General features: G+C 38.7%; 1 protein-coding gene and 1 long non-coding RNA gene across 2 annotated transcripts; one reads left to right on the top strand and one right to left on the bottom strand.

Annotated features, from left to right (window-relative positions):
* Positions 1-34,980: 34,980 nt before the first annotated feature.
* Positions 34,981-45,702, bottom strand: LOC125103047 (uncharacterized). Its single transcript, XR_007128267.1, has 3 exons — positions 45,591-45,702; positions 44,726-44,838; positions 34,981-35,109 (listed from the first exon to the last, which is right to left on the bottom strand). It is a non-coding gene; the product is annotated as an uncharacterized LOC125103047 (long non-coding RNA).
* Positions 45,703-45,705: 3 nt separating this feature from the next.
* Positions 45,706-100,538, top strand: GPR63 (G protein-coupled receptor 63). Its single transcript, XM_047734819.1, has 2 exons — positions 45,706-45,896; positions 94,942-100,538. Exon 2 carries the CDS (start codon positions 95,088-95,090, stop codon positions 96,345-96,347), a length of 1,260 nt encoding a protein of 419 aa, XP_047590775.1. The 5' UTR covers positions 45,706-45,896; positions 94,942-95,087; the 3' UTR covers positions 96,348-100,538.
* The last annotated feature ends 43,641 nt before the right edge of the window (positions 100,539-144,179 follow it).

The raw sequence follows: 144,179 nt of genomic DNA, 5'->3' as shown, positions 1-144,179 counted from the left end.
TTAGAAGTCTGAGATCAAAGTGTCAGCAGGGCTGTTTCTTCCGGGGCCTCGCTCCTTAGCTTAAAGATAGTCGTCTTCTCCCTGTGTCTTCACACGGTCTTTCCTCTGTACCTGTTTGTGTCCCAATCTCCTCTTTTTTTTTTTTTTTAAGGATTTTTTTTTAAGATTTAAAGATTTAAAGATTTTATTTATTTATTTGACAGATCACAAGTAGACAGAGAGGCCGGCAGAGAGAGAGGAGGAAGCAGGCTCCCTGCTGAGCAGAGAGCCTGATGCAGGGCTCGATCCCAGGACTCTGAGATCATGACCTGAGCCAAAGGCAGAGGCTTTAACCCACTGAGCCACCGTGTGCCCCCCAATCTCCTCTTTTTATAAGAATCCCAGCACATTGGATTGGGGCTCACTCTAATGATCTCCTTAACCTTAATCACCTCTTTGAAGGCCCTTTCTCCAAATATGGTCACATTCTGAGGTGCTATGGGGTAGGACTTCAACACATGAATTTTGAGGGAACACAATTCAACCCATAACACCTACCTATGTCAGATTTTAGCTGCATACAATTAATTTTAAGGGACATAATTTGATCTGCAATTTACATTGCAGAAAGTTGAATTTAGTTCAAGCTGCAGTTTAGCCTGAACATTTCTGTTAATGATGACTGGATACAGTGTCCATTGAAATAACCTCTAGCACTCTGTGGTATCTTAGGATAAGGTCCAACTCTTTTGTTTTGCAGGTTCAGTTATGCTGTGTAAGGTCAAATACTTAAAAGCAGAGGGTAGAACTCAGGGTTTTGATACCCTGATTCACCATGAAATGTTGCACCCATCTTGTAACATCACTTAATTTCCTAAAAATGACCTGGAAACTCTGCAAGATTTTAGTCTTTTGTCCTTAGAAATAAAATTAGTAGTAGGTCTAGTTTGAGGCTTATGGCTTCTAATTCAAAGCACTAAGACTAAGACTTGTTAGTGCTTTGAAAATATTCACAGCCCATAAGTAATACATGTGATACTTTCATAATTTTTCATAAGTGAGTTAGAGGTTATGGAGCATATGAGCAAGGCAAACTTGTGTTCAAATGTCAGCTTCTCCCACCAATAAAAGGTTAGTTAATATTCTCAACTTCATCTCCCCACCAATGAAGTTCCCCCACTACTTAGCTGTGAGAATTTATCAAAATAACAAGAAATAAATGTCTGCTCTTCACAATCTTCAGAATAGAACAAAAGTCATATCATCATAGCAATGTACCATTTTAATACATTTCTGTACAACTGAGATAATGATTAAAAATATTGGTTTGTAGGCCTATGACAAATTTTTTTCTTGCTATTATTTTCTTTACAGCTTTGTAAATTTGAACCCTTATTACTTCGCAAGTGTCCCCAGATTTAAGAACTTTTATTACAATTTTGAGCTTTTTTCTGAATTCATAGTACAGTTTGAGTTTAAAATGAGTATAAAATAAACTCATTGAGAATTTAATCAATTAAAAGGAAAGAATTCTATAAAAGAATGTCAAATGATTTGAGATAACATCATGAGAGGTAGAAGATCTAAGACATTGGAGAGAAGATTAATTTTTTTTTTAGATTGATTTATTTTAGGAAGGGAAAGCACAAGCTGGGGGGAGGAAGAAAGGCAGAGGGAGAGAATCTCAAGCAGACACCATGCTGAGCGCAGAGCCCAACATGGGACTGGATCCCAGGACCCTGAGATCATGACCCGAGCCGAAACCAAGAGTCGGATGCTTTTCCAACTGAGCCACCCAAGCACCCCGAAAAGATTAATTCTTAAACATTTAACTTTATACACAGTGTAATATAGTCAGACTCCGTTACGTGAGATTTTAGAATTTGGCCAAATAGATAGAAGCAGACCATTTAAATAAAAGAGATCTCTAAGAAGAAAGCAAACAATAGTTATTTAAGCAAACTGTCAGTTTGAGGCAAGTATTGATAACACATTTAACCTGTTCTGGAGAATAATTTGCTTTTAAGATCTGAAATTGCTTTAAAGACTTAGTGTATTGCTATGTATTTGAGGAGATTATGCTTATTACAGATGCATGATTATCTCTTCTGTCTCCAACTGGACTTCTATTTAAAACAGAAAGATGTGTATGTTCACACTTTTGCTTGTCCTTTGAACTTACAAAGGATAAAATGGCGCTGCTTTAAAATTATCGTGGGCGCGGCTTCCACCTTTGTTACTTTCATGTGAACAATTCCAATCTGACTCCAATCATGGCAGATTTTTATGAAATGAATAATCTGTGGGAAGCCCGAAAGTAAAACCTTTTTATTCCTTTGTAGGGTACCATAAATATATAAAGCACTGAATTTATAATGATAATGGTGATAATAATAATGATATTGTTATCATAGTTTGCATAGTTGCAGTGAATATTATTTACTAGGCATAGTAGCAAGTACTTTACATTCTTTATTTCATTTTATCTTCACAATTACTCTGTATGACAGCTTCTTTTATCCTCCTCAACTTTCACGTGAGAAAACCTTAGGATGTGAAATACTTGCTGGACCTAAGGTCATGTTGCTAGTTGTAGTGGAGGGGCTATCCCAGGAGCACTTTCTCCCCAAAGCCCAGGTCTTGACCACGGTGGTGGTGGGCAACTTCGCCATCACCTCACCCGTATTCTACTTGCAATGTCCAGTACCTAACAAGCAAGATTCTTTTTAACTTTAAGGTCAGACACAAGTATAACCATTGCCTAAGATTCCCAGAAAGATAAATTTCAAAGGGAAGTGAAATATCACAATGAATTTAATAGGCTTGGGACGCCTGGGTGGCTCAGTTGGTTAAGCCGCTGCCTTCGGCTCAGGTCATGATCCCAGCGTCCTGGGATCGAGTCCCGCATCAGGCTCCTTGTTCTGTGGGGAGCCTGCTTCTCCCTCTGCCTCTGCCTGCCACTCTGTCTGCCTGTGCTCACTCGTGCGCTCTCTCTCTCTCTCTGACAAATAAATAAATAAAATCTTAAAAAAAAAAAAGAATTTAATAAGCTTAGTAGTTATTGGGCTGGATATAAAAGGAGAGGTAGGAATTCACCATGGGGCAAAGTTTAGTGTGGAGAGAGGGAAACACGTTTGTCAAGGTTTAGAGGTGAGATAGAGAATATGGACCTGGTCAGTCATTTTACTCAGATGTGGGTCAATAGGTTGCATTGCAGTCTTTTATCCCACATCTCTCTGGACCCTACCAAGGATTATGCCTTAGTTTCTTCATTTTCACAGGTGCAGAGGACCTAGATTATCTTGTATTCCTAGAGCCTGTCTTACATCACATTCTATCTTGAGACTATGCAGGCTTGCTGTTCGCCTGATCTTTGATGAATGTATGCTGGCCTTTGAGGTGCACACACATGGTTCTGCCTAGTATCCTTGGTGATGGGATGCTGATAGAGGCTTTCAAATGCTGATTAATTAGGCCTTCATACCTCAGGCATCTCAAGGGCTCAGGGAAGAAAAATCAGCTCCATAATGAGACTCCCAAAGACAGGTACCAAAATTTCTCTCCTCTCTTAACAACATCTTAATATGTTTCTTATGGCACATGGGTTGTTCTGGTCATTGTAAGGAAGAGGAGGCAGAGCCAGGAGAAGGGGTAGTGAAAGGTTTTGCTTTGAGGGAAAGGAAGTAGTCTCTAACATCTTTTATCAAAGCTCATTCTCGTTACATAGCTCATCATATCTGTGATTTTCCTTATATGTTTTCCATATATACTATTCCACATATTTTATCTGTATAGAATAAATATACCTAAGAATCCTCAAAGAGTAAGAAAAGATCTGTGATACTTGTGCTTCTGATCTTCCATCTGACTGGCCTCTGCCATTACTTCAAACTCTGGACTTACATGGATAGTCATGTCCTGAGTGCAATAGCGGTACATTTTCCTATTCTATTCACCATTAACTACATTTAGAGTTTTCAAAGATATCTCTCCAGTTCTATTAATAATGTAGTTGATTTTAACAATTATAATTAAAACACAGTCAAGTAAATATTTGGCTGTTACCATTCTCTAGGGCTCCACTACTGACTTCTACTTCAGGCAAAATTAATCTGTCCTTTGGGTAGGTCTCACACAGGGACCTAAGATTCTGGCAAACGTTCTTATCTCTAACAGTTTTGACCGAGAGCTTTGAGTGGTCAGTCATCATCACAGACCTTTCCTGGGTTTCTCTCCTTCCCAACTGATTGTGACAGCAGGTGTTTTTAAATGGACACCCTATCAGTCTGACCTTGGGGGTTGTGCAGTGCCCTACAAACGATTATGGGAATGAAAGATGGAGAATGGCCTTCCTCCACATTGTCTGCTGTGTTAACTCAGGATTGGACAGGGGTGGGGTGGGGTGGGGTGGGGGTTGTCCTAGATTTTGTTCCAGCCTCTCTGAAACACCAAAGAATGAGATAAAGCAACCAGACACCTTGGTATTAGAAAACTCTTTGTTCAAAAGGTTAAGGTAGACCAGCAAGCTAATTTATCGTTTATCTCTTGAAAATGTTCCTTCCCCATTGTCAGCTAGGACAGAGGAGGTCAAGTCTCTTTTTGAAAAGGAAAATAGGAAAAGTTGGCAAGAATTTGAAGATGGTTTGAAACGCATTTTTCCCCTGGGTTTTCAAGAATGGCATTTGCATGGGCGCCTGGGTGGCTTAGTGGGTTAAACTGCTGCCTTCGGCTCAGGTCATGATCTCAGGGTCCTGGGATCGAGTCCCGCATTGGGCTCTCTGCTCAGCAGGGAGCCTGCTTCCCTTCCCCTCTCTCTGCCTGCCTCTCTGTCTACTTGTGATCTCTCTCTCTGTCAAATAAATAAATAAAATCTTTAAAAAAAAAAAAAAGAATGGCATTTGCATATATAAATACTTTTACTTATTCTGTATGTGAAAGAGGAAAAATCATTTCTGAGGAGGGGCGAGCTAGAGATGAAAATACAATATGAAGGTTCTAAAATAATGCCAGTATCTACAGCAGTTTGACTTACTTTCACTATTATGGCTGAGGGCATAGAGAAAAGAGGTTCAGCTATTTTCCTCTTCTAGGATTCAAACTCCTTTCCCAGAAGTCTTTTTTTTTTCCCTCGAAAAATGTTTATTTTTTCAACATAGTGTACAATTTAACAAATCATTTATCTTCCTTCATCATTTTGTATGTATACTTAGGACTTCATAAACATCTTGTTCTCAGAAGGATTCCAGAAGAAACTGAAGTCATCCAGGCTTATTCTTTGCTTTAAAACCTCAGAAAAACACAATAATATTTTCTAGTTATTTCTATTTTTACCCTATAATGAGAACACTGGATCTAAAATTGCACACAGCCCTGAGCTGTTACATTTCTGGTTCACTTTAACCTGCATAAGGCCTTCAGGTTTTCCTGAAATCAGATGCATGTGTTGCCTCTTCTCAAGGTAGTACCTGGTTTGTTACCATCAGAATTCAATGTTTATTTCTCATTGTAATGAAAAAGGCTCTCTGGCTGTCCAACCAGCTGTAATTTTTCACCAGTTCTGAATAAACATTTCAACCCATAACGAGTCATTTTTGGATTTGGTAAAGAAAATGGAATTAGAGATGGAGTAATTTACATCCATGCTGGACACCCATTAGAGTTTCTCAACAAATTCGGGCAAGGCAAAAAGATGGCTGTAGTTTTCAAAATGTGGGGAAACAGTTGATGAAGACTGATGTCACTGCTCTGTGGAATGTGCCATTCTGTGGGGTAAAAAAAAGAAAAAAAAAATGAAACAGGTAAAGCTGCTGTCCTTGCTCATATGACTGACTAGTGTGCAGACCTCCTGCTCCATGACAAGAAAACCTTCCATGGAGATGAGATTGGATTCCCAAGACCAAAGCCTAGCTTTCTATCCTAGGACTGACCCCACAGGATCTATCCCTGCCATACATTCCATCCCGCATGCTCCCATCCTCAGAACGGGTGTTCTGATACAGAAGGAAGGCATCTGAGGAAGATGGTTCCTGTGTCAAAGAGGTCTGGGTCAGCTTCCCGTCTAATCTGGGTGGCACTCCTGGAGTTCGTGCCCTCCTGGGTGAGTCAGACCACTTGGGGCAGAGACTCTTTTGCTGAACACCAATAAATTCAGAACTCTCGCAAGTGTGCTAAGGAATTCTCTGTCATCCAACCTCCACTGCCTGAGAAGTTGCTCAAGGATAGGCTTCCTGAGTATCTCACTGTTCCCTTTTACCCCTATAAACCACTGGATGCATTTTTTTCAGAGAATCAAGTGAACATTCAACATTTTAGCCAAAGTGAGGCAAGTTGTATGTTAGCTTTTTAAGCTTTCCACACTTTCAAAGCTCTGGACTTGATGCAAAAAAATGTCCTTCTTAGTATGAAATTCTATATTTGACTTTGTGGAATGTTGGGAAAGGTCAAGGAGCCTCAAAATGATCAGTGATGACATAGGGCTCCCACAAGGGAGGGGAAGGGAAAGCTTCCACATGCAGTCAGTCAGCAGAGGCTGCAAAATGCAAACCTTTTCAGCATTCAGCATTACTCCTTCGAGCAAGTCACCACACCACATGTCTTCTGAGTCGCCATTTTTCCCTGTAGCCCCTGTGCCCTCTCAGAGAAGAGACACTTATGCCTAATTCTATATTCACTGGTTGAATTTCTTTAAACCACTTTAAATATCACAGCAGCATTCTTAACCATAAACAGAAATGTTGTTCTGAACTGATTATTTAAATGAGTTTGTCACTTTCACAGACTGGAAATTGTTTTGGAGATTTTGTTTCCAAAAGAACTTTAGAAACTACTTAGCAAAGATCTTTTCATTAAAGTGAGACAAGTGATAAAGAACTGAGTCTTTCTAAAATTACAGATTATGAATCACCGGAAAAACTGATGGCGTATGCATATCAAATCTGTGCTTGAAAACATCATATTGCCAGAAGGCTATGACTGGAATGGAGAGTAGAAAAAAGATGCAAAACGTCAATGACGAATGTGTAACAATGATCAGCTAGATCATTTTTGGCAGAAAAGCAGACCTGGTAACTATATCTTTGCTTCTCTACTAGACATTACCAACTTTAGATGCTGAAAAAAGATACTTGTGTGATGGTTCCTAGCAGGAGAAAAATCAGAATATCTTAAAAGATACTGACATGTATGTAAGCTGTTTGCGTACAATGGCAACACCTTGTTTTTAAATAATGATTTAATGGGTTTGTGACAGTTATCTGATTCTGATATCTGAGGGCATGATGACTGTATATAATCTGAGGAAATGAGGGCCTGGGTGGCTCAGTTGGTTAAGCTCCTGCCTTCAGCTCAGGTCATGATGAGGTCCTGGTATAGAGCCCTGCATCACATCAGGCTCCCTGCTCAGCGGGGAGTCTGCTTCTCCCTCTCCCTTTGCCCCTCCCCTCTGGTTGTGTGCACTCTCTGTCTCTCTCAAATATATATATATAATCTAAGAAAATGGGAAAAAATGTTTGTCCTCAGAGGTCCTACGGATGAGAGCAACAGATTGACCCTGTTGAGTTTTTTGCTCCTTCTCTTCCTTCCCTCCTCCTCCTCTCCCTCCCTCCTCCTACTCTTCTTCTTCCTCTCCTTCTCCTCCTTATTCTTCTCCTTCTCCTTCCTTTTCCTCTTCCTCTTCCTTCTCCTTTCCTCCTCCTCCTCCTCCTCCTCCTTCATTTTATAAAACAAGGGAATTCTCTTTTAGGACCCTCTCCAATATCCCATGGATTGCATCCTCTTTGAGAAGTCATGACTGCACCAGGGAGCTCTATTGTAGGTATTAGTTGTATTTGTCCCGGTAGGGTAGAAGGAGTATATGAAGTTTAAAAAAAAAGGAAAGGAAGAAATAAAGAATGAACGAACTATGTGTTTCAGTTTGAAATGTGGACTTTTTCTCATTGAAAGTAGAGTGGTCTTTTATTTTTCTGCATTGAGCAGAGAAAATGAGTAAATGATTTTGAATGAATGAACAATCACATTCAGACTGGAGCAGATTTACATACAGACAGAATCTAGTATGTATCATACTTAGAACTGACATCATGTGTCAAAAAAATCAATGAAAAGTCTCCATTAAAAAAATTTTTTTTAATGGGGAGAGAATTGTTTTTTAACGGAGAGAGAATTGTTTTTCTCTCATGTGTCTGTACAATACCACTACTTCTTAGTAGAAATTACCCTTTCTGAAATAATATTGAAGGAAGCAGCTTGTGGAAGGCTTCACAAGCCATGCCAAAGAGCACATTACACTTGATGTGTTGGCTCTGGAGAGTAACTGAAGGATTTAGAACATCCAAGAAACTTAATGAGAATGGTTGCATACATGACAGTTGGGGCTGGGAAGTGAGGGACAAGAGGTAGCATTCTGATGACTTCTCCAGGTGTTGCAGGAGAGAACTGGTCTTAGATAGGGTCAGTAGAAATGGAAAAGAGATGAATATGAGAGGCATTTTGAAAAATTATAAACTCCTTGAGAGCTGGAATTTTGTCTCGTCTCTGTGCTCCTCCTGCAGTATAAGGGGTTCTCAGTACCCAGTAGACATATGTCAGTGTAAATTGAATTGCATGACAGAACATAGCAAATGAAGACTACATACAAAGCAATAAAGCTTACAATGCCTGTGGTGAAAATTTGAAGTTTGAAAATTCAGTTAAAGTTTGAAAAATGATTCTAAATAGGAAAATGGTGCTATCCTTGAGAGAGACTTCTCTGGGGTGATGGTCACAATCAAACATCAATTCCATACTTACTATGATGCCTTTGAGCTGTCCTCAGACCCAATTTCTTGATCCTCCTCTGAGTTCCAGGGACACTCGATTCACTAAACTGTATCGTTGCTCTTTTCACATTGTATTACTATTAGTTCCCTTCTATTATAACTTCTTGAAAGTAGGGACCTAATCATGTTGTTTTCTAAAAAAATTGTTGAAAAGAAGTGCATTCCGTAAAATGCACACATTAGTGTATAGCTCAGTTACTTTCTACTTGTGTATACACCCATATAGCCCGTACCTAGATCAAGATGTAGAATAACTAAATCACCCCAGAAATTTCTCTTCTGCTCCATCTCAGTCAAAAGTCAGAAGTGTCTCAGCCCCCGCCCCAGGTAACCACTATTCTGACCTTTCCTGTATAGACGAGTTTTGTCATACAAATGGAATGTATAATAAATAATGACATTCTGAATGTCATACAAATGGAAGCATTTAGTGTGTTTGTTTGAAACAAACAAGTCACACAAGTGACACATTGCTAATTCATTTGTGTCACTATATTTATTGTCGCTCTTTTTAATTGTTTCTTACTTTTCTGAGATGTGACTATTTCACTTTCCTGTTGATGAAATTTGAGTTGTTTCCAGTTTTGGGCTATTATGAATAAAGCTGATATTACATCCTGTGCATGTCTTTTTAGTGATACATGCACTCATTTCTCTTGGGATATGGACCTCGAGTCAAATTTGCAGGATTATAGGGCAAGCATATGTTTCACTTTATTAAAAAAATGTCTAAAAGTTTTCCAAAATGGTTGCAGCGTTTTACTCTCCCACTGTTAATGAGCCTTGCAGTTGGCCCATTTCCTTACCATACGTGATATGGCCTGTCATCTATTTTTGATCATTTGGGTGGGTATATAATACAGGTTGAGTTTGTATCTCTCTGGTGAATAATGATATTGAACACCTATCCATTAGCTTATGTGGCCATTTGGATATCTTTTCTGAAGTGTCTCTTCAAGTGTTTTGCACATTTTTAAAAATTGGATTGTTTGTCTTGTTAACTAATCACATTACTTTTTTGGATTCCCAGTACTCAGTGTGGTGATAATTAACAAATATTTTTATAGATTTGTTGAATAAGACAATGAGAGTATATAAAATTGGCTTTATTTGAAAATTTTTCTCTGTCCCTGGCCATAGGAAATGGGTTGTGGAAGTAATTAGCTACTATGATGCATTTAAATTTGTTGGTTTTTGAAAATATCAAGACATAAATTCTAAACACAGCTGGTGGTATTTGTGATAGAGCACTTGTAATTTTACATTAAATTTTGGTTCATTCATGCATGCATTTAAAGTACTCATCATCATAATGTCTGGAAGCCCAGAAAGATTTTAGACCAGAATACAAATTGTAACATTACTTTCTGTTCTTTCATCATGTTAACAAGGTAGATTAGATATGATGTCCAAAATGCAGGATATATTCCATTAGTTACATTTTTTATTTGATTTCTAGGCTAGAAATGTGCCTTCAAATTCCTTAAAGATAAATAAGCTTTAAAAATAGGAAGAACAATTTTAAGTCCAGATTTGAATTTATGTTTTAATAACTAGTTTTTATTATAAAAGTAGAGGCCTCTCAATTTTGAATATATTTAGAAAATGTGGTAATACAAAAAGAAAACAATCTCATTTGACCAAATCCAGATTCCCACTCTGAATATCTGACCTTATTTCTGTGTTTTATACACATGCCTGTGTGTGTGTGTGTGTGTGTGTGTGTGTACATAGACAGATAGATAGATAGATCTACATACATGTGTATATCTGTGTGATCTATGTAGCTATATGTTTATTTTTATAGTTCCACTCAACTTTCTTTTATGGTAGATTACGGTAGTTCATTAGCATATTCATAGAAGGAAGAAAGTTGGCTGTTTTAGGTCTTTGGTATCTTTTGCATAGCTTTTGCTTCGTGTAGCAAGATTGAAAATAGGTACTTAGGAATCCTTTTCTACCATCTGGGCCTCTTCAAGATGGGCACTGTGTCCGTCTTTCCTTCTGGCTAGCACCTAACCTGACGCCTTGTGTATGTGGCAGGCGCTCATCAGGTGTTCGTTAATGGGCCTCAAGAGAGCTGCTGGCTCTAGCGGACACATCCCACAGCGTGGGAGTAGACAAGGCCAGACTCTGTCCATTACTAAGTAAGAGCAGACTCTCCTATGTGGTCCCACTTAGGTGTAGAAACCTCTGGTTTGCTTCTATGCCCGAGACTTTATAGATCCAGGAACTTGGCAGGATCTTAAAAGATCTCATTTAATTCTGTGCATCCAGGCAGATGAATTGCTCAACTCTAGGACAGCCATGAAGTCTCTTGAAGCTTTTTAAAGATGGAGACTATTGAAATATTTTACCAAATGCGGTCTCTTCCAAACTTTATTTTACGGGTAAACTTAGTCAGTTATTTAGTTATGTTTGAGATAGTGGAAGTTCAACTTTGACTTTCCTAATATTAAAACAGATAATTATAAGGGTACCTGGGTGGCTCAGTCAGGGGGGCTTCTGGATTTTAGCGTCCTGGGGTGGGGCCCCGAAGTCCTTGGGCTCTGCACTCAGTGGGGAATCTGCTTGAGGATTCTCTCTCCCTCTCCCTCTGTCCCTCCCTTCCCTCACTGACGTGTGTGCTCTCTTTCAAATAAATAAGTACATCTTAAAAAAACACAGATAATTATATTCCACATTTAGATGGTAAGAAGGAAGTGAGAGCAGAAAGCAGTATGTTGAACTTACAAAGTAAAGAGGTTTATTCTCTAAATCGTGAATATACAAAGTTGTAGCCTTGTGAATTAATGTGACATATAGATTTAAAATATGAGAATTAGGGGCACCTGGGTGGCTCAGTGGATTAAGCCGCTGCCTTTGCCTCGGGTCATGATCTCTCAGGGTTCTGGGATCGAGTCCCACATCGGGCTCTCTGCTCAGCAGGGTGCCTGCTTCCCTCTCTCTCTCTCTCTCTGCCTGCCTCTCCGTCTACTTGTGATCTCTCTCTGTCAAATAAATAAATAAAATCTTAAAAAAAAAATATGAGAATTAAGTGTGATTTTATAAAATCTCACTTATCAAGAAGTAAACCCAAAGGAAAACATAAGTATAATACAAATAGTTATCCATAATTAGGGCATATTTTCCCTTAGACTAATAAATGCTTTGTATTATAATGTACCTCCAAATATTATTTTCTTTCAGGATAAAATAAGTTTATGTGGGTCACTCAGGGAAACTTTACATGAATCTACAATGGATTTTTTTTTTTAAACTTCAAAAGGTTTAATTAATGCAAAATAAAAATGGACCCAAACCCCAAACTTTCCTCTCAGGGAAAGCATGATGTCAGGTGTGCGGAAGGATGCCTCTTCCTATATCCTTGTCTTCTCAGTTTTCAGTTGGTGGGGGACAGCTATACAAATCCTTTGATAGGTGAAGATGGCTCTGGAAGTTGAGTGTATAAGCTCTCTTAGTCTAGGAATTTTCTAGGTGCTATCATGTTCAGGCTGCGGGATATTTCTAGCAGCGGTGATACTGAGCGGCTGACCCCAGACATGGTGTAGCATAAGAAATGCAAATCCTGTGCATCACTGCTGGCCCTGGACAGGGTAAAAGGAGTCTTCTTTCCCTTTTTCTTGCACGCCTCCTTTCCATTAAGGCCTCTCTCCTTAGTAGGAGGAAAGAAGCTTCTGAGTGTAATCAGAGTGCATCAGTTCTATTTTTGCTTCTATTTTGATTATGGTTAGTAAGTAGGCAAATTTCTTTAGTCAGTACACCCAACATGACACCAAAATCCTGCGATAAGTCTAGTTTTTCTTACACCTGAAATATCAACTTGACTGAGACTAAGAAAACCCCAAACCTGGATGAGGTTAATGCATTTACGTTCCTTGAGCAGTCAGTTTCATATCAGAATACTTAGTGGGGTTAAAATAATTCCATATATATATATATATATATAGCAACTTATTTCAGGCTAAGAAGTATAGAGCATTGAAATGTAGTTTGTGGGGCGCCTGGGTGGCTCAGTGGGTTAAGCCGCTGCCTTCGGCTCAGGTCATGATCTCAGGGTCCTGGGATCGAGCCCCGCATCGGGGGTCTCTGCTCAGCAGGGAGCCTGCTCCCCCCCCCCCCTGCCTGCCTCTCTGTCTACTTGTGATCTCTCTCTGTCAAATAAATAAATAAAAATCTAAAAAAAAAAAAAGAAATGTAGTTTGTGCTTTATGTGACTAAGAAGATGGAATCATTATATGGTTTACTCTTTTAAATGCAGCCCGTTAAAAAATGATAAAATAGATACATTCTACTATTAATCCCCAATGTTCCCTTCCTTATTAGACATCAGGTCTGTTGATCAGTGCTCAGGAGACCTTGTTGGCCCCACGTGTCTTTAAAATTGCTCATTAGCAGCCCTGCCCAGACGTAGCTTGTTATCGGCCACCAAGGAGGGATGTTATTTAAAAACAGGCAACTCGTTTCTCCTGTGATTGGGCTAAAAACATGCAAGAGGGGTGTAAGAAACAAAGGGTGGCTTTGAAGTTGTTTAAATCCTTCTACAACTGAAAACCACGGCTGCACACTTTCTGTAGGCTTCAGTGCCTCTCTTCTGAGTGTAAGCACCCTGGAGACTGGCAATGTTGTTTTGCTTCACTCAGTGTAAACTGCTCTGAGACTCTCTGACATCATTAAGTCAAATTTTAGTCCAGACATTTTGTTCAGACCTAATCTCTGAATGACACTTGTTCGGTTAATTAAGAGGGAAGTACAATATCTGGGAACTGCTCATAATGTGATACAAATGCCAAAGAGTTCACCTTGAACCTGAGATATTTTTATATCTCTCAGCTCTCATTGTTTTATATTCTGGTGTGAAGATTTTATTTTTTTCTCCCTCAGACACACTTTGGCCTGGTTAATAATGCCTTGGGTCTGGGGCACGTTTGCTTGAGAAGTATGGTATTCTCTCCCTCTCTTTTTTTTTTTTTCTTAATATTTTATTTATTTATTTGACAGACAAATCACAAGGAGGCAGAGAGGCAGGCAGGGAAGCAAGCTCCCCGCTGAGCAGAGAGCCTGATTCTGGGCTCGATCCCAGGACCCTGGCATCATGACCTGAGCTGAAGGCAGAGGTTTTAACCCACTGAGCCACCCAGGCACCCCTAGTATGGTATTCTTTTTCTCCTGCTATTTCCTCCCACTTCAACTTCCCACCTTCCACCTTCTGTCCCCAAAGAAGTATTTGCCCTTTCATTTGTAATCTTTCGTAGCTTATTATTTTAATACCATGAGTCTGAGTATGAACCTATACAAAAAGTTATCATCTAAAGAAAATAATACTGAACCAAATTTATAAAAGATACAGAAATCTAGACAAATTCATTTAAAACAATATTATATCCTTCATGGTGTGGGGTTAAACCCTAACCACTGACCTTAAGTATAATAGTAGAACTAACAGTATCAAAAAATAGCAGTGTTAATATTTATTGCAATCTTACCTTACAGCAGACACTGTGTAAGGTATTTTGCATTCATGATCTTCTAAGATAAATTCAACAGTCCCCCTATCCCAAATGAAGAAAGGCCCAGAGAGGTTAAGTAATTTGTCTAAGATCACTTAGGTAGGACAAAGATTTGGATTGAATCTGTCTGACTCAAAGGTGATGTACCCACACAATGCATTAAAATACCTGTGCGAGGCATTGGGTGATGGGCTGTTCAGGTGTGTAGAGGAATGTGAGAAGAGAGAAACTAATTCAAGACTTGAGGGGTCAGAAAAAGTTCTGCAGAAAAGGTGACCACTTTTAGAAGTGGTATGTTGGAAATGTGAAGAAAGGAGCCTGGGAGAGCTCCTGAGGGAGGACCCACACCCTCTGCAAATCTGTGCAGGCCGTGCCATGTCGAGTCTAGAAGTTCTCAGGGTCTCCATGTTTGCCAATAGCATCAGGTAGCCTACGGACAGAGCGAGAACGGTGTTCCATTCCCTATACCTCCCATAGGCCTTCTGGGTACAAAACCCAGTGGATTTGGTCTGCATTATACCATTGACAGAACTTTTGGGGAAATGTCAGCATTAGTTTCAATTAGGGGATCTTATACTTTGTCAGAAACTTTATGTTTTACTTATTCTCAAAAAAACTGTCTTAATTTAGTCTTATCAAAGTAGGATGGGCATTGTTATCCTCATTTATTAGTGAGAAAACTAAGGCTCAGAAAGGCTTTATAAGAGTAGGAGCATACCATATTCTTTATTGCATCTTTCTTTTTTCCTTGACAGTATCATCAGCATATTCTTATGTGATTAGATATTCTTTTACACCATGATTTCAAATAGATATGCACATTTCCTCATGGATATGACCTAGTTGCTTTAAGCAGTGCTCTGAAGATAGCCATTTAGATGGATATTCCTGTTTTGCGAGTGGTGTAGGGAAAGGTCTCTCCTATATTGTATATATTGTGGAAGGGACTTTGAATTTGATGATATCTATGAGAATTAAAAACATATGTGTTCCGTGAGCAAATGAGTTTACATTTAGGAAATTGTCTACTAGAAAGAATCACACATATGTAATAGCAACATTGTTTATATTTACAGAAACACTGGCAACAATTTATACATTTGTAAATTACGATTTCATAGATCATACATTGATATATAGAAATACCCCAGAGCTGTAAAAAGGATCAAAATGTGCTCTCATGGAATGCTTTCCAAAATATATTTTGAGTAAAAATGTCAGATTATAAAATAGTCTGAACCCATTTATTCAATGTGAGTATAGATTTATTTAATCTAACATGAATAAGCATATTTGGGGTACTATAAAACAGATCATGAAAAGTGATCTTTGGCAAGTTTGTTGGGCGGGTGCATGGGTGTTTTGGGCAAGGACCTGGAGATGCTTTGTATTTTATACATTTCTGGTTTTCCTTAACTTTAATAATATTTAGACGCTTGACCCTTGAACAATCTGGGGTTTAGGAACACTGAGCTCCCACAGAGTTGAAAATCTGTGAATAACCAAAAACTTCACTCATAGTCTATTGTTGACCAGAGCCTTACTGATAACATAAGCAGTCGATTAACAAATTCTGTATGTGATATGTATTGTCCATTGTGTTCTTACAGGAAAGTAAGCTAGACAGAAGAAAATATTATTTGGAAAATTATAAGGAAGAGAAAATACATTTATAGTTCCGTACCGCATCAAAAACATCTACATGTAAGTGGACTCGTGCAGTTCAAAGCCATGTTGTTCAAGGACCAACCTGCATTTATTTTTTTTTTTTTAGTTAAAAAAAAGTTTTCTGTAGGAAGAAATACACAAGTGTCATAGTTCGATATGGACCCACTCTGCTTGGATCCTGACCCGCCAACATGGCCGCCTAAATTCTGGTTGTAGGTCAGATGCTTTGTTTCCCATCCCACTGCCAGCTCTTCTCAGTGGAGCTGTTCTTACTCTGGGATCTTTCTTACCTCCTTTAACCACTCTCCCACCTAACACCGCGAGCAAGCCAAACTGAAGTGCTGACCCCAACCCTTCCATCTGTCTCACAGCCTATGTTTGCCCTTCCAAACAAGGAGTTAGGAAATTTTTCCCTCCACCTAGTTTTGTGAGAGATCAGCCTACTTCCTTCATGTGATGAGTGACATAGCCAGACTGTGCTGCTCTTCAATCTGGACCTGTCTGCATTGCACCTGGCAGATATCTTCTGACATTTCTGGTATTTCAGTGGTTCATTTCCAGTGTTGATGCATGCTTCGTCCCTATTTTCACATTTCCTTAATTGTTTTGGTCTGGATCAGAAAGAGGAGAGTTATCATAACAATACCACGCTGACAATATTTAATGGTTGATATTCATTCTAATTTATTTTCTAAGCATATTTTTCCACTAATCTCTCTATTCATCCTTGGCAGGCAAATAGGCTATCTAAGGACATGAAGACTGCTCTGGAAAACAACATCACTATGGTGTTGAGAAAGTTTAGAGCTGAAAGTTTCATTGTGATTCAAGAGAGAGAGAGCCCCTTTTCTCTGCAGATGTATAATTTATCACTTGAATGTTCCCTACATTTTCCATTGGATTGGTATTTCTTAAGTCCTTTTTTTTTTTTTTTTTGGTATTTCTTAAGTCTTAATGTACTGTATTTATTCTCAATGTTTATTTGCTGACAAGATCAATTTTAACCAATGACATGGAAATTTAGGTCATTTAAAATAGATATTTCAATGTTGGTAGTTGGGAACTAAAGATGTTTATTTTATAAAGCTAGTTTTATTTCTGAAGCAAATAAGATGTACTTTTTATGTTTGAAAGTCCACTTTTTCTCTTGAATGAATAGCCTTTTGGAGATACTTATGGCCTAAAAATCTGCTGAGATTATGGATTGAATTTAATTCTTAAGGGGTATTTTTTTAATTCTTCAGGACTATTTCAAGTTCTTAGATCCAGTTTCGACTACAAAGACTTTTAATGATCACCACTGAAATATTTACAGTTAAATTTAAATTCAGTTCTTTGTAATGAAATGCCTTAAGCAACTTTCAAATTAATAAAAACAATATTTTCCTATAACTTTATGCTTTTAAGTTTACTGTCCAAAACAGATAAAATCAAAATAAAGGAAAAAGAGCATTCCCTCACAAACTTATCCTCCAACATCTCCATCTGCTTTCATTTTTATCTGTTCTCTTTAAGGGTTCATCTATGTATAACAAAAATGTAAAAATTGTACTATAACATAAAAATATTTACTTTTATTATTAATAGAAATTACATTTTATATTTCATGACCAAGCTGCAAATCTTTGTAAATATCAGTTTCTTTTCTGGTGTTATGTTTTCCATACCAAGATTTCCTGGATTCTCTTCAAACTCCTTTTCTGGTCTGTTTTCTCACTGAATTTATGTGTCCCATGGCCTCATCCCTTAGGAAATTATTCTCTCATTCATTCCATAAAGTAAAAGGCAAGAGAATTCTGAAATTTTGAATCCATTGGCTTTTTGAATGACCCAGGAAGGTGGGAGCTTCCTCCTTTTCAATACTATAACTCTAGCTTTACTCAATTTCTATTTTTAAAAAATGCCATTTATACTCTTTTAAGTCTAAAATATTTGATACTGGATGAAATTGAAATTTTTGTAGGCTATCAGCACAGCAGACCCATCTTAGTTAAGAAAAGGAAGAAAGAAAGTAATAGGCTTGTGCCCAGTAGATGCTTGGCTGTAGGACTGGCTAATAATGAGTCCCCAGACCCGGGATGACTTGGTGAAGAGGGTGTTTTACCCTGTCTACTTGGTTACAAGTAACTGTGACCACTAAAGATCCTGTAGAGGAGGAAAACTTTTTCCTTTTCCTTTCTTAGGTTCTTTGCCTGGCATAATAATTAAACTGACATAAAAAAAAAAAAAAGCTTAATGGGAGAAAAATTTAATTTCATATGTATGGGAGCTCATAAAAAATATGAGACTCAAAAAAGGAACTAAAGCAGGCAGCTTGTATACCTTCTAGAAAAAGAAACAATACATTTGTAAAGAATTGACAAGACAAAGGGGTTTGGATTTGGGGTAATAAATTAGTGAAGCAATAACCAGGATTGTTTATGCAGCCTTCTTGGCCCAAAATTCCTTATCTCTGGTGATAAGGATGTCTCCCTTTTTCCTGGCACAGGCAGTGTAACTTCCACCTGGGAGATTTATTTCCTGTTTTCAGAGGACAAAGGAGGTTAGAGTGTCCCTGAATCAGCTATTTCTTAAGCAACTTTAATTCAAAAGACTTGATATGCCAAAGTGAAATATTTTGGGGTGGCATATTCTGTTCCCCTTCAGACTGATGCCAAGATGTTTATTTGTCTAAAATGCAATGACTTTGGAAGCAGGCAAGAGCCACTGCTTCTTTAAACGATGACCCTGAATGTGACTCAGATACTATCTCTAACCAGATCTGTGCCTCAAAACAACTTGGGAAAGGTGATTTTTAGTTTTAAAATCCAAATTTACAATTTTTTCCCATGTTGTCAAACTTTAAATTTCCCTGATGTATGTAAAAGTTCCATTGATTTTTCGTGCGATCTGGCAATGTTTAGGATCAGCAAGAGTTTCGAATTTGCTACCCACTTGTCTAAGGGATTTTGGTTTGATTCCTTTGATCCTCCTGTGAGTTAGGCACTTTAATGAAGACATGACTATTGCACAGAAAGTGTAGTAACTTGCCCCGCTTACATGGAGGAGCCAGGAAGATGAGGCAGGTGGTCTGGTTCCAGAGCCTACGAACCTAGTCGTCAGCTGCCATAGCCTCCCCAACATGCAACATGGCAGGAGAAGGAGAGACTTGTCTGCTAGCTGAGAAGTCTGTACATACATTTGTATGGAAGCCGTGATTGCACAAAGAGGAAATGGGAGACAATGGAAACATCCATGTTAATTTTGAGTGTTTCAGAGAAGGTATTTAAGTTTCAAATTATTTGTGAACCATAGCAAAGCCATCCCTATTTTGTAACCTCACGTAGGATGCAAAGAACTACTTGGATGTAATACTTGAGCAGAAATGGGGACAATTTCAGGGTTTGGGTGGAAGCCCTTTTAGGCTTTTTTTTTTTTTTTTTTAGATTATTTATTTATTTGTATGAGAGACAGAGATCACAAGTAGGCAGAGAGGTGGGCAGAGAGAGAGGAGGAACGCGGGGCTCAATTCCAGGACGCTGGGATCATGACCTGAGCCGAAGGCAGAGGCTTTAACGCACTGAGCCTCCCAGGTGCCCCTTCAGACTGCCTTTTAACCTCAGTTCCAGATCATGCCCTCAGTCTCTTCACACAATAGCACCCGCCTCTTCTCTTTCAACATAAAGCATCTTCCCTTTGTTCTCTTCCCATGAATGATCAAGAGATAAAGCGTGTCTTCATTTTCATGCTAAACATCAACACTTATGCTTCTGGAGGCCAGCTAGAGCTCAGTCCCAGCAGAGCTCATTAGGGTATTTAGGATAAATTTAAATTCCAGGCCCCTAAGCAAATTTCAGATGTAGAGGTGATTGTGTGAAAGAAACAAAGCGAGGCTTGGAACACAGTAGCTGAATATGAGGAACAAAAAATAATCCTCCCTAAGAGTTTGCCCAGAGCCCACCAGGCTGTAACTTCCTGCTTCAGGCATCTTCCTCTTTCTCCTCCCCACCAGGCTATAGCAGGAGAGAGGATACTTGCTTTTAATGGAAAGTTGGCTTCCTTTTATTTTTTTTTAACTTTTTTTTTTTTTTTACTTTTTTTCAATGAATCTTGGAACACTGAAAAAATAAAATTAAATTTGAAAAAACTAGGGTTGGCTTCCTTTTGATTCAGCTGTTTGGATTCCTTGAACTAAATCAGAGGTGCCAATCAAAGCTATACCCAATCCTCTCTAATTAGGATCATTTCACTTCTGTATGTCCTTTCATAGTGGTGAAATAACTCATCGCTGTTTAAGCCACAGTGGAGTGGGCCTGGGCAAAGCGGAACTCTAGGCTTAAAAGCAAGTATGGGCAAAAGAAACAAATCAAGCCTACTGCTCCTGCATTTGAAGTTTTGCTTGGTTTCTTAGTTTAGTTTTTTAAACAAATAAATAATCAATTAATTATTTGAAAAAAGGTTTTATTTGTTTATTTGAGAGAGAAAGCAGGAGCGGAGGGGAGAGGCAGAAGGAGAGGAAGAAGCTGGCTCCCCGCTGAGTGCAGAGCCCTCTGATTCTGGGCTTGATCCCAATGTCCCAGGATCATGACCTGAGCCAAAAGGCAGATGCTTAACCCACTGAGCCACCCAGGTGCCCTTGGTTTTATAGTTTTTATTTTAAAAATCTTAGCAGGTGAAAAAAAAAAAAAAGGAACAATTTATTTAAGATTCCAAATTTGGATTCTAGTTCGGTTTAATAAACCAAATACTTCTGATTGATGTGGAAATTAAGAAAGAATCATTAAAAATAACCAGTGAGATTCTGCTCGCAAAAACAGTAACAACAACAGCAAAAGTAGAAAACCGCTCTCTTCTATGAGTAGGGGCTGCTCCATGCATGGAAAAGGGAAAAATCCAGGGAAGTAGTACCAAGAGGGAAGAAACCGGCAGACGCACTGGCAAAGCCCAGAAAAGAATGAGAGGAACTCACGTGTGCTCACTGATTCCTGGCTTCTGTCCTGCCCTTGAGTTGGTTTCTGTTACTCACAGCTAAAATTGCCTTCACTAATGTTATAAATAATATGAAAAGATAGAAAGACTTAAAAATGTAATTCATGACATACCTTCTGTAGAGAGAAGTGTACTAAACACTCAAACGCTGAGATTTGTTTGCCTTTCAAGGTTGAACAATGAATGTCCTATGGGGTTAAAAGAGCTGCTACATAAATACAGCATTTCTCAGGCTGGTCCCTCCACACCTGGAGGGGACTGAGAGTGATTTTTTTTTTTTTTTTTGGTTTGTTTAAGATTTTTAGATTTATTTATTTGAGAGAGAGCAAGAGTGAGAGAGTGAGAGAGTATGAGCAGGAGGGAGGGGCAGAGGGAGAGAGAGAGAGAGAGAGAGAGAGAGAAGCAGACTCCCCGCTGAGCAGGGAGCCCAACCTGGGCTCGAATCCAGGATCCTGGGATCATGACCTGAGCCAAAAGCAGACCCTTAATACGCTGCGCCACCCAGACGCCTCTACTGGGGCATTTTAGGAAGGGCTTGTGGGACAGGATACTGACAGGAAGATGTCATCCCTACTAGACCTCTTATTCTGACAGCCCCTCCCAACTCCATAAGATGTTCAAAAGAAACTAGAATTAGTGAATGGGAGGAGAGAGGAATCAAGAATTTAGAATAACTTTAAAAGAAACAAGGTATATTTCCATGGGTAAATATAAAGAAATGTCTCTTCTCGAAGTTGGTTCAATGGGTAAGCGGAGAAGAGGTACGAAGGTGTGTGCGCCTCAGGCCCCTGAAACTGATATGAGGACGGAAAAAGAAAGAGTGGCTGAAAATAATGTGGAACTGCTGCAGTTTCACTGTAAGGCACATAACAGTGCGTGACTTGAGAATATGAAGATGGAGAGGGTGGGATGTGAATGCCCTGACTTGTTCAATTTCGATGCTGCGTACATATATTGTTTTGTTTTCTCTTTGATGCCTTGGAAATATAAATTGAAATATTCCTTCAGCATCTAGGGGAGTTTAGAGAGTCAATCCTTTCCGCCATTAAGGAAGGAGAAACTAGTTTTAAGACTTGAAGATTTAGGCTCTGGGCATAATAAAGCCTTCACAGCTCATTGCGAAAGTGCAAGAGGAAGGACAGGGTCTGGGAAAGAAGCAGACTGGCACAGAGAAAGAAGCTCAGACAAGAAGGAACTTCTTCAGCCTGGAACGAGGTTCTCCTGGGAATAGGGAGGAGAAGGGGCTGAAAATATCTGGTATCTGGAGTTGCTGGGATGGCTGCCAGGTGAGCCTCTGGAGGTGAGAGCCTCAGGAGCTGAGTTGCCAGCCTCCTGGAAGATGCCCAGGTCCTACTGTGGGCAAGCAAGCCAAGAGATTGAGAGATGACGTCAGGCTTGATTAACGAAGATGCGCAGCAACCTTTAGTAAAGGGCTGTGAGAGGTCTTCTTTCTCCAGATAGCATGAATGCCTTCTGGTTTCTGATGAAGCTCTGGGATGGGATCAGGAGTCCCAAATTAATGACCCAAGTAGAACTGATCTCCAGTGAGATAGGCTCTATGGATGAACATGGATTGAAGTCATGAAAATTAAGTGATATTGAAGGCATGCCTGAGGCTGTGGACTGGGTTTCTTATAGCTACATAGTTTTACCCAATATTGGCTTCTGCCCAAATACTAACGATGCATCTGGGCTTGTTTTCTGTGAAGGTAATTCAGGTGTATCCTTCTCTGTGAAGGCTATATATTTTTTCCTTTTGTGACTCAATATCTGCACTTTTTTTTTTTTTTTTTTGGTCTTATGGAATCTAGCAGAAATGCTAAAAATGAATAAGATTATCCTAGATTTATGAGGTTCTCCCAATATAGAGAAGCACTCCCTACCCATTAGCCTTTAATTCTGGTTTAAAAGGATTAGTCTTTATATATGATGAGAATTTATTTGGATAGGGTCAAGCTTCAGTACATGGGTCACAAATTTCACTATCTCTCCTTCTAAGTCAATTGGATATAGGCAACTCAGATTTACATAAGCAACTGATCTGTTTTGCATAAATGAAAACTAGAACGTAAAGAAAAAGTTTTTGGCTGAGGTCATTCCTGGTTAAAGTGGTATCAAAGCCCCATTTTCTCTTGTTTGTGTTAATTCTCAGATAAAAGGCCTAGGATGCAGAGTACTAAAGTCTTTAACTCTCTGCTGATAATTTAAGGGTCTTGCCTTGAGAAAAATTTCTGTGAAGTAGAAGCAGCAGAGGGCAGATTTGGATTCGATTTGGGCAAGTGCTACGATGTGCTGAAAGCTTTGCAAAGCGAATGTGAATTCCAAGGCAGAAACCAGCACTGTCACGGACTTGTGGTTCCGTTTGTAAAATTTGTCGGATCAAACGTGGAAGGCGAAGGGATAGAAGGGTACAGATTTCATTTGTAAAGTTATTTTTCCTAACGGCAAAAGCATTACATGCTCAATTGAGGAAAGTGGAAAATAAAATTTAGAGAAGAAAACAAACCTAGTTTTATTCAGAAATAACTATTAAATGTATTTTGGTGCATTTCTATATATTCTCTTTCCCTCCTTCCCTCTCTCTCTATCTCATATAGTCCAAGATATGTGCTGGAAATATACTATAGATACTGTTTGTATCCTATCTTATTCACTCAATAATAAATTATTAACCTTTTCTCATGTCCTTAAAAATTCTTCCCAAACATCATTTTGAATGACTGATAATTCATCAGAAACGTATAGCATAACTTAACCATTCTGCCTTTTTAGGGAAAATTTTATGGTGAAAATTGTTGCACAGAAACCTTAGACATACTTCAATTATTTCCTCATGACAGATTCATCGATGTGGAATTATTTGGGGAGACAGAAGAGACAAACTTTCTCTGGCTCTCAATTAAGATTACAAAGTTGCTTTCTAGAGAAGTTATATCAGTTTATGCAAGAATGCCCATTTTATGATATCTTGAATGTCCTATAGAGTATCTTCTAAAACTCTTTGTAATTTGAAATGCTGAAAAAATTGCAATTATTTGAATTTGCATTTCTTAGCTTATGAATGAGCTTGAACATATTTCGTATGTTTACTAACTACATCCATTTCTTCTGTAAATATGTCTTTTACTTGCTTTTCTATCAGAGGTCTTAGTGTTTTTCTTAACATACATATTGAAGACAGCAATCTTTTGTTATACTTGTGACATACATTATGAGTTGTGTGGCATGTATGTATTTCTGTACTAAGACTGTTAACACTCATTGTTGAAATCTGGTTTTGTCTCATGTATATATCCTCTTCTGAAGTTCTAATCAATTCTTCCAGGACCCAGTCAAAACTTATTTCCTCCTCAAAGCCTACCAACGCCCCTGAGGTGAAATGAAGCTTTTCCCCTTCTGTGCCACCACCATATTTGGTTTTGTCACTCTACAGCACTTGTTTCCATCTGCTTTACGGGGAAGCCTCCCTCTTTGGGAAGCAGCCCTATCATTTTGCTATGCCTTGTGGTACTCACACAAACCTCTGCACAAAACAAGCATCTGATAAATACTTTCTGTGCTAAGTGAAGTGAAATCAAAACCATTATGACTTAACTTCCAAAATAATGGATCCTTTGGGAGGGAGACAAACCATAAGTGACTCTTAATCTCACAAAACAAACTGAGGGTTGCAGGGGGGAGGGGGGCCGGGAGAGGGGGGTGGGGTTATGGACATTGGGGAGAATATGTGAAGTGAGTGCTGTGAGTGCTGTGAAGTGTGTAAACCTGGCGATTCACAGACCTGTACCCCTGGGGATAAAAATACATTATATGTTTATAAAAAATATTAATAATAAATTTAAAAAATTTAAAAAAAGAATTAAATTGAAAAAAAAAAAGGATCCTTATCATCCTGTGATTACAAGTGCCGTAGAACTGACAAAATGAACTACAGTCCTGATGATTTCAAAAAGATATCTCACCATGAATTCTTCGGTCATAACCCAAGCATAGGCTGGAGCGATTTATGACTCTAGAGCAGTTTGGCTGAACTTAGTCACTCCTATAAGCTTTTTCTCAATGATAACCATGAGGTCATGTAGTTAAATTTAACTGGGAAAAGTAGATCTTAAAAACCACTCCAGGTGACACAGATATAAAAAAGAGAAATAGGAGCTAGACAGGCACACTTAATCACAACTTCTAATGGGTTTAGAAATATGAAAACAACCACCAAAACAGCAAAATATCTAAGAATGCACAGTTAAAATGGCCAGAAGTGATTCTGAGGGCTATAATTTTGTTTTTTGACCCTTAAGGTTATAGAACAGAGTAATAAACATAACCAGTAAGTACTATAGCATATGGTATAGTGGCCGACTATTCACCAGGAATACTGATATGAGGGACTAATTTTAACTTTAAAATTCAAGCACTCAATTTGTTTCAAGAAGCAAGAATTATCTTGGTTTTGTGGTTGTTGTTTTTTTTTTCCCAGAACAATTCACATGAAAATAGGTCTACAAGATAGGTCACAACTGGAACCCAAGAATAGTGTTAAAGTGCCAATTAATAGTGGGATAACTTTTGCCTCAGTCTCTTTGGCTCACCTTGGGGTCTGGATGAGCTCAATCGTCTGGGCTGACAGACCCTATCCCCTGAGATCCACACCATTGCTTTTTTTTTTTTTTTTTTAAGATTTTATTTATTTATTTGATAGAGATCACAAATAGGCAGAGAGGCAGGCAGAGAGAGAGAGAGAGAAGCAGGCTCCCCACGGAACAGAGAGCCTGATTGGTGGCTTGATATCATGACCTGAGCTGAAGGCAGAGGCTTTAACCCACTGAGCCACTCAGGCGCCCCCACACCATTGCTCTTAAGGCCTAATGATTTCAGAATAAGCAGACCCTGCAGAACCTTAAGAAAGAAGGAAAATCTTCACGCAGGATGTGCTATTGTTTCAAGCCTTGAATTTCAAAGCCTACAATCCACCTGTGAAGCAGAAGAGGACTGGAGCAGGCATTCCTTTCCCAAGAACAGTTTTTTGTCTGCCATGTGGCAGAGAATACAAGGGGAACTTGACTCCCATTACTTTTGGGAGATCCCAGTGTAAAAGGACTTTTTCTTAGCAAATGTTCCCAGGGCCACCAGGCATGGGAAGTCTCACTGAGATGTTGGTGAAGGGATAATGGGTCCCTGTGAATGCTCACTAATGATGTTATTATCTCTTATAATAACATTATGATCAGAGGTTTAATGCTACCCTGGAATGATAATAGACAAATTAAATTTTAGAACAGGAATGTTCTGTAATGATGCCCTAGTCAAACTCTCAACATTGTACTGATGAGGTGGTCTGAACAGAAAGTTCAATTACTTACCAAAGTAACCCAGCACTTTGGTGCAGGGTCCCGACTAGATTCTAAACCTCCCAGGGCCTTCCCAGCGCCCGGTGCCCCTGCTGTCCAGGACCCTCCCGGTCGCCACAAGGTTTCTACTCTTCATCTCAAGCATTCCTTTGATGGTCTCACAATCTATAATTTTTATAATTAAATTTTTTTTAGTCAAGGCACATTTATAAACGAAGTTATTTTTAAAAAGAAAAACAAATCCCACGAAAGGACTAGGAAAAAGGCAACAAGCTCTCATCCTGTTTCTTCTATCCTACTCTATACATGCAACGATGTTTACTCATTTCTCCCCTGTTCCTCTTGCATTCCTTTTGGTCTTTAACTCAAAATAAAATACTGATGTGCCTATTGCTTATCAATGTCAGATTTTTGTTTAAAGATTTTATTTATTTATTTGACACAGAGAGAGAGATCCCAAGTAGGCAGACAGGCAAGCAGAGAGAGAGGGGGAAGCAGGCTCCCTGCTGAGCAGAGAGCCTGATGCAGGGCTTGATCCCAGGACCCTGAGATCATAACCTGAGCTGAAGACAGAGGCTTAGCCCACTGAGCCACCCAGGTGCCCCTCAATGTCAGATTTTTGCTTGTGGATTTGGTAGAAGAGAACTGAGTTCATCCTAGTTCCACAACTCACACCCTCTACCTTCTTTTATTACCACAGACTCTCTTTACCTTTCTGGGCAGAGTACTGCCAGTGTGACTTATTCTGTTGATCACCGACTTGTGTAGAGTGTTGTTATACATCTTTTGTCTTTATTTTCTAAAGTACATTATTTGAAATCCAATGACATGTAGATCATATGCTTAATGCAGTTTTTAACACATATGTCTTAGATGCTTAATAATCCATGTTTAGTTTTGCTTTCTTTCTTTCTTTTTTTTTTTTAAAGATTTTATTTATTTATTTGACAGAGAGAGATCACAAGTAGATGGAGAGGCAGGCAGAGAGAGAGAGGGAAGCAGGCTCCCTGCTGAGCAGAAAGCCAGATGTGGGCCTCGATCCCAGGACCCTGAGATCATGACCTGAGCTGAAGGCAGAGGCTTAACCCACTGAGCCACCCAGGCGCCCTAGTTTTGCTTTCTTTTGAGCTCTGAAACACCCATGGTAGTATATTGGAAGCAGTCTTCTGGGATTTGCTTTCTTTACTCAGTATTATATTTCCAAGAGTTATTGATTGTGTTGCATTTTCCTTTTCTTTTCTTTTTCTTTCTTTCTTTTTTTTTTTTTTAAAGATTTTATTTATTTATTTGACAGAGAGAGAGCCAGTGAGGAGGAAACACAAGCAAGGGGACTGAGAGAGGGAGAAGCAGACTCCCCGCCGCACTGGGAGCCAGATGCAGAGCTCTATCCCAGGACACTGGGATCATGACCTGAGCCAAAGGCAGACCCATAGTGACAGAGCTACCCAGGCGCTCTGTGTTGCATTTTCTGAGTTCATTTGACATCTTTGTGATACTACATTATGTGAATGCATTGCAGTTTATCCTGCTGCTGTCTCAATGGATATTTGTTTTTTCCTTTTCCTCCCTACTTCCTGAGGAGCATTTTTGTGTCTCCTGGTTGGCACATGCCCAGAGCTTCTCTTGTGTATGTAGTCAGGAGTGAGAATACTGGGTCACCTGCTATAACAAGGTTCAGCGTTTAGAGATATTGCCAAATTGGGGTGCCCTCTCACCAGTGATACATGTTTCTATCGGTCCGACAGCTCTCCACATCACTGTGAAGTGGCATGCTAAGGAATTTGAACATTTTTATGTTTTATTGGCCATTAATTTTATTCTTCTATGAAAAGCTTACATACATCTTTTGTTGGTTTTTCTATTATATTGTCTTTTCCATATTGTAGTAGTCATTCATGTATTATGAATATGCTCTAAGGTTTGTTATATGTTAAAATAAGTCAGGGTACAGTCAGGAAAAGAAATCACACCAATTATTTGAACAGGAAAATTTTAATATGAAGAAATATTAAGTAGTAGAAGGTAGTTATCTATGAGAAGAAGTGAAAGATGAAGGTAAGAGGTCTAGAAGTGCCAGAGCTGGTTTATTAGAAGTACCTGCCAGTGCAGAAGGTGTGGGCGTACTGTGCTCTGAGTGGTCTCCGGAAGTGGTTCACCATGGCTAGAGGGCAAGGTAGGTGAGAGCTTGTCTGTGGAAGTAATCAACCATTGCAAAAGGGGTGGGGTGGGTGTGGAGGGGGTTGGCAGGAAGAAGGCCAGAAGTTGTGTCTTATCACTTGATCAGATTCAGATTAAACATTACTGGCAAGACCACTTCATAGGTGATACTGTGTGATGCTTATCTGACCACGTCAGGAGGCCACTAATGGAAGGTTAGTTCTTGCTATCTCCTAGAAATCTCCATGATAAACCCACATGTTCCCATTTGCTCTTAAATGATGTGTGGGGCGAAATTTTACACTCTGAGAATATATTCTTTCTCGACAACCTTTCATGTAATGGTTCTTATAATTTTTGTCCTGATCAGATAAAATACATTGGAAATTACAAAATGATGATTATTTTAATTCTATCAAACTGCATTTATTAACCTGCATTCTTCTGTAAAGAGGTACTTTCTCTCACTTTCCCCCTTTTCTTAAGGTTTGACAGAAAGCAGGCAAACACCCCGAGACTGATTGGATGATGTCAAAAAGCTACAGATGTCGGCCAGAAGAAGCTCCCATGGACCAAATTTGGGATAATTTGATCACCAAAAAGAATGATGGTATAACTAATTATAATGTCAATAAATAAAATCCATAAGTCTATAGTAATGTAAAGAGTACAGAGAGAAAGAGATCTTTCAGCTACTGAGTATAAACCCTATACACTTTTAGTTATGATTATTGATATATTTGGATTTATCTTTACATCTTACTTCTGGACATTTATTTTTGTTCTACTTTTTCTGTGCTTCTAGTGTTATGTTTGTTTTACAGAGATTGATTTTAGTTGTTAGGATTCATTTATTTTTGCTTTTTCCTTATCCCATTTCCCCCCTTCACATATTTTGAATTTAGACACTATTTTCATTCATTTAGTGTTTGTCTCTGAAAAATTGCCATTTACATTTCTCAAGATAAAAACAATGTGTCTCCTTAACTGGACACACAAAGACCTAAGAACACCAACTCCAATTACCCCTCTGTCTGGTGTACTTATAGTCTAGCATTTTAGCTCTGTTCTTTTTTTAAAAGCATTTAAAATTAGAAAGGATCATCATTATTATTTTATAGAGAAAAATTTTTGTTTGGATTTATATTTATGTTTTTAATTTACCATGTTTTTCATCCACCATTCTTTCTAGAATCTTAGGCCCCTCTGCTAAGACCATTTTCCTTCTTCCTAAATTATATCCTCTAGTAGATCCTTTACTGATTATTTCTTAGTGGGAAATTCTCAGATTTTGTTTATTCACAAATATCTTTATTTTACTTCCATTCTTATTTATTTATTTGAGAGAGACTGAGAGAGCTGGGGTGGGGGGAGTAAGGGGGAGGAAGAGAGACAAGCAGACTCACCCTGATAGTGGAGCCCAGCAGGGCTGGGCTGGATCCCACAACCCTGACCTTATGACCTGAGCTGAAATAGAGAGTGGGACACTCAACCGACTGAGCCACTCAGGCGCCCTTACTTGCATTCTTAAATAGTTTTGCTAGGTACCAATTTCAAGGTTGGTTATTTTCCCTCACCACTTTTATGATACTATTCCACTGTCCTCGGAATCCATTGTTGCTATTGAGAAGTGTGTGTCAGTCTAATAGCCATTCCTTTGTGTTCTTTTTTATTTTATTTATTTCTCTTAAGATCTTCTCTTTGGTTTTGGTGTTCTGTAATTCTACTACCACATGCTTAGGTGTGGGGTTCTTTTTGTTTATTCTGCTTGTGTGCAGTTCTTGAATCTGTAGACACATGTTTCTAATCAATTCTGGAAACGTTTTAGTTATTAGCTTGCTAAACATTTCTTCTTCTCTATTATGTCTATTCTCTTCTCCTAAGACTCTCATTTTATATATAATAAACTCTCTCATTTCACTCTCCCAATTCTTTAATGTCCTTATATTAGCTAAGGTTTTCTAGAGAAACGGAACCCATAGGAGGTGCACATGCTTACACACACACATCTCATGGAGAGAAGGAGACAGAGAGACAGAAGCTTGGCCAAGTCCAATACCTGTGGGGTGGTTAATAGGTTAGAGACCCAGGGAAGAGATGCAGTTGGAGTCTGAAGGCAGTCTGCTGGCTGAACTCCCTCTTCACTAGGGAGGTCAGTCTTTTTTCTGTCAAGGCCTTCACCTGTTTGGATGAAACCCACCCACATTATGGAAGACAACCTACTTTTTTTTTTTTTTCTTAAAGATTTTATTTATTTATTTGAGAGAGAGACAGTGAGAGAGAGCATGAGCGAGGAGAAGGTCAGAAAGAGAAGCAGACTCCCCATGGAGCTGGGAGCCCGATGCGGGACTCGATCCCAGGACTCCAGGATCATGACCTGAGCCGAAGGCAGTCGTCCAACCAACCGAGCCACCCAGGCGTCCGACAACCTGCTTTCTTAAAAGTCTACTGATATAAATGTTAATCTCATCCAGAAACTACTTTCACAGAAACATCTAAAATAATGTCTGACCAAATATCTGGGTACTGTAGCCCAGCCAAATTGACCCAATAAAATTAACCATCATAGTCCTGTTCATGTTTTCTCTCTTATTTTACTATTACAAATTCTGAACCATTTCTTTGCATCTGTTCCAGCCACTGTCTAGTGCTGAAAGCTCTGAAAGCTCTGATTGTCACTTTTAATGTTTTTAAAATGTCTTTGATTAGATACAGGACTTTGAGAACTATGTCGTGTTGTTTGGATGTATGTGTTTTTAATTTACATAAGGAATATCGTCTTGTACTGTTTCTTACATTTTTCACTTCATGGTACATTTTCATGTGTTTCTCACCAACTGCATGGTAATTCATGGTGTGTATCTACTACATTGAACATTTTTTCTCCAAATCATGAGCAAGCAGCTTGTCTCCCCAGTCCCACCAAAGACTGATCAACATCCTCATATATGCCCTGCCCCACTTCATGAACCTAGGACAATTTCTCTGAGGAGCACTGATGGAGAAAAACTTAAATTCTCATTTTTATTTAGAAACAATTCTAGTAGAAGACAAGGCTCTTCTGTCAGAAATCTTTAAAGACTCACTGGGGAACAGTCAATACAAAAAGCCTTGATGCTTTTCTAGTTTTATATGTAAAACATACACACATAATGCAAGCACATACATAATTCCATATTCTTCGTTTTGGGGTTGAAATAAACAAAAAAGTCACATGAGTGACACATTGCGAATCGCTGCGATATTTGTTGTTGAAGTCAATACTAATTGATGCTTTTCTTATAAACTTTGTACACAAGAAACCAGCTGAAGAGTGAATTTTCCCAGGGGAATGTGAATTCCCTAGATGGTTCACAACAACATAGTCTCAGTAAATATAACCAGATGTCAGTGAAGGAGCCGTGGGCTAGCACTGAATGCTTTTCCATGCACTTATTTGCTGTCTTGACAACAGGTCATTCTTCCCAACTTATATTGATATCTGTTGTTTTGTAAATTTCTTAACCATTCAGAAATAAGCATTATCATAATGTCCTTAGAAATGAAAACAGTACACATACTCCATAGCTCTCTTGAAATCACTTCTAGTTTATTATGTATTATGTAAACTGTGGATATCGGGTACACACACAAGTTAACTTTCTATTATCTGTGCTTGAAGGAGAAGAATAAAGAGTGGTGTTGTTAATGTTGTTTCCCCAAATTCTACCACTTCCACCTTTTCCCCTCTGGGGCTCTCTTGCTCACAGAATGGTATATACAGATTAAGCCAATCAGGGAAATGATGATACTTTTTTTTTTTCTGAAGAAAGGAAATGGCTCTGTTGCTTTTTAGACTTACTTTTTAATAACCAGGCATGTATCTGGTACTTCAGGTCCAGACTGTAGTAAAAAGAGAATTGGCTAAGCCAGAGAAGTATCTGCTATGCACTTGAGTATATCCAGGTTGCTGGACCTCCTAACTTACTCACTCAGGAAAGGTCAGAGGAGGGAAACTGCCTGGTAGATCCACCAAAGGAGGCTGGAGGCTTACCCACAGAAACAGGACCTGAAGGAAATGATTGGTTCGGCCTCTTTCTTTAAGGCACACTAAACTTCTGCAATAGGCGATTGCAGCCTAATGAGTGTTGACCCCTTCAACAAATATTTACTGAGAATCTATTTAACCAGATACAAAGAACAGCACACTTTACCTTTACTGTAAGAGTTCACAAGCTAGAACAACCTGTCTCAAAATGTGTATTCCAAAAACAGGTGCTTGATGCAGAAGAGATCTGTGGTTTGAATGTTTGAAAAATGCTGGGTTGTTTTGGTCTGCTCAGATTATTATAACAGACCTGCTTACACAGCAAGCCTCACACAACAAGCATTTATTCCTCCGTTCTAGATGCTGGAAATCCAAGATCGAGGAGCCAGCAGATTCAGTGCTGGCGAGGGCCTGCTTCCGGGTTTGCAGCTGCTGCCTGTCTTCTGGCTGTGTCCTCACAGGGCAGAGAGAGTGAGATCGTCCTTTGGGGTTGTAGCACTAATCCCAGTTATGGGGGGCTGCATCCTCATGCCCTCCCCTTTTCCCAAAAGCTCCACCAGCAGATACCATTACATTGCATGTTAGGATTTCAACATATGAATTTTGGGGGGATACAAATATTCAGGTCATTAGATGGGTTATAAATGTTAAAAAGATTGCTTTTGGCAGGACCTAGTGCATTTAACATGCAGACAACATTGTGATTTCCCAAGAGGAACAGAGACTACAGTATTTCCCTAAACACGCAAAGGACTAATATTCCACTGAAGCATAGTTTAAGAAACATTTAAAACTTGATCTAGTCCTCCCCCCCTTTCTCCAGCCACAAGGGTCTCGGGGGTGTTATTTGACCATTCCAGCCTCTCAGCCCGAGGCTTTACCTTGTCGTTACCCCCACCCCGGGCGCTTTTCTGTGGCCAGTCACTGCTCTGACCCCTCTGGTTCCTCACCAACCCTCTGGATCTCCTTTCCCTTTCTTTCCCTCCCTTGTAATTATCACCTCCTACCATCCCACATATTTCACTTATTTATTGTGCTTAATGTCTCGTCTCTCCCCAGAAACACATGCGCTCCCTGAGGGCAGTAGTTTTGACTGTTTTGTTCATGGCTGACTTCCAACAGTGCTTGGCATGGAGTACCTGACTGAGGAAAGAACTGGCGTAGAAGGACAGCTGCTGCAAGAAATATTGCACCATAACTGTAAAATTCTAAACAATTATTCTGATCTGTGCACACACTATCCCTCTTCCTTGATTTTTAGGGATCTAAGCCTTCAATGTTAATAATTTGTTTATGACTTAATATTAAAAAGAAAAATTACTATTTAATTCTAAAACTTGATTCACCCAAGTTCTACTGGCTGATAATGAAAAGGATGGTTTTGAGAAAAGGAAGTAGATCTGGCTCTAAAGTTATTTTTCAAAGCATAGGGGACACTAATTTTGATCTTAAGTTCATCTCCCTCCCCCCAACCATTGTCTCTCTTAATGGTAAGTCATTACAGAAATATATCCTTGGGGCACCTGGGTGGCTCAGTGGGTTGGGCCTCTGCCTTTGGCTCAGGTCATGATCTCAGGGTCCTGGGATCAAGCCCCGCATCGGGCTCTCTGCTCAGTGAAGAGTCTGCTTCCTCCTCTCTCTCTGCCTGCCTCTCTGCCTACTTGTGATCTCTGTCAAATAAATAAAATCTTAAAAAAAAAAAGAAATATATCCTTAAGTAGGGCTCTGTGAACCGGAAAAAAGGTACCTCTTCTTTATTTTTCCCCATCTTGTGTTAAATGCCAGTTTACCAAACTGTCATCAAAGTTAATTTTATTAAATTGTGCTCATTCATGCTTACATCCCTGTAAGCAAAGCTAGCTTGTTATCAAAACTGACAAAAATCAGGGGTGCCTGAGTGGCTCTGTCAGTTAAGGATCTGACTCTTGATTTTGGCTCAGGTCATGATCTCAGGTTGTGAGATTGAGCCCTGAGTTGAGCTCCCGTGCTGGGTGTGGAGTCTTCCTAAGATTCTCTCTCTCTCATGGCCCTCCTTCCCTTCTCTCTTTCCATCTCTAAGAAAAATACAAAAACAAACTAACAAAAATAAGAAGGAAGAAAACAGTACAGTTCCTTTCTGTTTCATGTTCCTTCAAAAAATAAACTTATGAAAATCTGTGTCTAACTTTTCTGATGTTTAATTTTTAAGAGTGTTGTATGTGAAGGCAAAGTTTTAATGGGACTAGAATAAACCTTAATAAATTTTTGTGTTATGGAAGTTTTCAAACATACACAAAAGTAGAGAGAATAATATAATAAATCCCATGTACCTCTCCTCTAGCTTCAACATCTATCAACATTATATTACCCTCGGACTAGATTTAAATATATGAAAAATGAGTCTTCATTACCAAAAGAAGTCCTGTTTTCAGTACTATATCCAGTCTAAGACTAAGTAGATTATCAGATATATCTTGATTTCACACCACAGTATTCTAGAATCAGTGAAAATGTTAATAACTGAAATTGTCTGGAGAGCGTAGGTCCAGGGCTGAGGAGGGGAGTTTCTCCACGGCATGGCTGATGGCAGCAGTGGAAGGGAAAAGAAGAAAGCTTTTTTCCTTTTGTTTCTGGTTTGTTCCCCTGTCAGATTCATCCTATTTAATAAAATAAGAGTTACTATTAATATTAGTCCCATTTATTGTGTGTCTTCTCTCTTCTAGGCAATTTGCTATTTCCTTCACAAATATTTCTTTTTTCAGTTTTCACCAACCCTACAAGATAGTTATCGCCAGTTTTGAGATGAGTCAGTTAAAGCTCAGAATGGTTAAGTAGGTTTCTAAGATCACATAGAATCTGGAGAACAGGGCTGGGGTTCAAACCCAGGACTGCCCAACGGTCAGCCAGATCCTACCAACTTCTACTTCTACCCCCCAAGGTTTGTGTCTCTCAGCCCGTCTCTGGGACTCCTCTGTGAGATTCCCCACAAGTCTCTTTACCTTCACATAGCAGATGCTGTCATTGCCCCACCAGTCCCCCTGGCATGTAGTATTTCTGTGCACGCTAGCTACACTTCTGATTGTCGGAACCTGCATCAATGCTTGAGAGCCTTCCCTCCCCTCTGGAGCCTGTTCTGCCCCAGAGGAGGATAGGCCAGACTTTCCAGACAATGACCACTCCCCACTCAGGTAGTGACTGACAGGAGCTCAATATCCAGGTCCCTCCTCCTTGGGCAGGATAATTGCAGTGCTGGCTCCAAAGTTCCTCAGCAGTATTAATTCTACTTGCACACAGTGGAAACTTGCTTGAAGATAGACACTTCAGTGATTTTCATCCCTTCCAGTCGCGTTTTCCCACCTCCCAAATTAACTTTTTGCACTCAAATCCTGTCAGGATCTGTTTTTAAAGAAACTAAGACTCTTTCTATGCCACAGTTCCTTAACTATAAAAAGTCAAGGTGTTGTACAAGATGAATTCAAGAATTCTATAGTTCTGTTGCATGACGGTAAATGCAACCCAGACATCAAACACGACCTTCTTATCTCTCTTTCTCTCTCTCTTTTTTTTCAAAGATTTTATTTATTTATCTGACAGAGATCACAGGTAGGCAGAGAGATAGGCAGAGAGAGAGGGGGAAGCAGTCTCGCGGCTGAGCAGAGAGCCCGATGCGGGGCTCGATCCCAGGACCCCAGGATCACAACCCGAGCCGAAGGCAGAGGCTTTAACCCACTGAGCCACCCAGGTGCCCCGACCTTCTTGTCTCCTTTGAGACAGATCAAATGGGCTCAATCCCATCGACCCTAAGTCCATGGCCATGGGAATCCTAAGCCCTCTCGAGAGTTCTGAGAATCCCTGAAGGACTTACTGCAGTCTCTCATGTCTACTTCCCAGGCTTCTGCTTCTTTAGAGACTCTTCTACCATGTGGACCCAGCTGGGGATCTCAGCTTTGACTTCTCTTAAAGCAAACAAACAACAAATAAAAACCAACTTCCTAAAAACGTGTAGCTTAGTAAGACCTTAATTAATTTCTGGGAAGAAGAAATTCTCTTCGGTTCTTCATCATCTCTCTCCTTGTTACTCTCAGGAGAAGTAACATCCCATCCCCTGTCCATGCAATCCAGCTTCTCCCTTCTGGAATGTTTTGGTCCATGTTTGTCATCTAAGCCTTAATGGCTTTGCTTGTATGAAGCGACCTCATCAATTTCTTCTCTCAGACAATGACACTTTCCTGCTTAGGGGGTATTCTGGTGGAATGGTTCAGTGAATCATCCCTTCCCTTTCTCTCACCCCTTTTTCAAGTGAGTTAGATGGAGCTCTTCTCTTTCTCTTCCTCTAGTGGGCGCTGCTGTTATCTCTTTGATATACCAAAACAGGAGTCTTCAATTAGTGTTTACTTTTTCTGTGTCTTGCTCTCTTTTTCCATCTAGCTGGTACATTTAGTTCTCTTTTCCAGGCAGTCCTTGATGCTGGTCTCTACCTCACTGCAAGCACGTCACACTTTTCCTAAAGTTGCAGACGGCTTCTCACTGCTCTACTGATAACGTGCACACATGATGGTCTTTTAAAGAAGTCTCCCTCTGCTAAGCAAAATCAACACACACTAATTCCTTGTGGCTCCCTGAGGTTGCACCTTCTCTACAGTTTCAATAACACCTCAGCTATGCTCTTCAAAGTATTTCCAGCTGTCAAACTCGTGGTACCTGAGTTTGCGTGCCTTCATCCACAAAGAACCAGGCATGATGAGGGATGGTGGACATTCATTGGTGGAAGTGTCAGTGAAAGATACAGAGGAGGATGTAGGAAGTAGCAAAAGCCTTCAGACCATGATGCAGGTCTCACTGGAGTGCAAGGAGGGGAAGGAGGAAGGACGGCAGGGGATGAAGAATTTCAGACTATAGCACAGTTGTCAGAAAGTTTTGGTCGGTATGATGAGGAGTCCTGGAGCCAAAGCTGTCTGTTAGGGAAATCCTACGTCTGCAGGAATGGATAACACTAGTACCCCAGCCATTCTCTGTCATTGGCTGAGTGCAGGCCAAGGGGAGTGTGGCCTCAGTGAATGCAGGCTGGTAGTGAGGTGGCATTCCTCAGAACAGCTGGGTGGAGCACTTCGTTTTTATTTATATATTTTTAAAAGACTTATTTATTTATTTATTTGGTGCGGGAGGGGCAGAAGGAGAGGGAGAAGCAGACTCCCTGCTGAACAAAGAGCCTGATGCGGTGCTCCATCCCAGGACTTTGGGATCATGATCTGAGTTGAAGGCAGACACTTAAACCCATTGAGCCACCCAGGGGGCCCTGGATGGTACGTTTTAATGGCCACCACACTGTTTTTCAACACTTTCCTTTCTGTTGGAATACTTTTTTATTACTTTGCCTATTATCTGTACAAGTTATGTATCTAATACTAGCAGAAAACCCTTAGAAGCTAAGTATTACATGAAATAATTATGTCTAATAAAGAATTAAAATGATTTCACACAGTAATTCTGAGAATAACTGTTTTCTCTTGGTGATTTTTATTCTAAAATGGATCATTTTAACTTATGACTTCCAAGAAGACTAACAAAACAAAACTCCTTTCAATTCAAGTATACGTTTATCCATTATCTTTTTAAAAAAATTTAGAATACTCAGATTTTATAACTTCAAATATTCTCGAAAAGTTATTGAAGTGATACCTTTTGTAAGGGCCAATTATAATTGTTTTTTAAAAATATTTTAAAAAAATAATAGATTTTTCAATTATATGAAAAATGAGTGTTACAGAAGAGATAATAGGTGATAAAACCTATTATCGGTAGGATAAGAACCACTTCACTTGTTAAAAAATTCATAACTGAAAAAAACCTCACAGTCAGTGACAATGATTCTGAACATTGTTAGTTATATTTCTTAATGGAAAGATTTCAAATCAATTTCCAAACTTTCTAAAAGGAAATGAGATAAAGGAATATCCAGAAAAATACAAAGTTGGTATCATTTGTAATGGTTCCAACATAACACTGACATTAACTTTGTATCAGAGACTACGTTAAGTTTTTTGGATGAATGTTTTATTTAATCCTCATAATGCTTTATTTTTACTCTCAATATACAGATAAAGAAACTGAGGGTTGAAGAGGTTAACTAACCAACTGCCCAAGGTCCCTCCATCTATTCTAAAAATAGAACCTGTAGTTATCAAAGGATTTATTTATCTACTACACTATCTTGCATTTCTAGTTAAGCTACTGCTCATCTGGGCTTGCGTGTGAGCTCTAAGGCCTCTTTCTCCCTCTACAGATGAAGACAGAATTTCAAAACTCTTAGTCATATATGAAACACTTTCATGAATTTTGTCATATTCTCAAAATATCTGTACTTTTATTAACTTAATATTTTTAATTGGCTCATTTTTTTAAAACAGCTTCATCCACAGAAGTAATGTCTGTGAGACTGATGTGCTAGTTATATTTTCCAATTCATGATAAATTAAATAGACATCCTAGTTACCTTCTCCTAACACTGAATCATGTGCCATAACTGGTCCAGATAAAAGTGTTGGTGACATGCCAGACTAAGATGTAGAGTAGCGGCAGGCTGAAACGCGGCTCTCTGTCTACTCTCATTGGCCTTGGCTTGCCAGATCTTACCACTGCAATGCTTTTTTGGTGTGTGTGTGTGCACGTTTGTATGAATGCGTGAGTGTATGCCTGCTCTGGAGGGTGGGAGATAGTGTGATGGGGTTAGGTGGGGGATGGGAAGAGGCCAAAAGAACATGCCTCCAGTAAGACTTACAAAAAGGATAAAAGCATTCAGCCAATTAGTTCCTATGGACTCACTGGTAGGGTTCACTGTGGACATGCCATGGTGGAAGCTGCCAAGGCTGGTAGCTGGAGATAATCACTGGGGCACAGAGATAATTTGGAAAGTGGGCACCTGGGATGCAGATAGCCAACTGTGTGTCCAGTGGCTGTGGGCTCCTCCCACAGAGGCCCTCACTGGTCACTCTTTGCTCCAGTCCTATGCCTTAAATGTGACTAGAAAACAGTGGCCCAAGATATTGTAAGAAAAGACTTTTGAGTCTAGAAGCTTGTTTCTAGAAATATTCAAGATGTAACCAGGCCCAGACTTGCATATATTTATCATTGTCCCATTAGTCAAACCAAGTGAAAGATTAAAAAAAAAAAAAATTATTTATTTATTTATTTATTTGTCAGAGAGAGAGAGAGGGAGAGAGAGCACGCACAAGCAGGCAGAGCGGCCGGCAGGCAGGCAGAAGCGGAGAGAAAAGCAGGTTCCCTGCAGAGCAAGGAACCCGATGCGGGACTCGATCCCAGGACCCTGGGATCATGACCCGAGCCGAAGGCAGCGGCTTAACCGACTGAGCCACCCAGGCATCCGTAAGTGAAAGATTTTAATAAAAGGTTAACTCAACATCAAATTAAGGAACTTCCCCAAAACAGACAATAAAGGAAGTATAGGATGATAGACCTCTATGCATCATCCCCCAGTTTCAAAAATTATCAGTCATTTTTCCACCTATTACTCCTTCCATTTTGGGGGGCAGGATTATAAAATTCTTCAGTGTGCATGCACCTCTGATGAAATTTTTGTTTTATATGTAACTGTCATGTCATTATCACATCTAAGAAAATTAAGTATAATTCATTTAAGGGATCTAATACTTAGCCTATAATCTGATTTTCCTGATTGTCTCAAGGGTTCTTTTCATAGGTGGTTTGGTCAAAACAGGACACAAAGTCCATACATTGCATTTCATGATTATGATTCTTTTCTTTTTTTTTTTTAATTTTTAAAGATTCATTTATTTATTTGAGAGAGAGAGAAAAAGAGAGAGCACTCAATAGGAGGGGCAGGGGGGAGACAGAGAGAGAGAGAATCCCAAGCAGACTCTCTGCCTGAGTGTGGAGTGCAATGCGGGGCTCCATGTCACAACCCTGATATCATGATTCAAGCCGAAATCAAGAGTTGGATGCCCAACTGATTGAGCTACCCAGGCGCCCCATGATCATGATTTTTAAATCTCTTTTATTCTTTAATCAGGCCCTTGTTTCTTGACGCCATTGATTTGGTAGAGAAACCATGTCATTTTTTTTTTAATTGAACATTTGATATTCTGGATTTGATTGATTGCTTTTTTGAGGTGGTTTGAGTTTCAAACTCCATCCTTGGTCCCCTGTATTTCCTATTCCTTCCAGAGGCTTGATTAGATTCAGATTCTATCTTAGGCAAGAAGACCTGATAATGGTTCTGGGTACTTCTGATTTTGTTATATCATGTTGCACATAAGGTCTGGTTGTTGGAATTTTAAGTTTTAGGTTTTTTATTCCTTTCTTATCTCAGATGCTCTGTCTCTTTGGTGAGATTACAAAACCATTCTACATTATTATACTTGCCCAACTGAATTAAAAAAAAAAAAACAAGCCAAAATGTACAGAGACAAGATGACTAGGTAGAATAACCGGTTCTGAGTCTCTTGGACAATCTGTATTTGAAGAAAGCTTCTCCTGCTTCATACACAAAGTGATTGAACATATAGGGGAAAGACATAAGATATGAACACATAGGGATTACTAAATGTAAGATTACAAAAAGCACATCACTAATTAGTATATTTAGAAACTGCACTATTAAAAGTCAGGATGAGAATAGCTGAAATTTAATGAGTCATTTGCTAATTATTTAGCTTATGGATTTCCAATGCCATTTGTTTCTAACCCTTTTCCTCCTCCTTAGGGAATTTTTGGTGGTTATTTTACTGCTTTTTAACACCTCCAGAAACCACTGTATGCTGGTAACTGATCATCAATTGTACACTTGGAGAGATACATAGGAGATTATGACTCAGGATCCACGCTGTGTTACTGACTGAGATAAACCACGAGTGGTTTGCAGCACAGTTGAAGATTTTCCGAGCCAAAACTAGTTAGAATTCTGCTGACGACCTAACGTGCTCCCTATTGCTTGGTAAAGAAACAGCAACATAAATCATGACGATCAATGCGTCTCCTGAAGAAAGAGACAGTGCTTCACCATGCTGCTGAGGAGCTAGATGTGCTTTGCTATGGGTCCAGCCCAGGGGCTCACAGCCGTGGCTGTACCTGGGGAGCTTTTAAACACTGATGTGCAAACTCTCCCTTAGAATTGAGTCTGGTTCTTGGGGCGCCTGGGTAGCTCAGTGGGTTAAGCCTCTGCCTTCAGCTCAGGTCATGATCTCAGGGTCCTGGGGTCGAGCCCCACATGGGGCTCTCTGCTTGCCATGGAGACTGCTTCCCCCTCAATCTGCCTGCCTCTCTGCCTACTTGTGATCTCTCTCTGTGTCAAATAAATAAACAAAATCTTAAAAAAAAAGAAAAAGAATTGAGTCTGGTGTTCTAAGGGTGGGTCCCAGGTACTGGGATTTTGAAAAAGTTCTTCAGGTGATTCTCTTATGCAGTCGTCTCCAATCTGGCCAGCAAATAATAGATGCCATTTATAGGTCACACTCCATGCAAAGGACTGTGCTGAACATCTCTTGCACATGAAGAAATGGATCCTCGGAGGGAAGTTATTCAATTGACATTTTGCTACAAAGCAGAGTTTCACACCCAATATGTCTGGCTTCTGAACTAGGGGCTTTTGAACTTTTTTTGAACATAATCCAAAGTTAGATAAAAAATTTACATCATGACTAAGAACACATAATATAATGACACACAAATTTAACAAACAATACTTAATCTTGTTAAGTATGATGCACATGGATATTCTGTTTAACTAAAAAAATATTCCTCAAGGGGCGCCTGGGTGGCTCAGTGGGCTAAAGCCTCTGCCTTCAGTTCAGGTCGTTGTGATCCCAGGGTCCTGGGATCAAGCCCCACATTGGGCTCTCTGCTCGGCGGGGAGCCTGCTTCCTCCTCTCTCTCTGCCTGCCTCTCTGCCTGCTTGTGATCTCTGTCAAATAAATAAAATCTTAAAAAAAAAATATTCCTCAAAACCCACTAAATTGATCTCATGACTTGCACTTAGAAACACTCTTCTTAACCATGACAGTACAGATTTCCATTCTGTTCCAAACACATGGTAAGATCTTTCCTTCATCAATGCCTTCTCATTTTGTTTGTTTTCTCATGTGGAAAGCCCATTTTTGTCCCCCTCTGCATTTTTTAAAGATCATCAGGGTGGCTTGTGTTTCCCAGACTACTCCAGTTTATGGTAGGTATTTCAAGGCCTACAGGTAACACAGCTCATCACATATTTAAAAATACTAAATTATATGGTATATTGTGATTCTCTATAATTGTCTTATAATATCTTAGATGGTTAATGTCTCTTTGACTAAATTTAACTTCTTTGAGGATAGTGGCCATGTTGTATGCTTTTGTTTCTGTACTTTTTGAAATGCCAAGCACAGAGCTTGGCACATCACAGATGCCAAAAATGGCTGCGCAACCCCAGACGAGTCAATCTCTGAGCTTTCATTTTTTCCATGAAATAAAGGGGGCTGTTTTAGGTTCATTCTAAAGTCTCCTCCAGGTTGTTAAGTCTATTTTTCTATGATACATAGAAACTTCTCTAAAACAGAGAAATGAAGGAAGAAAATAGGAAACATTTTTGTGAGTAACTACAAGAAAAGTTCTTGTGTGGGAAGAAAAAAGCCTGAAACTGGCATTTTTGGTAGGCAAAATATAAACTCCTCTGTGCCCATGTCTGAAAAGATAAAGGAAGAACTTACTGGAACTTGAAAATGAAGTTGGACCCTGTGTCACTTGGATACTGAAATGTGATTATTCATAGGCCTCATTTCTTTCTCCAGTTGAATGAACACACTGTATAGGTAATGACACATTTCCATGAGCTCTGATCAAGTTGAATTGATTATATAATAATACAGAGCTTGAAAAGGAATGTGGAGTTGGGGGTATGTGGAAGCAGAGGTATCAGGATTTAGGGAAAAAAATGATTGAATACAATTACATTTTAGATACTGTTTGTTTGCAAGTGGTTGTTAAATATCACAAGCACCTTCCCAAGGGCTTCTGAGGCCAAACGATGTGGCTAACTGTAACCCCAAGACCACTGGCATTTTTCTGGTCCTGGAGCTATTGGCGGAGAAGCTAGAGAGGTATTCAGTCCCCTTTGGTGTTGAGTGTGTGGTGGGGAATGGAGGGCTGTTGCGAGTGGGTCATCTATGGTCTTTACCTACTCAACATTCATTTTCTCTTTGTTAACAAAACTAATTTTCCTTTGGGGAACCTCCTCTCTTCTACTCAGTTCATGTGGTTTAGGTGTACAGGGCGGGGAGCACTAAAGCTATCTCCCTTGATCTTTTTCAGACATAGTCAAGTGACCCCAACCTGCATTGCATATTCAATGCTCAGTTCAGAGAAGGGAGTGGATCCAAGTTAGTCCAATAAGACTCATTCCTTGGCCTACTCTTTTGCTGATAGGATCAGTTGCAAAGGAGATCAGTGGAGAAAATAAGTCTGGGGCTGTCAGTTTAGGCCATGATTAGGGAAAATAAAACCTGTACAATCATAGCACAGCACAATATGGAGAAAAATGGAGTCCTAACATTCTTTGATCATCTGGAGAAAAAAAAAGATTCAAAAAAATAATAATTCTTCTTCCCCCCCTACCCCTTCCCCTTCTTCTTTGCCAAATCTACTCTTGGGATTTAATGCATATGAGCCAATACATTCCAACCTCCTCCACTGTAGGTTTTCTCCAGTCACTTTGAGTTGGGTACCTAGTACTTCCGATTATTCTGACTATATAGGAATTTATCATAATAGGAAGATCTCTTCCCTCCTAATTCACTGCCAACCTCCTCTCTCATCTTCATGTTTGCTCCAGGAAGGACCACATCTCCTGCTCTTATGGACCCCAAGGCTTATTTCTTCTCCACATTTTAAGAGAAATTGCTCCAACCTTTTATACATTGTCTCCCTGGCCTCTTCCTCCACAAATCAGCATGTGCTTGTTACAGCTTGTTACACAGCTGCCCTGTTACACCGATGGTAGGTCTGAGGTCCAGTCTCAGGCTACCACACCAGTGCTTTTGTGTGAATTAGAATCTACCACTCCTTCTGAGCCCACTGCCCCTAGGGAGGCAGCTCCTGGTAGCCCAGGCTGTATCTTAACCCTGAACTGTGGGCCCATTTCCACCTCAGCCAAAGGACACTGTGCAGGGACCAAAGGACAGTCTATCTTGAAGACCCACAGTCCAAAGAAGTAAGAATTGGAGCCATGAGGTAGAAAAACAAGCTGCTGCCCACACCCACTGTTACCTTGGTCTGTTCCTAACGTGTCGATGGCTGCTGGTGCGGTGTGTCTCTGCGGCATCTCCACACTGCACATACCTCACCGCGGTCTCAGCAGCGATCACAAGTGTTGATGAGAGCTGGGGAAACAGTATCACGTGTTACTTGAACGCAGCATTTCCCTGCATCATCTAGATCTTAAGACGGTAACTTTTCTGGAGCGTCCTCCTGAGTCCATTTTGGGGATCTTTACAGCCAATCTGTGTTGATGAAAGCCAAAGTCAACAGTTCAGAAATCCAGTTGGAGGCCATCTGGCAATTGGCCATCGGAGAAACGAGCACAGGGTAAAGCAGGACACTTGGCAAGTCTCCCATGCCCTACACAAGTGACACTTTCAGGAATCAGTCTAGGGGCCCCACTGGCCTTTACTTAGTTCATTCTCCAGCGCTCCCGGGGAGACCCTCATCACTGTGTGGGTGATAGAGGAAGAATATGTGGGACCCACGTGAGGAAACGCAATTCCACTGGGCAGTCGCCAGCGGCGCGCAAGGGCTTTGGGGGCGAGGGCGACAGCGGCGCTGCGGTGGGGGCAGGAAGAAAGGACCCAAAAGGATGGGGGCGGTGAGGAGACTGGGCGAAGTTCCAGGGGCAATCCTGGCGCAAGCCAAAGGCGGGAGCGGCGCCCCGGTGCCGGGTCCCAGCACTTGTCCCACCTTTGCCCAGGCGGAGGGGTAACCAGACCAGGCGGAGAGTGGGGGGAGCAGCGAGAAACTGGCGAGCGCGGCAGCCGGGAGGGGCGGCAGCCTGGACGGTGGCCTCCGAAATCGCTCCGTCTCAGCCGGCCCTCTCCCTCTTTATTTGCCTCCGCCCCCTCTTCCCTCCTCCCCTTACCTCCGGTCCTAAAACGCGGCGGGCGCCTTTAAGAGGGAGCTTTGGTTACCCTGGGGGCGGGAACCCCTCGGCAGATTGGGAGGCGGCGGCGCTCGTCCGCGATGCTCCTCACTTTCTGCTCCAGCTCCTGCTCCGCCGCCGCCGCCTGGATCGCCACCACCACCTCCTCCTCTTCCTCCTCTGCTTGGAAGCGTTGTTTTCTGCAGCAGAGAGAAGTGCTATGTCAGGAAAGTTCCGGGAGGGACTGGATGGGGCCATGCTCCCTGGGTTCATCCGCAGGCGCCCGCGCGCAGCCCTTTGTATGAGGTGAGACTTGGGGTCCTCGGCCCCCGGACAGGTAGCCGCCCGCGGGGAGCGCTTGCATCCGCCGCGTTGGGGAGGCTGTGCTGTTGGGCAGAGTGTGTGGCGGAGAAGGAGCCGGTTAGACCGAAGTTGTGCAGGAGAAGCTCGGGGTTTCGGGAAGGTTTTGCGGCTGGACTTGAGTGATTTCGGCAGCCCGCGCCGTGCGGCGGGGGGCCCGGTCGGGACTCGGTTTCCCCGGGAGCCGCCCGCCTCGCTTCCCGACGCCCCCTGTCGCCATCCCCTGCCCGCTGGAGCAGTTAGGCCTTCTAGGAAACTGGGCGGCTGCAGGTTGGCACCCAGCGCCGGCTTTTTCTCTGCCCGGCTTTCTCCTCAGAAGCTAAGTGCCGGGAGTGAGAGGAAGGGGATGGAATCCTCTTGAACTTTTACGCTGTGCTCTCGTCCCTCTTTAAGGGTGAAATTCACCTCGTTTGCCCAAGTCGGGAGGCTCCCTGCGAGCTCCAACAGTTTGAGAGCTTGCCTCTTACATGTGGATGAGCTTGCGGCGCTGTGGGTCTGCCTTTCAGCCCTGGTCGGGTTTCAGCGTCGCCCTGATTTTAAGCCCTCTCTTCCCCGCCCCTTTTGGGAAACATTCTGCCCCCTCCCCCCCATATCCTTGAGGTTCAGGTACTAAACACACACACACACACACACACACACACACAACCCCCCCACCCCCCAATATATGTTTATATGTCCCCTAAGGCTGACCCCAAATTTCGAAGTGATCCTATAGTCTCTGATTAGATATTTAGACTTGATCTGGACACTTAGGAAATACAGGTATCCCCCGTAGTAGGTATGCAGTTTTTTTCGGTGAGGCAAGGTGAGGTTTTTACCTATACCGTTTTAAGATATGATTTTCTCTTTATTTGTTTGTTTCTTGGTGAATATGGTTTTCATTATGTCTTAGATTAAAAGACCCCAACTAATTTTAAGGGTAGTATTTCTAAGAATCATCAAAACCAAACCAAACCAAACCCTGATGGTTCTTGCATAATCTGACATTACTTCAGACAGTTTTAGCCTTGGATGAGGTACGTAATATATGTAATTATTTGATGAAACCTATTATATGAGTACATTTATTACACAAATAGGTAAGTTTTCTTTTTTTATGTGTCCTGTGGGTGAAGGAAGCCCATTTTCTCACACCCCCAGGTCTCGACTACACCTGTCTAATCCTGTTTCTGTTCTCTCCACTGGCATTTTGTACATCTGGTGTCAGCTGCAAATCAAAGGTGCTGATGAAAAGTTCCTATATTTTGTGAAGTGTTGCATAGCCCAGAGTTTTAGTGACATAATTACATTATCCAGATTATTTTAAACAATTAAAATAGAATGTTGGAGCTTGTTTAAAGAAAAGAATATCATTAAGTATTTAAATTCTCAGTTGTATGCATTATGTATAATCTCTGTGTGAAAAAATACTATCAAAACAGAGGAGGGTATTGTAGGAAACATTTGTAGTGAGGAAGTTTTGAAAGGAAACCATTCCAGAATAACCGTTAATATTATAACATTTTGTTTGGGATATAGATTTTTCTCTCTGAGCAAAATTTTGTCACTCTGCTGTCAAATATACCAGGACTGAAACTTGAAAACAAACAAACAAAAAACTCACTGCCCAAGCATTTCCTGAAAATATGCAGCACACTGACCGTTCTTGGAAAAAAATTTGCTTAGAAAAAGTCACATACTTAAAGTCTTCACTGCAGTTATTGTTTTACCTTAAGTTTGCTGGAGTCCAGTCAAGGAAGTACTGCATTAAATGAGAATTTGGGGTTCTAAGGTGGATGGGACTTAGTTCCTAGAATACACAATTTTCTAGGAAATTCAGCAATTTTGAGATTTAGCATATGATTTATTTGATTTGAAATGATTGTTTTATGAATATGCCTTTTTTTTTTTAAGTACTCTTTACGCCAGATGTGGGGCTTGAACTCACCATCTTGAGATCAAGAGTTACATGTTCTATCTGTTCAGTTAGCCAGGCACCCCTGAATTATTCTTTTTAAAAGTAAATATATAGGGGTGTCTGGGTGGCTCAGTGGGTTAAGCCTCTGCCTTCAGCTCAGGTCATGATCTCAGGGTCCTGGGATCGAGGCCCACATCTGGCTCTCTGCTCAGCAGGGAGCCTGCTTCCGCCTCTCTCTCTGCCTGCCTCTCTGCCTGTGATCTCTCTCTGTCTAATAAATAAATAAAATCTTTAAAAAAAAAAGGTAAATATATATCTCTCTCTCTCACACACACACATATCCACATATATTTACAAAATCCATATTTATCTATGTCTATACTTACATATTTATATATCTGTAAATCTGTAACAGGGAAAAGCATAAAGGGACTTGATAATATACATGTACTAGAAACACAGGTCTAAGAGATCAGAAGCTAAAAATAGTTCCCATTAAGGCTTGTCATCTCTTCAGCATTTTCATCAATTTCATCAATATCAGTTAAGTTAAAAAAGTATTGTGTTTTCCCCTGTGTTCTTGTTCTTGCCCAAGGCTTGTACCAGGGGGCCATATGCCAACGATCTTAACCACATGTTTATTAAAATGGACTGAATTATCCCATCAGTGGATGATTGAACCAGGGATTTCTCATGCTTCAGTAATTTATCTTCCGCAGAGGAATCCCTAGGAAAAAATTAGCTTGTCAATACGACGTTTTCTTTTTTCACACTTTAAAAATGATCTTCAGGGCATTCTCCAAAGGTCTGAGACTCAGAGTAGATCCTGATGGCATGGGAGGCAAACCTTGGGAAGTTTTGGCATTCAGATTTGTGAATGATGTCCTAAGTAAGTATTTGATTTGAAAGAGGTATCCATTAATGCTTGGGAAGATAATAGCTATGATACAGGGCTCTAATCACTACAAGCAAAGCTTTGGAGTATATCATCACATTTCACAGCTGAAACTGCTACCTTTTAACATATGTGAGTAAAAATTAGAAATGAAGTGCAATAATCTTTTAGACTGATTTTTGCTTTATTTGCTAGGCCTTTTTTTTAAAATATGCATTTTTATTTGCCACATATACACTTTAGTTTGTTGCAGGTGGCAATTTTATTCCTTTTTTGCAACTATGAGGTGTATTTTATAGTGAAGTTTTAGTGTTTACTTAAAACAGACAGTAATGTGTTTCACTGACTTTATGTTGTGTCTGTTTGGCTTTAAAAAAAGTAACACTTGAGATACTTGATTATGAGCCTGAGGTCACAGCCTTTCAGAACTCTTGGGATCTTGGTCAATTATAGTTTCAGTTTCCTGAGAATTTTTTGTTTAAGGTCAGATATGGCCCTAATTTTAACTGGATGGTCCACAAAATAGGTACTTTTGTAACCACAAAACATGGAGAACATTCCAAATAATTTGCAGTTTGGGCAACCCAACATGCTTTAGTGTTTAGTTGGCTTGAGGCAGTGTGCCATGCTTGTAAAAAAATGGTTTTTGAAGCTGACAGTGAGCTGTTTCAGTCTTTGAGTTTGACACATAGGATAAAGTACCTTTTAGCCTCTGTGCTGGCAAATTGGGACAGGATTGGTAAAAGTAATTTCTCACTTCTGTCTGACAGAAGATTCAGAAAATTCAAGCATGAAACTCTAGCTTAATATACTGGAAAGCTCATTCATGTTTATTAAAAATGTAAGGGAGAGTTGGGAAGATTGGATTTTAATATAGCTTTCAGAACTTGGGCAAAAGAGTATATATTTGTAGTTAGGAGGGTAATCTAGGGGTCACCTATTGAAATTAATAGTAACACTATTATTATCGCCATTCTCTTTGAGGGATAATTCTAAAGAAATTATATTCTCCTAGGCCCAGTTTAGATTGAAAAACATTCCCAGCCAAATAACCAGTCACCTGGCATATGTGTTTATCAATTCTTAGGTAATTTTCAGTTGAAACCCTTATGTGTCATTTTAGCCATAAGTTTTACATACCATTTGGGATTTTTGACCAAAGCTTCATTAGCTTCTTTTCTCTCAATTAACTAAGTCCTGTCTGTATCACTAAAGCATTTAAAAAATATTTTAGGCAAAATGTTTTATGTGGAAACACTAATGTTCTGCCTTGAGGAGGCAGTGCAGAAGGGACATGAGTCTTTGTTCTAGCTGTTACCTTCCAAAGGGAGATGCTATCACCTTTTCTTGTTGTTGTTGCTGTTTTTTTAAACATTTTAGAGAAAGAACATTTGCAGGATTTAAAGATGCTTGAAGTTTGGATCAGAATAAGAGTTTCAGCTGAAAGTTACCTAAGAATCAGTTAACATTTATATTAGGTGTTCAGTACAGTGTCTGGCTGAAGGTGTCTGCTGCAGGTTTTTTTTATCTAAGTTGGTCCTGGGAGGATACAGATTCAAAGGGAGGTGTTGTGCAAAGGGACTATTCTTGGTGTAGCATCCATTGCCTTCCAGAGGAGAAAATGTTGCATTTTGCACACAACCCTAAACATGTACTTGTAATAAAAACCCATTCTTTTTTTTTTTTTTTTTTTTAAGATTCTATTTATTTATTTGACAGAGATCACAAGTAGGCAGAGAGGCAGGCAGAGAGAGAGGGGAGGAAGCAGGCTCCCTGTGGAGCAGAGAGCCTGATGTGGGACTCGATCTCAGGACCCTGAGATCATGACCTGAGCCGAAGGCAGAGGCTTTAACCCACTGAGGCACCCAGGCGCCCCTAAAAACCCATTCTTTTAATAATTTTAGCTAACTTTTGCCATTATCTCCAGGCTGGATGTGAAGTGGGCCATTTTCCTGCTCTATTTTGATAAAGTTTGCCCAAACTGTAGTACCTTCTGAAGTTATACCCTGTCCAACAATAGCAGAAAGTCTGTTCTTTAATCCTTTCAGCTAGGTCCCATTCAGTACTTCTTCAGAAAATTTTCCTTTTTTTGAATTATTGAGCTCTTTCATGAGAGGAGTTTTGAATTTGAAGCTTCCCCATTGTCCATAATAGGCTTTGGGTAAATTTGTTCCTACAGAAGGTGTAGTGATGTTGGGAATTTCTCATTTTTGTTTCCATATTTTGTAACTAGTTGGTATTGTAAGGTTTCAAATCTTTATTTTTTATCCTTATTCTGTAATAGATATTTCTTTTTAAAAATTTTTTTTTCAATTTATTTATTTGACACAGAGAGAGAGCACAAGCAAGGGAGCAGCAGTCAGAGGGAGAAGCAGGTTCCCTGTCCAGCAGGGAGCCCAACACTGGGCTCTATCCCATGACCCTGGGATCATGACCTGAGCCGAAGACAGGTGCTTTAACCATCTGAACTACCCACGCATCCCTAGATATTTTTTTCTTATGATGGCAGTGACACATGTTCATTATAGAAAATTTTAGAAAATTCAGACCAGGAAAAAACCAACCCCTCTCCCAAAAAAACCCAGAAAAGAAGGAAAATTATGCCCGCAGATAACAATTGTTAACATTTTGGTGTATATTTTTGTATAACATAGAAAAATAATATTTCAGTTTCTAAAAATGATACTGTGCCATGTATTTCTTTAATTTTAATTTTTAAAATTTAATTTGATTTTATTTTTTGGGTGGGGAGGGCCAGAAAGAGAGAGAATCTTTTTTTTTTTTAATAAAGATTTTATTTATTTATTTGACAGACAGAGCTCACAAGTAGGCAGAGAGGCAAGCAGAGAGAGAGAGAGAGAGGAAGAAGCAGGCTCCCTGTGGAGCAGAGAGCCAGATGTGGGACTCGCTCCCAGCACCCTGAGATCATGACCTGAGCCGAAGGCAGAGGCTTAACCCACTGAGCCACCCAGGCACCCAAGAGAGAGAATCTTAAGCAGGCTCCATACCCAACACAGAGCTCAAAGCGGGGCTTGATCTCATGACCCAGAGATCATGACCTGAGCCAAAATCAAGAGTTGGAGGCTTAACCAACTGAGCCACTCAGATGTCCCAGTATATATTTCTTCTTAATTTTCAAGCAAGGACGAGCCACATTGCATATCATGGAATGATCTTTCATTACATACTTTGAATACTAAATAATATTGTAGTCTGTACATAATGTAACATAATTTATTGGGGATATGCCATAATATCAGACAGGTTTTTTTGTTTGTTTGTATTGTTTTGTTTGTTTTTTGCTACTATACAGCAATAGGTGTCTTAAAGCTCAGTTTTTTGTAGACATCTATGATTATCCATTTGAGTAAAGCCCTAGAAGTAGACTTTTTGGTAAGGGTAAAGGGCGTTGATATTTTTTTGTCGACCTTAAGGCACTTTATTATTCTCAATATCTAATCTGTAGACTGGTTATACTTTCCTTCATTAACTTCTGCAGTTTTTTTTTTTTTTTTGTCAGTCTAACAAGAAATGCTCAAGTCAGATAGGATTTGAACCCAGACATGACTGACAAGGGCTTTATCCAAATGAAGTAACCTAGATATTTCTGAGGACTCAACTGTAAGGTCCAGCTTCCACACCAACCCATTCACTAGTACTCACACATAGCTGTAAATGCTATTTCCTCTTTAACAAGTACAGCAGTTATCATGTGCCCTGAGAATGTTCTCCATTTTCATGTTCAGTCTCCTTGCTATATTACCATCTGACCTGCTGTCCACATATACTGATGCATACACAATTGCTGTGTGGTAGAAGGAGTAGATATTGTCTCCTGTGTAATCATCTCTAAGGTGTAATAATGTCCTGTTTTCTGTCCTTTGCTGCCAACTCTGGGAATCTTAATGTCCTGTGTAGTAAATGGGTCTATTTCTGCAATCTATATTTTATCTATAACTTTTTCCCATTCTGCCATTAATATAAAAACTCATCTTAGCCAGAAATTACCTTTTGAAACCAGGTAAGTATCACTCTGGCTATCACAGAAACATAGTCACTTCTAGGAACAAAACTAGAGATAAAAATGGGGGAAAAATGGGCAAAAACCAGGAAAAGGTCATGTGTGGAAACTTAAGGACGGAGGGTTAAATGTAGAAATTCTCCCCTTCATTTTTCTGACCATAGTTATATTTAGCCATCGAGCATGACCCCGGTGAATGCAGTCACATTTGTGTTTTTATGCATATTTTTCATTTTTAGAATTTGGTCCTAGATGTAAAAGGAAAGAGAAAGTAAACACGTACATACCAAACATGTTTTCTGGGCCAGTTATTCTCTTTTCAGACATTGTTTTCTCCACTGTGAATCAGTCTGCTTTCCTCATTTCTGCAAGTTGGACTGAGGTTCTCCATTTCCTTAGTATGTACTTCAGTGTGAATTTTTTTATTTAGGGGAGTATTATTTACCTTTGTAATATCTTAGAGAATAAGAACCATGTCTTTGTATTTTGGCATGGAATGTCACAGGCATGTAAAGATTGAATTTTTTTCAGGAGATCATGTGAATGGCCACTGTTCATATGGGAAAGTTCAGAATAACACTATGAAACTGATTTTACTATGAAATATTTTAAAAGAATATTTACTGTGAAGTACATTGTATGTATAAAGTGCATAGAACATATTTGTAAGTTAAAAAAATTGAATACTCATGACCTATTATCAAGATTAGAGAGTATGATATATCTAGAATCCCTCTGTTTCCTTATTCCCCACCTAATGGCAATGCTTGCTTTATCCCCAAAGCAGCATATTCTTTAGAATTGGTTATTTTGGACTTTAAGTAAAGGGAATTATACTGTATAGTACATAAACATTTATGCTTACTTATTTGTTCACTGTTATGTTTTTGAGATTTGTTATTGTTATAGCCATAATTTGTTTTCATTTGTTTGTGTTTTAGTGTGTGAATTCTGTAATTTATCCATTCTACTGTCAAGGAACATTTGTCATTGTAACTAAGTTTTCAAAAGCATAAAGTATTATCATATAATTTTCCATGATATTCTTTTACTGTTTAATCATTGCTGCAACTGTGATATGTCCCACTTTTTTTAAAGCTCCTGATTTGCTAAATTCTCTGTCTCCTTCAATCCTGAGGTATATAATTTCTCTTAATCTGTTCAAAGAACCAGATTTTGGCATTGCCGATCATGTCTATTATAAGCTTGTTTTCCAACTCTTTGATTCTTGTTCTTTTATTTTCTTTCTTCTGTGTTTGCAAGTTTCTTCTACTGTTTTTCTAATTTCTTAGGTTGGGTGCTTAGCTCATTGAGTCTTGCCTTATTAGAAGACAATTAATTTCCCTTGAATCACTATATTAGCTGCTTCTCAGAAATTCTTATATAGGGTTTTTTGTTATCATACAGTGCTGTTTGCTGTGATTTCTTGAGAATGGCATTTTCTAATTTTTAAACATACTTGGTTGTTGCTGCTGATTTCTAGCCTACTTGTGATGTGGTCAGAGCACGTGGTCTCTATCATACCAGGTCTTTGATGCTTTTTGATGTAAGCTTCATGGGCTAGCGCAGATGTCCTCTTTTTAATAAATGCTCAGTGTGGAACTTGAAAATAACGTGTATTCTCCAGTTTCTGGGTGCAGTGTTCCATGTAGGTCCATGTGTATCCATAAGATGAAAGTTTTAACTGTGTTGCTTAAATATTCTTTATCCTTATTAATAGTTTTGATCATTCACTTACTGAGAAATTATAATAATGGATTTTATCTAGATAATTTACTTTTGCTTTACATATTTTGAAGTTTGTTATTAGATGCTTTTAAGATTGGATTTTTAAATACTGTATGGTAAGTGAAACTTTTTATCATATGTAATGACCTTCTAAAGCTCTAATACCACTGTTTGACTTAATGTTTTTTCTTTGATATTAATGATGTAGGGTTCTCTGTGATCAACTTGATATAGTAATGTTTTTAGATATGTCTCTTGTAAATAGCATATAGCTGGATCTTTGCTTTAGAGTTTAGGCTTTTTATATTTAGAATGAAAACTGGTATATTTGGATTCATTTATTCTTATATTATGACACATTTTCTATTCTACTTTTTTCTGTGTCTTTCTCCTCTCTTTTGTTGCTTCCTTTTGGATACATTGATTGTCCACTTTCTTTAAATTTTTTTTTTTTTTAGAAGATTTTATTTATTTACTTGAGAGAGAGCACACAAGCAGGGGGAGCTACAGAGAGAAAGGGAGAAGCAGGCTCCTTGCTGAGCTGGGATTCCCTATGTGGTGAGGTGAGGGGGCTCAGTCCCAGGACCCTGAGATCATGACCTGAGCTGAAGGCAGATGCTTAACCGACTGAACCACCCAGACACCCCTTTAGTATTCTTTTTATTTTGACGGTTAGGAGATTGTTATACACTCAGTTCTATTTTTTTAGTGGGTACCCAGATAATTTTACTATGCATACTCATATTAATATTCTCTAAGTTAATATCTTTGCCTTCTGATGTGGACTGAATTGTACCTCCCCAGAATTCATATATTGAAGCTCTAACCTCCAACGTGATTTTATTTGGAGATGGGGCCTGTAAGGAGACAGTTAAGGTTAAATGAAGTCATAAGGGTGTGGCCCTAATCCAAGAATATTGGTGTTTATATAAAAAAGAGGAAGAGACATTAAAGCTCTCTCTCCCGCTTTTGCACATGCACAGTGGAAGGGTCATGTGATGACACAGTGAGAAGTTGGCTGTCTGTAAGCCAGGATGAGAGGTCTCACCAGAAACCAACCCTGACAGCACCTTGGTCTTGGACTTCTAGCCTCTAGAACTATTAAAAAATAAATTTCTGTTGTTTAAACCACCAGTCTTTGGTATTTTATGTTAGCCCTAGCAAACTAATACACTGTCCTTTTAAAAAAATGCAAATTCTTAGAATTGTTTAACTCTTATGTGTTATTACAATTGAGTATTTTAGTTCTAGCCTGTTTTTTTTTCTCTCATAAGTCAGATGTTACTTTTATTGTTGTATACAGCATCTTTCTGTTTAACCATGTACTTATCAATATCTATTCTCACCATTCCTTCTTGGATGTCAGACCTTCTACGTGGGATCATTTTTTTCTGCCCCAAATACATGTTTTTCTATTCCTTTATTCAGTGTGTGTGTGTGTGTGTGTGTGTGTGTGTGAAAGAGAGAGAGAGAGAGGCAGAGACAGAGATTTTTGAGTGTGATAATCCTTTTATTTCACCTTGTTTCTTGAAAGAGAGACTCTTTGGTATTGAGTTCTATTTTGACAGTTTTCTTTGTGTACATCAAAAAACATAATTCCTTTGTCTTCTCAGTTTTACTGTTGCCATTGAGAATTAAACAGTCAAGAGATTTTTTTTCCCCCCTCTGTAGGGGAATCCATCTTCCCCCTCTGGTTCCTTCCTGAGAAGAAGTATCCTTTAAAGATACTAGGTTATTCTCCCCCTTGTTAAAGATATTCTTCTGCTCTTTCTCTTGTTCCTGAATATTCAATCTGATATTTCTAGTTATGAATTAAAAATCTGCTTGGCATTAGAGAGACTGCATTTGAGAACCAGCATCTTTTTAGGAATTCTGAAAACCTCTATTATTTCTTGAATATTTCCTCTCTCTAGTAATTTAATGATCTCCTTCTGGAACTCTAATTGCATGTTTGTTAGATATTCTATATTATCTTCCTTGTCTCTTATCTCTTTAATCTCTTGATTACGTTTGGGAAAATTTATGTTTCAACTTGCAATTTACTAATTCACTTTAGCTATGCCTAATGTTTCATTTTGTTGATTTTTAGTATTGGTTATTGTATTTTAATTTATAGAACTTTATTTGATTCTTTTTCACATTTGCTTATCTCATAATTTCGACTATTTCATATTCTAGTAACTTCTATAACTGAAGTCTTTTGGTGGGTCAGTTCCTTTTTTCCTCTTGCTTCTTTTTTTATTTTTTAAGATTTTATTTATTTATTTGAGAGACAGCACGAGAGAGAGAGAGAGAGAGAGAGAGCCCACATGTGCCTAAGCGTGCACACGCAGGACTGGGGGGCGGGGGCAGGGGAAGAAGCAGATTCCCTTTTGAGCAGGGAGCTGCTGCAGAGTTCCATCCCAGAACGCTGGGATCATGACCTGAGCTGAAGGCAGATGCTTAACTGAGCCACCCAGGAGCCCCTTCTTTTATTATTGCCTTTATTGTTGCTTTTATTATTTTAAGGTTTTGTGATTTTTTTAGATTTTAGTTATTTATTTGGGAGAGAGAGAGAGCACAAGCAGGGGGTGGGGTGAAGAGAGAGGAAGAAGCGGACTCCCTGTTGAGCAGGGAGCCCAAAGTGGGGCTTGATCCCAGGAACCTGAGATCATGACCTGAGCCAAAGGCAGACACTTAACCAACTGAGCCACCCAGGTGCCCCAACATTTTGTGATTTTTGGCTATGAGCTGCTCACTTCCTTTGGAATTTTGTTTGTGGTAATTGTGTCAGGCCTGGGTTGAAGGTGGGTTCCTCCAGAGGAGAAATATATTTTGCATCTGCTACTAGCTTGGGTGCTAGTAAACTGGCACAGGGTGTGGGTAACTGGGCACATTTTAAATCAGATTTCTGCTTGACGGGTTTTTTGGTTTTTGTTTTTTTTAAATCTCAGTGCTAATTTGTGGTTACAATCCTTTGGGGAATTATTTCCCTCCTCCATCTAACATCAGGATCAAGATAAGCAGTTTTCTTTTTCTTTGCCCTTTTGACATGGAGGAGTTTCACTTCTAACATAGCAAATGTAGCCCTTTGAAGTCCTGGTTGCTGTTGAGATCTTTTGACAAATATTATAATCCTATAATCCCAGCTCAAAATTTGATTTAATAACTCTTTTTTTTTTTTAAAGATTTTATTTATTTATTTGACAGACGGAGATCACAGAGAAGCAGGCAGAGAGAGAGGAGGAAGCAGGCTCCTTGCTGAGCAGAGAGCCCGATGCGGGGCTCGATCCCAGGACCCTGGGATCATGACCTGAGCCGAAGGCAGAGGCTTTAACCCACTGAGCCACCCAGGCGCCCCTCAAAATTTGATTTAAATATGACTATATTAAAGAAACCATTTTGTTTCTGAGATTGTAGACATGTCCAAAATAGGATGTCTTTTTTTTTTTTTTTCAGCTTAGTATGTAAACCTTAACTAATCACTAGAGGGCTTTGCTTTTGAAAAGAAAAAGTAGACACTAATGTGTCAAGATATGATGGCAAGCTGCTTACTTTTCTTTCCCCCTTAAGTCCAGTTTTATAATTTATTTTCCTCTGCTGATAAATTTGAAATATTGGTATTAACACTTTCTCTTCCTAAGCTGTAAACTGCATCTCATTTACAGTCACTTTAACTTTAGTTTTGGATTTTGTTTTTTAGGGAGTTAGTGTAGGCATCTTACTTTAAATTATTTAGTTATATCTAGTTATATCTTTGAGTTTGAAAAACACTGCCACTCACATTTAGTTTTCTATTTCTTCAGATTTCTAGGTTTTTGCTTTTAAAATGGTACTAGGGAAAGTTAAAAAGCCACCCATGGTCCACATTGCCCTTATTTATACTCTCAAAAGCGGTAAGTGAAAGATGGCAAACTATGAGGTTCTTTTGGGTGGCTCACTTTTAAAAGGGAGTAATTGTTCTGTGCCTATTTCATGGTTACATCTTGGTAAATATTTTAAGAAGAGTATAGATTTTCCTTTTGTTATTATAACTACTCACCTTTTTCCTTTTAACCCTACGTGGGCTAGATGCGTAGGCACAGTGTTGGTTGTGATGAACAAAGTCGAAGGAGTTTAAGAACCTTACATTTATTTCTCCATACTCAGTTATTGAGGACTAGCTATAAAAACTTAGATACAGTGATAAAATGAAACCTCCCCCCGCAAAAAAAAAAGAAGACTAAAGTAATTAACTCGATTACCTTTGGATAATTATTCCATTCATCAAGGGCTAATTATCCATGTCATCAAGTTAGCTTTTATTATTTTCTGTGCTCTTTTTTTTTTTTTAAAGATTTTATTTATTTATTTGACAGAGAGAGAGATCACAAGTAGACAGAGAGGCAGGCAGAGAGAGGGGAAGGGAAGCAGGCTCCCTGCTGAGCAGAGAGCCCAATGCGGGACTCGATCCCAGGACCCTGAGATCATGACCTGAGCCGAAGGCAGCGGCTTAACCCACTGAGCCACCCAGGCGCCCTTTCTGTGCTCTTTTTATGAAATAATTTTTCTTTTGCCTTCTGAGTTTTAAAGACCATCTTTTTGTCCTACTAATTTTCTTCATCTTGCATAATGAGGCACCAGTACAGAAATGATTTCTGAAGCCTGAATATTAAAGTCTTATCCCTGGTAAGGTCTTTTTTTTTTTTTTTAAGATTTATTTATTTATTTGAAAGAGAGTGGGAGCGAGAGAGTGTATCTTGTGTGTGGGGGTAGGGACAGAGGGAGAGAATCTTCAAGCAGACTCCCTGCTGAGTGTGGAGCCAGAGGCAAGGGTCCATATCTTGACCTGAAACCAAGTGGAAACCAAGAGTCAAACACTCAATCAACTGAGCTACCCAGGTGCCCCCTTGTTCTGGTGGGGTCTTTGCTTGTATCTAGATTCTAAGTTGGAATAAAGTTCCATGGAAAGATCTTTCAGTTAATTTTTTTTTAAATGAATAGACAGAGAATAGTCATACAAAAAGCCATATTACATAAAGCATCCATTTAGTTTGTGGCCCTGTGAAAGGGAATTTTCAATTTATCTAATATAAACTTGAGACTTGCATTGATCATTTCACTCAATGCTGTCCCTTCTAGAATCTATGTTAAATTCTGCATATTCTATTCAAATCCAGCATAATAAAGTATTCTGCATTTAAGAAGAATTTTCACATTTGTTTTATCAGCCATTAGACAGACTCTACTTTTGGGCCATTCTAATGCAATGGTTCTTGCTCTTATTGAAATATTGAACACACACACCTGCATGCACACACACATACACTACTTTCTGGGCATCACTCTTTCTTTGATAGGCTGTATCTGCTAGGGGGAAATCAAGTGAGATGTGGGAATGAATAAAGTATAATACAACCTGAAAAACCCCACATAAATGTAAGCAGTGATGTTTGTACAGCAGTATTTAGTGCTCTTCTTCCTCCCTTTTGTGTGTGTGTGTGTGTGTGTGTGTAAGAGCAAATCCAGAAATTGCAGTTTTGACTCTTGTGTGTGCAGTTGACATTGGGCTAGTGAACTCCCTATGGTACTTGGTCTTACCAGCTATATGTCAATTGCATCAGCACCTTGTGAACTTGCAAGGCTTTTACTGATGCTGTGATCTTTGAGCAGAGGACTGGAGGACTAGCAACAGGCACCTTATTGAGTGGCAGCATCACTGGTACCCTATCAGTAGGGAACCCACTAAGAAGCAAACACTACAACCCAGATCCTTTCTCCCTATGATTTTGTGATGCATGATAAGAAATTGTTCTTTGGAGTTTAGAATACAACCATTTTACCACCTTGATTTTTTTTTTTTTATTTCTAAAGATTCAAAATGAATATTGAAGATTTTCTTTAAAAAATTCTTTGCTAAGGGGTGCCTGGATGTCTCAGTGGGTTAAGTGTACCACTCTTGATTTATGCTCAGGTCATGATCTCAGGGTCCAGGATGGAGCTCTGTACTCAGTGGGGAGTCTGCTTGAGATTCTCTCTCCCTTTGCCCCTCTCCCACTGCATGCTTTCTCTCTCTCTAAAATAAAATAATCTTAATTTTTTTTTTTTTTTTTTTGCTGTGGCATGATTTTTTGCAGGGGGAGTGGGAAGGAACAGGGTGGATGTTGGGAAGTTATATGCAGTACTTTGAATTTAGCATGACAATTATGTAACACGTTTTGGTTAGAGTGATCCTCTCCCATTGTTGGATGTATAGCAAACTTGATTGAGAATTTCAACTTAGAAATAACAGAAATGGAAATAGATGGGGCTAGAGGAGATAGTCACTTTGATGCATGAATTCTGCTTTATGGTAGGATTTAGTGGAGTGCTTTGGCTAGTGAGGTTTCAAGAACCATGAATTTAAAATTATTTGTCAAGGGGTACCTGGGTGGCTCAGTTGGTTAAGCAGTGGAGTCTGGATTTTGGTTCAGGTCCTGATCTCAGGGTTGTGAGATGGAGCTCTGTGTTGGACTCTGCGCTCAGCACAGGGGGCCTGCTCAAGATTCTCTCTCTCTCCCCCCTTCCCTCTACCCCTCCCTGCCCCTGTTTGGACACATCCCCTAAAAAAAGTATTTGTCAAGAATTTGGTTTTAGAAAACTTTCTCAGGACCACATGTATTTTGTAAAGTTTTATTTATTCTTTCACTGAAAGATTCCAGCTTTTAGTCTTTATTTTATTTTGCTTCTTATTCCCTATGACCATTTTTCTCCTGCCCTGTACCCACTAAGAAATAAAACAGAATACAAAATAAATGAAACTTTAAAACTAAATTATACTAGTCTCTAGCCTAGTACTTTTGGGTTCATCATAGTGGATAATATCACACTGTCACAGAACATGAGATTTAGAGGATGTTGCAAGAATATATGTACACATGTAAATGAGGAATTCTGTTTTCTGTTTTCTTCTCTTTGAGACTCCTGAATTTTCCTTTACAGCACACATACTCCATTGGTTATTTTGTGTTTGTGTGTGTTTGGTATGAGTCAGGGCTCTCCAGAGAAACAGACAATAGGAAAGCCATATGATTTATTATAAGGAATTGACTCATATGATTATATAGGCTGAGATGTCCTATGATCTGCCGTCTGCAGACTGGAGACCCAGGAAAGCTGATGGTGTGGTTCTGAGAACTAGAGGACCAGTGGTGTAAATATAAATCGAGGGTAGAAGACTGGTATTTCAGCTCAAACAGTCAGCAGAGTGCAAAATCCCCTTTCCTCTGCCTTTTTGTTTTATTCACGCTTTCCATGGATAGATAATGCCCTACCACATTGGGGAGAACAGCCTGCTTTACTCTGTCTACCAATTCAAATGCTAATCTCATCCAGAAACACCATCAGAGACACACCCAGAAATAACGTTTAAATCAGGCACCCTCTGTCCTAGTTGAGTTGACATGTAAAATTAACCATCACAATGAGTCTCCACACTAGACTTGTGAGTTACATAAGATCAGGAGACATGTTTTGTTCTCTGTTGTATGCTGTGCTTAGTCAGAAGCTGGCTTAGAGCAGGTGCTTAATAACTATTACTTAAAGGAAAAAACAAGAAATTCATTTAAAGACGTGTATAAGTCAAGCTGAAAAAATATGTCAAGGATTTATATGAAGTACATGGGTAGTGGAGTCCCTGGCTGGGTCAGTCAGCGGAGCACACAACTCTTGATCTCAGGCTTGTGTGTTCAAGCCCCACATTGGGTATCGAGATGACTTAAAAACAGAATCTTTAAAATACATGGGTAGTGGGACGCCTGGGTGGCTCAGTTGGTTAAGCAGCTGCCTTCGGCTCAGGTCATGATCCCAGCGTCCTGGGATCGAGTCCCACATCGGGCTCCTTGCTCATCAGGGAGCCTGCTTCTCCCTCTGCCTCTGCCTGCCATTCTGTCTGCCTGTGCTTGCTCTCTCTCCCTCTCTCTCTCTGACAAATAAATAGATAAAATCTTTAAAAAAAAAAATACATGGGTAGCATCGTGGAAGACTGAACATCAGGGCAAAATATGCAAGTGAAGGTAATTTCAGTTGGCACATAATGACGCTCTTGACGTTTTCTTTGTCTTTATCTTGTAGCTACTTTGAATACTAAAACTAAAGTCTTACTTCATAAATTTTTTGAACTCTAAGTATTTTAAGTATGACCTTTAGATTTTTCAGAATCTTTCCAAGTTAACCAGAATTATTTTGATCATGGCAGTGAATCAAGGTCAAACAGATCTGCCATTATTTTTGAGGATGAGTCAACACTGCTCTTCAGCAATCTTATTTTGAAATGGCATCCTAAGAGCAGAATGATTTTAATTCTGTGCTGATACTCCTGTGTTATCTTCTAGCTTCCCACTCATGAAAAAAGTTAGTGATTGCATATTTTCCCTTATGTTCATTATTGGAATTTGTTATGGTAATGAATTATATCTTCATATGACAGGACCAAGGGACAATGATTTTAGCAGTCTTTAAAAAAAAAAGATAAGACAGTTGACCATTATCTATACAGTCGAGAGGTTATTTGAGGTCTCTGGTGATATCATTTAGGTCTTCTGATTCTACATTCTGTGAAATTTCTATGATACTGAACGAGAACATAATGTCCAGTCATTGCAGGTGAGGTGAGGTTGTAAGTGGTAGGGTAGGGAGTATATTCATAAACTGTCTTAAGCCCAGAGATGATGTTTGAGCTATCTTAGGCAGTGACATTGCCCAGATATGTAGGAAGAAAGAAAGAGACTATGGTATAGTCAAACATGGTATATGTCAAACATCCCTAGATGTTTGTTCCTTCTTGTTTTTAGTAGATAGGTAGCATGCCATATGAATCTCTACCAGCTACCACAGTACTTGGCACATGGTTGATGCCCTTGACATTTTTGGTTGAATTTTGACTTGGCTGGAGCTCTCAGGGGCAGTCACAGTCATGAAAAAAGTTGTGAAAAACAAATAGGCTATATCATAGTTGTACCTAGATATATAGGAATAAACTGGACATGGTTGTAGTGACTGCTTCTGAAAGGTCTAGGAAGGAATATGTAGACTTCTAACATGAAAAGAACAAGAGAAGCTGTATCTGTTTTTCTGTGAAAGAGACTGTTACAACTCACTGTTCTGAATAAAGGAGGCAGAAGCTGGAGTGGAGAAGGTCAGAAGAAGAGAAACAAAGGTATGTCAGAATCACAGTGCAGAATCTTGAAGTGAGAAACAGATTTAAATTCAGTTTGGGGTGAGATATGGAAAATAGTCATTTACAAGGGTGATGGAGGAAGGAGTTCCCCAAGTGTTGCTCAAGTGCTGGTGTTGTGGAGGACATGGTTTTCTTTTTTGGGCAAAGTAGAACTGGTAGCTATAGTTATTGAGCACTGATTATGTCAGTACTTTACATTTGGTTTCATTTAATGCTTGCCATGGCTTCGTGAACTAGGGTGTATTATGATCACCTCCATTTTTCTGAGGAACTGAGAGATCAGGTAACCTGCCTGACGACACTCCAGGTACTCTGACCACTGCAAATGTGGACATGGTGGGCATCTGGGGGAAGGGCAGGGAAGTGCTCAATAGAAAGCTTACGGAGCCCCTTGACTGACCTTTTCTTACCTCTGAAGGACATGCCGGAATCATTTGTAGTAAGAGACAGTGGAGAAGACAGTACCAGCAGTTTTGGAAGAGATACCGGTATGATGCTGGAAAACACTGAACTTTGATTTGATAAAGTTATTTGAAGGCTTTGGAAACAAACTCTTATTGCTCTTTGTGACTATTAATGAAAAATTAAGGGCGCCTTGGTGGTTCATTTGGTTAAGTGTCTGCCTTCTGCTCAAGTCATGATCTCAGGATCCTGGGATCCAGCCCCTCTTTGGCCTTCCTGCTCAGCGGGGAGCCTGCTTCTCCCTCTGCCTTTGCAACTCCCCTTGCTTGTGCTTTCTCTCTTCCTGTCAAATAAATAAAATGTTAAAAAAAAAAGTTTAAATTTCTAATTCTCACGCAGATAGGCATATGGGGTCAGATGGAAACAGAGTTACTTAAGAGAACAGGTTTAAAGAACAGAGCAAGTTGAGCTGTACCCAGAAATTCAGATTATGCTAAAGAGGGATTTAAAAACAAAACAAAACAACAAAAGAAACCTTTTGTGGAATAGCATGAAAATAAAAATAGGGAGGCTTTTTGTTTGTTTGCTTTGAAGTTGCACTGATTCCCAGGTGATGTTTGAGGGAACCAGAAAGGTGATCTAAAGATTAATACAGTTTAGTAGGTAAATAATTGGAGGAAATATGGGAATACTTTTTAGAAGTAGTGACTAGATAAATTATATTTAAAATTTGTGGTTTTGGGGATAACAAAATTCTGTTCCTAAGTCTGTTATACCCTTATCGATGAGAATACATTTCTTGCATAGCAGCAGAAACACTTGAGTAATTCCTACGAGTTTCTGTATTTTTAAATATTGTATTATGTTTTAACCATGGACAGTAGGCATGATGAGATAAGAAAATGTTTATTTTGCTTTCTTAATATCTTCTTAGGGAGTAGAGGTTTTTTTTTTTTTTTAAGAAATAAAAAAGAAATATGTCTTATGATCATTGAAAAGAACTATTCATATATATATTTACAATATATGAAGTGTTGTTCAAGCAGAATTTTTTCTTTTTTTTTAGAGTTTTTTCTGGACACTAGGAAAACTCATAAGATTTGGAAAATACAGAAAAGTACGGAAAAAAAGTATTATTTAAGAACTTACTGGTCAGAAACCTCTGTTCATGTTTGATGTGTTTCCTTCCAACCCCTTTTAAAAATTTAAAAAAAAATAGCAAGAACATACTATATATACAGCTTTGTAGTTTGTTTTCTTCACTCAGCATGCTTGCATAATATTTTCTTAAGTCATTAAATACTCTTCAAAAATGTTTTAATTTTTTTATTTTTTATTTTTATTTTTTAAAGATTTAAAAAAAAATTATTTGTCAGAGAGAGAGACCATGGGTGCACAAGCAGGGGAGTGGCAGACAGAGGGAGAAGCGGGCTCTGGAGCCTGATGCTGGACTCGATCCCAGGACCATGAGGTCATGACCTGAGATGAAGGCAAAGGCTTAACCCACTGAGCCACCCAGGCGTCCCTCAAAAACGTTTTAATGGCTGTACAGTGTTCTCTGTGATAAATCACATAATTAGCTCAAACTATTTCACAAACGTGAACCTTTAGGTTGGCTTTATTTTCTTGCTATCATGTACATGAAATTTTTTAACAGCTTTGTTGAGATATATTTAACATTTCATAAAATTCAGCCATTTCAAGTGCATAATTCAGTGGTGTTCAGTAATTTTGCCAAGTGGTACAACCATCACCATAATTAATTTTAGAACATTTTCTTTCCCCAGATAAGGTCCCTCACACCCATTTACAGTTAATCTCCTCCTCCATCCCTAGTCCCAGGCAACTGCTAATCTGCTTTCTGTCTCTATACAATTGATGTTTCTAAACGATTCTTTAAGTGAAAGTATGTAGTATGTGGCTTTTTGTGACTGATTTCTTCTGCTTACCACAATATTTTTGAGGCTCATCCATGACATAGCATATGTTAGTACTTCATTCCTTTTTATTGCTGAGCAGTATTTCATTGTAGGGATAATTATATCCTTTTGTCCATCTGTTCATCAGCTGATGGACATTTAGGTTTCCAGCTTTTTGCTATTAAGAATGCTGCTATGAATGTTCATGGGTAAATCTTTGTGTGGACACACATTTTCATTTCCCTTGGGCCAATACCTAGGAACGGAATTACTGAGTTGTACTGGGAGTTTTGTGTTTGACTATTTGGAAAACTGCCAGATTCTTTTCCAAAATGGTTCCACCATTTGACATTCCCACCAGTGATATCTGAGGGTACCTATTTCTCCATATCCTTATCAATGTTTGTTGTTGTCTGTCATATTTATTATAGTTAGTCTAGTAGATGTGAAATATTTCAGTGTAGTTTTAATATACATTTCCCTAATGACAATGATGTTGAACATCCTCTCATACACTTCTTAGGTATTTGTATGTCTTCTTTATTGAAATGTCTATTCAAATCTTTTGTTCATTTCTCAGTTAGGTTTGAGTATTACTAACTTGTGAGTGTTCCTTACACATACTGGATACAAATCTTTGATATGGGTTTTGCAAATACTTCAGTCTGTTTCTTGGCTTTCCATTTTCTTAATTATGTTATGTGAATGCACAAATTTTGAGTTTTAATGAGAGCCAATTTGTAAGTTTTTTTTTCATATGGATTGGTTTGATTTTGGTGTCTTATCTATGAATTCTCTGCCTAACCCAAGGTCTGGAAGATTTTATATATATTTTCATTACTTGGACTTTCAGAGGGTATTTAAAAATATTTCTTAAGAATGGGTCATGAGAAGTAAAATTTCTATAAACTTTTAATTATTTTTAATGGACGTTTAAAAAATATTATATATAAGCAGGAAAATGTACAAATCAAGGGCATAGCTTAGTGAAATTTGAAAAAAATTAATACATGTGTGTAACCACCATGGATGTACCAACATCCCAGGAACCGCAGAACCTTCTAGAAGGCCCTTCCCTGTCATTAGTTCTACTCTTCCCCAAAGATAACCAATAACATCCAATACCAAATACTCATTTTTCCTGTTTATTAATTTCTGTCTGTTTTGAACTTTTGTCTCTGTCTTTTGCTCAGTATTATATTTGTGAGATCCATCCATGTGGTGCATGGCAGTAGCTTGTTCATTTTTGTGATTGTACGGCATTTCATTATACAGACATACCACATTTCTGTTGATGGACATATTTGCTGTTCTAATGTTTGGGTATTTTGGAGAGTGCTACTAGGATTATACTTGTACTTGACTTGTGGTGTAGAAATGTTAATATTTCTGTTCAGCATATATTCAGGAGTGGGGTTGCTGGGTCATGGAGCAGGTATGACTGCAAATTTATAATAAATGACAAACTGTTTTCCACAGACAGTTAACCAGTATCTGCTCCCAACAGTCATGTATGAAAGTTCCACTTGTACCTCATGGTGACCCACACTCACTGTTTGCGGTCATTTTATTTTATCCATTCTGTTCAGTTTGTCTTTTTGTGGTTTTTATTTGCATTTCCCTGATGAATAATGAGGGACAGCACCTGTTTTTGGTGTGTGTGTGTGTGTGTGTGTGTGTGTGTGTGTGTGGTTGTTTGGGTATCTTCCTTTGTGAAGTTTTGGTTTAGTTCCTCTGCTCAGTTCTCAACTGGATGTGCTTGTGTTTTTCTTTTTTTTAAAGATTTTATTTATTTATTTGGCAGAGAGAAATCACAAGTAAGCAGAGAGGCAGGCAGACAGAGAGAGGGGAGGAAGTAGTCTCCCTGCAGAACAGAGAGCCCGATGCGGGGCTCGATCCCAGGACGCTGAGATCATGACCTGAGCCAAAGGCAGAAGCTTAACCCCCTGAGCCACCCAGGCACCCCTGCTTGTGTTTTTCTTAAAAATGTATCAGCATGAAAAAAATGTATATATTTTCAGGGTATGAGTCCTTTGTCAATTATGTGATTGCAAGTATCTTCCTTTTGACTTGCCTTTCATTTTCAAATGATGTCTTTTGGCCAACTTACCAGTCTTTTCCTCATAGTTAGTGCTTTTGATGTTCCATTTGTGTCTGTCTCAAAAAGTAAACTTCATTTGGAAACTTAATTAAGAAACCTAAACTTGAGCTAATTAATTAGGTTGGTGGTTGGTTGTTATGAGAGCCTTTGATTTCCTGTCCATGCCTAGTCGAAGAATGAAGCCCTTTGGAAGTCGTTCCTACCACCCTCCCATGAGCCCTGGACACCAGCTTCTGGCTGCTGGACACTGACAGACTGAGCTCTGTTCAGCGTCTCAGCCTCCCAGCTGCCTCTCTTACTCAGCTTTAAGCTTCTCAGCTGCTTTTAAGCCTTTTAGCTGCCACTTTTCAGGCTCTCCGCCTCTTAGCCTCCTCGAGAAAAACCTCTGAGCCTGGCATTTCAGAGCTGGCTCACATCTCAGGGGAAAAGTCTCATCAAATGCAGTGCTACCTCACATTGCCATGCTTCCTTCTCTCTGAGATCTTGACCCCTCAAGTTCTCCTTGCTTTGGTAGTTCTTAGATGCTTCAAAGAAGTTCTTTAAAAACTATCCAGCTTTTTCACTTCTTGGTAAGAGTATTGGTCAGCCACAAGCTTATCTCTAATGGACTTAATAATCAACCTTTCATTGTTCTTTATAATGTTTCAACACTTTTGAAGGTAAGGATTATATCTCCTTTTCTTTTGTATTCTTTCTTGGTATCTGGTGTACAGTGTAACACCAGATAATAAGGGGAAACATTATATTAAATAGTCCTGTAGAGATAGGAGCCAGGAGTTCTAGAAGATTGTTTGCTGTGTCATGCTGTGTTCAATGATTGATCACGGTGAAAAATTTCTTCAGTTATTGGTTTATATTATTTCATCTAGGAGCATGGCTTCAAGTCTAGGTCATGAGGCATCCCATTTTTGAGTTATTACTTTCTTTTTCACATCCATCCAAATCACTAACTTGGGGTCACATTCTCCTTTGTGATATACCACATCCCTTAAGGATAAGTATAGTATCTCTTCATAAACCTCCACAAATGTAAAAGGTGGGGATTAAATGTCTTACCTCCCAATCACATGAAGTTAAATTAGTGTCATTCCTGGAAGTACCATCTAAGTGCTGAACGGCGACCTTACTGGTTGCATTTTGAAAGAGTTTAAGGGTAAGGCAGTTTTAGACTGCAGAGTTCCAAAGCATGCCCATAAAAATTTTAAAAATCTAAAGCATTCTCCATTCACATAGTTTATCCAATTAACCAAGTGTTTGGATTTCAAGAAATCATCCAGTTTAATTTTTAGTCAACATTATGAAAGTGGTGTCTGAGGATGAGGGATAGTGGAATTTTCCTTATCACATCAGGGATCCTTTGGCTTTATTAATTGTGGAAGTTAGGATTTTACTCCCAGAAATGTCCTTGTTTTAGTTACTGTTCTCCTTTCTTTTTTTCTTTTTTTGGTCATTTCATCAACTCTGCATAAAACATAGTGTCTGCTCTCATGCTGCCTCTGGCCCTCAGGGAGTGGTGTTCTGAAAAAAAAAAACTGAAGCCTTTGGGGAAGGCTGGTCTAAAAATAAAATCCCCAAGGTGTTAGACCAGAAGAATAGACCAGATCTAGGGACAGCATTTTTTTTTTAAGATTTTATTTGTTTATTTATTTATTTATTTGACAGAGAGAGAGAGAGAGATATCACAAGTAGGCAGAGAGGCAGGCAGAGAGAGGGGGAAGCAGGCTCCCTGCTGAGCAGAGAACCTGATGCAGGGCTCGATCCCAGGACCCTGAGACCATGACCTGAGCTGAAGGCAGAGGCCCAACCCACTGAGCCACCCAGGTGCCCTAGGACAGCATTTTTAACATCACAAATTGCTGTATTAAATGGAATAAAAGTCTCCTTTTTCTTTCCTTGGGTGACGAGGGTAAAGCATTTCATAAAGAGCAGGGACTTTGGAGTTGGGGTGCCCTGGGTTCCAATTCCAGCTCTCCCATTGTTTGTGTGACTGGAAGCATGTCAAGCTCTGAGCCTCAGTTTATCTGTCTTCAAAATGGGGAAAATAACTTCTGCGTTAAGGGTGGTTTGTTGGGATTAGCAATAATACCTGTGAAGATCTGGTACATGGTGGGTGTTTAAGGAGTGGTAGCTGTAATTGCACATCTTAAATTCTTTCTCTCATTCTAGAATAAGACTTTTTTTACCCCCTCCCGAATGGGGTGATGATGCACAGACTAGAGCCAGTTTGCGCAGGTGCTCATAGCGCTGCTCTTCATCAGCTGGGCAGCCTTGGGCTAGCTGCCTAGTTTGTAACTCAGCTTCCTCATCTTTCAGTGAGGACAGTTCTGATGCCCACCTTCTGGAGTTGTTAACTATATTAATATTTGTGGAGTTCCAGAATAGTTTTTATCTAATATGTAAGCACTCATTAAGTATGTGACATCTAGAAGTGAACACTTCAAGCCGAGGTTAACTGGTTGTTGTTATTAGTAAAGGTAATAGGATTGGAGATGGGGCCAGAGACAGCAGTGCTGAGTCATAAATGATGGCCTGCAGGTAAGGGAAGCGGGCGCAAACAAATTTTGAGGGCTAGAAATCGACCACTTTGAAGCTGGCACAGATTCCCACGGCTGCTGTGGATCAGTAGGAATATCAGAGCGGTGGAGATACATACTTTTAGCTCGCTCTGACGTCAGCCTGAAGAGAAATGTTATCACAAGTATGGTTTCTGCTGTGTTCGCCACTGTCAGGAAAGAGAGCAAAGGAGAAGGAATGTGGGGTGGGTAGGAGATACTTCCTACCAGTAGCACTCCAGAACACCATACATCTCCTTTGGTTGAAAAAAATACATATGTGTATATAGATAATTGGCATATGTATATATACAAGTAGATTTTTATATTGTTATGTTTCAGATAGAAGGTTGGAGGTTGAACAAGTCTGGATTATTTTCTGAATACCATTGGATGTCATTGTGCATAAAATTTTTTAAATTTACTTTGAATTAGCATAAATAATACCAGAGTTGTCTTCTTTTTTCATTGAATTTTTATAATAATTTTATTTTATATCCTACATTTGAGCAAATGCCAATCTTCACATAAGGCTTTGTTTTAATACAAATGGAGTATCTGGTAGATTTATGCAGATGCTCATATGTTTGCCGTCCTTAATGCTCATGCTTATATTAAAAAAAGCTATAGCTACTGCCCAGAGATAAATCAAAGAATAGAAGACATCTTAAAGGTAAAACAAACTTGTTGGGGAAACTCAAGAATGTGTCATGTCTATAAAATGAGAAATGAAGTGCTTTTTATGGCACAGTGATTTTTCTTTCCATCTCAAATTTTACGGAGATTTCTAAAAAGAGAAAGAATAAAAACAGGTGGGTTGGTTCAGTAATTTCTTTGCAGGAATATTGAGAATACTTGAACCCCTGAGGATTTTTTTAATGTTCATCACGTTTTGTTTTCTGTAGACTTCCATTGGCCATAATAGGTATTTTAAGAGAAAGATTCAGGGTGCTGAGTGCAGTGAATGAAGGAGGTGGAATGAATAGTAAGCCTGTGCCCCACACTCACATGTTTTTCTTCTACCTGCAACCTTATTGTGTGGAATAGAGCAGCTCATCATTTTACCCCTGAATTGAAAACTGGAGTCTTCTTTTCCCAAGAAATCAGAGGAAGTGCCTGGTGGAGATTTGGAGCTGATAAGGGCAGTGCACCTGCCCCAGACAAAGTCCTTGTCTTCTTGGTATTTGAAGGCCCAAATTCTGCTTATCTTAAAATAAAGTCAGTCTTTTGACAAGTCCAACATCTCCACACACACAACTCTCTGTCAACTGCCTTATGATAGGAGAGACCAGCAGAATAGTAGAGGAAACCCACAGCAGGCACAGAGGAAAAAGTCACCCTGGCCTTTACTCAGAAATATGCATTAGATATGTGAAAAGAAACAGCAGCAAAGGAGTGATAGCATAAACAGAACAAATGTTCCTAGAAGAAATACAGATTAATTAAGGAATTGAGGAGAGGAAATAAAAGGAAACTTGAGGGGCGTTTTAAGAAGATGACATCTTAAAAATAACAGGATGGAGGGAAATGGAAACAGTTAAAGAATAAGGAAGAACTCTTGAAAATCAGACATTTGTTTGCTGAAATTAAAATAGTACTATGGGAAATTTGAAAGACGATTATAAGGAAATCTAGAATGCAGTGCAAAAAGAGAGGCAGAAAACTTAAAAGAAGGTCAGAGATAGGCTCTATCAAGTTGGTCCACTATCTACCCACTTAGAATTCCGAAAGATATGACAGAATTAATGAAGAGTTGAAAAGATCAAATTAATAATAGAAACTTATTTTGTGCTCTGAGACACCATCTGAATATTCACAGTGACAAGTTCTGAGAGCTCAGCAAACTAGATGAAGACAATTTCAAGTTTAGACTAATTCTTATGAAATTTAAGAACACTAAGTTCTAAAGAAAAGATCCTCAGAGCTTCTAGAGAGGGAAGTGAGGTTGTCAGGTTCTCTAGTCTTGAGCACTTCTCTGAGGCACTTCAGCCCCATCTCATACTTTTCCTATCCCAGACCTGGGGTCACCATCTTCCTAAGGAGCCTTGGTTCCTCTAGATGGTCAGGGTGTTTGGAAACCAAGACTTGAATGTGCTCATTGTATATCCAGAATATGGTGGCTTCTAGACCCTTTCAATGGGTAGAGCTAGGTGGGGAGGGGATATAAATATACAATGCTTTATCCTATATTACATAAATAAAATAATTTTACCAAATATCAGTATCACTACTAACAACAATTATGCTAATTAAAGTCCAGAGTTTCTTTGCAGATTTTTTTTTTTTGCCCTTAGAATATAGGGTATTCTTTTTTTTTTTTTTTTTTTTTTTTAAGATTTTACTTACTCATTTGAGAGAGAGTGAGTGAGAGAGAGCATGCACAAGCTGGGGGGAGTGGCAGAGGCAGAGGGAGAAGGAGAAGCAGACTCCTTGCTGAGCAGAGAGCTCTAAGTGGGGCTTGACCCCAGGAGCCGGAGATCATGACCTGAGCCAAAGGCAAACGCTTAACCATCTGAGCCACCCAGGTGCCCCAGAATACAGGGTATTCTAGGGGCATACAGTAGTGTACTATGTACAGAAGATAAACTCTTTCTTCAGTTTGATTATCAATTTGTCATATAGGTTCAGGTTCATTTATTTCTGTGTGTATTAAATTTTGAGACTTTACATTCTTACCCCTTTAATGTTTTTTGAATAACAAAATACCTCAATGGTTCGGAAGTCAAAACTATAAAATATGCCCAAAGAGGCCTTATGAACATGCCTGTTTTTCCAATCTCAGGATCCTGTTAAAATACGAATTGTCATTTAGCAGCTCTGGAGCCTGATGTTCTGCATTTCTAACAAACCCACAGGTGACACAGATGCTGCTGACTCTCCTTTGAGTAACAAGACCCAATATTTCAGATTTGCCTATTTTTCATTTGATATTTTATGTACAAGGGACAGGTTAGCAAGTGGCTTCATAGTAAAGGCTTATTCTTTGAGTCACATCAAAGAATATGAGTGAAATGATAGGAAAAGGAAGAGGAAAGAGGAGTCATTAGCCAACGCCGTGGAGATGTCTTCCCCATGGAGCACCAGCCTCCTATACTGCAGGACACAGCAGCACTGGAGAGGGAGAGGCTGAAGACACTTTGAGCAAGAGGAGTGATCAGAAGCAGATGTTGGAATAGCTCTGTTGGGGTGGTGGAAGCTGGAGCTGAATAGCTAGCTCCCTTCTCTTCGCTGCTTTAGCCTCTGAAAGCACATACTGGGAACCTCCTTGAGACGTGTCCTGCAGTGTGGGCTTTACATACAGTTCACTGACTCCCAGGAACAACCCTCTGTCCCACTAGGGAGTGCAAACCATCCTGAACCTGTCTTTCTGCAGCCTTTTGGGAGCTCTCAAGATGTACAGTAGCAGAGCAGCCCTGAAGCTGGGTCCTTTAGCTCTATGTCCTACACATCTGATCTGCCTCTTTAACAACATGGCAGTGTAACTAAAGAGGCTAGGAAAGTGTGCTTTAGGAAATAGTACTTGTCGAAATATGTTGGAAGGTTGGTGAATTTCATTCACTAACTTCAGTTTAGCTGGGTTACTCAGTTCCAGTGAATAATTCTTATAGGCTGAGGTTTTACTATAAGAATTTCATTGAGGCGTGGCTTTATGCACTCTTTCAAATATATTGAAATTATTCCATGGGGTTCAATTTAATTATTTTTACTTTCTCATAGAAATAATAAAAGTACATTAAAAATGCAGTAAGAAAAGAAGAAGTCCACATTCCTACCACAATTTACATATGACACAGCATTTAGGTAATTATTTCCCTTGAGCTTCTCTCTGTGTATGTATGTGTGTGTGTATGTGTGTGTATGTATGTAAAACAGAGTTATAGTTATACTATAGAAGCAATATGACATCCCACTTTTTATGATTTTACAATATAAGCAATTCTCCATGTTTTTAAAGTCTTCATCAGTAGCACTTAAAGTGACTATGTCATGTCTTACTGAGTTAACTAGGTCTCTAAATATTGGTCATGTAGGTTGAAAGTTCCTTAAAGAGTTGCCAGCATTTGAAATATATGGAAATGGGAAGCAAACGTAGATGATTAAGAAAAGGAAATGTTCTTTTGTTCTTTTTTGGTATCTTTTTTCTCTAAGTGTAAAATTATCTCTAAATCTTGACAAGTGTGAGACAGTTCTGTTACTTTATTGAAGGCATTCGTAGAGATGGGTGTTTTACTTGGTGAGTATTTATATCTAACACAGTGTATTTAATCCAAAAGAATCCCAAATTACTTTTAAAAATCAGTCTTCCCTCACCACCTGGCCTTAGTTAAAAGCCTGATAAAACTTCCTAACAGGTGCCTTGCTCTTGGGGAAATAATGTTACCGTAACACAGAGCTAACCTAGAGATGTACAGTTGGAGCACAAAGAGAGAGTGCTTAGCCCAAGTTGCAGTCTTGGGAAGGATTCCTGGATAGAATGATTTCTTAGAGGAAGTGTAAGAGTGTAGAAGAGTGACCTGACAGAAATGGGGAAGGTCCTCTAGGTAGAGGGCCCAACAGACGTAGATGTCATGGTCCCGTTCCCACATCAGTTGCTACAGGGAGACGGAGAGCCTGGTAGTCACGTGACTGCCTCCATGGCCCCAGAACCCTGTTCTTATCAGATGATGGGGGAAGAAGCACTAGTCAGAAACAAGGGTAACAACAACAAAAAAGAAAAACAAGTGGGCATGTTATAATCTGGAAGAGCAGAGAGGAAGGAAGCTTTCCCTAACTACTCGAGTGTCCTTCAGAAATTCTGATACGAAGTTTCGAGTGACTATCCTAATAAACTCCCTTGTCCCCTGAACTCTTATGAGTATGTTGGATTCCTCAGGCGGGAAAAAAAAGGTTGGCTACCATTGTTGTAGTTGAATTCATCAAGTGTTTAAATGATTAGGATTGTGATTTATAAAATATTATTCATCTGGCCACAGTTGGTCAGTGAATTTAAAATGGGAGGACAATATTAACATACAAAGCTTCTGCACAGCAAAGGAAACAACCTACAAAACTAAATGGCAACCTACAGAATGGGAGAAGATATTTGCAAATGACATAGCCAATAAAGAGTTAGTATCCCAAATATATAAAGAACTTAGACAACTCAACACAACCCCCCCAAATATTCCAATTAAAAATGGGCAGAAGACGTGAATAGACATTTCTCCAAAGAAGACATGCAGATGGCCAGCAGGCACATGAAAAGATGCTTAACATTGCTCATTATCAGAGAAATGCAAATCAAAACCACAGTGGGATATAATCTCACACCTGTCATGAGGGCTAAAATAAAAAGCACAAGAAACAACAAGTGTTGGTGGGGATATGGAGAAAAAGGAACCCTCTTACCCTGTTGGTGGGAATGCAAACTGTGCAGCCACTCTGGAAAACAGTATGGAGGGCCTCAAAAAATTAAAAATCGAACTACCGTATGACCCACTAACACACCACTGGGTATTTACCCAAAGAATATGAAAACACTAATTTGAAAGGATATATGCATCCCTGTGTTTATTGCAACACTATTTACAAGAGCCAAATTATGGAGGCAGCCAGAGTGTCCATCGATAGACGAATGGATAAAGAAGATTTTACATATATAAAATAGAATACTATTCAGCCATAAAAAGGAATGGAATCTTGCCATTTGCAACAGCCTGGATAGATCTAGAAAGTATAATGCTAAGCTAAATAAGCCAGTTGGAGAAAGACAAATACCATATGATTTCATTCATATGTGGGATTTAAGAAACAAAACAAGTGAGCAGGGGCACCTGGGTGGCTCAGTGGGTTAAGCCTCTGCCTTTGGCTCAGGTCATGAACTCAGGGTCCTGGGATCGAGTTCCGCATCGGGCTCTCTGCTCAGCAGGGAGCCTTTCTTCTCTCTCTCTCTCTGCCTGCCTCTCTGCCTACTTGTGATCTCTGTCAAATGAATAAATAAAATCTTAAAAAAAAAAAGTGAGCAAAAGAAAAAAGAGAGACAAAGCAAAAACAGCCTCTTAACTATAGAGAACAAGCTGATGGTTACCAGAGGGAGGTGGGTTCATGGGTGAGTGATGTAGGTGAAGGGGATTACACTTATCTTGATGAGCACTGACTGAATAATATGTAAAATTGTTGAATCACTCTGTTATGGAACTGAAATTTGTATGACACTGTGTGCTAGCTCTGCTGAAATTAAAGTAAAAAGGGAGGATGAGACTGAGGCAGAGAGACCATTTAGTAGGCTCCAACCTGGCCTGGAGACATGGTATTGGGGTGGGGGAAGGAGGAGAGAAAACAGTTAAAGAACTACTTAAGGGGGGGGGAATTGGTAGACTGATTTGGTGTGCTGGTAGAAGGGTGAGAAGAAACTATGTTTGACTCCCAGGTTTTGGGTTGAAGTAAATGGATGGTGAGGTCATGAACTGCAATTAGGAAGAGAGGTGGTGACAGTAGTATCCTTTTAGATTAGTATCTGTTTTTCAGTGCTTTTGTGTTTCTTAGCTGGGGTTTCTTAGATACCACAGCCTGAGACAAAGCTAACATGTTGGAAGGCTATGTTGGGACGTGCAGTCCCAGGGCAGTGAGAGTGAGGGGATAGGAAAGTGAGATGGGAGGAAGGAAAAGCACATGCAAGGTGGTATGTTACTGATCTAGCTGCAACTTCCTCAAGTGAGTTATCTTCTGAGCAGGCTTTAAAGAACTCTCCCTGGGCCTGGTGGTCATTCAGGGGCATAACTTTCCATCTTCTATGTCTCTCAGGCTGAAGTTCACCCCATGGAGGTATTGTTTTACCTTCACCCTTGGACTGGGAGTGAGGGGTTGCTCTGGGCAGTCAGTGGGAAGCAGATCCCATGCCCCATAATGTGGTGAGTAGTATGAGTCGAGGAGCGGTTGGAGGAGCTGGAACTTCTGTGGTTTCTGTAGAGTCAGATTTGGGCCAACAGCTGAGGTCCAGGGGATTTATGGAAGTACAGGTGGCAGGGGTGGGAGTAAAAATAGAGGTGTGCCAGCAGGGTCCAAAGCACTTCCCAACTACCCTCAACCCTATTCCTTTCCCTGGCTTCCCATTTTTAGTCCGAGAGTTTTATGATGCCCTGATTTTAACTGTGCTGTTTTGTTTTTAGTACTGCTCAGGTTTTAATCTTAGATTCATATTCTTCTAGTTTATGAACCTAATACTTCCATTCACATAGTTTCTAGACTATGGGTTTAATATAATTGTGTTCCTCTATTTTTTCTTATCTTAGTCTGTTTGGGCTGCTATAACAAAATACCACTTACTGGGTAGCTTCTTTCTCACAATTCTGGAGGCTCGAAGTCCAAGATCAGGGTGCCAGTATGTATGGTCAGGTTGGTGACCCTCTTCCAGGTGCAGATCGCTGACTTCTCATTGTATCCTCTCATGGCAAGGGAACTCTGTGGGGCCCCTTTTATAAGGGTATGAATCCCATTCATGAGGGTTCCACCATCATGACCCAGTCATTTCCTGGAGGCCCCTCTCCTAATACTATCACTGTGAGCCATTAGTTTTTCGACATTTGAATTTTTGGGGGGTGGGGGGTAGGCAACACACACGTTCAGACTATAGCAACTTTGTGGCTCATTATCTAGAGGACAAAAAGACTTCCCTAACAGTCAGATTCCAGTAGGTGTTTGATTTTGTCTGTTCCCTATATTCCTGTGCGCATCTTGGTAGCTTTCTTCCAAAACAGACAAGATACACCAAATGTTTCAATAAAGAACTTTAAAGGCAATGCTTTAGAATAGACTCTTCTTTTAAGGATGTCATAAACAGGATATAAAAGGTGACATTGCTCTATGAATATTATGTCAGAAATTTTTAAGTTAATGACTTAGTAGCTTTTATTTTTATTTATTTATTTATTTTAAGATTTTATTTCTTTATTTAACAGAGAGAAAGATCACAAGTAGGAAGAGAGGCAGGCAGAGAGAGAGGGGGAAGCAGGCCTCCCGCCGAGTGGAGATCCTGATACAGGGCTCAATCCCAGGACCCTGAGATCACGACCCGAGCTGAAGGCAGAGGCTCAACCCACTGAGCCACCCAGGCGCCTCTGGCTTTTTATTGAATGTATATTATATTGGGAGGCTCTTAACTGAGTTTAAGGATACAGTACTGATGAAAAAATGTCCCATTTCTGCTTTCGTGGATTTTTCTCTCTAGTTGGGACAGGGGCATGGCAGGCTTAGGCACAGGCATGAATCAAAAGATGAGATGGATCCCTGTAAAATGACTGCTGACTGGAGTGTGTTATCATAGAGAAGTACATGTTGAAATGAGATAGTAGGATGGGGTGGTGGATAGTTTGGTCAGGGATCCAGAGACTTCCATAGGAATCGAAGGATAAGAATTCGTAAAGTGAACGGGGAATGGGGTTACGTGGTAGCGGGAGGTGGTTTCTTCATTTGACAAGGGTTTACTGAACATGAACTGTGCGGTAGCACAGTCCTAGGTGTTGGGAATCCAGTTGCGAATAACCTGGGCAAAAGTCCTACCTCATGAGAGTCGGTGGTAGTTTGGAACAGAATGATGATGGCAGAGGACGTGGAGAAAAGTGGCTTCATAAGAATAATATTTAGCGCCTGGGTGGCTCAGTGGGTTAAGCCGCTGCCTTCGGCTCAGGTCATGATCTCAGGGTCCTGGGATCGAGTCCCGCATCGGGCTCTCTGCTCAGCAGGGAGCCTGCTTCCCTTCCTCTCTCTCTGCCTGCCTCTCTGCCTACTTGTGATCTCTGTCTGTCAAATAAATAAATAAAATCTTTTAAAAAAATTGATCATTCTTGGGGAAAGGACTGAGTTATATAGCTGAGAGTGGTAGATGTCAAGGTGACTCCTGTTTCTGGCATGTATAACCAGATGGGTGGCAGTTGTCACTGAGCATGAGAACACTGGTGTGGGGTAACTCGGAGTGGGGAGAGACCGACATCTAATTGGACATGCAGAGTTTGAAGTGTCTTTGAGATGTCCAGAGGGTGATGCTAAGGGAGTAGCAGTTGGATACATGAGGCCAGAATTCAGAGGTCAGGTTTGGGACATTAAAACACACTCGGCAGGTACCTGCATCAAGGGGTAATGGCACTAGGCAAAGAGGAGATTGCTTATGGCACAGAAGAAAAGAACCGAGCTTTTAAACCTTTTTAAAAAACTGTGTTTTTCGGGCGCCTGGGTGGCTCAGTGGGTTAAGCCGCTGCCTTCGGCTCAGGTCATGATCTCAGGGTCCTGGGATCGAGTCCCGCATCGGGCTCTCTGCTCAGCAGGGAGCCTGCTTCCCTCTCTCTCTCTCTCTCTCTGCCTGCCTCTCCATCTACTTGTGATCTCTCTGTCAAATAAATAAATAAAATCTTTAAAAAAAAAAAAACTGTGTTTTTCAAAATCAGATAAAATTATATTGTTTTTGATTAGCATGTGGATTTCAGTCAGAATGCTGTCTACTCCCTGAAGAAATAAAACTTATTTTTACCCCTCACCCTATGCAGATAATTTATAGGTGAGAAGAGGAGATATTCAAGTTTTAATGACACAGTTATAGATCTAGGCAGTACGATTTAAGATTCTAGTTTCACTGTTAAATAAGCCTTGGTATGTTCTTCCAAATGTTGAATTTGCAGACAAACCACCATTGTGAGAAACATCAGTGGTAGGTAAGTACCATATCTGTGAACTGTTCAAAAAGGCTGATGAAATTAAATTGGCCTGCATTCTTCCCAATAATAGTTTCAAGGCAGGTAAAGATTCTCAGCAGAACAAGGACCTAACAAATGTGAGCCAAGGAATACGAATTAGAAGTAAGAGACAAAAGGAATATGAACAAAAGCTGTCACCATGGGGCTCATCATTTTTTTTTTTTTTGCTTCGTGTATTTTTAGAAAGGTTCCAGAAGCTTAATCTTCTATTAACCACATAAAAATATATTTTCCTAGTTTGTAATTACAATTAATTTACTTTTCTATTAAATGCTGATCTTTCTTGCTGCTTGAATTTCAGTTTTAATTGTCATCAGAAGTCACTTAGAATATTCTCTGAAACAGGCCCTTGATGACATTTAGTTTAATTTCTCAGTGTTTATGGGGAAAAGTAACATGAATGCAAATAAATCCTCATGCTTATTAATCTAATTTTTTAAATGTCCATGGAAGAACTAAATGTTCTTTGGAACACTAGTGAGAAAAGTTCTTTTTTGTAGTGAATATTCTGGTTGGAATTAGAAATATATGGGGAATGGAACAGTGTTATAAATAGAACACTGCTTATGGTTCACATTTAAAATGTGCATGCACCGTTTTTCCCCTTTAGCTTTATTGCATATAGATTTTAAGTTAGATATACTTTGAAAATAAGTGAAATTTTGATTCAGTGATGATTTTTTTTTCTTTATAAAAATAACTTCAAATAAGCCCTCTCCTACCCCATCCACTCCACTCCATATTTTCTTCTGGTTAGTTTGTTCAACGCTTCCTTTTACTCTACCTACAGATAAACCAAAAAATAACAGAATCCAGTAAAAAAAATGTAGATATCTTTATAGTGGTATAAATTTATCTCTGGACTATTCTTTTTAGTTATAAAGCAGGTTGCCCAATGAAAGTGACTGCTCCTGTCGTTTTTAATGAAATAAAGTTAAAATTTGGGCTACCTCTGAGGTCAACTGCTTGGTTCTTTATTTCTGGTTCCACCTACTTCGTAACAGAACTCAGGAGTATATTCAGAATATTTGCTTCCATCTGGTGTGTTCTCTGTTTGCCATTCTTCTTTTCTAATGGGAATCTGTAGATACGTAGTCAGAGTCTAATAAAGGCAAAGAATATGGATTTATGTGTGATATGTAATTTCTTTCCTCTCTGTTTTCCATTTAATTATTTTCTTGAATGAGAGGAAAGGTAGGGGTGAAGAGTGGAAGGCTTTGGGACGAGTGAAATTCCTTTTTTGGCTAAGAGTGTGGCAAGTATCAGAAAAATACAGTGGTGTGAGACCTTTTCTTTAGCACAGCCTCTGTACCAGAGTGGGAAAGAGATGCTCTGTAAGTCAAGACTAGTGCTCTCTTTTCTCATAAGTCTTTTTCCCCTTTCTTTTAGATTTATATTTCATTCAAGACAGAGGCAGACAGTCTGAATAAGGCCAATATTTCAAATTCTAACCTGTTTTTATTCTGCTCTGTCATTTAGGAATTTGCTGGAACACTTGGATTATTCCATGAGTCCTCTCCTGTTTTTTCCAAGTAGCCAATTATGTGTTTACTTCACTCATTAAGGAACAGAAGAGTTCTAGAGCAATAGTCTGTCTTTCTTTCTTTCTTTCTTTCTTTCTTTCTTTCTTTTTTCTTTTCTTTTCCTTCCTTCCTTCCTTCCTTCCTTCCTTCCTTCCTTCCTTCCTCTTTCTCTCTCTCTCTTTCTTTCTTTCCTTCCTTCCTTCCTTCCTCTCTCTCTCTCTCTTTCTTTCTTATAATGTATTATTTGTTTCAGGGGTACAGGTCTGTGTTTCATCAGTCTTACACAATTCACAGTGCTTACCATAGCACATACCATCCTCAGTATCCCTCACCCAGCTACCCCATGCTTCCCACCTCCCTCCACTCCAGCAACCCTCAGTTTGTTTCCTGAGATTAAGAGTCTCTTATGGTTTGTGTTCCTTTCTGGTTTTGTCTTGTTTCATTTTTCCCTCCCTTCCCTTATGATTCTCTGTCTTGTTTCTCAAATTCCTCATATCAGTGAGATCATATGATAATTGTCTTTCCCTGATTGACTTATTTTGCCTAGCATAATATTCTCTAGTTCCATCCAAGTTGTTGCAAATGGTAAGATTTCATTTTTTTTCTTGATGACTGCATAATATTCAATTGCGTGTGTGTATACATATATACGTGTGTGTGTGTGCATGTGTGTGTGTGTGTGTGTATATATATATATATATATATATATATATATATAATATACATACACACTTCATCTTCTTTATCCAGTCATTTGTCAATGGACATCTAGGCTCTTTCCATAGTTTGGCTATTGTGGACATTGCTGCTATAAACATTGGGGTTCATATGCCCTTTCAGATCACTTTAGGGTAAATATCCAATAGTACAATTGCGGGTCATAGCGTAGCTCTATTTTCAACTTTTTGAGGAACCTCCATACTGTTTTCCAGCGTGGCTGCACCAGCTTGCATTCCCACCAACAGTGTAGGAGGGTTCCCCCTTTTCTGCATCCTTGCCCACTGTTGTTTCCTGACTTGTTAATTTTAGCCATTCTGACTGGTGTGAGGTGGTTTCTCATTGTGGTTTTGATTTGTATTTCCCTGATGCTGAGTGATGTTGAGCACTTCTTCATGTGTCTCTTGGCCATCTGGATGTCTTCTTTGCAGAAATGTCTGTTCATGTCCTATGCCCATTTCATTTGATAAGTTCTTTATAGATTTTGGATACTGACCCTTTCTCAGATATGTCATTTGCAAATATCTTCTTCCATTCTATTAGTTGTCTTTTGCTTTTGTTGACTGTTTCCTTTGCTGTACAAAAGCTTTTTATCTTGTTGAAGTCCCAATAGCTCATTTTTGCCCTTGTTTACCTTGCCTTTGGTGATGTTACTAGGAAGATGTTGCTGCAGCTGAGGTCAAAGAGGTTGCTGCCTGTGTCCTTTTCAAGGATTTTGATGGATTCCTGTCTCACATTGAGGTCTTTCATCCATTTGAGTCTATTTTTGTGTGTGTTGTAAGGAAATGGTCCAATTTCATTCTTCTGCATTTGGCTGTCCAATTTTCTTTTGTTGGAGAGACTTTTTCTTGGTTGAAGAGACTGTCTTTTTTCCATTGGACATTCTTTCCTGCTTTGTCAAAGATTAGTTGACCATAAAGTTGAGGGTCCATTTCTGGGCTCTCATTTCTGTTCCATTGATCTATGTGTCTGTTTTTGTGGCAGTACCATCCTGTCTTGATGATTACAGCTTTGTAATAGAGCTTGAAGTCTCGAATTGTGATACTTCCAACTTTGGTTTTCTTTTTCAGCATTCCTCTGGCTATTCGGGGCCTTTTCTGGTTCCATGTAAGTTTTAGGATTATTTGTTCCATTTCTTTGAAAAAAATTGCTGGTATTTTGATAGGGATTGCATTAAATATGTAGATTGCTTTAGGTAGCATAGACATTTTCACAATAATTATTCTTCCAATCCATGAGCATGAAATGTTTTTCCATTTCTTTGTGTCTTCCTCAATTTCTTTCATGAGTACTTTATAGTTTTCTGGTTAAAGATTCTTTGCCTCTTTGGTTAGGTTTATTCCTAGGTATCTTATGGTTTGGGGTCCAATTGTAAATGGGATTGACTCCTTAATTTCTCTTTCTTCTGTCTTGCTGTTGGTGTATAGAAATACAACTGATTTCTGTGCATTGATTTTATAATCCTGACACTTTACTGAATTCCTGTATGAGTTCTAGCAGTTTTGGGGTACAGTCTTTTGGGTTTTTCACCCAAAATATCATATTATCTGCTAAGAGTGAGAGTTTGACTTCTTTGCTGATGTGGATGCCTTCAATTTCTTTCTGTTGTCTGACTGCTGAGGCTAGGACTTCTAGTACTATGTTGAATAGCAGTGGTGATAATGGACATCCCTGCCGTGTTCCTGACCTTAGGGGTAAAGCTCTCAGTTTTTCTCCATTGAGAATGATATTCACTGTGGGTTTTTCATAAATGGCTTTGATGATATTGAGGTATGTACCCTCTATCCCTACACTTTGAAGAGTTTTGATCAAGAAAGGATGCTGTACTTTGTCAAATGCTTTTTCTGCATCTATTGAGAGTATCATACAGTTTTTGTTCTTTCTTTTATTAATGTATTATATCACATGGATTGATTTATGGATGTTGAACCAACCTTGCAGCCCAGGAATAAATCCCACTTGGTCATGGTGAATAATCCTTTTAATGTACTGTTGGATCCTATTGGCTAGTATTTTGGTGAGAATTTTTACATCCATGTTCATCAGTGATATTGGTCTGTAATTGTCCTTTTTGATGGAGTCTTTGTCTGGTTTTGGGATCAAAATAATGCTGGCCTCATAAAATGAGTTTGGAAGTTTTCCTTCCATTTCTCTTTTTTGGAACAGTTTCAGAAGAATAGGCATTAATTCTTCTTTAAATATTTGGTAGAATTCCCCTGGGAAGCCGTCTGGCCCTGGGCTCTTGTTTGTTGGGAGATTTTTTTTATTATTGCTTCAATCTCTTTACTGGTTATGGATCTGTTCAGGTTTTTTTATTCCTTCCTGGTTCAGTTTTGGTAGTTTGGTAGTTCATATGTCTCTAAGAATGCATCCATTTCTTCTAGATTGTCTAATTTGCTGGCATATAGTTGCTCATAATGTATTCTTAAAATTGTTTGCATTTCTTTGGTATTGGTTGTGATCTCTGCTCTTTCATTCATGATTTTATTTATTTTGGTCCTTTCTCTTTTCTTTTTGATAAGTCTGGCCAAAGGTTTGTCAATCTTATTAATTCTTTCAAAGAACCAGCTCCTAGTTTCTTTGATCTATTCTACTATTCTTTTGCTTTCTGTTTCATTGATTTTGAGCAGTAGTTGTTTCTAATTGGTGCTCTTTGACTCTTCCCAGTAGCCTGGGCTCACTGGACTCAAGGCCATCCCTCAGGATGGGTACAGTGAGACGAGACCGGGAGCGGTCAGAGGTCTCTGATGGGAGCCGTGAGAAGCTTGAGCCTAGTCCCGTGCTGGACCCATTGTTGATATAGCCCACAGTCTGGATGGTTTGCTACTCAACTTCTTCTCCATGGGTGAAGTGTGCTATAAGTGGTTATTGCATTTTATTATTTATTTATTTATTTGAGATAGAGAGCATGCATGCGTGCATAAGTAGGGGTGGAGGGGCAGAGGGAAAAGGGAGAAACAGGCTCTCTGTTGAGCAGGAAGCCTAACGTGGGGCTTGATCCCAGGCAGAAGGTAGATGCTTAACTGACTGAGCTTTTTTGTTTTTTGGGAGGTTTTTTTTTCTTTTCTTTCTTTTTATTTTATTTTATTTTTTTTTTTTTAAGATTTTGTTTATTTATTTGACAGACAGAGATCACAAGCAGGCACAGAGGCAGGCAGAGAAAGAGGAGGAAGTTGGCTCCCCGCCGAGCAGAGAGTTTTGGGAGGTTTTTGATTACTGATTCAATCTCCTTGCTCATTATTGGTCTGTTCAGGTTTTCTGTTAACTTTATAATTCAGTCTTCATAAGTTGTATGTTTCTAAGGAATCTATCCTTTTCTTTTAAGTTATCTAATTTGTTGTCATGTCGTAGTTTAGTTTCCTCATCCTTAAAATGGGAATTTTAATAGTAATAATCTCATAGAGGTGCTGTGAAATACTTAAAAAGCTAATTTGTATTCAAAAAGCTTAAGACATTCTTTGACATTATACTTCCTAGCAAAACTCAGGAGAAAAGAATTTATTTTCTTTAAGAATATTACAGATGAAATTTGAAGAGAGGATCAATGCAGCAAGAATAGAAGCTATGGGAATCAGAGCCACTTGCTCATGTTACCTAGCTGTGCCTTTGGGACCTGCCAGACCTGATTTCATATACGCTACTTCTACTTAAGGTTGAAATGCTCTGTGCACACCCAACGTTATGGCTTCAGAAGGTCAGTCAACACCAAATTCATGTGGAGTGCTCTCGTTGCATAGCTTTGTTCTAAAATCCCAGAGATCTGTGTTGTGATTCACCTATAGCAGACTTGCCAAATGCCATCCAGAATCCCCATCTGTCCCAGAGATGTTAAATACCAGTGAATCTGGGTCATATAGCCCAAGTGGCAGAGTTGGCTGCCCTGGCAGCCCACTCAAACCTCAGATGTCCCACTCAAAGCTGGCAGATTCTCAAGCTACTTGATAAATGGATTAGAATAACATACCCATATAAGGTATATGATGCCTTCAAAATTCAAAATTTGAAAAAAATTCGAAAAAGCCTACTAAGAGGTGGGGTTCTCTAGTGAGAGGGAGAGCCAGCTATCACCTAGGAAGAGAGATTTTGACATAGTACAATACTCCTAGAAAATGTACTAAGATGGCAGGCCTTTGAAGCTTTGTAGGAATCATTCCCCACCCTCTAGCACATATGTATCTTACCAATATTTGTAGAGTAGATACTGTTTATTGTTCACTCAGCATGTAATGGTAAGCATAGTGTTCTGTGGAATGGAGAGACAAGTGGGATCCCTGTGGACTAGATTATGACAGTATGCTGGAAGAGTTGATAGCTCTGGGATAGGACAGCAGGGTGCCAGCTGGAAGCAAACTGCTCAGGTGTTCTTTGCTAACACATATAGAGAAAAAAAATACAATTTTCCAGATCAATCGCTGTGTGCCAGAGCTGGGAATTGTGTTGACTTACTCCAGCAATGGAGTCACATCTGGTACAGCATCTGCTCTCTACAAAATCCATCTGTTTTCTATAAGGCCAAGAGGCAAGTTGAATGTGGATGTGCTAGGAATGATCACCTTCATCCTTCAGGTCCTTGATAGTGATCCTAACATCTGCAATTTCTGCAAGAGTGAAGTGTTTTTGACTATTTTCACAGGTAGAGACAGCACTAGGAGTTTGTATTTGACCTTTTTTCTTTTTCTTTTCTTTTTTTTTAAACAATTGTAGCCCTACACATCAAGGAACCAGTGAGGGAATCTTCCCATTGCTATGTCTGTTCCAACTCCATATTTCAGAAAATAAGGATGGCATGAGTTCTGGGACGAGTGGGAGTTGGAACCAAGCCCAAACTCCATTAATTATGTGATTTCCATAAGCCTTTTGAATGGTGCCATCTGGTACCATTTTGGGTCTTTGGGAATGAGGGCCAGTTCAGAGCCATATTGGACAATCCCACAAAATTCTGATTATTTCCTCTTCCCCAGTGTATAGTCACTCTGGTAGTTGGCTTCAGGTGTTTTGAGGAAGAATGGAAGGAAGATTTATAGTACAGCGCTTTTGTCTGTGTAGCAAGGTCCTTCCTCAAGGGGCCTGGTTTCCTTTTACTCAGGAGACTCTAGGTGTGTATACTGGCTCAAGTTTGGGAATTGATTGAGGGGCTGCTACTTTCTATTTTACAACCTTGATGCTAATAAATATCAAGTAGGACTTGATAAGCTTCTAATTATTTCTCTCTTATTTCTCTGATCAGACACCCACAGGATTGAACTTTGGTTTAGTTTTTGGAAACTTCATCTCTGGGGCTATAGCTGATAGAAGTTTCTTTCACAGTGGTTAATGAAGTTTTTTGGTTTTTCACTAATCCTTGAGTCTGGAATTTAAAGTTCTCTATTTACTTTTTTCCTTCCTCCAGAAATGCAAATTCTGGGACCCACCCCAGACTACAGAGTAGGTGACTCAGGCGTTGGGATTCAGCAGTCTGTGGCTTAACAAATGCTCCAGGTGATGGTTATGAACCCTCACCTTAGAGAACCATTGATAGAGAGCACCTTCAGAATTCTCAGAGAAAATTATTTTCATTGGATAATTCTAAACCAAGATAATGAAGGGACAGAATAATAACTTAATTCAAACATACAGGGACTCAGAAGTTACTTCCCTTGTATTCTTCCTTTGAAAATGATTGGACAAACACTTCCCGGGAAAGAAGGAAGTAAACAAAGGAAGCAGTGAAGTGCAAGACAAAGGGCCTAGGAAGTGTGGAAGCTAAGAGCTATAGGCAGACAGGAGGATTTCCAGGATGGTAGTAAAGGGGTATTTCAGGCTGCTGTCTGGGTAGCAGATCCAGAAAGTAACTCCTCCAGGGAGGGTTAAGAGGACAAAACCTATGACTGTAAGATAAGAAATGTAGTTGATAAATTTGACCATCCAAATAAAATATGTTTAGGTATAAAATCTGTCTTGTAGAGCAGGTAAAAAAATGGTCGATGGTTATTTTTAAAAGTTGAAAATAAGAATAAATAAATTATTCATTCTAGGAAGTCCAAAATTTATACATGATAGGAACATATGCGCTTGGCTTATCAGCAAATGTTAACATTCATGTCTATTGTAATTTAAAATTTCAAGTAAGATTTTGGTCGTAGGAAGAGAGGAGAAATAAGTTGGAGGAGCTGTGACATCTAAACTCTCATCTATTCTAATAGGAAGTCAAGATTTAATACATAATAGTGATAGTCAAAAGTACTGATTTCTTCGTATTATTTAGATATATAAAGAATAAATACTTGAAAGTCCTTTAAAATAATGAAAAATGGCTACGTCAGAAAATGGTAATGGATTGGTGAAGGGTGGTATAGGGTTCAACTCTCATTTAAAAACCCATTTGATTATTTTAGGGGTGCCTGGGTGGCTTGGTTGTTTAAGCATCCAGCTCTTGGTTTTGGCCCAGGTCATGATCTCAGGGTTGTGAGATCCGCCCTGATTTGGGCTCCACCCTCAGTGGTCTCCTGGAGATCCTCTCTCTCCTTCTCCAGCTGCCCTTCCCCCTCTTGGATGCACATGCTCTCTCTCTCTTTCTCTCTCAAATAAATTAATTAATTAAAAAATAATTTATTTAAAAAATTATGTTCATTTTTCATATAAATAAATACTAAAACGAGTAAAGAAATTCCCTGATCTCCCAAAACATGGTACAAATGAATTTAATTTTCCAAAAGTGTATTGGGTTGTATGTAAAGCATAGTAGTCATAAGGAAACATGAAATTAACAAAACCAGTCTATGCCTTCTAGGAGTATATACACTTTGCAGAGAATAAACAAGTATCTAAAGCACCGCAGTAGCGGGGAGACTAGAGAATACTACAACCTCCACTGCCCATTCTAGCCACCAACACCCCAGGAATTGTGACATTCTGGCACAGTCCAAACATGAAACAGTATACTCCTGTTATTAGCCTATTACCCCAGTTTCTGTGTTTGTTCCTGGAGATGTCTTAAGAAAAGGGGAAGAATCATAAATCCAGTTACTTCTGCCATATGTGAGTTTTACATGAGCACATACGTATGGGGGGTGATACATGTATGCATACATTCACACAGAATTTTAAGTTTTTCTTATTCGGAAAATGTAGAAAGAGTTTCCACCAGATGACAAATAAAGGCTAGTCTAGATTAGATTTAACATTAAACTCTTATGCAGATATTATCAAACTACGCTCCTTTTCTAGTTCTCATGTTGCTACTGTCCCATTTCTTTTGGAAATGCAAATTTTGTTTCATGTTTTGGAAATGCAAATTTTGATTATAAAACTTTTATTTAATCGAATATAAAATTCAACAGAAACTCCAGATCACAGTAGTATTTGATGAGAAGTCCTGGAGGAAAGAATCTTTTAACGTAGTTGCTGTGATTATTCAAAGCTTTGCTTTGGTTGTTATGTTTCCCACTAAGAAAGGAAGAAGGCCAGAGAATATTTACATTTACACTGTGGTGAGCCAGAAGTGTAATGAATGAGGAATACTGTAGATACCAGGGAGAAGGCATTGTAAATCAATGCATGCAATGTTCCTTGATACTATAAATTCAGGTTCTATTTAATAGGCATGGAAAAGCTGATTAGAAAGTCTGCGTGGGGGGCGCCTAGGTGGCTCAGTGGGTTAAGCCTCTGCCTTCGGCTCAGGTCATGATCTGGGGTCCTGGGATTGAGCCCAACATCAGGCTCTCTGCTCAGCGGGGAGCCTGCTTCCCTTCCCCTGTCTCTGTCTGCCTCTCTGCCTGCTTGTGATCTCTCTCTGTCAAATAAATAAATAAATAAAAATTAAAAAAAAAAAAAAGAAAGAAAGTCTGCGTGCATGGGTTGGGCTTGAGAGTAGATGGGCTTCAGTATACAAGGTGATTGGGCACCATGCTAGAATTTTGCTGGGGTACCATCAAATGTTAGAATCTAGAAATGTTTCCTCTGGGCTTTTTAGTTACTGGAATATACAAACATTTTAGCCTTGCATGAATAGCATATACCAGGCTGCTGGCACTGTGGGAACAGGGTAGAGAAGAAGGCTAGGTTCTCCTGTGGAATGACATTCAGTCAGTCTCCCTGTTTTCAGCACTGTACTCATAGTCTCAAGTTTATGCTCATCAGATTTGGTTGTGCCACAGACTTGGGCTGCTGTAATGGCGTGTGTGCTTTCATGTGGTTGCTCAGTGGAGGGGAGACCTGGGCGTGGAGCGTTGTTCTCCTTCCTGGCACTGGAGATAGATTTTCAGTCAGTGTAACAGTTTTTAGCGCCACCTACACTTTCTGTGGGAACTGGTGCCTTCCAATCCACAGCTGCCCTGCAGGGTGTGTCAGCTACTTCTAAGCATATTTCCCTGAAAATACTGAAGATAGAGAGTTTTCTGCTCTGTTCAGTCAGCTACTCCATCTGCTTTTTATCTTATGACACTTAAAAAAAAATTCCTTATTTGTTGATGTGTTTTTCATTCATACCTTTTGTCCTTTGGGATTGTACATTTTGTTTAAAAAAAATCCCTTTCCTGTTATTTCAGTGTGGTTTTGAGATACAGGGTCTGTGATCAATCTGCCCTTTTAATTTAATTTAATTAATTTATTTTTTAAAAGATTTTATTTATTTGACAGAGATCACAAGTAGGCAGAGAGGCAGGCGGGGGGGGGAAGCAGGCTCCCTGCCGAGCAGAGAGCCTGATGGGGGGGGCTCGATCCCAGGACCCCGAGACCATGACCCGAGCCAAAGGCAGAGGGTCAACCTACTGAGCCACCCAGGCGCCCCTGGTCTGCCTTTTTTTTTTTTTTTTAAAGATTTTATTTATTTATTTGTCAGAGAGAGAGAGGGAGAGAGAGCAAGCACAGGCAGACAGAATGTCAGGCAGAGGCAGAGGGAGAAGCAGGCTCCCCGCCGAGCAAGGAGCCCGATGCAGGACTCGATCCCAGGACGCTGGGATCATGACCTGAGCCGAAGGCAGCTGCTTAACCAACTGAGCCACTCAGGCGTCCCTGGTTTGCCCTTTTTAACCAGAAGTTCAAACCATTTGTTCATTCCTGTCTCTTTAGTGCCTGGGACATACTAGGTACTTAAATATTTAGTGAATGAATAGTGGAATGAATTAAGTTGGAAGTTTCTATAGTAAAGGGGGGCTTTGATGGCAAAAAATATTATGACTATATATGTTTATATAACAACCTAAAAAACATATTTAAATTGTGGTTTTGTTTTTGTTCCTCAACATGATTGAACAACCAAGTGTTTCAAAGTGTGGCCATCAACAAAATTAAAAGGCAACCTACTGAATGGGATAAAATATTTAGAAATCATGTATCTGATAAGGAGTTAATATCCAAAATTTATAAAGAACTCATGCAATTTCAATAGCAAAAAAACCCCAAACAATCCTAACAAAAAGTGGGCAGAAGATCTGAATAGACTTTTTCCCAAAGAAGATATACAGATGGCCAACAGGTAAATGAAAAGATGTTCAACATCACTTATCATCAGGGAAATGCAAATCAAAACTGGTGAGATTCCACCTCACACCTGTTAGAATGGCTACTATCAAAAAGACAAGAAATAAGTATTGGTAAGGAGGTGGAGAAAAAGGAACCATCATACGTTGTTGGTGGAAATGTAAATTGAAACAGTATGAAAATTCAAAAAATTAGAAATAGAATGCCATATATTCAGCAATTCCACTCTTGGGTATTTATCTGAAGAAAACAAAGACACTAAATTAGAAAGAGATATGCACCCCCATGTTCATTGCAGCATTATTTACAATAGCCAAGCTATGGAAATAACTCAAGTGTTCATTGATGGATGAATGGATAAAGAAATTATGGTATATATACACAATGGAATTGTCATAGAGAGAATGCAATCTTGCCGTTTACAACAACATAAATGGACCTTGAGGGCATTATACTAAGTGAAACAAGTCAGACAAAGGCGAATACTGTATGATCTGTCTTATATGTGGAGTCTAAGACAAACAAGCAAAAAATAAGAAAAACCCGAACTCAGAGATACAAGAGAACAAGAGATTGGCAGTTGCCAGAGGCAGAAGGTAGAAGAGGGTGAAATGAGTGAAGGGGGTCAAAAGGTACAAACTTCCAATTATAAATTAAATAAGTCATGGGGATAAAATGTATAACATGATGACTATAGTTAATAATATTGTATTGCATATATGAAAGTTGCTGACAGAGTAGATCTTAAAAATTTTCATCACAGGAAAAAATTTTTTTCATAACTCTGTGGTGATGGATGTGAACTAAACTTATTGTGATAATTTCTCAGTATGTATATAAATATCGAATATGCTGTACAAATGAAACTAAATAAAATTACATGTCAATTATACCTCAGTGAGAAAAAATAAATTATGAAGTGTGTACCACTTCAGGATGGAGACATGTTTGTTTTACTTGGTCAAGCACAATTAGAATTATTAGGCTTAAGATACACATTTGCTTATTTATAATTTTTCTTTAGAGATAGACTTGTGTTGAAACTGATTTATGTTGCAAGCACAGTCTTTATTCTTATTTGTATGTATATTTAGATCATTTTAATTAGTTAATTATTATATTTAGGTAATTTTAAAGAGACTTATTGTGATTATGTTGTAAAGCTTTCCAGCTACCACTGCCCCCTAATCATTGGACCTTAGTGGTTAATAAAGTTTGAGAATTAATAGATTAGTGTGTCCTCTTGTTTAAGTATATTTTTCATTTCAAAGTGAACATGTGAAGATGGATGAAAGCTAATAGGGACAAAGAACTTAAGCTATAAAAATAGGAGTAAATAGAAAATTACTATTTGAGCAAACATATTAGTATTCTTATTCATAAAGGCAGCCCTGGACAATGAAGAGGGGATTGTAGAGAGATACAAGTGTGGCAGACAGCCTGTGATTTAGCTAGAGTGCTGGATCTTGGGTCTTGCAAATGGGATGCCTCTATCCTTCATACCCCAAGAAATGAAAAAGTGAACTTACTTGCATTTTACCCTAAAATTGATGACTTTATTCTAAGCTCAAAAAAATGAGCAAATTACAGTGGTGTTTTAAGCTTCCATGCATTTATTTTTCCTTCAATCTTCAGGATTTATTAAAGGAATCTGCTCATCAACCCAAAGAGAGGTCTTTCTTTGGAGAGAGTTTGCCTCCCCAGGAAAGAAGAGAGAGCTTTTGCCATAAAAGTGGGTTATTAAGATAGTAGATTAAGAAAGTTCCTTATGGAAAATTCTAGGGTTGCAAAAGTTGATAATAAGTTGAGGGTAAGGATAAGAAAAAGATGATAAAACTGGAGCAGGATAACCAAATATCTTTGGGGCACCTGGCTGGCTGAATTGGTAGAGTATGCATGATCTCAGGGTTGTGAGTTTGGGCCCCATGTTAAGTGTAGAGATTACTTAAAAATAAAATCTTAAAAAAAAGGTAACCAAATATTTTTGAAAGGTTTTATAATACATTCTCCACATCTTAGTGTTTTTCTGGTTATCTCCTTTAGAATCTCCATCTTTGTTATTTGTTTGATATCTTTTATCAAGTTGCTAACACACAATCAAGTTGGTTTTAGGGAGAAGAAATTGAGACAATAAAATATGTAAATCAGAAATTAAAGGATGGAAATGAGTGGACATTGAACAGAAGACAGAATGTGAGAAACAAGAGAGCTTAGGAAAAGAAAAGTCTTGAAAATATGACCCAGACTTTTTACATACAATTTTTTTTCTCCTCTTGAATAACTTCTCCTGTATGGTTGGTGTTGGGATTTCTGAGAAGAAACATGCAAAAATGGAAAGCCAGGAACTTCTTTCAGACCTTTATAGAAAATAACCTAGTGCCTTCTTATATGGCTGTTAGAACAAAAGTGTGTGATTACAATGCAATCAATGGGAAACTGAGTTCAGTGTTCTTTGCTGAATAGTTTTGTGTTAATATAAAAATGGAATATGAACCCGTACTGAAGAGTTTTAGGAAAGATATTAGTACTTTCAGGAGAACCAGGTACTAAAGACTATATTAATAGTGACTGTGGAAAGACCATGCTGCCATTGGAAATTTAAAAGAAAAATTAACAGAGGGTTATAACTTTTGCCTTTGAGGCAATAATACATTTCTGATTCTCTTCATTTTCACTTTATAGACAAATGTCATGAAAATTCCATCGTGGTTGACAAATATAAAACAGTACAACCATATTTTAGCTCTGACTAGGCCAGAGGCTTAAGTATTTTTCAAGGTTTAAAAAACTGATCCTTTATGGTGAAAAGTAAGAAGTCAAATGTTATTTACAAAGCCCATTTCTCATTGGCTTTTTGTGTTTTGGGCTTGTTTTCAGGCAAAAGGACTGCTGTGGAAGATGGAGCTCTCTGTTTTCCAGAATGTGTTTCCAAACCCATCAATGAAACATGATACTGCTGCTCTGTGTTGAAATGCTTGAAGAACACCCATAACTCTGCCAGCACCTTCCATCCTATTGAAACCATGGTCTTCTCTGCAGTGTTGACTGCGTCCCATACCGGGGCAACCAACACAACATTTGTAGTCTATGAAAACACTTACGTGAACATTACGGTCCCTCCACCATTCCAACATCCCGGCCTTGGCCCGCTGCTCAGATACAGCATGGAAACGATGGCTCCCACGGGGATGAGTTCTTTGACCATGAATAGCACAGCTGTACCCCCAACACCAGCAGTTTTTAAGAGCCTAAACTTGCCTCTCCAGATCATCCTTTCTGCTATAATGATATTTATTCTGTTTGTGTCTTTTCTTGGGAACTTGGTCGTTTGCCTGATGGTTTACCAAAAAGCTGCCATGCGCTCTGCAATTAACATCCTCCTTGCCAGCCTGGCATTTGCAGACATGTTGCTGGCCGTGCTGAACATGCCCTTTGCCTTGGTAACTATTCTTACTACGAGATGGATTTTTGGGAAATTCTTCTGTAGGGTGTCTGCTATGTTTTTCTGGTTGTTTGTGATAGAGGGAGTAGCCATCCTGCTCATTATTAGCATTGATAGGTTCCTTATTATAGTCCAGAGGCAGGATAAGCTAAATCCATATAGGGCTAAGATTCTGATTGCAGTGTCTTGGGCGGCCTCCTTTTGTATAGCTTTTCCTTTGGCTGTAGGAAACCCTGACCTGCAGATCCCTTCCAGAGCCCCGCAGTGTGTGTTTGGATATACAACTGATCCGGGTTACCAAGCTTATGTGATTTTGATTTCTCTGGTTTCTTTCTTCATTCCCTTCTTGGTGATCCTGTATTCGTTTATGGGCATCCTCAACACCCTTCGGCACAATGCCTTGAGGATCCACAGCTACCCGGAGGGTATATGCCTCAGCCAGGCCAGCAAGTTGGGTCTCATGAGTCTACAGAGACCCTTCCAGATGAGCGTTGACATGGGCTTTAAAACGCGTGCCTTCACCACCATCTTGATTCTCTTTGCTGTCTTCATCGTCTGCTGGGCCCCATTCACCACTTACAGCCTTGTGGCAACGTTCAGTAAGCACTTTTACTATAAGCACAACTTTTTTGAGATTAGCACCTGGCTACTCTGGCTTTGCTACCTCAAGTCTGCATTGAACCCACTGATTTACTACTGGAGGATTAAGAAATTCCACGACGCCTGCCTGGACATGATGCCCAAGTCCTTCAAGTTTTTGCCACGTCTTCCTGGACACACGAGGCGGCGGATACGTCCCAGTGCTGTCTATGTGTGTGGGGAACACCGGACAGTGGTGTGAATATTGGCACTGCCTGACATTTGGGGTGTTGGTTGCTCTTTATCTGACTTTGAACTTTCTATCCCATGGGTTCTGCAAGTATACCTTACCGGTTTTTATAGGGTTTGTGTGTGTGTGCGTGTGTGCGCGCAGCAGCGTAAAGGAAGAATGGTGATTAGTTATAATTCTATTACCAAGGATACACAGTAGGGAAATGATCACAAATGTTACCTCCAGGGTTCAAGAGAAATCCTTGATTTAGGGTGGGGAGATGGTGTTTTGTTTCTTTAACTGATTTTGTTTTTGAAGCAGGAATCAAGATTGTGCTTTATTGAGCCTGTGGTTACATTGAATTGTAGGTGTTTTGTATGCTGCTAAGGTATGCTTAATTGAGTTTGTCATTTTTTTTTTTTTTCCTGGAAGACATTGCTGCTTTTTGCCATCACATGGGAGCCAAAACCACACACATCTCAGTAGATAAATATTCACTTTTATTAAAAAAAAAAAAATAACCCAAGGGGGTTAGTGACATTTTAAAGGTCATTAATATTTACTTTGGTGCACTTTAGGAAATAATGTACAAACTAATTCAGTCATGTTTTTCATAATTGTTTTTACACATGACATGTGCTTTAGGGGACACTGCATTATCATTTCTAGGAAGATAGGTTTTTAAGAAATGTTTTATCTGCATGTCCAGTTTTAAAGGAGAGAACATAAAAATGTAGACATTTTTCTAAGCACAATAGTGATGCTTCAGAGCCAATTCGAGGAGATGGAGCATCCTTGCGAATTTAAATAGGATGCAGTGAGGGTGTAGCTGGCGTGGGCTGTGGTATTTCCTTTCACTCCGTGATTCTCACGGAGTCCAGTTGGGAGAAGGACATACCATTAGACCTCTACCATCTTCCAGGCACTGTGCATCTTTATCCTTACAGCATCTTGTGAGGTAGGTATTTTTTTTTCTTTTTTACAAAGGAAGTAAGTCTCAGAGAGATGAAAATCCCGCCCAAGGTTAATGGTAGAGCTGGAATCCAAAAAAGTCTGTCAGCATCCTGGGACTGCTGGTCTTCTCTGCCACGTGGACATGTCATTCAGATTTAAGTATTTCATAGTCAAGAGGGAACTTTGTGTAGCATTTTTTATTAGCACTAAAATCTTCCTTTTAAAAGTAACATCATTTTTTGTATTACTGAAAAAAATGAAAACATTACAGAAAATGTGGAAAATAGAAAAAAAAATCACTCAACCCTTTTACAGTGGAACTTAAAAATCTTAGACAAGTAAGGCTATAAAGAAATACAGTGATTTTTTTTTTTTTTTTTTTTTTTTTTGGTTTGCAAAATAAGTGACTGACAATTACAGAGAAGTTAAATACAGCTGTATGTAGGTCTTGGCCTTCAGGGTCCAAGGTTTCCAGTTGTCCAGCTATGTCTAAATGTTCTGGACAAAATAGCACTGCTGCCTGAGGGCTTGCCCATAACAGAGCTGGAGTTTGTGAATGTGCTCAAGAGTGTGTCTTCTACAAAGAAGCAAAGATAAGTCCTGGTCCGAACATAGAGCAAGTTTTAACAGGGCAGGTCTGGGGTTTCAAGTTCTTTTTCTCTTGCTGACCACCTACCCTCCCCCACCCCCTGCCCCAGGTATATCCAGAGTCTTTTGTCCCCTTGCTCTGTGGCCACTGACACACTTTATAAAGCAGCTGATGGCGATGGGGCTGCAGACCAAAGTCATAAGTGTTGAAAGTATAGCCTTTTTGCCACATCATGGTGGCCAAGTAGCTGAGTTAACATGAACACTTTTGGGATTTTTTATAGCATCTTTTCAACATTTTAGTACTGTGTGAGCCAGTGGGAAAAATGAGCCTTTCTTCAGTTTTATAACCACAGAGTTGGATTTGATGAATCTTGCCCAACTCTAATGTGCTTTCCTCCATGTGAGAGTAGAGATTTGTGAAGAGCTCGGCTGACGTCAGCATCAATCTTTGGTCTCCAGTATTATTTCTTTGGAGTTTACTTACTAGCTGTTTCTCCAAATGGAATGTCTACTGAATGTCGGAAGAGCCCATACATAGCACAGTATCAGGAATTAGGACTTTGGAAGATCAATGACATCATGACCTGGGGAATCCTGCTCTCAAGGCAGTTGTGATGGTATTAGAACTCATTTTCCTGTTAAAGAACTCTTTTGGGACTCAAAGGACTTACTCAGCATGTTGTCTTGGGATCAGCCTTTGCTGACAGTCACCTACCTCTTTGGATTCTAATTTGTATTATTCATAGGTTAAAATTGTTTTTGTCCATTAGGGATCTTACAGGATATAAACACTGTAGTAGTAGATACATAGGTGCACCTCGAAGTGTATCATGCTTTCCACTTTCAATATAAACTGGATTTCAAGCAGATAATAAGTCTCTTTGAAATGAGACTTTGTTTGAGGAAAGTCAGCATGATCCGTATTCATCTCCCATATTGGCAGTGGGTCTTGAGACTCCTTTAGTGATAGGAGTTGACACTGACCTTTGTTTCCTTTGTCCTTTTTTATGAACAGTTCTTGGGTACTTCTGTGCTCCCTGGTAGGCAGCGCATTGTTAGGCTAGAGCAAGAGCGAGAACTCGGGATGCCTGCTGAGATGCTCCCTGTTTTTGAGAGAAGACTGTGCGGGACCTTAGTGGGACCTCAGCACCATCACCCAGCAGTGGTTCTCTTTGCACCGGAGACTCTTGATAGGGGGCGGTTTACAAACCATTTTGAATGTGTTTGTTATGTATACATTTTGGAAGCTTTAAAAAAATATACTCTGATGTACCTTTGCAAAATTTAGGTGCAGAATCCTATTTTGCCTATTCCCCTGTGTTTTCTTGAGGGGGAAAAAGGCCACTATTGATTATTGCCACTGACAGATATAATCAGAAATATTTTTGTTTTCCTTTTCCTTCTGGTGAATAAGTAAGAGGCATGAGAGAGATTGTGAAATATCTGCGATCAAGGGAAAGAGTCAAAGGAAATCCCCAATAGCCTGGAGTAGTGATATTCAAACTTTAATAGGAATTTGTGTCCAAGTATTCCTAGGGGAGCTTGTTAACAATGCAGAGGTCCGGGTTCCCCAGAGGAGCTGGGGTTGGGCCCAAGAATGCACACTATGTCTTTGAGCACTCTGATTTCCATGCAGGTCCCTGGGTCCTCGGGTGCTTCAAGAAACACTCCTGTTGAAAATATACCAATTTTAAGATTGTCTGTTTTACACAAAAATGTTAGTGTTGGAAGCCATTATCTCCTAGAGCATGGGTCATCCACATTGAGAGGAAAATCTACACATCATTGTGCCTAATTTGCTGTCACATGTGTTAGTGCTGAGTCTCGCCGGTATTAGCTGTATCTTCTCTCAGTTGGCAAAATTCTGTAGGCCATGTTGTCTCACGCTAGAGCAAAAGGAGCCCATTTAGTATTTGAAAGTCATGACTTTCAAGAGTCTAGTTCTGCTAATGTTTTATTTTCTTCTAGAGAGATGTTTATTGTATATAATCTCCAGAAGAGTATGAGGGGAATGTAAAATTCATTGAATTTCCCATTGCTCTTCCTATACCAGTCATGTTCAATGGAAGCATGTAGAAAATAAAATAATCTTTTTACTCATTGTATAATTTCAGTTGCTGACAAAGATATTTAATTGGTTCTTAATCTTTGCTTTTGTTTACATGAAAATATTTGTGTATATATCACAGAAAAATTTCTACTTGCTTGACATTTTATTCTACTATGGTTTTTAAGTTTAAAGGACTGCTTAATTCAAATTTATTTTCACAACCATAGTCCTGCTAAACTGCCTTCATTGAAGACTCAGTTTTCAAATAATAAAAGTATCAAAGCACATGTTTGTTATTACAGGTAAATGGTAATACATTTCTTAACTATATAATGGTACTAGTCCTTTGTAATTAAAATTAATTTATTTTACAGTAGTATCTGACCCATATGGAAAAAGAAAACCACTTTGAATTTTGAGTTGTAATTCAAGAAAGGAATAAAGTATGGTTATTTGTGGATATTGTTATTACAACCAGGAAAAGAGCTCCCATTAAGAAAATGAATAAATATTTAACATTTCTAAAAGTAGAGTTTTTTTTTTTAAAGGACTACTTCATCTTATCTTAGAAAGATTTGTCATGAGTAATACTTTCTGTTAAATTAAAATTTGAGTTGAGTTTCAAATCCTGCTTCCTTTGGGTTTTTATTTTCAAATTAGATCTCAAAGCCTGTATGTATATAATTATATTCTAGTTTTAGAAGTTCTTAGAGAAGTTAAAGATGAGATGAAACTTGGCAGAAGACCACTAGTATTAAGAAACGGTTTTAAGGAATTCTCTCTAGGAGAATTATGGAAATTTTACTCCTGAATTATTTAAAATTGGTTTGTCACTTGGCAAAGTTATGACAATGTCTGCTCCTATTTTGATAAAATGATTTCAGATTGCACTTCCATGTGTAAAAATCCAAGTTCTTTCTAAAATTCACTTTTAAATCTATAGGAAATGTCAGTTTTTGAATATGAGTTTCAGCTTCTTGCAAATTAGATATGAGCATTGTATTTTCTCTTCTTTTTCACGCCTATGCAATAAACATATTTCTTTTTAAGTTACAAAAGAAGACTGCCATTGAATCTACATTTGATAGTTTTTTTTCCCTGAAATGGAAAGAAAGATAGAGCAAAGTAGAGGAACATGTGAATTAAAAACATATTCATATCTACCATGAAAATAGAAAAAAAAAACATTTCTTATCCGCCATGAACCCTGCTTAATGTATATATAATAAAGAGAAGCTTTAGGAACAATTGAGATATCAAGGTGCAGTCAATTAGATTTAATGCAAAAAGAAAAAATGTATGGCTATATCAGTTAACATTTAACCAAAGAAGCCAAACTGGTAGAAGATATTTTTTAGGAGATTTATTGCAAGAATTGGCTTACTGATTGTGGGACTGGCTAGATAAATCTGAATCCCAAAGGCAGGTGTTCAAGTAGGGCAAGCTGGAATTCACAGGTACTAGCTGAAGTTGTTGACCAAGATGGAATTTTCTCCTCCTGGGAGAAACCTCAGTTCTGCTTTGAAGGCCTTTCAACTGATTGAATCAGGCCTACTCAGATAATCTAGGATAATCTCTCTTAGTTAATGTGGATTAATGATGGACTTTAATCACATCTACAAAATACCTTCACAGCAACACTTAGATTAGTGTTTGATGGATGAACTGGAGACCGTAGCCTAGCCAAACTGATGCAGCAAAAGACCATTACAAGGGTGAAATCCAAACTTAAAATATAATAAAATCCTCCTATGATGTTGTACTGCTAGTCCAAAAAATTCAGTCTGTGTTGAGGTTAGTGAAACAATTGGGATAAGCTTGTGGCAGAGGGTGGAGTGCACATTCTGACTGTACTAGATTCAAATCCACATAATCACAGGGCACAGTATTTATCTTTGATTTTCACTGAATCTCTTTTGAAACTTCCCAAAAGGGAAAATAGTCAATTGATCAGATTATGTAAACCAACTTCCTTTCTATGTTTGTGATACTGTGCAGGATGATGTCTTTTTGATTTTATTTATTTATTTGACAGACAGAGATCACAAGTAGGCAGAGAGGCAGGCAGAGAGAGAGAGGAGGAAGCAGGCTCCCCGTGGAGCAGACAGCCCAATGTAGGGCTCGATCCCAAAACCCTGGGATCATGACCTGAGCCGAAGGCAGAGGCTTTAACCCACTGAGCCACCCAGACACCCCATGAATTTGAAAACAATTATAACAGTACTAACTCTTAGCATAGAAGTGTGCTAATAGTAATGATGGGTGCCATTTTTGGCCACTTAAATCAAAATATACTTTATCTATTTTAATTCACAGTGTTTTCTCCTTTTTCCAACTGAAGAAACTGTTGCCAGGGGATGAAGTAACTTTTTCAGGCATAGCTTAGATTCACAGCTTTGGCCAAATGCCAGAGTTCATTTTTCTACGTCACCTTGCTTCTATTATTCTCTGATGAGAGAACTGAGTCCTTAGTGAGAAGAGCTTACTGAGCATCATACTGGATGATTATTACTCTGCATGCCCTAGGTAATGAATAATTTAGCAGCAAAACCTACACACAAAGTTGTGAATATTAACATAAAACCTAGATTGATTTGTTCCTGGTACAGTCATTAACTGTATTTGGCTACACCAGAAAAGAGACTGGTAAGTTGACGGGGCCCCTGGCAGCCTTGGACATACCATCTCCCATTGCACAGAACCTTTGTGGAATTTGCTGACTATGGCAGAAATTTTGGGGACACTTTGATACCCAGTACTTCCCTTAAATTGCATAGATCCCAGAATCCCTTTTGGAAAGGTTTTCACCTTGGTGCACCACTTGGGTTCAATGATGTACTGATTTGTCTAATGTACCAGCATTTAGGTATAGTAGCTGAGACTGGGGGTGAGCAGGTGGAGTTGATAAACTCAAGAGCTCCAGGGTCCTTGTTCCCACTTTGACACTCCTCCTGTGTCACCAGATCTCTCTCAGCCTGACATAAGATGGCAGTGTTTTAAGATGCCCATTAACTCATGATTGGTATAGTAATTAGAACTGCTTAATCAACTGAATTCTTACAGAGAAAGAAACTACCCAAACCCATCACTGTACTTTGTTATTATGTATTTATGAAAGTATGTTTTAAATAGTGTAATTTATCTTATTGACCATCTGTGATAGTACATCTATTAGAGGTTGTCAAATACATTATACTCCAATAAACAGATGAAGGAACAGTTTGAAGCAACTAGACGACTTACCCAAATTCCTGCAGCAATAAGGAGGCAGAACTGGGATTCAAACCAAGCTAACGGCTTCCAACTTCAGAGCTCCTTCCACTTCCAGTCAGTGAGATTTCATTGTTACAGAGAGAAGGGCTGGACAATGAAGTTGCAAGGTTTGGAAAAACCAGTGATTGAGTAAGCAGAGGCCAGTTTGTGGTCCTAGACAGTACCTTAATTGCATAGGTGCATGTTTATTAGTAGAAAGGAGAATAATAGAATGTTTACATTTTAAAGAAATTTTAAAAAAAAATTTTTATTATTATTATTATTATTATTATTATTATTTTAGTTTATCACCCAAGCTTTCCCACTAAAAAAACGCTGAACTTGAACTCATGGACAAAGGAACCAGCAGGTCAATATGATGAGACCAGGAATTGCTGCTTCCCAGTATGTGGGCCAGAAGTTTGTTCTCAGTGTGGACTTAAACTTCAGAGGGGACCTAAGCTGGGTCTGCATACCCCACATTTGCTTTGGTAAGCATTGCTGTCCTTTCTGTCTTTCTGGGTCTATGCTGGAAGAACTTTTCCTTTGTAGATGCTGGAGACCCCTTGGGAAACCATCAGTAGCCAGAGAATTTCCTTTTCCTCTCATCTCCTCTTCCAGGACCATCATCTGATGAGCGGGGTAACTGCAAAGGGCACAGAAGACACTTCTTTCTGACAGGAAGAAAGATGACATTTTCCTGTACGACTCCCCAGAGGTATCTGTAATCTCAGAAACGATGATTGACTTAGATGCTAGGACATCATGGTGTCATGCTCATCTGTGTGGAGGCTACTATTGCTAAGCAGAGGGTTCTATTTGACCTCTTGAGGGCAAAAGGCTTCTCATGAAAACAAACACGTAGTAAAACTAGATGCACCCTATGCACACTGAAGGGAAACGTAATCTGGCCTAGAAGCAATGAAAGCCAAAAGACAAAAACAAAAGAAGACATGCGCTAGGTCTTGATTTCCAGCCCCACGCTTCTCTGTTGAGTTCATAGGTTTCTTTCCCACTGGACACGAAGCTCTCTGAGGCCAGAGCACTGTGCTCATCTGTTGTTTCCCCAGCACCTAGCATGGGGACTCACAAAGCGTAGTGGTTCCCAAAAGTCAGGAAATGGACCTTTTGAGAATAGGGTCTTGGCAGTAAAAATCATAACGGATTTACTAAACCAAACAGCTTCTAAGTGACAAGACCTGAGACCAGTGCCCTTGTCTTCAGTCTCCAAACCCAGTGACCATCCCACTAGCTAGACCTGCTTCCCTGACTGAAGATTCTCATCTGGGGGTTTTCAGACACTGTGGCTAGGCTGGTTTGTAGAATGGGTTGGTTGTAGAATGGATAGGGATGTAGGGATGGTTGTAGAATGGATAAGGGTTCTAACTTTTTATTTGCTAAACCTGGCAACCCCAAGAGTAGTAAACATATGTATATACTTTTTGGACCCTGGGATGTGCAAGTCATGTCGTGGAGGAGGTCCTCTGTTCCTCTAATTTGTAAGGTCATCTCTGACTACATCTTGTGGTCTTGACTAAATATGCTGGTGCTCAGGCTTCAAAGGGAAGGAGGAGGGCATGACTCACGGTGCGGTTGAGGAGCCCAGATCCAGATGGATTGAGAACAGCAAGGACAAGGTGTTTTTCTGTAACTGTTTTGCATATCTGTTTGTTGGTGAATGAATGATGATGGTGTATGGGCAAAATGTGTCCAATAACCACCTCCATCAGGAAGAGTTTGGTTAGGAAAAGTTTTCTATTGTTGGATTCAGACACCCATATGTTGAATGCCATTTGAACACTTGCAACAGAAATTCAGAGTTTAAATCACTTTTACCATAGTTTTGTCAGGACTGGGAACACATTTTTTTTTTTTTTCAGCTGTTCTTCCTGATGGGAACTATAAATAGTTTTGGGGAAGTATATAATTATCTCAAAGTAGAAGCTAAAGATAAAAAGCTGCTTAAGATTTTAAAGGAACATTTAATGGTTATTATTATGTAACATTTATTAAGTATGCGAACTGTGATCATTGTCTTTGCCAGGAAGAAACTTGGAATAAAAAGTCAGCCCAAGATGTGACATGTATAAATAGACCAAAAGGTATATTAACATGGTGCCAGAGCAAAGGGTTGGTTCAATTAAAAAAAAAAATTTAGGAGGAAAAAAAAGGCAGCCAAATCAGGGTAAGATGGTATAGAAATGAAGATGACTTATTTTTAGTAACAAATCTTTAAAAATGCTGGCAATTGAAAGCAAAGATGGATGATCACATAAAAACAGGTAACATTATGGTTCATGTATGGGGTTGTACTGTGTTTTTGGCAGTTAGCTTGGACTTTTAAAGAGAATAAGGGTTTACTTATTCTGTTCAATGAGTAAATACTAAAATGTTCAAATACTAAACAAAGATTCATTGTTGGCTGAAGCAAGTTAAGTGTTATAAATAATGATTTGGGACGCCTGGCTGGCTCAGTCCATAGAGCAAGAGACTCAATCTCAGGGCCCATGTTGGGCGTGGAACCTACTTAAAACTAAAAAAAAAACAAACAAACAAAGCCAACTTCAGTCATCATCTTCTGGCTGAGACTGTTACTGCTTACAATGCCACAGAAAGCTCACAACCAATAATCTTACGCATACAGCCCCCATTTATTGATGCCTGCTATATGATGCACATAATATATCTGTATAAATATATAGTCTCTAATTCTTAGAATGACTCTAGGATGTAGATATTATCATTGTAGTTTCCAAGTCCTTTAAGACTCTAAGTGGTTAACTGAATTTTAAGAGGCCATCGGACACAGAAAGTAAAGATGCAAAAATTCAAAGCCTCATCTGTGTGGACACTGATATTCAGGTTTTATCATCTTGCAGTGCCATCTGTCCATCCTCTTACCTGGGCTTTCTTGTTTCCTTCACCTTATTTCTCCCTCATTCATAATGGATTTTCCTTTAGAATGTGAATGTCCTATTTGACCTACCTTGGACTTTGTGATTCCTCCTGTTGCCTCTGGACCTGCACTCAGTTTGTCCTCAACTCTTCTATGATCTTCTGGCCATAAGCTTTGGTGATCTGTCTACATTATTCATCACATATTCATCTTGGAGTATCCAAGTTTCAGCATCGCTAAACACTACTCAGTGCCGATAATTTGCTTAGGTGGACCCCGCAAAATAAATGTGAATATTCTCATTGTGATCTAAAGTCATGTGTTACTCATTTGCAAAGAAGCAGCATAGAAAATGAACCAAAGATTCTTATTAAGCATTTTTTGGTTCTTGTCCTTAGAGAACTTACAAAGATAGGGCAGAAATCCTGCAAGACAGGCATACAGTTACTAGAGTCCAGGGCAAACAAAAGACCTTTGAGATCTTGGAATAATCCAAATGATGGTCGTTTCTTTGTTTTGGGGTTCTTCTTGGGAAGGGGTTCAGACATGGGGACCACTAGAGATAGGAAAGATTTTGGTAGTGGAGAGGGACTGAGGCTGCCAAAGTCTCTATTGAGACCTTTAACAAAAAGTTGGATGCCTCCTTCCTCAGGAATTTTAGCTTGGTGAAGAGATCATGGAATGCCTAGAAGCTTGTGGCACTTGTCATGAAGTCCTGATGTCCCCAAAGCAGGGGACTTCATGGGTATTTGCCCCCTTCTGCACAGTGGATGCTCCTCTAGGTGCTTTTAGTTTAATCCCAGAAGGGGCTAACAAACAGTGGTATTTTGGAGTGAGAGTGTTAGGAATAACACTAGAGTGAAAAGCATCAGTTGCTTTCTCTTCTAGATAGGTGTCAATTACCCACAGTAACCTTCTCAACAATTATTGGCTTACAGAAAAGTTCAACTATGAAGCACAGATATGCTGAGGACTTGGAAATGGAACATGAAAACGTTATCAGTGTGTGGCAGGTACAGACCTAAGTTAAATAAAAGAAGTTGAGGGCCGCCTAGGTGACTCAGTCAGTTAAACATCTACCTTTGGCTCAGGTCATGATCATGGGGTCCTGGGATTGGGCCCTGCATTAGACTCCCTGCTCAATGGAGAACCTGCTTCTCCTCTGTCTGCCCCTGCCCCCATTCTTGCTTCCTCTCTCTCTTTCTCTGTCTCCCTCTCAAATAAATAAAGAAAATCTTAAAAATAAATAAATAAATAAATAAATAAATAAATAAACTTGAGAAGTGAACCAACCTTTGAGAAATGGGGTTTGGAGGAATGAAGCCAGTGGGTTGAGGCTTCAGCAAGCTAATGGGATGCAAAACTGGCTGTGAGAGATGGGGCTGAAAGTGTCTGGATTTGCACAGTTCCTTCATACTTTCAGGCCTCCCACTAAGGGCACCTGTGCAAATAGACCTTTGCTGCCCTCACATCTCTGCCTTCAACTATACCACATGCTCTGATCGTCTTCATGCTTAGCAACCCAACTCACTCATGGGCCTCCTGGCTTGCTGCCTGTTATTTCCTCTCTTATGAATGCTTTCCTCACTTGATCCTGACTTTTGGGGATACTTTTCCAGCAGTTAGTTTTGCTTCCTTCTATTACAACTAGAGTTCTCTAGCCATGCTTCCTCAGGTGACCCAGGTTAATCATCTCCCCTGGTCCAATCATAATTCTGGATGTATTACTCTGGCCTCATGAATGTGACACAAACATCAATCTGTATATTCATTAAATTAGTGCTAGTTTTTATGACAACAAATCCCTCAAATTAGTGGCTTAACCCAAGAATAGTTGATGTTTTTCATATAACAGCCCAATTCAGATGTTCTGATTGGCTGTAAGTAATGGCCCAGAAATCCAGGGTGATAGAAGCTCTACCATCTTCAGCATGTGAATTCCATTGTGCCAACATCCTGCAGACTGTATTAATGAAGTACCATGCTTGGAAACCTAGCAGATTTTTATGGTCTAAGCCTGGAAGTGGTGTTCATCACTTCTCCCCCCACATTCCATTGGATAGAATTCAGCCACATGTGTACACCTTCCTTCAATGCTCGCCCAGATGAAGAAGAAATGATTTTTAGTGAAAACAGTGTTTTCTGCCACAGTAGAGTGAGCAGTGACCCCTGTTTCTGGCCAGTCTCCCAAAGAGAGGAAACCACTTGAGATGATGGGATTCTTTATTTAATCGTGGCCCGGTAGAACTACCCCATATGCAGGCCCAGCTTCCTTTTTGATACTTCTATTTTTATTTTTTTATTTTTTAATTTTTGTTAAGATTTTAATTATTAAGAGAGAGAGCACACATAGACAAGGGGGAGGGGCAGAGAGAGAGGGAGAAGCAGGCTTCCACCTGAGCAGAGAGTCCCACATGGGGCTCAATCCCAGGACCCTGGGATCATGACCTGAACCAAAGGCAGATGTTTAATAGACTGAGCCACCCAGGGACCCCTTTTTTATAATTTTAGAACACAGATTTTCAGATTTTCTAGGATAGTGCTTGGTTTCCTTATGCCATTGATGATCTGTGTACCCCAGGTTGTGAAATTTATGGGGAGGCAGAATGAGTGACAATCATTGATATAGGTCAGTGCCCAAAGTTGCCTGTATCTCAGATTCTTTTACCCCTAAAATACTATATTTCAAGTGTGTGTGTGTGCATGCGTGTGTACAATAAGCCCATCTAGCTGATGAAAGTACAAAGCCCTACCAAGATCTACTGAGTCAAAAGGTTTAATAAACAGTGTGACTGATCTCTTTTCTGCCCTTTAGGAAGTTCTTCTTTGTCCATTGCTTTCCATAGCTACATTTCAAATGGGTATGGGGAGGATGAGCCATCTAATAGTATCATCTTGGAGCAGTTGCCTTCAGGTTAGTAAAGTTTTGGGGTCCTAGGAGTTGATTTAGAACTGAAGCAAAGCAACTTCCTTAACAACTTATGAAGTTTTCCACCTCCCACTCCCCTTTTCATTCCCTGAGCTCCATGATCTAGGATTCCAAAGTCAGATGTCATATCAGAATATGAATTGTGAATTTTTGTGAATTGTGGAATTGGGCATGGGAATTTCAGTCTTGTAGCTACTGGCTTTGCCTTAGTCTCAGACACTGGCTCATGCAGTTGACTCAGCTGAATGGCTTCCATTTTGCTCTCTGCCTAGGGATAAAATTAAACCATAGCTGCGGTAAGAGTCCAGTAATTTGCCTTTTGCTCGCAGGCTCCATCCCAGCTTTTTGCAATTAGGTTAATTCTCTTTGTCAGTCTAGAGTGCATAACAGCAAATATTTGAGTGGGAAAATATCTCAATTTTGGTCTCCTAGAACAACTCCCACCTGCCTTTCCTGACATGAACCTTAGCTGATAAGAAAGCATTCCATTTTTCCAACTCCTGGTTTCATTTCACTGGACTTTTAGCCATCTTGGATTGTAGACCACAAACAGAAGTGGTCTTCATTTGCATATCCATACTTTTTTCATTCTTTTCTCCTTTCAGATGGGCCAGTTTCAGCTTAAGTGACTCTTTTCTTTGTAGGCTATTCTAGAAAGCCACAATAAATAATACTCTCTGAATTCTTCTTTTCCTGTCAAGTCTTTTATTGGGGAAATTGCAAGAGGCACATGGTCTCAGTCCTCAGGTACAAATAGAAGATGAGATACTCCTTAGTTACTTTCTCTTCTATCTTCTCCTGTTCTATCCTGTTGATCCATTACCTCTACTATGCCACTTCTGGTTGCTTTCTTTTCTTCCTTCATTCCTCCCTCCGTCCCTCTCTCCCTCTTTCCCTCTCTTTCTTCCTTCCTTTCTCCCTCCCTTCCTCTCTGTCTCTTTCCTTCTTTCTTTCTGGAATTCAGTGAGGACTTCTTCCATTGTAAGTGACAGAAAACAATCTGGTTTGTGTCTAGGGAACATGCTCCACACTGGGGCCCAGAGTATGTGGGCTAAAAGTGGGGGAAGAATTAAATGGTTCTCTAGAGAGAAATTGGGGTACAATGAATAAAATGATGGTCTATGAATATTGGGTGGTCAAAAAGCAACAAAATTCCATTACATTTGGTTTCTCAGCTGAGCTGCTGTATTCTACTGGAAACTATCACACAACCCTAAAGATGGGTGACATGTCAAGATTATGTTCTTCAATTTTATTTTGACCTCAGCACTATTTAGCAAATTTCCCCATTGCCCTGTCATTTCTTTTATAGGTTCCAAAATGATTATTCATAAGCCTTACCATTATTCCTTAGGTACAACTACCCTTTCACATTCTGCAGACAGCCTTGCCTTTTACTTCCTCTGGAAAGTTACGGAAACAAGAGGAGACCTCTCTCAACCTCTTGTTTCTACATAGGCAAACTTATATTGTTTCTACATAGGCAGACTTGCCTATATTGAAATGACTTGTGCTCCTTTCCTGCTCCTGTGTGTCACACTCCAGGCTTCTCCTTTATAGGAAGCCCTCAACTATCATTGTGCTCTCTCTTTCCTATATTTGTGTAGTCTTCTCTCAGCCTACTTTTCTCTCCCAGGCAGAGCTGGCTTTACCATAAAGCTAATGAAGCCTAAATAAACTTCAGTGCTTCTCACTTGCCTGAGCCCCTTTCAAAGCTTTGGGTGGGAATTTAGCAATGTGTTCCTGTGGTCATCTGTATTTGGGCAGTGTACAAGTGTAAAATATCGTAATGGTAATATTTATGTATAGTTTTTCATTCACTCCAACACCATTGTCTCTTTCTACTTTGACTTACCTTTGTCATACTTCCTTTATGCTTGGGGAATTTTGTAGGTAGTTTGGGATCCAAATTGAATCGGGGACACACTAATTCTGGTTTAGTGGGATGCATTTACAGTGAAGTTATTACTAGCAAATCTAGTGTAGGAATGGCTTCCAGGAATAACATGAAAGTGCTGTCTGAATGCATCTTTCAGTGCTTGGCACCAGAAATATAGTGTTTGAAATGTTTGGAGCCACAAACTAATTTGTGCAAAATTCTTCCAGTCTTCATATATGTAATACAAATCAGAAGTGGAAAATTAAATTTTCATTGAAACTTAGTAAAACAGGTGTTTTCTTCCTGTTAAGAACATATTCACTAATGCAGTATAAAACCCAGCTTACATATATGTTTCTTTTGTGATGGGAATAATGTGAAATAGAATTTATCAGAATTTCCGTGTTTGCGAGGTGGAAACCTTTAGCAGTGTTACAGATGATGAGTATTTATATTGAAGTCTCATGTTTTATACATTCTGACCATTAATATAAAAAATAATTTTTTATCGAGCAATCACATTAGAATAATGCCTGAATTATCTTCTTATTATCAATGATAAATCCTTTGCTATCTGTTCCCAAAGCATAGCACTATATACTCCATAATGCTTCTCCCAGTCATAATTGCTTCTTTATTGCTTGCCTTTTGGAATGTGTAAACTCTACTAGGTAAGGATAGTGCTGCTATTGTTCATGTTTGACCATAGTCATCACTTCTTTGTTCTCTTTGCTAATGGAACCCTGTTTTGATATCTACTCCTGTCCTCTCCCCAACTCAGCCCATGTTCCTCAGGGGGCTGTCTTCATGCCTCGCTCAAGACTATCCCTGATTGATCTAATATCCATCTTCTTTGTCATGAATTTTTCAAGATTGGGAATGTGGCACAACTGGGCCAGTGAGGCACAAGGAGAGATTTGACAGGAGCATTTACTTCATCTCCTCGGGAAGCAATCCTCTCTCCTTCTGGACATGTGATACTTGGAAATAAGTCCTATCCTTCCTATCAGACGGTGGGTGATCAATATGCAGAGAAAGGGAAAACCAAGAGAATCTCAGTGAAATGGAGCTGGAGTCCCAGATCATGTCCCTTCTGAGACTTTTATCACTGCTGGGCTTCTGGTTATGCAGGCCAATAAGAGTTCTTATTTCAGGCAATTTGAGTTGGGTTTTCTTTCTTTTTTTTTTTTTAAAGATTTTATTTATTTATTTGACAGAGAGAAATCACAAGTAGGCAGAGAGGCAGGCAGAGAGAGAGGAGGAAGCAGGCTCCCTGCTGAGCAGAAAGCCTGATGTGGGGCTCGAACCCAGGACCTGGGATCATGACCTGAGCCGAAGGCAGCGGCTTAACCCACTGAGCCACCCAGGCGCCCCTGAGTTGGGTTTTCTATTAGTGGTAGCCCAGTGCACCATATCTAAGCAATATGCCTGTTCCTGAGCGCTCAACGAATGTTCACTGAATTGAATAGAATATTCTTTCATATGTATGATGCATATATCTTCCTTTGTAGTGTTTTTTTTTCCTACTTTTTTTGTTCTGTTTAATTTTAAGATAATAAACTGAGGTAATGAGTGTTAACCATTAACTATGTATACTTAATGTATTTTCCTCTAGGCTTATAGAAACTTACAGCCTTCTATTGTGTTGAGTTTTGTTTGCTTATTTCATTTTACAAAAATGAGGTAAGCATTGTTGTACAGTAACTTTTTTTTTTTAATTGATAGATCATAGCTGGGTTTTTTTTAGGTTAGCCAACAGACATAACTCATTCTTGTTAATAACTACACACAATGGCGATACCTTGGTGCATCTTTGGCCTGTTTATTTAATTTATTTTTTTTTAAGATTATTTATTTATTTATTTGACAGACAGAGATCACAAGTAGGCAGAGAGGGAGACAGAGAGAGAGAGAGGGGGAAAGCAGGCTCCCTGCCGAGCAGAGAGGCCAGTGCGGGGCTCGATCCCAGGACCCTGGGACCATGACCTGAGCCGAAGGCAGAGGCTTTAACCCACTGAGCCACCCAGGCGCCCCTCTTTGGCCTGTTTAAATGTTTCTCATAGAGTTTTATTCAAATTCTTTTCTGAATTATATGCTTGGATCTTTAATTATTTCCTCACTGACAATTCCACCTTCATTATGTGTCTGAATTTGGAACATTAGAAGAAAACAGTGCTTGATGGAGTGGCTTAGACAATGTGAAGGGTATGTAAACTTTGCTAGTGTTATGGTATCTACCATAGTTTACCATTTTGAAATTTTGAGATTTATTTTTCTTAAAAAAAGCAGGTTGTCCTTTCTTCTGCTTATACTAACTGGAAATGTTTTCCCTGAGCCCTTTGCAAGGAACCGCACCTAGGGGAGCAGCCCTAGGGAGGCATTACAGCTGCAAGTAATAAAGGAATGGTTTCATGAGGGATCCAGAAATTAGATGAAATCCAGAAAGAGCTAAAATTTTAACCTTAATCCAGCAAATAAAGTCTCGTATTCTCCCTTTGAAATGAAGATTTATCTCTTGGGTTTGTTTGTTTATTTATCGTCAGTGGGGGACATATGCTTTATTTCCAATGGCTCTATTAAATATTAATTCTTGCCGATTGAGGATAGTCTCTTTCAATGGTAGTAGATACACTATGTTTGAAAGTGTGACTAATAACTGACTTTATAATGATCCCAGTGCTCCCCACCTCCCTTCAAAGATATGCAAGAGTTGGAAGCAGTGATTTTAAACTGAGGATAAAACGAAAATTACCTGGTACACTTGTGCTCAAGGTGACACACAATCAAGACTTTTAGTGGTTTCCCTAAGGAACAATTTATTCTTGGCAACAGCAAAACCTAATTTCAGAGAGATAGAGAAAGAGAGAGAGAAGGAGGGTGAGGTGAGATTATTTGAACCAAATCGGACAGTATAATAAGGGCAAGACACAGATAGTCACAATATTTCCCAGTTTTTATCAGCTAAATAACACCAGAGAGAACCAAACAGAACACCCTGTGGTAAATTAACCTATAAGCCAGATAGATAAAGGCAGCTGTGGTTTTGTATAAGTTCAAAGCACAGATGAAAATTAGCTCCTCTGGGTATAGTCATTTTAGACTCCAGGAACACTGGTAATTTTTTGAAGTTAGAAATATTGCAAAAGTCTAAAGCATGATTTTTCCTGAGATAGCCAGACTCAGCTTGTCTAAATATAAAATGATTCAGGGCTTAGGGAGAATAAACCCTGAGTTTTTCATGAAATCATTGAAAAGGAAAAAGAAACAAAGGTGAACAAATAGACAAAGTTAAAACAAAATCTTTTACTTTTACTCTTAGGATAGATACAAACATATTTGGGTTTTCTTAGTTTTGATTTTTCATTACAATGAGCTAATGTTTTATATATGCCTTTTCCTGACTAGAATATGCTGGTAGCCTTCTGTGGGTAGAGTGGTAGAGAGAGAACCTTGAGAACACAGGGAAATTCTCTCAATTTTTTTTTTTTAAAGATTTTATTTATTTATTTGACAGAGAGAGATCACAAGCGGGCAGAGAGGCAGGCAGAGAGAGAGGAGGAAGCAGGTTCCCCGCTGAGCAGCGAGCCCGATGCGGGGCTCGATCCCAGGACCCTGAGATCATGACCTGAGCCGAAGGCAGCAGCTTAACCCACTGAGCCACCCAGGCGCCCCAAATTCTCTCAATTTTAAGAATGGTCCTGTGTTTTAATTCATAGAAGGCTAACGGAATGAGATACTAAGTATGCACCCTGGGGCACATTTGGATTCTTTCTGATAGAATCCTATGTTTCCTGTTCTGTAGCAAGTAATATTTTAAAGTTATTTCCTAGGTAATTTCATTTTGTTCTTTGGGTGATTTTATTGCCATGTAGAAAGGCCAATATCTTTCTTGGAAGATTATATTTTAGGTACTATTTCTTTTCTTTTCTTTTTTTTTTAAGATTTTATTTATTTATTTGGCAGAGACACACAGAGAGAGGGAACACAGCAGAGGGAGTAGGAGAGGGAGAAGAAGGCTTCCCGTGGAGCAGGGAGCCCAATGTGGGGCTCGATCCCAGGACTCCGGGATCATGACCTGAGCCGAAGGCAGACGCCTAACGACTGAGCCACCCAGGCGCCCCTAGGTACTATTTTCTTTTTCTTTTTTCTTTTCTTTTCTTTTTTTTTTTTTTTTTTTATCATTTTTTAATTTATTTTCAGCATAACAGTATTCATTGTTTTTGTACCACACCCAGTGCTCCATGCAATCCGTGCCCTCTCTAATACCCACCACCTGGTTCCCACAACCTCCCACCCCCCTACCTCTTCAAACCCTTCAGATTGTTTTTCAGAGTCCATAGTCTCTCATTGTTCACCTCCCCTTCCAATTTCCCCCAACTCCCTTCTCCTGACTCCCCATGTCCTCCATGCTCTTTGCTATGCTCCACAAATAAGTGAAACCATATGATAATTGACTCTCTCTGCTTGACTTATTTCACTCAGCATAATCTCTCCCAGTCCTGTCCATGTTGCTACAAAAGTTGGGTGTTCATCCTTTCTGATGGAGGCATAATACTCCATAGTGTATATGGACCACATCTTCCTTATCCATTCGTCCGTTGAAGGGCATCTTGTTTCTTTCCACAGTTTGGTGACTATGGCCATTGCTGCTATAAACATTGGGGTACAGATGGCCTTTCTTTTCCCTACATCTGTATCTTTGGGGTAAATACCCAGTAGTGCAATTGCAGGGTCATAGGGAAGTTCTATTTTTAATTTCTTGAGGAATCTCCACACTGTTCTCCAGAGATATCACCTTACACCAGTTAGAATGGCCAAAATTAGCAAGACAGGAAACAACATGTGTTGGAGGAGATGTGGAGAAAGGGGAACCCTCTTACACTGTTGGTGGGAATGCAAATTGGTGCAGCCTCTTTGGAGAACAGTGTGGAGATTCCCTAGGTACTATTTTCTATTTTAATTCAAAGATTCCATGTCTGTTAGCTTCAAAGCAACAATCAGAAAACTCATTAGTAATGTAAGCTTGGTTCAAGCAGGTAGCAGTTAGCATGCCAGACAGTTGCCAAAGCTGAAGAGAATTCTGATGTGCCTTGACCCTTCTTTTACCAGAGATACGAATTATCACAAGTGAGAAGTCAGTGAAATCCTGGTGCAGATGAAGGCATCTTTCTTTACTTATGTAAGTGGAGTTGTAATTTCGATTTGCTTGAGTTCCAATCATGGTATGTTTGCAATGTTTGAAAGAATAAAAAAGAGGTTAAAATACTTAGTTCAAATATATATTTATACTTTATCTTATTAAAAAATGAATTTAGGTGACAAGAAACACAATTCATTGAGATGAATTAATTTAAGGAAGTACAAGAGAAAGAAGAGTTAATTTGTAAGAAAGAGTTGGGAGTGAAAGTAGGCACACAAATTGCATGGGTATGCCACACATCCACTCTGAGCTTTCTTAGGGCCAATTCAAAGAGTGAAAGTGGATCTTTCATAGGAGTGTCAGGGTCACAAGGTAAGCAAAAGTGAGTCTTGGTGGGAATGAAACTATTCCTGGTACTGTGACCATAAACCACTTTCAGTTTTCTTTCACAGGTAAGACACTAGATATCATGTTGAAAGGCATCCTTAATATCATCTTAATAGAATACATAGTTTTCTAGAATTTGTCAAGTCCTCTCACTATAGGTGGAGAGCATCACGTAAGATTACATTTCAGTAAAAGCCCAATAGGGAGAACTATAAGCAGGACCAGTACTTTCCTCTCTGCCAGTCTGATGTATTCTGAAACTAGACCTCCCTGAGCAAAATCAGGGGGAATTGACAGAAGTCAGAAAGTCCTCCACAGGGAGTGCTTCTCTCCATGGAGCTTCTGAACATGGTGAATTTGAGGGAAGATTTCCAGACAAGTAGCTGGACTGTGGCATTTTTTGTTTCATTAAGTGCGTAGCTAGGAGACATGACTGTGGCTATTGCTGAGTGTAGTGACAGCATCTGGTGTTACTGCCCAGCTGCTTGGATGCTAGCCTGATAGTTTATCATTATCTCCAAAACAAAGGAGACACAACTTAAGATTCCAAATAAATGGAATGATACCAATGGTATCTGTATACAGCTCTTACCTCTATTATTGAAGCCAGTTGCTTTTCTGTCTCTACTCCTGGACCCTGTAAGTTCCTTGAGGACAAGGAATGTAGAGCTTGGATATGGAGTACCCTAGTTCTGGACAGGGACTGTGGGGACTTGATCCTTGATGAAACAGTATTTCCCAGGGAAATTTAACCTTTTGAAGTCTCCAATTCTCATTTGTAAATGAGTATGATAATGATATCAGTTTCATAGAGTTTGAGGATAAGATCATAGTTATTATAAAATGTTAGATGTGATTGCTTTTCTTGTTTTTTATTTTTATGGTATGTATGATTGGCTTCTTTCACTTAGTAATATTCATTTAAGTTTCCTCCATGTCTTTCTATAGCTTAATAGCTCATTTCTTTTTAGTGCTGAATAATAGTCCTTTGTCTGGGTATACTTTAGTTTATCTGTTCAACTACTGAAGGACATCTCAGTTGCTTCTATGCTTTGGCAACTATGAATAAAGCTGCTATAAACATCCATTGCACGTTTTTGTGTGGACATAGATTTTGGGTTTCTTAGGGTAAATACCAAGGAGTGAGACTGCTGAATCAAGTGGTAAGAGTATGTTTAGTTTTGTAAGAAACCACCAAACTATTTTTCGGAGTGGCTGTACCATTTTGTATTTCTACCAGCATCGAATTAGAGTTTCAACTACTTCATATCCTTGACAGTACTTGATGTCAGTTTTATGGATTTGGGCCATTCTAAAGGGTACATAGTGGTATCTCGTTGTTTTGATTTGCATTTCCCTGATGATATATGACATGGAGCATCTTTTCCTTCACTGTTTACAATCTATGTATCTTCTTTGGTGAGGTCTGTTTTGTTAAAGTTTTTGCTCATTTTTTAATTGGGTTGCTTATTTTCTTACTGTTGAATTTTAAGAGTTCTTTGTGTATTTTGGCTAGTGGTTCTTGATTAGATATGTCTTGTGCAAATATTCCCTTTTTGTCCTGTGGCTCATCTTTTCATTCTCTTGATAGTGTTTTTTACAGTGGAACATTTTAATTTTAATGAAATCCAGCTTCACCTTCACCTTTCTTTCATGGATTGTGCCTTTGGTATTGTACCAAAAAATTATCGCCAATATGCAAGGTAATCAAATTTTCTTCTCTTCTCTTCTAGAAGTTTTAGAGTTTTATCTTTTAAATTTAGGTCTGTGATCCATTTTGAGTTAATTTTTTTTAGGGTGTAAGGTCTGTGTCTAGATTGATTGATTGATTTCAAGTGGATGTTCAGTTTCAGCACCATTTATTGAAAAGACTATCTTCTTTATTATACTGTCTTTGTTTCTTTGTGAAAGATCAGTTGACTACAGTTATGTGGGTTTATTCCTGGGTTTTCTATTGTATCACATTTGATCTGTCTGTTCTTTCACTAATACTACACTGTCCTGATTATTATAGCTTTATAGCAAGTCTTGAAGTCCAATAGTGTCAATCTTCTAGTTTTGTTCTTCTCCATCAATATTATGTTGGCTATTCTTGGTCTTTTGCCTTTTCATATAAGTTTTATAATTAATTTGCTGATATCCTCAAAATACCTTGCTGGGATTTCCATTGGGATTACACTCAAATTGCAAAGAACTGACATCTTGACAATATTAAGTCTTTTGTCCATGAACATGGAATAGCTCTCTATTAATTTACTTATTTGATTTCTTTCATCTGAGTTTTATAGTTTTCCTTATGTAGTATAATACATATTATGTTTGATTACTATTTTATTTTTTGGAGTGCTAACATAAATGGTGTTCTGTTTTAAATTTAAAATTATACTTGTCCATTGCTATTGTACAGCAAAGTGACTCTTTTTTTATTTTAACTTGCAAGTTTCTATCCTGCAACCTTGCTATACTTGGTTCTTAGTTCCAGAATTTTTTTTTTTTTGTCAACTCTTTTGGATTTCTACAAAGATGATTATGTTATCTGTGAATAAAGACAGTTTTGTGTTTTCTTTGCTAGTCTGTATATCTTTAATTTCCTTTTTCTTGTCTTATTGCATTGACTAGGACTTCCAGTGTGATACTGAAAAGCAGTGATAAGAGGGAACATCCTACTCTTGTTCCTGATCTTATTGGGAAAGTTTCTAGTTTCTCACCATTAAGTGTGATGATGGCTTTAGGTATTTTGTAGATATTATTTTTTTTAAAGGTGTTTATTTAAGTTCCCATTAGTTAACATACAGTGTAATGGTAGTTTCAGGTGTACAACATAGTGATTCAATGCTTCATACAAAACCATCACAAGGTGTTCATCACAAGTGCATTCCTTAATCCCCATCACCTATTTAACCCATCTCCCCACTCATCTGCCCTCTGGTATACATTAGTTTGTTCTCTATATTGAGAGCCTGTTTCTTGGTTTGCCTCTTTTTCTTCTTTTATTCAGAGTATTTATTTATTTTAAGTCTTTATTTTATTTTAATTCCAGTTAGTTAACATACAGTGCTATATTAGTTTCAATTGTGCAGTTAGTAATATTCTTTCTCAAGTTGAGGAAGTTCCATTCTATTCCTGGTTCAGTGTAAGTTTTTTGTTTTTTGTTTTTTTTTTTTTTTGCTTTTTTTTGTTTTGTTTGTTTGTTTGTTTTTGATCATGAAGAGGTTTTGGATTTATTACTTTTAAAAAATATTATTTTGGAATGTTGGGTGGTGCAGTTGGTTAAGCGTCCGTTTCTCGACTTTGGTTCAAGTTATGATCATGAGATTGAGGTTCTTGAGATTGAGCCCCACTTTGGGCTCCATGCTTGGCATGGAGTCTGCTTGAGATTTTCTCTCCCTCTCCCTCTGTGCTACCCCCCCTTACTTTCTCTCTCTCAAATAAGTAAGTCTTCTAAAAATAAAATATTTTGATTTTAAAATTTATAAAAGTAATCTTACCTATAATTAGTGTGAGTTTAGAATAATTAAATTAGGGTTTATATAAATTAAGCTTAAAAAATTAAACTCTTCTTTTCAAAAATGAAAGTAATTATTTTCATCCCTCTCCCAGAATGTGTTCCCAGGTTCCTTGCTTGTTTCCCTAGCATTTCAAGTTTATTTAAATTTAAGGTGTTGAGTATTACTTAATTACACACTAAACTCCTAATTGCTTGTTAGTGTCTGATATTGTGTGAAAAGCATAACAGGCCTGGACATTAAGAGTTTCTTTTTCTTCTCTCTCTCTTTTTTTAAAGTTTATTCATTTATTTTAGTAATCTCTACACCCTATGTGGGACTCCAACTCACAACCCCAAGATCAAGAGCTGCATGCTCTTCCGACTCAGCCATTCAGGCTCCCTGGACCTTAGGAGTTTCTAATCTGGAATCTGCCATTGAAGAGCTGCGATTCTCTTATAGGGTAGTCTGTAGGCAAAGTGATTCAATGTTCACGCAACAAATGTTTATTGAGTGACTCTATGTTTAGGTCCTGTTATATAGCAAGAAAAAAATGACAAAAACTATTGTCCTCTATTGTTTATACTCTTATTGAGAAATACTCCTTTCTTCCCACTGGACCACAGACAAGGAGGCTATCATGTCAAAGCCTTATGTGAACAACAGTGGAACTCATTGCATATATGACACCACTGAAAATGTAAAAAGCTTCTTACTGCAAAGCATAGGTCAGTTCCAAGTAAGTGAAAGGGTGAGTATGTAGGGGGCACTGTGCTCCTAAGTTAACCACTTTGCTCCTTGCATCCCTTTACCAGGGATGAATCTCACTACCTCAGCCTCCCAGAGGGACCACAGGACTGCTCCCTCCTCCTTAACTTATCGTATTCTCTCTTGATCCTTATCCTTATTCCTTGTGTCTTTAGTTCTCCATATTCCCAGGATTTATGTGTCTCCACAGATATGATAAAATCCCAGGTAGTTCTAACTTCTAATTCTTTCTAATTTCTTTGTACAAATCCAAACATACTCTGAAAAACCTCTAGGGTCCTGTAGCTTTATAGAGATAAGGATCAAGTTAAAATCTGGTGGAGGTTAAGAGTGGAAATAGAGTGTCTGTGTATGTGTTTGTGAGGGTGGAGTTAGGATCATCTCCTCAGGGGTAGCTAGGATCCTAAAGTATTTGGAATGAAATATTATTACTAGCATCTCGGGTTTGATGTCTTTCTTAGGAGAAACTTTGGGTTTCTTGAGAGATTTATGTGGCTCCATCATTAACAAAAGTTTAACATTACTTCTTGAAAAGGGATAGTGTTTGGTATTCTTAAACTTGGACTTCCTTTGTCCTGGGTAATACTACAATTGATATTAACTGCCTTAAAGAATACCCTGTCTAGCTCTTTTAGTAATTCCTGTTTTTTTCCTAGGTAGAGACCAGAGGGTAGAGGGTTACTAAATGAATGTATGGGGAGTGAGTATATTGGGATGGGAAGGTTCAGTTTTGATATGCCCCAATGTCAAAGCTGGAGAGTTGAGCTGGAAATGAAATTTGGCACTTGCTTTCCCAGCTCCCTAAATTCTATAAGAGAGTTTTTAGCACTTTTATCAAAACAGAATAAAACAACAAACTGACCATAAACAATAACAAACAAGAAATTTGATACTGGGAGTTGCTGATTTCCTTTGAAGGGACTGGGTGAGTGTAACTTTTGTGAATTGCATGTAGGCAGATTTCCTTGTGGTTACAGGCTTAGCAAGTTTTTGAAATATATTTTTCAGGAATAGTATCACTCAATAAAGATGAAAGATTATAATGGGAGAGAACAAGGAAAAGTTTACCTTAAGTCAACAATAGAGAAGTACTGAAGAAAATTAATGTTTTCAGATGTTAAAACCTACTCATGAAAATTCCTCTTTGTCTTTTAAAAGAGGGTATGGTTTCTGAAAGATATTATTTTGTAATTATGGTGGAAGTCTGAAGTTTAATACAATTACATTCAGTGTTTTTGAAGTGCTTTGTAAATCCTATGCAACATCCCTTGACAATAAGCATTTGAAGGCTTTCTTGCTTTAAAGAGGATTTTCTAACCTAGGAGTGGATGTGACTCCCACAACTTCAAAGATCCTTGAATATGTAGAAGTCAATACTAATTATCCTGAACACTTGTTCACACATTTGTTTAATATTATTTGTTTGTTTCAAAAGATCAGTAACTTAGTTAACACATTTGGGCTCAGATGTCATTTTTTATTGTCAAAATAGTGCTCATTAGGAATACTTTCCGTAATTACTGAAGTGTAACAGAAAGGATAAGCTTTCTTAATAGAAAGCCTTTTTTGAAAGAGTGAATGCCACAGTGCTCTTTGCTTTTAAGTGAAAACTTCTGCTGACATATTCAAAGTATCTTGTAATGGAGATGAATACGTAGAACAAAAATTTTTCCTGAACACATGATTGAATTTTCATAAGCTTAAGTTTAAAAGAGAAAAAAAAGGAGTGAACTAAACCTGGGTGTGCTTTTGTGTGTTTTTTAAAAAAATACAATTGTAAAAATGTACATTTATGTATTCCCAATGGCTTTTAAATAGTAGTTTGGCCAGGGCCAAAAGAAGGGCTTCATTGCCAGCTTTTCAAGATCAGTACAAGTAGAGCTAAGCATGACCTTTGGTCTATCTCACTTAAGAAGTATAAAGTATACTGCATTTTTATTCTTTGATTTATTTTTTGGGGGGAGGAAAAAGATAGCCATATTCTTAAGAAGATCAAAATAAAGGTGTGGACACCTATGTGGATGACTTGGTTTTTGATTTACCTAGGGGTAGGGAGTGGACTACAAAAATAATTTTAATGATAATGCATTATTAAGGAATTGTACCATACATGTGCATGTTCTGCACATCTGGTATAGTATGAGGAAGTCAAAGAAGCCCCTCCTTTTTACAGCGTGGGCTTTTCACTCACATGAAATTGTGTATGCTTTTACGTTTGGATGTGGGAATCTGTAAGCCTTTGGGTCTGGGGTAGATTAGAAATAGACCAAATAATTAGTTAGGCAAGCTGAACACAACGTTACTGAAGGAAGCGTGCTGACCACCCTGCTTTTTCAGGCTTCATAAAATTTTATGTGCAGGTGCCTTATCTCTCCATTCAAGTACCCATGGCTTATGGGAAAAGGGGCTGTGGTAGAGCAAATGATTATGTTTATTGTTGAGTATTCTTTCTTCTAGTCCTAGTTTTCTGAATGTTTTTATCATGAAAAGATATTGAATTTTCTTGGGTGTTTTTTTTGCATCAGTTGAGATAATAATGTGTTTTTTTTTTTTCTTCCTTCATTTTGTTAATGTAATGTATTACATTGGCTGAGGTTTTTGATATGTTGAACCATCCTTACTTTCCAGAAATCAATCTCACTTGGTCATGGTATATGATCCTTTTAGTAGGCTGCTGATTCAGTTTGCTAGTATTTTGTCAAGGATTTTTCTCCATTTTCTTGTTGTGTCTTTGGGGCTTTGTTATCAGGGCAAAGCTGGCTATATAGAATGAGTTAGAAAGTATTCCTTCCTCTTCATTCTTTTGGAAATGTTTGAGAAGGATTGGTATTAGTTCTTTATATGTTTGCTGGAATTCACTAGTGAAGCCATCAGGTTTTTTGTTAGAGATTCATTCTCCTAAGTATTTATAGATCTATTAAGATTTTCTTTCTTCATGATTTGTGTTTCTAGGAATTTGTCCATTTCATGTATGTGACCCAATTTATTGGCATACAGTTTTTCATAGCACTTTCACAATCCTTTTTATTTCTGTAGGACTTGGTAATTGTATAAGTAATTTTGTTTTCTCTTTTTTTCTTAGTCCATCTTGCTGAAGGTTTGTCAATTTAGTTGATCTTTTCAAAGAACCAGCTTTTGGCTTCATTGATTTCCATATTGTTTTTCTATTCTATATTTCATTGATCTCTGCTCTAATCTTTATTATTTTCTTCCTCCCTTCCACCTTTAGGTTTAGTTTGTTCTTCTTTTTTGAGTTCCTTACATTGTACGTTAGATTGTTGATATGAAATCTTTCTTCTCTTTTTAATGTAAGTTATAAATTTCCACCTTAGCAGGGCTATAGCTATAGGTTTATAGCTATTTGTATTAATAAACAAACAAATAAATGTAGCTATAGCTATAAATTTCCCCCTTAGCACTGCTTTTGCTGTGTCCTACAAAATTTGATATTTTTTAAATTCACTTCTAAGTATTTTTTGGTTTCCCTTGTGATTTCTTCTTTGATTCATTGTTTTTTAAACTGTTTAATTCCCACAAATTTGTGAATTTTCTGGTTTTACTTCTGTTACTGATTTCTGATTTCATTCTGTTGTGGTCAGAGAAGATGCTTTGTATAATATATACTGTTTAAACTCTACTGAGACTTAATATGTGGTCTGTTATATGGTCTATCCTGGAAAATGGCCCATGAGAACTTGAGAAAAATGAGTTAGATGCTGTTGTTGATAAAGTGTTCTATACATGTCTGCTAGATCTAGCTGGTTAATTATATTAAGCTTTTATTTACTTACTTATCTTTTGTCTGGTTTTTCTATCCATTATTGAGAGTGAGATCTTGAAGTCTTCAACTATTATTGTAGAACTGTCTATTTCTCTCTTCAATTCTGATAGCTTTTGTTTCACATATTTTGATGATTTGTTATTAGGTATACAAATATTATCATTATTATATCTTTTCGCTTTATCAAACTCTTTAACAATGTCTTTCTTATGTCTTGTAACTATTTTTGATTTAAAATCTGCTTTGTCTAATATGTAGAACCACCCTTACTCTTTTTGTTACTATTTGCATAGAATATCTTTCTCCATCCTTTCCCTTTTAGTGTATCTGTGTCTTTGGTTACAAAGTGAGTCTCTGGAAGATAGCATACAGTTGGGTCATGTGTTTTTATCCATGTTGCCAATATCTGTCTTTTGATAGGAGAATTTAATTCAGATTTGATTGGAGACAGTACAGCTGACCCTTAAACAATGTAAGGTTAAGGGTACTAACCCCTTGCATAGTCAAAAATCCATGTATCAATGTTGACTCCCCTGAAACTTAACTATTAATAGCCCGCTGTTGACTGAAGTCTAACTGATGACAAGAACAGTTTATTTTATTTTTTTAAAAGATTTTATTTATTTTTTATTTATTTGGCAGACAGAGATCATAAGTAGGCAGAGAGGCAGGCAGAGAGAGAGAGAGAAGAGGAAGCAGGCTCCCTGCTAAGCAGAGAGCCCGATGCGGGGCTCGATCCCAAGACCCTGGGATCATGACCTGAGCTGAAGGCAGAGGCTTTAACCCACTGAGCCACCCAGGCGCCCCACAAGAAGAGTTTATTAACACATATTTTATATGTTATATGGATTATGTACTGTACGCTTACAAAAAGTAAGCTAGAAAAGAGAAAATGTTGTCAAGACAATTACAAGAAAGAGAAAATACATTTACAATACTGTCCTGTATTTACTGAAAAAAAAAAAAACAAAACCAAAAACACGTGTAAATGGACTTCTGCGGTTCAAACTGTTGTTGTTTAAGGGTCAACTGTAATTTAAAGTAATTACTGATAATAAGGGATTTATTTCTGTTATTTTGCTATTTCTTTTTTATATGCCTTATAGTTATTTTCCCCCTCATTTTCTGCATTGTTCCCTTCTTTTGCATTTAGTTGATTTTTTTTTTTTAAAGATTTTATTTATTTATTTGACAGAGAGAGATCACAAGTAGACGGAGAGGCAGGCAGGCAGAGAGAGAGAGGGAAGCAGGCTCCCTGCTGAGCAGAGAGCCCGATGCGGGACTCGATCCCAGGACCCTGAGATCATGACCCGAGCCAAAGGCAGCGGCTTAACCCACTGAGCCACCCAGGCGCCCCTGATTTTTTTTTTTGTAGTGAAATTCCTTCCTCATTTCCTTTTGTGTATATTTTATAGCTATTTTCTTGGTGGTTACCATGGCGATTACATTTAGTATCCTAAAGTTATAACACTCCGATTTGAATTTATAGCAGCTTAACTTTGATAACATATAAAAATTAGCTCTGTCTCCATCCCTTTCAGTTGTTAATTTTCCAAAAATTATATTTTATATCTTGTGTGCCCCAGAACATAAACTAATAATTTTTTAAGGTGCATTAGTCTCTTAAATTATGTAGGAAACAAAATTTGATGTTACAAACTAAAGTTACAATAGTACTGGTATTTCAACTAATAATTGTTTTTTTTAATCTATTAATCTCTTAAATCATATAGAGAACCAAATCTCGAGTTACAAACCATACTTAAAATAATACTAGCTTTTTAGTTGCCTATGTATTAACTTTATTGAGTTCTTTGTTTTTCTACATGGTTTCAAGTTACTGTTTAGTGTTCTTTCATTTTATTCTCTAGAACTCCCTTGGGCATTTCTTTTAGGGCAGGTCTGGTGATAATGAATTCCATCAACTTTTGTTTAATTTCTCCCTCACTGTTGAAGGACAGTTTTGCCAGATGTAAGATTCTGGGCTGACGGTTTCCTTTCTTTTCTTTAAGCACTTTGAATGCATTGTTCCACTCTCTCTGACCTCCAAAGTTTCTGGTGAGAATATTGAAATCTGCTGATAATCTTATTAAAGATTTGTTGTATCTCATGCTACTTTCAAAATTCTTTATCTTTAGAAAGTTTCATTATAGTGTGTCTCAGTGTGGATCTCTTTGCATTCATCTTACTTGGAATTCATAGAGCTTCTTGGATATTTACATTCCTGTCTTTTATCAAATTTGGGAAGTTTTCAGCCTTTATTTCTTCAAATATTCTCTCTGCCCCTTTCTCTTTCTTCTCCTTCTGGGGATTTACACAATGAGTGTGTTGGTCTACTTGATGGTATCCCACAGGTCTCTAACACTCTGTTGCTATTTCATCAATCTTTTTTCTTTCTATTCTTCAGACTCAATAATTTCCATAGTCCTATCTTCAAGTTCACAGATTCTTCTGGCAGCTCAAATCTATCTTTGAATCCCTCCACTGAATTTTTCATTGCCATTACTGTGTTTTCAACTAGAGTTTGTTTTTGTTTTTGTTTTTATTTAGGCCTTCTATCTCTTTATTGATATTTCTGCTGTGTCCCTCCGTCATTTTGTTGACTTTCTTCACATCTCCCTTTAGATCAATGCACATCTTTAAGATGGTTGTTTTAAAGTTTTTGTTTAGTAGATCTGCCATCAGATCTTTTTTCAGGGACAATTTCTGTTTATCCTTTCCCTTTGAATGGGCCATATTCCTCTGTTTCGTTTATGTCTTATTATTTTTTTGTTGAAAACTGGACATTTGATTCTAATGATGTGGTAATGATGGATATCAGATTCTCCCCACCTTCTAGTGTCTGCTGTTTTTTGTTATTTGTTTGTTATTATTTATTTATTTTTATTTTTTATAAGCTAGCTCTGTGTTGAGGATGAGCCTGAGATATAAACCTAAGGTCTTCTCAGGTCTTAACCCTTTCCTGGACATGCATGGTCACTTTCTTATTTTCCCCATAAATGCAATTATTTTTGAATGTCCTAACCTTTAACATCTGGCTTCAAAAAGGGAAAAGGAGAAGAACTAAGGGTGAAGGGAGGATACTGGCTCTTTAAATCCCTTGGAATTCACTTCAGCTAGAACAGGGGCTTGTAACAATGGGTGAGAGATTTTGCAACAGTGGTCACCCACCTCTCTTCAATTCTGTGATCAGAAGCAGCCATCAACTATCAGAGCAAAGATTCCTCATAGTTGGAGGGCAGGGTGCTGTTTGCCCACCCTGGTTTCCATAAGCTGTTGCAAGTTGCTCTAGGATGTCAGACACATCTGCCTGCCATGTGTCTGAGATGTGGGAGATTGGTGGCTGCTACTGTAGATGAGCTGAAATTCATGCCAATTTACCATCCAGGCCTTCCTCTACATGTTGCAAGCCTTCAAAAGACTCCAGAGTTTCAAATAGTTGCATCACACAGATTTTGCTAATGCAGATGTTGTGTAGGAGGGAGAGAGATTCCCAGTGTTTCTTACTCCTCCATCTCCTCAGAATCCTCTCAATCATTGTCTGATATGTAAACTGCCATGACTCCTAAAAAAATCCCTACTTAGATTATTCACATATTACATTCACATAATCCTTGATTTAGTCTGCTAACATTTTATTTAGGATATTTATGTTCTTGTTCATAAGTGAGATTGGCTGCTAATTTTTTCTTTTTTTTGTACTGTTCTGGCCCAGCTTTGACATCAGTATCATAACAACCTCACAAAATGAGTTAAAGAAATTTTCTTCATTTTGTATTCTTTGAAACTGTTAATATTAGAGATATATGATTTCTGATAATTTTGAAGAACATATAGGTAAGGTTTTCTGGCCACAGAAAAGTGTTTTTCCCCCTTTTGATTTTGTAGGTAGATTTTAACATACTAACCCCAATTTTTTAGTGGTTATAAATTTATTAAAGTTTTCTATTTCTTCTTTTGTTAGTTTTGGTAATTCCTAATTTCCCATAATTTATTATATCTGCTCAAGTTTTCATATTTATTGACATGAAGTTATTCACTGTATTTTCTTTTCTTTCTTTTGTTAAAGCTTTTATTTTTAAGTAATTTCCACATCCAATGTGGGTCTTGAACTCATAACCCCACAATTAACACTTGAGTACTTCACCGACTGAGCCAGTTAGGCAACCCCCACTGTATTTTCCATGTTTAAAAAATCTCTACTCTGAAAATAAATAAAATAAAATAAAATCTCTACTCTATTATTATACCTCATGCTTTATTCCTGATACTGTTTCTTTTTATCATCCCTTTCATTTTCTTGGTCAGTCTTACCAGCAACTTATCTATTTTATAGTCTTGTCTAAGAAATAGCACTAACTTGTGAATCACATCTACTTTTTTTTCCATTACCTTTTGCTTTAATCTTTATTTCCTCTTTTATACTATGTCTGTGTTTATTGTAATTCTGTTCCCAGCTTCTTGAGAATAAGTTGTTAGTTCACATATTTGTAATCTTTCTTGTTTTCTAACATACATTTAAATAGAAAGCATTAAAAGAAACAAGTGTAGCGACTCCCAGAAATTTAGCTATCTGGTGCTTTTTATGTTTCATTTTGATCCAAATTTCTTTTTTAACGTGTGAATTATTTAGAAGTATGATTTTTAGATTCCATCTGTATATTATCTTTTAAAAAGTATCTTTAATTTATCAATTTCTGGTTTTATTATGTTTGAAGTAAAATAATGTCTGTATTATGTTGAATCTTTCTTTGGTGTTATCTTTTACTGTTTAACATGTTTTTTTCTGGGTAAGTATGTTAAATGTGCTTGAAAAAGATATGAATTCTGTTGGGAATGAAGTATATATACATATACATAATTTGTTTACTTTGTGATTCAAATATTCATGTTTTGTTGTGGTGGTTTTGTGGCTTGGTTTCTTAGTTGCTGTGGAGCAGTATTTGAGTGTTAGTACAGCATAGAAGTTTAAAGAACATGTGAGGAAAACAGAAGCAAATCTGTTTTCTGTCATTGTTTCACTTGGGCAAATTACTTAACCTATTTGTGCCTCAGTTTCCTCATTTGTAATTGGGATGATAAACAATGCCATTTAACTCTGGTGAGTTTTTGAGTACTCATTTATTCATTCAACAAATATTTAATTCCTTAAAATTGTGTGCCAATTCTTGGCATATGCGACTTGCAAGTGCAGAAAATATACCCCTACTCCAGCTTATATTTTCTTGAGGAAAGACAAAAAATAAATATAATAAATAAGTAAATTATATAGTATCTTCGAAGATATGGAAATAATAGAGTAGAAGAAGGAGGGTAGAAGTCAGAGTGGGAGGTGAGTTCCTATTTTATATAGGGCTGTAAGGATTAGCCTCATGAGGTTGTTGGCATCTGAGTACAGACCTGAAAGAAGTGAGAAAGCTTGCTATGCTGATATCGGGGACAAAAATATTCCAGACAGAAGAAAGTGCAAAAGGACCAGGGTACGTTTGGCATGTTTCAGAATTCAGCGATTTTATGGAGAGGGTTTGCAAGGGAGAGCATGCTAGGGTAAGTAGTCTAGGAGGTAAAATGGGATCAAGAATGTAGAGCCTTGGATACCACTGTAAGCATTTTTGTCATTTGCTCTATGTAAAGGGAGAATTCAGAGGCTTATGAGCAGAAGGGTGACATGATCTGATCTGACATATATTTTAAAAGAATCACCCTGGCTGCTATGTTGAGAACAGAATGGTATCATGGAATGTGTGGAATCAAGACTAGTTACAAGGCTGCTGAAGGAATACAGATCTCCCTTGACTTGCCATGGGATTATGTCCTGATAAACCCATTGTAAGTTGAAAATATTGTAAGCTGAAAATGAATTTAATACACCTAATTTCCAGATGTCATAGCTTAGTCTAGCTTCCCTTAAACATGCTCAGAGTGCTTACATTAGCCTACAGCTGGGCAAAGTCATCTAACACAAAGCATATTTATATAATGTTGAATGTCTCATGTAATCTATTGAATACTGTACTGAAAGTGAACAACAGAATGGTGGAATGTGTATAGGAGAGTATCATAACACATATCTCTAGCCTGGAAAAAGACTAAAATTCAAAATTCAAAGCATGGGTTTTTACTGAATGCATATAGCTTTCGTGCCATTATAAGGTTGAAAAATCCTGAGCTGAACCATGGTAAGCCAGGGATGGTCTGTATAAGCAGAAGATGATAGTGGTTTCGGCCAGAGGGTAGCAGAGAAGGGGGTGAAAGGTGTTTGGATGTATCTTGAGGACATAGTCAACAGGACTTCTTGACCTATTGGATATGAGGTATGAGAGAAAGAGGAGTAAGAATCACTCTGAAGCTTTTGGCTAAAGTGACTGGAGCAATGGAGCATCAATAAGAAGTGGAAGTCTCTGGTTGAGGCAAATTTGGGGGTGAAAGTTGGGAGTTCCATTTTGAGTGTGTTAAGATTGAGAGTCTACTAGACATTTAAGTGAAGATGCTCATTTGGAGCAAAGGAATTAATATACATTTATAGAGATTAGAATAGTGTTTGACATATGAATGCTATTAAATGCTATATAGTTTTAACTTATTAAGAGATATGTGTGAAAATTTCTTCACTACAATTACAGATTTTCAAATATATCCTTTAGTTTCTTTTTGTAATTTAAATATGTTTAGAACTGTTAAATCATCCTAGTGAATTATTCTTTTATCATGTACTTACTCTCTTTTTATTCCTAATAATGATTTTCACTTTAAAGCTGGTTTTCAATTACATATTTGGTTACTATTTATTACTTTTTTTTGGCTATAGTTTACCTAGTATATATTTTTCACCACTTTACATTCAACCTTTCTATGTCATTATGGTTTAGGTATCTCTCCTATAAAGAGCACATAGCCATATTTTAATTAAAAAAAAAATCCATTCTGAAAGATCTGTCATCTAAATGGAATTTTAGTCTAATTTTATTTATAAAGTTACTGATATATTTGGATTTATTTATGCCACCTTATTTTTTTGTGCCATAATAGATAGTACTTTCTTTTTGCTGCACATTTTCTTTCCATGTTTTCTTCCTTCTGTCAGATTGAGCTAGGTACTTTATTATTTATTTTCTCTCATAATTAATACATTTAATTTATATTTTTAAAATTGGGGATGTTTCATTTTTAACATTCCATTAAAATTTGTATTTTAACACTTCATGAGAATGTTGTTTTCTCAATAAGTAGGAGTTACCTGCTGGTATTGAGGTGGGAAGGAGGGGATTGGAATTGTGGAGATATAGGAGTAAAATTGAAGCCACTATGGAGAAGGAGAAAGTGAGTTGAATAGTGAATCATGGTTTGAATACCAGGTAGTGTTGGGAGCCTGTTTGGGTTGGTAAACAAGAGTCTAAAGTGAAATCATTCTACCTTACTTTATGACTTTCTTCAGTCAACATAAGAAATATAATAGTTATAGCTCTCTAAGGTAGAGATTTTTTCTGACAGTGGCAACAAAAGCACAAGATAATAAGAAAATTTTAAGACTATGATTGAAATTATGGACAATAGAATCAAAGATGAATAAAAAAGAAACTAAAGAAAAAGTAGACCAAAAGCAAGAAGATTGGTTAATGAAAGAGATCTCAACGCAGTTGAGGTAAGCTTACTTCAGCAAGCCAGATGGAAGGAGGGAAGTTTGTGATGTGTAGATAACTGATATGGAAGTAGTGGAATTAGAAAGCTCTGAGAAGATAACTGGACATGCTGGGACTGAAACTTCAGCGATTAGGGCTTAAAATGGAAATTGGAGTCCCTCAGGATGAAGACAAGTCTTGGGGTGGCAAGGAAGACTATGAGCCAGATGCCAAGGACTTTGTCAGAGGAAGGTGAGTAATGAGGAGACCTTTGGGACTACAAAAGGGAAGAAATGAGGAGAGAAAATGATCCTCACATGAACAGGGTTTGTGATTGTTCTTGTTTTGTTTTTAAGGAGCATTTATTACCTGGGAGACGTAGTTTATCTACTCTGCCAGGATTTTGCTTAAATATAAAATCTGATTATTTTGAAAATTTGGATTTTATCTGAGGGTGATGGAGTGCCTTTGAAATGTGTTCAGCAGAGGGATAACATGGTCTGGCTTTTATTTTAAAAGAATTATGTCAACTTCCATGTGAAGTATTAACCACAGTGGACAAATGTGGAAGTAGGTAAACTAGTTAGGAAGATACTATATTAGTGGAGATGGAAAAGATGGTGGCTTGTACTAGGGTGGTAGCCATGGCAATAGAAAAAAGTGGTTATGTTCTAGAGATTTCAATGTTTCATTTCCTTTATGAACAACAGTTCTAGGAAATGACAAAATCACTTGATGATCTTCTTTTACATGAATTCTTTGCCTACATTGTAAAGGCAGTTTCAAACTAGTGACAAGATCTCATCTGCATGACCCAGTTTGTACCAGGTCAACTGCTCATAGTCCACCTTCCGATCTGGACTCAGTGGGAAGACAAGTCAGGCTCAGAGTCCAAAAATAAAGTGAGTAGCTGTGATTGATTGCAAAGAGGAAGACTCTGGCAAGGGCCTCTTCCTGTGTGTCCATCCACTGTCCAGCTTTCCAGTGATTAGGCTGCAACTCATGAAGGTTTGAGTAAGTCCTAGGGGTGCTATATTCAGCATACCACAAGGACTAGTCATTTCAACTAGAATTCTCTTATAAGTATGTAGCATTATAACAAGGGTATTCTTGTTGGGTGATTTGCATTCTGACTCGTCCCAACACAAAGGTACTCTTGGGCAGGTGAACCAAGGTGCTTAGCCTTGGGCTCAGCAATCAATGTATACTCACATTTATGCAACTTCTCAGGATTAGAGCCTGCTGATGCCACCTTCTTCCCCTCCTTCCTCTGAGCTTGAGCCTTACATTTTTCCTTCTGATCACCTTTTCTTTCCTTGGGTCTCCTTTTTAGACTAACTTTCTGCAAACATTTTAGTGTCAATTAAGCCATATTCTAATATGAGATGAGATTTTTCCCAAGTAAAATTTAATATTGGTAGTTACAACTTCCTTAAGATAGTCTGGAATTGGAGCTGGTAGTTGCAGGGAAGGAACCAGTGGCTGATATTGGAAAGGCTTGGTGGAAAGAAGGCTCTGGGAACTACTTGTTGAGGCACAGTGGGATGCAGCTAATGGTGATGACAGATAGTCATTTTCACCTACCAGGAATGTCCTCATCCTCAGGTGATCCTCCAGCAGACCCACCATTATATCTTCCTTTGCATTCTGTGAGGTCTCTTTATTGAGGTTTAGGGGAGCCCGGGGCTGGGGGCCGGTTCTGCTCCAAACAAAACACCACTACTCATTGTTTAGCTCCTATCTCAGCTGGTCAACCAGATCCTCACTTTCAACCACTCAGAATCCACTACTGCACAATATTGTAATATTGTAGGAGGAAATTTGCAGAAAGGTTCAGATGGAAGAGGGCTGGACCAAGGGGAAATGTGGCCACGCCGAGAGCCCCATATTACTGAGTGGTGGTGAAATCCTTGTGGCTCTGGGCTTGTTTCTGGATTTGTGCACAGGGCCCAGCCACCATGAACCTGCAGGGTTGTGGGGCCAGCTGGGAAAGTTTTGAATGTAAAGAGCTGACAGAACGTGTTGAAGAATCGAAAGTAGAGTTTCTGAGAGACAGAGAAATCAAAGAGAATACTTAAATTTTGGGTCTCTTTCAGTCAAATATTTTTAAATGTACTATCACCTAAAGGGAGCCATCTCTATATCTGCTGAAGTATGTATTTGTGGGTTAGTTAAGGTCTCGGGTCTGGCAGCGACAGGTGCTCTTATGTTTTACACTGAGACATTTCTAGGAATTGATTAATTCTCTATTTTCTTGTCTAGAAGACTCACTTGGTAAGCCTTTTAAAATTAGCACATAAGCTTATAAAAAAGAGAATAAAACTCTGAGACTGATAGTCCTTCACCCACTACTAACTCCTCATTGCAGTACAAATGCCAAATACGTCTTTTAATCTTTCCCAATAAATTGAAATTGTATTTTGGGAACTCTTGGTACAAGTTAATGAGATTTCGATTGGTATGATCTGTGAGTCCTAGTTTAAGAGTGATTGAGGTCTTGTGGTTTGCCTATTGAATGAACATATAAAAGCAACGAGATAGGGAAAAACCTCAGAAATTCGTCAAATGGTATGAAGTCTGGAATTTGATGATACTTAAAAAATGGAGGTGGCTAGCATTCTTCTATTTGCTCTCTTAAAGACTAAATGTTTCTTTACAATTTACTTCATATGGACAGTTTCTCTAACTTCTCTGTGTGATCATACTTCAAATTCAAATTTTTTAGGAAAGGATTTTGGAAAGCTTGAGTAAGCAAGGAACATTTCCAGAAATGATGAGGCCAGGGATTCGGCTGGAACTAAGAACTCCACAGCTCAAAAAACTACTGACTGTGTGAAATCATTAATGAAACTCTCCTCAGAAGGGTGGCTCTGTTGAAAATTTCCCAGAAGCCATTTGAATAAGAATGAATATTATTATCTTGGAGCTTTTTAAATTCCATATATTTAAACTTTCCAAGTAAAAGTCATTGTACAACAGAATGTTTATAATAGAGCAATGTAGTTTTGGTAATCTACTTATACTGAAATTATTGAATGACTATCCTTGATCTCCAGTGGAGGTTGATGTTTTATGTGAATAAGCTTCCTTAAGAAACCTGGAAACTACGTGTATATGCTTTTTTATAATTACAGAGCACCTGCGTAAGCATACAGTATGTTTAAACATGAAAAGAGGGATTCTTAAGACTCTTGAGAAGAATTATGGTCTCATTGCTTATCTGAACACAGTATATGGCCTTATTACATTTTTAAACTTCATCTAAAAACTATTTCAAGCTCATTGACTGCAAACTATAATTTGGGGTGTCTTTGCTTTGTTTTTTTTTAATGAACTCCCAAAGTGCCCTCAAATAAAGCAGATTTTATGATATTGAAGTCATTGACAGTTGACTTCCTTGGTTAAAGGAAAAAAAGTATGGTGTAAAAAATGAGAGACGTGTATTTTTTTTTTTTTTTTAATTTTTTGGGAGGAGTGTATCTTACTGAGGTGGAAACACCAGGTGAAGAGCTAAGGTAGCTATCTAGGTCATGGGCAGAATTTAATGAAACAATAAAGACACATCTATGGGTGGTTAAAAATAGTTCTTAACACTACTTTGTTAGAGCTCTTTTGATCTTTCTTGCTCAGTTAATTGTCTCCTAAAACATTTGATTCATTTTCAGAAATGAATTTGAGATATTTAAAAATATTTCCTCGCAAAATTACTTAATAAGCTGAACATAATTATTGCTGTGATTGTATTATCAACATAATCACTGTAATTTTATTCTTGTTCATTTATTTATTTTTTGAAAAATAGTTGTACCAGAGTTAAAGAATTGTAGTGGTTAATGTTCATTTATGGAAAAGGAGGTTGTGGTTACTTAAGAGGTGATATTTTTCACCTGTGCACTTCCTCTCACTCAGTCTTCTTGTTTTTTTCCAAGTTTAGCTAATCTTTATAACTGGCAGGTTAGATATCCAGAGTGTGGGTTAGGGATCTTTGTATTGCTTTTCCCCCATTTATCCTTCACTGGTGGCATTTGTGTTGGTCAAGCATTGTCCATGTTACGTCAACCTAGAAATCATACCGGTGCTGTGCTATGTTATGCTCAGACATTTCCATTTAATAGATTAAATAACATAACTGCTATTTTCTTGAAACATTTAATGAGAACTAATATTCTGCAACATGTTCTGTGTTAAGCATTTCAAACTAAATTATTTCGTTACATTTTTACAAAACCTTTGTGACTTAAATGGGTAGGGTATTCACATTTGTGAGGTATTACAGAATGGCTTTGGGCTAGCTTGATTTATAGACAGTTAATTCCATTTATCCAATATATGTTTCAACAGATGATCTGCTTTGAATAATGGACCCTGGAAGAGAAAGAAAAAAGACCCCATCTTCTAGCTCCTCTTGCTGGACCTATTCTGATCTGGACCTTCCTTCTCTGGCTTGGACAGTACTGGGGCTGGGTGGATATTGATGGCTGCTGCAGAATACCACTTGCTTTCCCGGACCCCCATTTTCAGTTAATTCACTTTTGGGCTAATTGTAAATTGAGTTTCAAAATTCTCTTCTCTCAGAGCCCTCTACCGAGTGTCCTCCCTGAGCGTGTGAATGGGAAGTGAGGAATATATGAGACTATATGAGAAACATGTGATTACTCTTTATTGCTTTTTATCTTCCTCTACATCCAGTTGCAGGGAGGAAGGTTGGGTGAAGTTTGGCTCCACTATACCAGTCCAACTTATAGAGACGACTTAAGCAATAGTAAAACTCCGAACATTTCTTTGCAGGGCCATTTTAAATACTTTAAAAATAATCTCTGATTCATGATACATTTTGAGCCAAAAAATATCTTCTGTACCCTAAATATTAGCCTAGCTTGGACTTATATTTTTTAAAGGGAAGGAAAAAGAAGCTTCTTCTCAAGTTTATTATATAGGCTGATACCAGTTTTACCCTTTGATCCCAACTAAGGTAAGATAATCACAAACACGAGAAGTATCCAGAATCAAAACCTAAATCGGTCCATCAAGTTCTTTTGCTCACGCTGCTAAATCATGTTCAGTTCTAGGTGCCTCCCATGAAAATACTGATCAGCAGCCATTGCCAAAGGGCAGGAATAGGAATGTTTGCTGGGATATGGTAGTATAATATCATAATTGAGATAGAATTCCACCAGAGTATATGCTCCATCTGGACAAGAAATTTGCTTTGTTTGCTGCTATATCCCCAGTGCCCAGGCCCTCAATTAATATTTGTTGAATGAATAAATGTCTCTAAAGGTATGTAATTTGCATTCAGACAAGACCAGGTATTAGCTAAGGCAAAGTATTTTGATTTCTATGAATCTTGATGTCCTTGCCCTTTAAAATGAAGATGATCATGCCTACCTCACAAGGCTGTGGTGAAGATGAAATGATGTGACATGCCTGAGGTGCCTAGGGCAGTATCAGGAGTTCAGCTGGTGTTTAGTGGGAGAGAGGCCTGCAGAGAAAGGAATGGCTGAGAGCAGAGCAGCTCACACATCAGATGCACCTAGTTTCTTAAGGTGTAAGCCTGTGCATTTTTACTTCTTTTTTAATTTCAGGTTTTACTTCCTGGGGACATTTTATGTAGTGCAATAGTGTATCTTCGAAGGGATTCCATATAGGATCATTTCAGTGAATTCTTTTTTTATATAGATTTGTTTTTTTTTTTTTTCCTTTAAGGTGTTATTTATTTGAGAGAGATACCATGAGCATGCGCATGTGAGAGAGAGAGAGAGAGAACATGAGCATGAGAGAGAGCAGGGGGAGGGGCAGAGGGAGAGGGGAAAGCAGGCTCCCCACTGAGCAGGAATCCTGACTTGGGGCTCAATCCCAGGACCCCGGGATCATGACCTGAGCTGAAGGCAGATGCTTAACAGATTGAGCCACCCAGGCACCCCAAATTCAGTGAATTCTATTAATAAGTATTTGTAAAAGTAGAGAATGATCACTATTAAATTTAATTTGAAGGATGCATTCTTCACAAGCAGGGTTTCCCCGTCTTAGGTTTTGCCTGAGGTTTCTTGACTATTACAAAGCTCTATAAAGTCAACATCTGTCACACTTTGATATTGTGAAGGGACAATGCCCAGCCAAAAGCACTGTTTTTTGTTTTTTTCCATGAGCTTGTCAAAAACTGACCTCTGTGCTCCAGAGCCAAAATATGTAACACAAAGACAGGGTTTGCATATAAAGAAGAACAATGGCTTTATTGCTTTACAGCAGCCCAAGGCCTTCAAAACTGCAAGCCTGCCTGGAGGAAGGGGTCGAGGGGGTTTTATCCAGTTTTGACAAGAATTATGTATGTGCCATCAGCCTTATTCATCCTGTCCTCAAAGGTGCAGTGGGGTTCCTGGAGCAAAAGTCTAAGAAGGGAGAAGGGGAGGTTTGCAGAAGAGAGGAAAAATGTTACTTAGTTTAAAATTGAGATTTCCTGAAGCATTAGTGCAGCCGTTTTGACTTTTGTTCAACTTTATGCTTTTAAGAGGTTTCAGGGTGAATATGGTAAATTGGCCTGATTGCATTGGCTATCTGATATTTATTAGATAGTGCCATGTTAACATGTCTTTAGATGAAAAATGGGAGAAAAGTAACACATAGAGATTGTTGGGGGAAGGGGAAGACATTGGAAGGAGAAAAATAGAGAGGGAAAGAGAGAGGGTCTTGTTTCAGCTTTGCTAGGTTGCATGCAAATCCATTCCAGTGATCTCAAATCTATTGTGAATTTCAAAGTCAGAAGGTGGAAATCATCTAGCAGGAGGTTAATTTTGACACTGTCTCATTTCACCTTGAAAAAGTTCAGCACCCAGGTGAAATGCTTCGTGTTTGGGAGAACATCATTTTACATTTTAACAAAATTTAGAAAATTTCAGTCTCCCTTCCTCTCTACAATATGATTTCCGAGTTTTCAGTCCTTCAGCATCTTTCTTTGATCTCAGCATTCTGAAGTTGAATGCTACATGGAGTTCTAGGTATTCTGGAATACCACTTCTGTATTTTCTAAAAAGCAATCCCCCTGTGCCCCAAGATACAAGCAACTCTCCCATCAAAGATCATGGCTACCTTCCCCACAGCCCTTTGTGGTGTTTCTTTACGCCCAGTAGGAACCTAAGACCCTCATCATTTTGTGCTGTCTCCATTTTCTGCTCTGGAGTTCTTAACATCTCTAATTCTTGCTTTCCTGAACAGTTTTACCTCTTGTTTCTACAAATGTATCTCATTTCTATTTCTGAGTATATTTTTACACTGGACTTGTAGTTGGTGCTGTCACCTGAGCCAGCTGCCTCAGGGGCCCAGTGAAGACCAATATGCCTTGTGCTAGTCACCATGTCTCCCCCAAACCTGGCCTTTCCTCCTATTTTGAATTCCCTTGGTTTCACTTAAACTTCCTTACTTTGGTGGCCTCAGTAAAGTTACTTCCTGCCCTCTGTTTCCTCTGGAATATAGCTGAGAAGCAGGGTGATGGGGAAGCCAGGGTTGGGTCACAATAATTTGAAAGCCTGCACACCACAGCTCTGCATGAACAGAATTTGGCCTGCCCTGGCCCTAGAAACGAATGGCATTTCCATCACGTCTGCAGCCGTTCTTCCGATCTCTATCCCTACCAGTACCAGATGACTTTTACACATAGAGATCACAATCTTCTCTCCATATGGGACTTTGCCTCCCAGAAATCCACCTCTTTGCAGGCTGACGTTGCTGAGCGATCCACACTCCCAAATCTCTGACATGTACCTGGGTCTGCCTGTTAAATTGAGCCCAGTAAAGTTGCCATTTTTGTAAGTCCCAAATTGTCAAATTCATTTCATTTTATGATTCAATAGAGTATATGTGCTCTTTGTAAAGACAAGTGTGTGACTCTTTGTGGGAGCTGTAAGAACTTTTTCTGTCTAGAAAAAGAAAGGTTGGAAGAAGATGAGTGACTCCTGTGTCCTCTGAAACCTACTTTGGTTCTGACTTGAGCTTCAAAAGCAGGCAGGGGACAGTGAGTAGACCTCCTTCAAAAAACACTTGGCATTAATACTGTTATCGCTTCAGAAACGTTGCTGCAGGACCCTGCCCTAACAATCTAGAAGATTAGTAGATTTAGGTACATAAATATTTGAAATTGCTGGTGACCAAATACAGCAGAATCAAAATAGGCAAACTTGGAAAATATATTTACATATAATGTGATATATATTTGATTGTATATGTAATATATGTGTAATTATGTAATATATGTATAATTATGTAATATATATTTACATATGTTATTAATTTATGAAGAGAACACACAAGTCAGTAATAAAAACACAATTGCCTAACAACCCATAGGCACCTAAAATTATTCAATTTCTCCAGTAATCCAAGGTATATTATAACCAAACCTTTTTTTTTTTTTTTTTTTTTTTGCCTTGCCTTTTTTTGGGTTTTCTTTTTTTTCAGCCTTTTTGGGGGTATAAATGACATACAATAAACTGCATGTACTTGGAGTATATAACTGATAAGTTTTGATGTAGGTATATAAATGAAACAACATTATAAACAAAACAAGGAACATATCTCCCCTTTGCAATCCCTCCTTAAACTTTAGAAAACCAAATCAGTGTGATGAAAATTTAAAATATTAACAAGAACTAGTGTTGGTCAAAGTGTCAGGAAATAGGCCATTTCATACACTATTAATGAGACTATAAGTTGATATAAACTTTTGGAGAAAAATCTAGAAATATTTAATGAAATCTTTTAAATTATATATTTTAAATATATACCCTTTGACCCAACAAATCCAAATTTAGGAATTAATCAAGTAAAGTGCCTCAAAAGTCTAATAAGAATGTTTATTTCTGATAATATTTCTTATAATAGCAAAAAAGAAATGTGGAAAATAATTGAGCTTTAACAATGGATTGGTTAGATAAATAAAGAAAATATATATACAGTGAAAAACATATACATTAAGGAAGATAGAACTTATGAATAGATTCTAAAACATTTTAATATTAACATAAGTAAATGAAACAGAATGAGGGATATTACTTAAAAATAATTCAGTTTTTGTAAGAAAATTTTTATGGATAGTAAAAAGTCTAGAAGATATAAAAGAAAACATCAGTGGTTATTTCTAGGTGGAGACATGAAGGCTGACTTTATGTTTATTCTTTAGAAATAGAACTTCTGTATTGCATGAAAATTTAAAAATTGAGCATTATTTTATTTGAAAAGAGATAAAGTTTTTTTTGTTTTGAATGAGATAATATTAAAAGTCAGCCTAGGGATTTGGGAGAATCATTACAATCTAGGAACTATTATTTTAGAATATTTGCATGGATTTTTATTCCTTTTGATTTCATTGCTTAGTAGTTCTATTGGTGGATAACATGGTGTTGGTGGATTATTTTGTTTCTCAAAGCACAGATCTAATTAAAAAGTTACCCACAACACAGCTTATAGCAAGCAGCCCATTTAGACTAGGCAATTACCCAATTAAAGTGATTAGTTGCAATTATACCTAAATTTCCAATTTAAGGATTAATTTCCCTGTAATATGTAGTGTCAGTACATACTAATGTTTAATTTTTTAAAACTCAGCTGAAGAACCTCCGATTTATTTTTACCTGCTACTTATTATATATTCACAGTAACCTGGAATCTAAGAATACCTAAATTCCATCAATGAATTAAGTATATATATTTATATATATATATTTTTTTAAGATTTTATTTATCTATTTGACAGAGAGACAGTGAGAGAGAGCATGAGAGAGGAGAAGGTCAGAGGGAGAAGCAGACTCTCCAGGGAGCAGGGAGCCCGACGTGGGACTCGATGCCAGGACTCTGGGATCATGACCTGAGCTGAAGGCAGTCGCCCAACCAACTGAGCCACCCAGGCGCCCTGAATTAAGTATATTTAGGTTGAATTTTACCATTCTTTTAAATGGAAAAATATAGCATTCTCCTTTCATTTCTTTCTGAGTTTTTCCTGCTGAAAATATCTATTTTATTCAATGAAATGCTGAAATAAAGCATTTGTTTTTCTGGCTGAGCTGTTATGAAAATAGCTAATAAAGAAGTTTGTATGATTTCAAAATTTAGTGATCTATTCACTTTTTCCTCTCATCTTCAAATTAAAAACAGAGATAAAATATTGCCTTGCTTTTATTGATTCAAAATTTTTAAAAAAGATTTTATTTATTTATTTGACACAGAGTGAGAGAGATCACAAGGAGGCAGAGAGGCAAACAGAGAGAGAGGGGGAAGCAGGCTCCCCGCCTAGCAGAGAGCCTGATGTGGGGCTCAATCCCAGGACTCTGGGATCATGACCTGAGCCGAAGGCAGAGGCTTAACACACTGAGCCACCTAGGTGCCCCTACTGATTCAATTTTTTAAAGATTTATTTATTTAGTTAGAGAGCACTCGCAAGAGAGATCACAAACAGGAGGGGCAGAGGGTGAGAGAGAGAGGGAGAGAGAATCTCAAGCAGACTCTCCACCCATCCCTGTTGGGCGTGGAGCCCATACAGGGCTCAATCTTGCAACCCTAAGATCACCACTTGGGCTGAAAACAAGAGTTGGATGCTTAACCAACTGCACCACCCAGGTCCCCCTTGTCTTGATTTTAAAAAAGATTTTTCAATAGAAGAATGTATCCACACATGTGGATTATTATTATTATTATTTTTTTGAGACTGTTACTAGGTCATCCTTTTTTTTTTTTGGGTGAGGTGGACAGCAGAAGATACACTGTAAGAACATGTTGCAAACTGCCATTCAACAGGTGTGATCAGAAATAGTAGTAGTGGACCAGTCAATAATGGTACAGCCACTGACGTTAATGAGTGTCCTGGGACATGTAGGTGGCTCAGTTATTTATTTTTTTCTCAATTCTTGGGGTACTTTAAAAAATTTTTTTTTATTTTTTATAAACATATATTTTTATCCCCAGGGGTACAGGTCTGTGAATCGCCAGGTTTACACACTTCACAGCAATCACCATAGCACATACCCTCCCTAATGTCCATAACCCCACCCCCCTTCTCCCAACCCCACTCCCCCCAGCAATCCTCAGAATGTTTTGTGAGATTAAGAGTCACTTATGGTTTGTCTCCCTCCCAATCCCATCTTGTTTCATTTACTCTTCTCCTACCCCCTTAACCCCCCATGTTGCATCTCCACCTCCTCATATCAGAGAGATCATATGATAGTTGTCTTTCTCCGACTGACTTATTTCGCTAAGCATGATACCCTCTAGTTCCATCCACATTGTTGCAAATGGCAAGATTTCATTTCTTTTGATGGCTGCATAGTGTTCCATTGTGTATATATACCACATCTTCTTTATCCATTCATCTGTTGATGGACATCAAGGTTCTTTCCATAGTTTGGCTATTGTGGACATTGCTGCTATAAACATTCGGGTGCACGTGCCCCTTCGGATCACTACGTTTGTATCTTTAGGGTAAATACCCAGTAGTGCACTTACTGGGTCATAGGGTAGTTCTGTTTTCAACATTTTGAGGAACCTCCATGCTGTTTTCCAGAGCGCTTGCACCAGCTTGCATTCCCACCAACAGTATAGGATGGTTCCCCTTTCTCCGCATCCTTGCCAGCATCTGTCATTTCCTGACTTGTTAATTTTAGCCATTCTGACTGGTGTGAGGTGATATCTCATTGTGGTTTTGATTTGTATTTTCCTGATGCCAAGTGATGTGGAGCACTTTTTCATGTGTCTGTTGGCCATCTGGATGTCTTCTTTGCAGAAATGTCTGTTCATGTCCTCTGCCCATTTCTTGATTGGATTATTTGTTCTTTGGGTGTTGGGTTTGCTAAGTTCTTTATAGATTTTGGACACTAGACCTTTATCTGATATGTCGTTTGCAAATATCTTCTCCCATTCTGTCAGTTGTCTTTTGGTTTTGTTAACTGTTTCCTTGGCTGTGCAAAAGCTTTTGATCTTGATAAAATCCCAATAGTTCATTTTTGCCCTTGCTTCCCTTGCCTTTGGCGATGTTCCTAGGAAGATGTTGCTGCGGCTGAGGTCGAAGAGGTTGCTGCCTGTGTTCTCCTCAAGGATTTTGATGGATTCCTTTCTCACATTGAGGTCCTTCATCCATTTTGAGTCTATTT

This window comes from Lutra lutra, chromosome 6, assembly GCF_902655055.1.
Source record: "Lutra lutra chromosome 6, mLutLut1.2, whole genome shotgun sequence".
NCBI classification, from domain to species: domain Eukaryota; kingdom Metazoa; phylum Chordata; class Mammalia; order Carnivora; family Mustelidae; genus Lutra; species Lutra lutra.
This window is presented reverse-complemented; position numbering and strand designations above follow the sequence as displayed.

What these genes read in the sequence shown, in the direction of transcription:
- GPR63 (XM_047734819.1), top strand. Translation starts at nt 95,088, where the DNA reads ATGGTCTTCTCTGCAGTGTTGACTGCGTCCCATACCGGGGCAACCAAC.